Raw genomic sequence first — 138,689 nt, 5'->3', positions numbered from 1 at the left:
CTAGTATGTCGGCTGCGCCCTTCAGCTGCTTCTGACAACTGTTTTAGGACAGAATAAAAAAAAAAATCAAAAATCAAAACAGAGAGGAGCTTTACTGTTAGTGGGGACACGTGAGTGTAGTCTGTTGTCATTTTACCATGGCGACATGGCAGGGAGGAGCCAATTGAGGCGTTTCTTTATAGCAGGCCTGGTCTTTGCAATAGCTGGCATGAAAAGAAAGCCAGTGGGGCTGTGGACGGATGGCAGAACCAAAACTACAAAGACCTCCTCTCTTTCCCCCTAGATGTGCAATATGGCTCTGAAAAGGAACCTGCTAGTTCACTTTAGCACAAAGACATTCACTCACACTGTCTGTTATGCACGCACGCACACGCACACACACACACACACACACCTGGGATTATCAGCACACTCAACAGACGTTTCCTGATTCCTTTTAAAAAGGGAACAACAGGAGTATGGTTTGCTTATGAAAATACACACATATAGACATGTAGTATTACACACACAGACAGGCGTACAGACACAGCGATATTTCACCACATACCAGACAGATATTCGCCACAGGCTTTGACTGCCGTAACATAAACTGCGAGGTAAATCTTCCTCTGTGAGGTGCTAAGGTGGGGGTGTGGCTGATGACAGAGCAAAGTCTTTTATGTCTAATAGTTTTTTCCGTCACAGACTAAATAAAACAGGCCACTATTGTAGTCTTATAAAGAGACTAAACAACCTGGCCAAAGAAGCCTGGGGGCCTGAAATACCTTACGTCACAAGCTGTCTTTCAAGTGCACAGCTGAGGGCTTAGTTGTCTTTTTTCTCTTAGCCACTTACTTTAAGACCCCACCACACACACACACACACACACACACACACACACACACACACAACCTCCCTCGTGCTTCCTGTGAAAAAGTGCTGACCATGTAAAGGAGATAAGAACAACACCCCCCGGGAGAATAGTCACTGCCAGCTTCCCCCATCTTTTGGCTCACTGTGGTTGAGTACCCTCTAGTGGAAATTACAGTGAATGGCACTTTTCCTACTTGATCTTGTACACTTGAACCCTCACTGTGCCTCTTTACCAGCCAACAGCCACAGTTAACCGCAGCTCTCTGCCACAGGGTGTGACTGCAGGACCCAGATGGGGTGAATGGCAAGTAGAGGAAGGGGATGAGGCAGCTTTTTGTGGGTCGCCCAAGGGGGTCCACCACAGTCCCCTATCTCCCCACCACAGTAGCCACCGAGCCCTGGAGAGAGAAAGCCACCCCACCGCATTTAATGAGGGCTAAAATAAACAATGTGAGCACACAAAATCCACCCTGACTGGTTGACTGCGGGCACTGCAGCGGGGCAGATAAACCGGGCTGTTACTCTGTGGTCTGGGAGTTGATGGGGTGGCTGATGCCACAATGAACTCCACTATAAACTCGTCTTGTATGGTAACATTAGACCCTTACAGCACTCAAATAATAAGTGACAGTGTTTGTCGCAGAGGCACTGCACACCCAGAGGAAAACAGCCTCTCAAGAAGGATATGCACAGCCTGTAGCCTTCCCTTTAACTGAGACTGAACCCCTTTGAAACACATTTCCTCACTTACCTGTGATGTTATTCGGCCATGCAGATACTGTCGTTATGATTTTCTTTGTCCGGCTTTTGAGATATCCACTTGAGATTTCTGTTTCGGCTACAATACAAAAAGGAGGAGAGTGGAATTTTAAATAGTTTGCTCAAAGAAAAACCTTCCAGGAACAAGGTGGGAGTATTTCTGGATAATCAATGGAACGTGCTGTCAACACTTTCAAATGAAACTCCTTTTTCTCAAACAAAATAATCGCTAAGATAACAGTAGTGGAATGTAAATACATTTACGCAAGTACTGTATTTAGTCCAATTGAGCAAAATTAGATGAATTTAAACAACCCAACAGCATACAAAACAGTTCAAATTAGTTCTACATAGACCAATAAAATGCTATTTACACAGAATAGCATGAATAATCCAATAATATATAAGCAGAACTAATAGCAGAACTCTCACAGGAGTCTGTTTTCTGCATTTTACTATGCAGGCGACATCTTGCTAACAATAAATGGGAACCTCTGCTGAAGTAACATGACTTTTACTTGTAATAAATTAGTTTCACAGTGTGGTTTTGATACTACATTAGATAAAGACTCCGCTGCTGCTGTTCACAGTTCTGCAGTTAATCCAAAGTAACAAGAGACACTGTTTAAGGAAAGATACGAGAGCTGTTGGGAGTTTATGGGCTACATGTGATTCGTGTGAGCAACACAAAACAAAATTATCGTCACCTGCATTGTGTTTGGGGGGCGACATGAACACACTACAGGAAATATAGTTTGTTGTAATTTGGGTGAAACGAACCTTTAAAAACACACCTCTTCTAAGCATACGAACCATTTATTCTCGTCTTGACACCGGACGAGTTGCCAAACTATTGAGATTCATCACATTTGGAACCCATTTAGACTCACCAAATATTTTAGGAATACTCTCGAGTTTCATGCTTTCCTCCAGTGTGCCACTCTGCATCACTCTTAACATATTGATGTGATGTTTTTTTCCCTTAGCTATCACTCCTACCACACATCTTATATAGGTAGGGTATATATATATCTATTATTGATATATATATTATCTTTATAGTATATATATATATATATATATCTTATATATTATCTATACTTTATTATCTTATATACTATATATATATGGGGCTTATTCATCAGTAACTATATGCCACCAGACAAAAACCCTGCCAAAAAAGACATACAAGATGATGGGTCAATGACAGCTTGTAGCCGACGACTTGAAGAAGTTTGGCAGGAAAAACGCACCTTGCTGGAGGATCAACATACCCTGGGCGCTCTTGCTAACTAGTCGCAGACGAGGAGCCGATGCCAACATATTTTCTGAACAAAAGCCAACGTTGCTGAAGATATAAGCAGCAGATAAAGAGCATGGAAAGCATTATGGAGGCTGTGAGGTCTACAGTGCTGTAGTTAGACAGAAAAAGCCTCAACTTCACCACTATCCAACAATAACAACATCAACAACAACAACAACAACAACACGCCGTGTGGTCTGTGCCAAGCTTGCAGCTGCTATGCTTTGGTTTCTGCTGGCTTCTGATTGGCTCATTAGCTGTGGTTAAATACCCATGATTCACGGCTGTGGCCACATAATAGGTAACACCAAAATGATGAGCTGCTGTTCAATAACAATACGCGACTATGATGGTGTCATATCATTTCTTTGAGTCCTTTAAAGACCTTTCTCACCAGCAAACATTATGAGTGTTGGTTACAGGGGGAACACAGGTGGAACCAATAACATTAATTATGGTTATTCCATTCAGGTGTGCCAATATCCTGCTACTGAGCCAGCATGTACCTCAACTCTTACACTGGCACACCTGAATGGAACGCAGCCATTATTAATGTTATTAGTTCATTTACAAGTCACACCGTGTACTTTTTTCCACTGTGTTTAGACAGCTACAGGGGTTTTTATTTTCGCTTCAAGGAGTGCCATGAAGCCTAAGCTCAGCTTCTGGTGGCTTGACATCAAATATGTTTCCTCATTTTTTAGTTTTAATTGGCTGTAGCTGAAAAATATGAAAGGGATACTTTCCATGGCCACATCATTATCCTTATGGTGATCGCCACATGTGCTTTAGTGTCCTGTAACGTGGAGGCCTGGACCCCACAAGGTGGCACAAACTAAATCTGAATTTTTTTATGTTACACAAAATTATATTTATTTTTGACTTAATCTCTGTGTAGGGGGGGAAAAAGGCTTTTTGTTATTATGATCTGGTCATAATCTGTAAACAATGTGACACGGTCCTCAAGAAGACAATGCTTTGTTTTAGGGAGGTCAGAAAAAAGTCTGGGAGCCAGCCCATTATGCAAATTCTTTTTTGGTCCCAGGTTATTTTCTTGAATTAAAATTTTTTTTTAAAGATTTTTCTATTTGCACAACTGCTTAAAAACATTGTTTGCTGTCACTATAAATCCTGACTTCAAGGCTACTTGTGGTTAATATTTTAAATTGAAAATGGCAGGCCTTGCCTGTTGGCCGCAGTGAACTCTGAAAACTGGCAGGGAGAAAAACATTTATCTTTTTCTATCATTTAAATCTGTCGTAATAGAAGTTAGATAATATGAATGAGTGGAGTATTATATTGAAATTAAAAAGGGAAAGATATTTCACAACATAGAGGGTTCAAATTGAGCATTCTCGCAGCCATACGTTTTCCACATATAGGCCTGCGTGCTGTCAATCAACAGGGTAAACCAAGTACAAAGCAACCTGTGTGTAGCCACATCAAATGTCAGGTGCAAGGAGTCCATATGCAAAGAAGGTTTTTTACACATTGTAGGTCCAAAACCCAGTAGGGATATCACTGTGTACCCTTGAGCAAGCTACTTTACCAGAGTAAATATTTAGCCAGCTGTATAAATGGGTGTTGTGTAAAACCTGCAAACTGAACTGGCAGGGCAGAGAAAGAGTTGATGCCAGACTGAAAAGGCTCGGCTGAGCTATTTAATCCTGAAAAATACACAGTCGATTTACTGCTAATTGTAAAGTAAAAGCACGATGGAAAAAAATGTATACCAAGAGTGAAAACACAGTGCTTCTGCACTTGTCTCATCCTAACAAAGGAAAATCCACACAAACAACAGTGACTGTAACATGTGCGTGTTCATAGTTTAGCTGGCTTGATGGCTCCCTCTTATGGTGTGTAATATAGCCTGCTCTCTCTCTCTCTCTCTCTCTCTCTCTCTCTCCACACACAAACACACACACACGCACACACACACACACAGTCAACATGTTTGAGAAATGATACTCAGCCCCTCCTGGCCTCACCTTCATTACCCAATTACACTAATACACTCACCCTGCTTGTAATGAGTGTGTGGTCTGAATGATGGCCAGCCTTGTTGTGTCTTCTCTTACCTCACACTGACTGACACACACATACACACACACAACGCACACACACACACACACACACACACACATACGTCTGTCTGTCTGTTTGCGTCTGGGTGGATTTCCTCCCTGTGAATTACAAGTGGAGGCCGTGTCTCAGTGTTAGGGAGTAGAGAATGTGTGAGGCTGAAACATGACACTTTAATGATCTGGAGACTATCCAAAAACTGTACGCCCCCACACCTTTTTTTTTTTTCTTTCTTTTTCCCCTTCTCTTGCGAAACTTTGGCTGCAATCGGCACAGCAGAATAGACTTGTTTGTGCTTCAGAACAGTAGGGAATTGGCTGAAAAACATCATCAAGCTGACAGCCAGAGGGTGTCTTCAGGAGGAGGTGGAGTCCTCGATGGGTGGACACCCACATGAGACATTCCTTGGAGACTGAGAGCTGTAAACAAACATGCTTTGGCACAGAGGGTTACCAAACCAAAAGAGGGTAAGGCAAGAAACCCAATATGTGATATAGTACAGGAATTCAATGCTTCACAAAAACATTCCCTGCATTAATTTAACTTTTAAAGACTCAGATCATGGTGAAGGCCCCCCAAGATCCAAGGACTCTTGAGTCTTTACACTGCAGGTAAAAATGTCCCAAATATAGATGTACAATAGAGGCTTTCCCTCTACAACTGACAGGTCTGATTTTAAAGAACAAGTGTGGAGGATTTAGTGGCATCTAGTTGCGGATTGCAGCACTTTAGTTTCACCCTCTCTTTCCTAGCGTGAAGGTGGCTGTGTCCTCTCTAGAGCCAGTGTTAGTCTGTAGAAACATGGTGGACTCTGTGGAAGTGGTGATTCAGGTGATTATACACTAATTAACACATATATTTTATTTCTGCCATATTCTGGAGCCCCCTAAATCTTAATCTCAAATAAACTGACATAGGCAATTTTCACAATTGTATCAATGAATCTTCCGTTCAAATAATTCTTTTTAAATTTGATGGGAGAACTTGCTTTGATTGGTATGTGCCATGACCAGTAATCTAAGCAGTTAAAGGACCAGTGTGTAGTTGCAGATTAAAGCTTGTGCCACTTTCCCTCCTGTTCCAAGTGAGTGTGAGAAACTGTAATTTGTCCATTCTAGGCTACTGAAGAAACATAGCAGTGCTTCCTTCTTCCATATTTAGACTAAATCTTACACACTGGCCCTTCAACAGAATTGAATGCTAAAGGCAACTTAGTGATGTCACCTATAGGTTTCCGAAGCGCCGCTTTAAAGGGGAAAATATGGGGCGGTATCTGCCACCATGTTGAATGTACTGCTTTCTTCTGTCTTCCGGCTTATCTAAATATCGGCAAAAATGTGGATCATCGGCAGACCTGACGCCTGGGTTGGGCATTTTAATATTGGGGCTTATGTAGATTGACTCACTTCTGCAGCCTGTCTCAAGCGGCTGCTTGAGGAATTACAATTTTTAGCACTTTAGTATTGACTTCATTTCCCAGCACCAGACATTGCCGCTTGAAGGCAACCTAATGTCTTATAGTAAAAGATGAGACAGAAGTATCATAACCCTGAATGTTTATGGAAAAACACAAGTCAGAGTGCCAATAAGAAGTTTATTTCAATTCAGTCAATATTGTTAAAAAAAAAAAAAAAAGCTTGGATATTCTCTTTGTACAACGTCACACTCATGTTGTAATGAAATGATCTCAGAAAAAACACCTTCCTGCAAAAGAGAAAACAAATAAGGCAAAGAGGAGATGGTTTATCTAGAATCAGAATCCAAGCAGGCAATAAATGGCCCTTTTTTTCCTCCTCAAAATCCAGATGACATGTATAAAATTTACACATTGAATTCTGAGTAATCAAAACAAATATTTACAATTCCTTTTTTTGTTTTTTATCAAATTTGTTTCATAACAAAATGTCAGAGAAACAATGGCAAACTAAAGCACTTTTGGAGCTACTGTATCATAACATACATTCACTACCTCAGAGATCAATCTACATACTGAAGTAAAATTCGACCAGGTATTCCTTTCATTGCTACTCTCCTCGGTTTGCTGTGTCATAAATATCTTTAGTGTCGCCTTTCCTGGTGCCTGACTGCACATTAGTGTCCTTCATTCCAGTAAGCCATGGAGAAGGAAACAGTGAGAGTGTGTGGTTTCTTTTTTCTTGACTTCACTAGTTTACATAGCCGGAGTCATCCTATCCACAGTGAGACCAGAATAATGTGCCCCTTTTTTTGGTCCGCCACGTGTAATCCAAACTACTGCTACGGTCAGCATGACCAAAAGTGAAGACTTTCCTTCATGCTTCATAGGAGAAGAAAGAGTCTGCTAGCGTTTGAGCGCTGCTCAGTGTCTAAATGAACACTTTCTATGGCAATGTGGTGATTAACAAAAAGGCCAGTCTACACATGTTTGAGTATCTGTAAGCTGCATATAGTTGAATATTTCTTTAGACCTCAGGTGCGATTTTTTCCTGAGTTTCTGCAGCCGGTACAGGAAATTCTCTACAATTCTACTGAGCTGAGCTACAAGACTTTTTTTTTGCCTATTTGAGGCAATGAGGAAATCAGAGCATGGATACCAGGTAGCTTTACCTGCAGTTACAATTATTTTGATTTATTTTAAACAGCTCAACATAAAATAAAGCATCTCTCACTTGATATGTCAACCACTCAGGTTTGGATTAGCTTCAGCTTCTACTTAAACCTGTCAAATACTTGAGCCACTGAAGCTTCAACACTGTTTACAATGCCTCTTAATAAGCCAAAAGACAGGGGAAAGATGCTTCTCAGTGTTCATTTTATAGCGTTCCTAGAAAAAGCTATTTCAATATTAAACAGACAACAGAAAATTAACAAAAGCTTGTGACCTCTCCCATGAACGCAGAGAGAAGGTCGGCTTGAAGGTCACTTATCAGGGAGCGTGTTTGACAAGGCTCCCGGCATTGATAAGCACTGATACACATGTCTGGCTGCTTCTCCAACGCCTCGCCATCACAACATTCATCAGCAAATGAAAAAACAAAACAAAAGCAATTAATGATGAAAGGTGGTACAATGTTGACCTTGGCTGAATGGACTAAAGAGGTCTTCATAAAAGTTGAGGGGTAAACAAAAAAATGATGGAGAAGGGTTCATGCATTGGGGTTCGCTCTAAGATGAGGAGAGAAGGAAAAGAAGTCCAGAGTTTTTTTCTTTCTCGTGAATGAGCACATCAGTCCTGGTGCTAGGAGAGGAGGAGGCGTAAGGGATGTGTAGAGGCGGAGGTTACGGGGTGAGGGAGGGAGGGAGGTAGGTGGTCTGGGCAGAGGAGCTTATTTGACCAGCCTCTTAGCTACATCTCCGTAGGCTATCTCGATCTCCTTGTCACTGGGGCAGGTGTTGGTGAACTCTTCACGCGTGTAGGCGTTGTTCAGGTACTTCCAGATGGCGGTCATTTCTTTGGGGATGTCAAAGCCTCTGTACTTCTTTGCCACCACCTGGAGGAAGGTATCAGAAGTTATAACAACTGAACTATGAGCTCTCTTAGAAAAGTCCGTGCACTAGCAGAATAGATTGTGTATTCGATGTTCATAAGTCTGTGAAGCTTGTGTGAAATTTCTTTGCATTAGGTCAGAACTAATTCAATCCTACAAGAAGCAACCATAATTCAAAGGGAACAGTAATTTGAGTCAATTGTAAGTAAGAGATCATTAATTATTGCAATTAAGACTAAAGAAATAGGCTTGACTAATACGCCAAACCAGCCAACAGTCAATTATGGAAAGACAAGCCTCTTAGGACAAACTGAATATCTTTGGGGATTTTGGACTGTTGCTTAGACAAAACAAGATATTTGACAGCATCAGCTTGTTTTTACTATTTATTTAAACCATATAATTAATCTGTTAACAATTTGTTTTTTTGTTTTTTTTCAAACACTGGCGAGTTTAAAAAGGCTGCAGATTATCCAGGTGTTCTCAGTTATTTTTCCTTATTTCAGCTCCTTCTTGGGAGCAATTGGTGCATGTGAATACTTTATTGATATCTCTCTGACCATCATGTTAGTTTTGTTAGTTATACCTTTATCATTCTTATTGGTTCATGTAGTCGGGTGACCTCATGTAATGCCTTTGAGGGCCCTGCACACCCACTCACTTATTTCACTTGAGTAGCCGACTGCTAAGGTTGAAGTTGCGTGCGGGATAAGTGCGTAAACTCAATGTACGTATAGTTATGAGCAGAAGTCGGATCACATGTCAATGAAGTGAAAACACATGGAGGGGATTTTATGGGTGTGTCACATTTGTGCCAGTTACGGATTCAGTGAGGTTTAAAAATTCATCACCTTTACTATATGCAGCTTGGGCAGCAGGTTACAGTCAGCAAGGGTCATTTCATCACCATCCAAGAAGTTGCGGTTGGACACCTTGACGTCCTCCATGCTGTTGTGGTCGATCTCATCGGGCAGTGGCGAACGAAGATACTCGTCCAGCTTCTGCAGTGTCTTCAGAAGCCCACGCTCCAGAGCTGCAAAATACACCAGCTGTATTATATTAAAATGTTTTATTATGTTTTCAGTAGGAGTCACTCCTTGAACTCGAAATGTCACAGCTTTTTCATGAGGCCCTTTTATCACAGCTGCTACACACCCATATACTGATTAACCACATGGGGGCAGCATTTCATCAAAAGACAAGCTCATGTGTACGTTATAAAATAATGGAATTTGACATACAATGAACTCTAGCACAATCTAACACAATCGGTTACAATGGCAGTGTTATACGGTGGCCTATTGCTGTAACAAACACCATCTTTGAGAAGCTCAACAGATACCATTTGGTTGCACAGGTCTTCTACATTCATTTATAGATTATTTATTAACCATTCTATTGTTTAGAAATATGACACAAATGTCTGATTCAGTAGTTCAACAGTAGACTTGAACAGATACTTTGGTGAGCACTTATCATTGAACCATGAGATTCAGCCTCAAACTCTGTTGACACAGCCTTGGCTTTCACGTCCAGCTCAACATGGTTCAATATTTTCCCAGGGTGGAGAACGGCCAACATAAACATGACAAAACATCTTGGTATTCACCATGAACATCTTTCACCCAGGATGCAACAGATTTATGAGACAAAGGGGCCTACATATTTTTCATATGATGTCAATAATCTTATTGATTAAAGTTTATGACCTTATAGCAGGGGTCAGGGTGAGCAATTCAACAGGGAGGATGAGATTGGGAGTGCTGGTTCATTCTCTCTATATCTGCTCTGTGGTTTTCCAGAGATCTCCACCAGGTGAGACGGGGAGCATGAGGACGGGAGGGCGGTGGCAGAACAAAAGCTCTGTGTTCCAGAGCGAGGCTGTAATCCACCAATCATGGCAGGGCTACCAATGTCACCTAGCAACCGGAGAACTCTCTGTACACAATTGGAAGCTTTCTGGATTTCTGCTCGTGCGTGTGTGCGTGGGTGCGCGTGTGTGTGTGTCAAAGACAGACACGGGTAACCTACCCTCATTTGCATCTGGTTTTGAGTTCTTAATGTATGCTGAAAACTTGGCGAAGATGTCCATACCAGCTGTGTTAGACTCTGGATGTCTAGCACCAAGCTTGATGTACCTGCACACAAGCACACATACAAGTAAACACACATATGTATGTAGTTTTGACGGTATAGGCATTTTTTAATGCAAGTAAACGTGTTTGAATTTAGGATTGACAAGCCACAGATGGGAGTCAGATAGTATTTGGGTTAGAGCAAATGGGTTCGGTCTATTTATGGAATTTGTTGATGACAATATTGTTATCTAAGCAAAACATTTGTCTCATTCAAATTCATATAAATAGGGCCTTACGCTTTATTACATGCTGACAATGCATTTAAAAGCACAGTCATGAAATAGCAGTATGTCAAAGTGTTGCCACAGGGGTGAGAGAGTACTCACTTGGGTGGGCAGAGGACATCCTCGAGGAACTCCTCGATCTTGTTGACGTCAGTTTTGACCTCGCCGTTGAAGGTGATGAAGGGCGGGTGTGTGCCCGGGGCCAGGTTCTGGAGGTCTGCAGGCTTCCTGGAAGAGAAGTAAAGCAACACTAGTGGATTGAAAGCAAACACAACCAAGCCATTTCAACCTATTGAAGCGTTTCTTTATAATGCAGGTTAGTGGATTTAATTATCGGGTTCAAGCAACTGTGGCTCCTTGACAGCGTTGCTGCACTTGAAAACACATTTTTTAGAGACATCCAGCCCTCCTCTTTCTCCAACTATAGCTGCTCAGTGCTCTGTCTTTAACTGTGTGGGTGTGTGTCTGTCTCCACAAGTGTTTGTGTGTCCTCTTCTCTCTGCAGCCTTCAAACAAGCAAATTTTGTACCAGATGTCTCTGGCAGGCAGATGACACTGACACACGTCAACAAAAATAAGCATGTGTCGAATAAGCAATGTGAACACAACAGACTTGTGAAATACGCAGAACCCAGATGCTCAAATCCCATCAGTGTAAAGACAACAAAAACACAGAGCAACGTCTCAACAACTGCTGGAGCCAAATAGAGCTTGAGACCTCTTAGTGGTCCAGGTTTTTGGTGTGACGATGTTCACAGTGGTTGCTTTAGTTCTGGACAAGCCATCTAAGGGCACAAAAAAGGGAAATGACTTCAACTCTTTGGCATGCCCAGGGGAAGTGGCAGCCTCAGCAAATTATATTACTGAGGAGCGTGTAACAAACGACTGAGAATCGCAGGCTTTCATCATAGGAACAAATATTAACAAGACAGCCTTGACCCAAGAGAGGACGGAAACTGTTGATATGCAAGTGCTTCTACAGGCTTAACTACATGTACTGTTCTGCCATTTAAATAGTACAATAAAACAGTCATAAACATGCCAAACACACCTTTCTGTGTAATATATAGTAGTTTTTTATGTTTAGTCAAGATTACTGACGCCATATAGCAAGGACAAAATAAAGCCTGAATAACTTGCTCCTCTCGGAAGAAATAAAAAATATAGCACGAAGTAGTGAGTCCAGCTGAACAAAGGGTTGTTTGAGTGAGAGGTAAACAGACACTGCTAAGTAGACGGACATCCTCCATTACCTTTTACTGGATATCAACAAGCTTTGTTTTATGTTACACGTCCTCTGCCAGGGAAAATTTATGCAAATATACCAAAACCTATGAACTTGCCTTGAATGTGCAGGCATGGATGAAAACCAAATGACTAGTCAAATGGACATTGCTTTCCTCCTTTCGACTGTATATATAAAATAAAATAAAAAGGCACAGTACTTATCAAGTACATCTCTGTTCTGTTTTGTAAGCAAGCAATGGTCTCCATGTCCCAGATGAGGAGACGCCCGTCAGAGATGTAGAACCTCTGAGTCAAACACAACGTGATGAAGAAAGACCATAATAAACCAGACATCCATCTGACTGCGCACTAAAATAACATGGCACTTGCCCGTCCTGCCTTTAGTAAGTGGAAAAACATTTAGGGAGCATTTAGATGAATCATACACACAGAAAACATAGTGGGTTTGGTAAAGAGGTTTCTGGTACTGGAATCCACATGTGAAGGCACAGTTCGCTTGCAGCTGGGAGGGGGGAAAAAAATGGCAGTCAAAATTGCAGGGGATAACTGTTTTCTGATTCCAGTGGTGAAAAATAACATGTTGCCCACCGAAATCTAGGCAGGAAGTAAGTGGAGTGAAGAACCTTAAATAGAGTCTCCAGAGTCGGCATGTTTATTTCTCTCAGATTTTTTCCCGGCCTGAGAAAGGGTCATGGGAAAACCAAATAAGCAGTGGGGAAGCATCGAGCATGTTAGAGGTGGGGCTGGATCAAAGGCGTCACGGAGCCGCTGAGGCCTTTGTGGAATCCAAAAAAAATCTGTAGGAGGTTATCCAAGGAAGCACAGGAGGATTTTTTTATCCTTCTTTAAAACAGCCAATGAGAGGAGGACAAGGAAGATGACAAAAGGATAGGGAATGGGAGTGGGACTCACCTCTTGAGGTCCACCGTGGTGACATTGAAGACGACTCCTTTGAGCCACAGGATCATGAAGAGCCTCTGGGAGAAGGGGCAGTTTCCAATGCTCTCTCCATCACTCCCCGCCTTAAATAAAACAAGACAGATAACGAGTTAGAATAGGAGCAGATTAACTTAACAGCAATATATATTGCAGGCACCATTCCTGAAGACTAAATACACAAATGATGGCACAGGGTGGAGATGTCGCAGATTAAATGGCTCCAGGCATAAAAACAAGATAGCAAAACTTGGCTTATAGTGCAGAACCAAAAGGAGAAAAAAGGTCCCAGCAATCTTGTTGCACAACCTTTATGGCCCGGGGCATTTTACTGCACTCACCCAGAGCGGGACCATTTCAGACAATGACTCTTTCATACACATTACGGGCAGCCCTCGAATAGACTTAAGTAAGAGAAGAGTAGCGAGCCGACCCCCTTGTCTTAAATGCTTCAGCACACTTCCCGTCCATTAATCTGCAGAACTACTGTCCAAGAGTAAGAGGAAACTTCTGGAGTGATTAAGACCCAAGACGGATTCCTGTATCCTCTTTTGCTAGACTGCACAAACACAAGGCTGAGCAGTGACAGCAGGAATGGGATCAATGGACGTGGCACGTGTCCTCCCAAATTACTGAATGCTCATCATTTAGCACCAGCAAGAAAACAGGGCTGAGTGCTCCATAACCCCATGGAGGATGAGAAAAAGCAGCAATAGCAGTGATTTCTGTCTGTGAGTAAACAGAAAGGCAGTGGGAGGGGTGCTGTGAAATGTCAGAGATATCTCCCGTCTCCCCAACAGCCACCCATCCCTTTATCATGGGCTCCTCTTTCGTATCTCTCTCTCTAAATGATCCTTCACTTCAACTCACAGCCACGTACGGAGTGATGAGCATAAATATGGTTTGGATTCCACATCAGAAGGCAGAATGAGCATTTCATTTGATTAACCGAGCTTTGCACAGTATCTTAATGCAATCTGCAAAGCTGGCTGGCGCACACACTAACGTCTGCTCCAAGAAACCCATTTCATTTCTAGTTAAGTCACATAATAGGCAAAACACTGTGCTCGCGTGTTCTCATTTGCTGCTTTTCATCCACAAAACATTGACAAAAAATGTCATTTAACTTCTTAAATACAACACAAATCTCAACCTTTAAATCATAGACTTGGAGCGGTGTAGCTCTGTGGATACCAAGCCTGTTGAGGTATGCCTTTCTTCAGATGAGGCGGAACAAAAAAAAAAAAAATAAATAATGCACCGTATTCTTCTATTCACAAGGACGAGCATGGGGGTTATTCAAGTATCGTCGCTCTGGAATGCACCTCTTCATTCAGCATGTTACTGCAGCAGAGCTGAATATAAAGAGCTGAATATCGTTTTGGTTTTTGTCCGCCTCACTCCTCATTCCCTATTTTGCTACAGCTCTCGCCTCTGCAGGTGGTGATATGCAAAGCGCGGCTATACACGATATACACAAATGAACTGTATTTTCACACAAACACTGTTTGATTTGCAAAGTGTGCTGAATAAAAAAAAAAGAAGAAGATTCAAATCAGTTTTTAAACTCCAAACAACATTTGTTTAGGATCACGGATGAAGGTTCTGCACCGTCTTCAATAGTGGACTTTGTTCTGTCAGCTTCTTGCTGGTGCAAACAGGCTGGCTGCTGTTGTCCTCTGTGTGACGCCGCAGTGGGATGGCTCCATTTGATGTGCCTGCTGGCTCCCATTGTACTGCGGCTGTCCTCTCCCTCTCCCCCCTCTGAATTCAATATCTGAAAAGCTTGGATTAGATCACTGCCTTTGTTCAGCAAATGAAAGTCCCCCTTTTCACCTTACATGATTCAATTCTAAAATAAAAGCTCCAGCCATGAAATGTTGGCGGGTACCATGGTTCATGGCTGTTACTAGACTAGGCTAGCATTAGCTGACTCTTATGGGATGATTACTCCATTTTCCCCACAGCGCTACACCTACAGAGAACCATTCAGTTCTGGATCAAGGGTGGTGATGCAGCACAGCAACCGTTCCCATGGCAATGACCAGATAGGTATAACATAGAAAGCAGAGCACACAGTGTGGAGGGGTCACAGGTAACCCGTGTGAAGTGAGCTCTCCCTTTGTTAGGAGGGAAAATGCAAACCACATGGCGCAATATAATTTATAAAAATCAAGAAGATGTTTATTGTGCTTCAACACAATGAGCTGCTTTTAAGCCGAGCTCATCTTCTAGTTCTGGGTCTCAAGTGGCCAAGAAGAAGGCCACAGCAGCTGAGAAAGACATTTCACACTTTTCTTTCCCGGTCGGTCTTGTTCAAGGAGCCACGGCAGTGCTCCTACCCTCTGGAGTCTGCAGCTCTCTGCTAAAAGACACCGACAGCTGCAGAAAGAGGAAGATAATACAGGAAACAGGGAGGGAATTAGCGATCATAGGTAGTGAGAACGGACATGAAGGAGAACAGGCAGTAATAGATGCTTTAAATGGGAGGGAGGTAAGATAGCAAGCTTCAGCTGCTGTGTGCCGTTTGGCACGTTGCTCGTTTCTTCCTCCTCCTCCTCTCCCTTTATCCCTCGCCCCTTATCCTGGGCCCCTCTGTGGGAGGGGAGTTTGGGGGCATTTCAGGAGGAGGGAGAAACTATTCCAGAAATGTCCTGTTACTCCCGCCGAAGAGGGTGCTTTGTTTAGTTTAAGTGGTGATGCTGGTGGAGCTGCATTTCCGCTGCTTGTGACATGCAAAACTGCTGCCCTACATTTCACTGTACGGACTCAACCGTGGTAGTCTTCAGCAGAAAATGTGCTGAATGACATTTTAAAGTAGCAGCTTAGAAATGAAAGCTTGATTTTTTTGATACAAAAACAAGTTTGAGGAGGTTTAAGACACCCCTCCAAACGTCATCCCCCTCCACCCGCCTAACATTTTCCAGTGCCGCTGTAATAGTGTGACATTCAGAAAAGGGCTTCTGGAGAACCTTCGGCAAAAACACAAAGCGCTTTTTGTTTGTAGAGTTTTCGGCACGTCACAAGTTAGCAAAGGAGTAAAAAACAAAAAGCAAAAACACCCCAATAAAAATTTTTAAAAAAAACACGCAAGAGAGGCAAGAAATGGTTTTGGACAAGTCTTTTTAAAAAGGCAAGGCACTGGGTTCGGTTGAAAGAAGCATTTTCCGAGAACTAAACCAGCAATTTGATCCTGGATGCAAGCAGAGTTCACAGGAACACTTTAGCAATGCCCAGTGTGTGGCCTGCCATTCTGACTCCCGTGTCAAAAAACATGACTCACATCTCGCAGACGGTTACGCCGTCTTTTCGCAGAGATTCGAACAGAGATTTCCCCTGATGCGAAATGGCTGATGTAATCAGCGTCTGGGCGACAGAAGCAGCAACAGCCGACAACTGCCGACAGACTCTCGAGCTTTATTTAGGCTCATTGGATGGTCCGTGTGTCAACAGATGCCTGTTTATTTAATGCCAAACACACACACAGCTGCCCAGCGGAGGGAGTGAGTCACGCTCAAGTCGGATGTTGTCCAGGAGTTACTGTTCAGGACGGCGTGGCCTCTACGGCAGTACAATGACACCTCAGTCAGCAAAGGACGGGGTAGATGGGGTGTCTTTAAGAACATTCTTTCTTCTCAAACAAACACACGGTGAGGTCATACCTCTTTATCACTCCCCCTATGACTCATGTAGTCACTGATGTGATGAGCAACTTAACACATCGTAGCAGCAATGAGATCTTTTCTGAAATCAGCTTGAACATGATAAAGCCACTGACACATTTGAAGGTATGTGCACAGAAAGGTATCCGGTCCTATAACATTTTACAACCAGGCACATAAAACGCAAGAGCCGTTTTACTCAGCCTCTTTAATACTCCTTTACTACTTCAGATACTTCTTGGACTCTGAAGCATATATACTGCAGAGCGCGATCCTCATCGTTTAAGACACAAGTTTCCCCTTTTCTGGACGGGTGATGTAAGATCACAGTCACAGTAGTCAGCATTCAAGGACAATGAATCCTGTTCAGACTGGGCCCCGGTCCTCCCAGTCTCTGCTCACAGCCTAATTTTAGTAACATGGAGGCCCGAGCCTTCCCCTCCCCAACTTCATATTCTAAATTGGGTGGGCTGCTCAGCAAGTTCAAGCCACACTTTGACCGAATAAGGAACTGACGGTGTAACGAGCGCCGCAGCTTTCCTCCTCCTGCTCTGACACACAGCAGGAATGTCCGTTTGAGAGTGGGCAGCCATGGTAACGTCATAGCAACGCCTCTCCCTGTTTGCTGGACAAGTATGCAGGCAGGGCCGAGGTTGGGACTGCGACTAGATTGAGCATCTGGCTGGTTTTAGGCTGAGGGATTACGTTTGGTTCATCTTCATGTGTCCAATAGCAGCCCTACACCTGGAATGAGTTGATGTTGTGCTTAAGGGGATGTCAACACGGCAGTTACTTGCCAAGCCAGAAGAACCCAGGTCATTAGCATGAATTACAGGCTGTCTTAACAAAACAAATAAACTACAGATATTTTTAGATTCAAGCTGTGGATATACAGAATTTCCAGTGTTTACATGTCTGAACAAACAAGACACGTATTCAGAATTTCAGGCTTCAGGGGGAAATCAACCAGGTTAAAGATGTTTTGTCTCAACATAGAGAGTACAGAGCTGAAACAAATTGTTTATTTCATGTACCTAGTTTCTAAATTAAAACTAAGTGAGAACACACACACACACACACACACACACACACACATAGATAATCTGAGTTTAGTCCATGAATCCACCTGGATAATCTCTGCTTTAGAGACCTTTCAGGCTGTCTGTGGAGGTTTGACCGATCTGAGTGTCTGATTGGCGGCTGGGGCGTGACGTGGGGCTCCGGTTTTCCCAAAAATTTAATCTGGCTCAACTTCTCTCCCGGACGCGGGCTGCATTGCGGGCTGCCGACCCCCACTGAAATGAATTGTGAAACACAGCTGGCGTCCGGTTTGACTGTCCCTGTTTGGACGCCCACTTAATCAGAGCAGTTCTTGAGATGTTTACTGGAATAGTAACATAATATTCTTCTCCTAAAATCTGAATTCCTCTCGCCAGTCTGGTTTTTTGTGAAATATCAGATCATTTATCTCTTTAGGCCTCAAAAATAATAAACACAATGTGAGAAACAATTTGATCACATTATCTATCATTGTTAAGTTGAGAAAATAATCAGCAGATATAAATGATGAAGTGGTAATTTATCAGTACTTATGCCAGTTTCAGTACCACAAAACTTTTGTTGATATGTTACTTTGACAAATAAAAACCATCTTTTTCTACAGAAGCCTTATTTTTAGTGGCCAAACATTTCAAGTATTCACCGTCTAAACACAAGAAGCTTTTCAAGAATTGTGAAAATGTCAAATTCAACCAAGCATCTAAAACCACCTTTTGGTACTCAACAGTTTTATACTGCTATGGGAAGATTTCGTCCGTCACCAAAAAGATACTGAGGTTTGGCCCCCGTGTCTGAACAGCGAGGGTTGGTGTTGATGGGTAAAGAAAGTCCCAGAGTCTGACCACGTTCACAGAGATGAGTGTGCAGAGGACTCATATACTGCCGGATCATGGAAATGCCATCACATCCTTGGTGTGTCCCTGACTCAGACTGACAGCACTCAGTGGAAACCTCTAGACTTCCAGTCAGACACAGGCCTACTGTGCTGGAGCACATGAGCGCTGTCTAAGAATCACCAGATTGTGTGGAAAGTTGGAGACTGAAGTCTAAAAAAAAGGGGCTTACTGCATGACCATGCGACGGCAATGACGTAAGCTAAGTCAACACTGCATTTAGCCTCAGTGTGAAAGAGATAAACCAAGGGCAGGAGTGTTTAGTGATGAGTAATACAGATCCAAAACAACAAAAAACAAATAGACAGCCATGTGGGAGATCAGCATAAACCAACAATCACCCTTGCTCTGACTGTTGTTTCAAGTGTCTAACACAAACAGCATGCTGCATACACTTAGACAATCAAAAGGCCCCAGGCTCTTGCATTCACACCCGCACACACACAGAAACACTTTTTCATCCTTCCTGTTAACTTCACATTTGCCTAGGAAATAATATGGAAAACTGGCCTCCACTAGTCCACCCAAAAATATCCAAAACCTCTTCAAAAATCAAGTATCACCCTCCTGAAATCACTCAATTCTCAAGTGAACCCTGTAGCAATTCCTTCAGAACAAATGTCTAGACAGCTGTGATCCACCCTTTGGCACCAACACAAGGACAGCATGCTACTACCGCGCATGCCAGATACGCATGGCAGCTAAACAGCTAAACACTGGCCTCATCGGTAATTCAGAGCAGACAGTGCGTCTCTCTCTGGTCACTCGTGTCCACTCTGACCTGCAATTGAGTTTTCTCCCAGTGACACACTGCGTGGCTTTTCACATCATCTAAAAAAAAAACTACAACATCAAAACATGCAAAAACACAGCTCACACACAAGCCTTTAAGTTTGCATGAGTGTAGACTAAATTTATGCATCATATTACCATATATTATAACATCGAGTGGCATGAAACCAGTCTCGAAATGTGGAATTTCTGCTGCAGTTGAAAGAGTCACGATCTTAATATACAGTCGTCTTTATGATACAGTAATACAACAATACTCAAGATTAATTTCTGCCATAATCACATAATAAATAATCAAATCTAGCCATAACTGAGCAGATATGATTGGGATGTCTTCTTCTGCCAGGGTTTCAAAGACACTTTTAGAGACTTTACTTTAGGTACACTGTGCAACTTTATGGGAATGTTGATGAGTCAAGATGAGTCAAGATGCTCCTGTCATCCTATCCTCCATGTTCAGGTACTACACTTTGGGTTACATACACTTCAGTAGCCTCTGCTATGAGGAACGCAGCACGTGAAACACAAGCAGACTGGATCATGTTGAGACTGATTGAGTTACACGTGTAGCGAGCGGGGCAGATTCTCCTCGTTTAAAGGGTCACACACCTCTTCTGACAGTGAAGACGATGTGACAGGTAGAGTCAGAGGCTCATTTTCCCCTCCGTATCCTGATCTTGAGGGTTATAACTCCTGCAGTGGCCGGTTACAGCCCTATTAGTTAACAAGTAAAGCACACCAATTCATGAACTAACAAGGCTCTCTGCTGGGATAAAATCCCCACAGGCTTTGATCTATGTTATTCTAGGGTGGCCTCACTTCCTGTACTTGAGCTCATAGGAGAAATGCCTCATTAGGCATCGGTTTCCTGGAAAGGCAGCACAAATAAGACAAGCTCTTTCTCCTCCTGAACTTACAGTGTGTTTTTAATTCAGACACAAGTAAGAATGATATTCTTCTGACAAGAACTTGAGGTGGACCTCTGAATATGCTGTGTCATGGGATAAAAATGCAAAGATTGATCGGAAAGCCCCTCTTCAAATTGATGCAATAACATACTGCCAGATGGATTTGGTCAGTGTCCAGAGTCAGTCAACCAGACAGTAACAATGACAGAAACAATGACCAGGCCAGGTGCTGCAAACGCAATTCACAGCACAGAAACAAAAAGCACTCAACAACAGAAACAAGCCATTAATTCTTGCCCTATAACTCGTGATGCTGACTGCAGCATTGCTATAAGCTTGGAAAACATTAACTGCTCCATTGATGTCCTTTAAGAAAAAAAGCAGTACTGAGCTGCCTACACTGGCACCCAAGGGGGAGAGGAATGGTTTATTTTAAACTGAAAAGTAACATGCAAACAATTAGCACATTATGCCTGAAATTCAAGGAGGCAGATGTTATGACCAGCATGTGTGCACTGGTGGTGGAAAAAAAAAAAAAAAGACCCACATTTGACCTTGCATGTAATTCCATGCAACAGACTACAGCACAGTAACTGCTGAAAAAGCTTGTTGTGTTTCCATAAAACGGCACATCACAAGGCACGGATCGGATTGTCACATGTTGCAACTGATAGCAAAATATAACATGAGCAGCTCTTCCCAAGGCCTTTTGAATAAACTCAGCGTTTATGGTCTGACACAACATTTCCTCAGATCCAGGGAGAGAAAGACCTAAAGCGCCATTGTTTAGAAATTGGGGGGTACAATACCACTGTCCTAAATACGGACAGTTGTACATGTGGATTTGTTATGATTACATCGCTTACTTTATCAAAAACAAGTAAGTGGACAACTTTGCTAACAGTCAAATCGCAAACAAGCGCTACAACCAAAGACAACATGAAACCCATGAGCTTTTTGTTTCACAAAGCACTAACCAAGTAAAACAACTAAAAGTCAGTCCCAGATTTACTTCTGTCCAGCGGCTTTGCGCTCAGTCACTCTCTCCTTTTCTTAGCTTCCTCCGTCATCCTCTTCAGTCTCTTCGCCTCTGCCATTATGTCCATAGACATGGTAACATTGCCTGCTTGCCCAGCTCCGGTCTTGGTACAACACCAGCCCTCCTTCCCAGTATTCCAAAACGCCAGTGGTACAAACACTAACACTCCACTGGTGCTCTGGGCTTACAGTCAGGGCAGCCTGGCTAACAAACTGAGCTAACAGTAGCTATAGTTTGCAGCAACTGACTTTACTGGCCATCAAGAAACTCTGTGTATCACAGAGAGTTGAGGCAGAGCAGCCAGAGGACATCAGAGGGAAACCAAAAAACATTTTCTCCATAAATATGATCCAGTTTCATAAAATTGTTTGTGGTGTGTGACTTAGTGCCATAAAATGTTATGTACTTATCATGAGAGCTCATACCTTGGGCACAAAGTTGCATAGGTCAAGAACAGGTGTAGCAAAATAATTCAAAAATTGTTATTTCATGGTAGAAATGTGACACAATGTTGTTTTACATTGTGAGACATGTTGAGGGTCTAGTGGTCCAACAATGCAGATCCTGATCATCAGTACAGAAAGTACTGTTTTATTGGGACTTTGCTCACGTTGCAGTCCATCTCCACGGTTCCCATGGGACTGTGCTGAAGGACATACAAACACAGACAGACTTTTGTGCCATCCAGACTTAGAGAAGCACTTCTCCACCATGTTTACTGGCTCTGCTCACTGCTGGCAAGTGAATGGAAGTCTGGAGGCAGCAGAAGGCTTTTGCAACCAGTAGTGTGACCTTGGCACACTTGCAGCTTGGAGACGCATACACAAGTAGAGATAAAGCCCGTCTGTTTCTCTCGACTCATCTATATTCTGTTCACCCTCTTATACAGTCAGGTCATACGCTGGTGGGGAATGACTCACCAGCATGTTTGAATTCATTCAAAGCTGTGAAAAACTGTATGACTGCATAACCAAACTTGTAATGATTTAATAATGAAAAGTATGCACATTAACAACAGCGAATCAGAGAAGTAACACTATGAAACCACCTAAGTGGTGTCAGAAAGGCTTTCACTCCACCTGATTCAATCAGGTGGTGCTGCAATCAATAGAGAGAGATGGATGAACCTCGGTCGACAATAATTATATGTGGCTGCACTCATCCTTTTTGGCTTCCTGTCAGGGAAATACATTTCCTAACTATCACAGCACAAAATGCGTGTGAGATTAAGGGATTCATATTACCACTTTAAGCCTGTGATCTGTGAAACAGACTTAGGTGAATGCTGGGCAGTCACCCTCCACACAACACAAGCACCATCTCCTCATGTGTGCAAAACAATATCTAATCTCCTGTACTGATAATGAGGTCAAGGGTCGATCCTCCCTCTTACAAAGTCATTACATCAGGCAACTGACAGCAATATAATCTGGCAATGACAAACTTCAAGTCCACAATGTAAAATGTTCCCATGGCAATGTGACTACTGTTGCTATAAACACAGCAGGCAGGAAAGTTGCTAGATCATCAGAGAATCTCTGAACTGGGACAGTGAGCTACCTTTAATGGGTAAACAGTGTTGTCACGGCTCATGATAGAGACACAGTGGAGAATAATTAGTCAGCTTTGATATGATGATAGAGACACAGTGGAGAATAATTAGTCAGCTTTGATATGTAACATTGCCCTAACAGATCTGACACCGCTGTGTGCGGAGAGCACACACACACTATGTTATCAGCTGTTCCCAGAGGCCTCGGCTCGACGCAGTGTGCCTATGGCAACCTGCATGCCTGCCATTGTCTCCCATGACTGTGTTTAACACAGCACAGTAAGAACGACGACATCAATTATAGATGTGGACATGTCAGATGCTGGCACATAACACAGAGCCATGGCGGGGGCGATAGAGACGAAAGGCTATCGCATAAACACACCCAGAGGAGAAAACACACAGGGGAAGACACTTCTTTACACAGTCCGAGGAGGGGAGGGACTGAGAGGGAAGAGTTGGCCACATGTGTAAACCTTCCAGGCCTGGGGATGATGTAACCTCTCCTGTAGTTAAGAGAAACAGTGCTGGCCGGTTCATTTTCCATCCGTGCTGGCGCTACAGTGAGGGGGGGGGGCCTGCTGCTTAGCCTCAGCACAAAATAAAGGCTTCTCTCTAAGGAGGCAACAGGAACAATAGAAATAAGAGGTTTTTTTTGTATTTGAGTGAAAACTAGACTAATTCACGGGAAAAAGATTTCAACTTTTACAGGCCTGAGCATCTGTATCCAGTGGCAGACAGTGGGCAGGTAACACAGGGTTAGTAATGTATGACTTGATTAAATTCAAACAAAGTCGATTCACGTGTAATCCTCTCTGCCAAGTAATTACTTCATTTCAAGGCCATTACCGTTACCTTACCATCACCATTAGTATAAAATGTTTGCACCCCTCTGCACTCTTAATTCCCCAGTCTATTCAGGACCCAAATGACTTCCCCGCCCCAACCACCACCACCACCACCACCACCAATAATCCCCCTGTACAGGCCCACCCCCACACACACACTCACACACACTCCCCCTTTTTCTTTCCTCTGCCATTTTCCCGCCCTGCAAAGCAGCAGGCTGAAGAAAGGAAATCAGACATTCACAACACCCCACCATCAACACCGCGAGGCAAACAGTTTTAGATGATTAAAAAAAACAAAACAGGTTTATCCCTCCTCTGTAACCAAAATATCCAAAATGTGATGAAGTGCGCTTTTCTAGAGAACAGCACTAAGTTAACACATTGAATAGGCACAATAGCCCACAATACTACTGTGATACTCCTGTTGTTGTCCATCAGACTGAGTGATGACAAGGTGACCCACACACACACACACACACACCAAACTTAACAAATAAACAGCTGCTTTTAGTCCACACATGTATGAATGTATACACTTCCAGTATAAGCCACCACTTTGGGACTACAGCAGCAAGTGATCAGATGTTATTGAGCTTTTTTTGTTAAAGCCTTGGCTCCCTGTCCTTCTTTCCCCACAATGATGAGGTGGAGGTGGGGAGGAGCAGGAGGAGGAGGAGGAGGCTGCATCCGCCCTGCTGGTGACACTGCAGGCTCCACATGGCCACAGAGGCACAGAGAGGTTATGGATATAAAAACCTTTAAAAAATGAAACTCAAATGCGACAAGAAATATTCTCACGTTTTTGTAGCAGGGAGTAAAACGCCGACGCTTATAAGTGCTCTTAGTAAAATAAAATAAAAAATGTACAAAGAATAACCCACATTACATTTATCATCAGTTACCCAGCATGTGAAACTTCTCCCGGGCGACGTGCCGCGGTCTTACCTTCACGAACAGCTCGATAACGGGCTCGTTGTCCGCCTTTACTCCGTTCTGCGGCACCGACAGCGACATTACTGCTGCGAAGTTTTTGCTAACAAACAAAAAAAAATTTTTGTTTTTCTTTCTCGTCGTTACCACGCCCGACTTAGCTCGCTCCTCTTCTCCGACACTTTTCCTTTTTTTTCTCCCCCAGTAGACGCCTTTTTTCTCTCTCTCTCTCCCCAAAAGGAGGACGCGGTGCTGGGAGCACAAAAGTCTCTGCAAACCGAACAAGGAGGCAGCGGTGTCTGCTGTAATGAGCAGCTATGCTACTGAAACACCGCTGGACACCGTGAGGCGCTTTATGTTGAGGCTGAGGAGTGATGAGGGGGGAAAAGCAACGGGAATATTTAAAGCCGTGATGTCATCTGAAGAGCAAACATAAAAAAAAAAAAAAATGTGGGAGGGTTTGGGGAGGGGAGTCTTCATGCTGGGAGGAGGAGGAGGAGGAGGAGGAGGAGGACAGAGAGCCACTCAGCGGCTGCAAGCATACAATGCATCAGAGCAGGGCCGTTTCTAGCTGTTTGGGGACTCTGTGCAATATGCTTATCTGGGGGCCCCCTATTGTGTCAAACTCTGAGGGAGAGACTCCTGACTTTTTCAGATCATCTGTAAAGTTGCAGTCTGTTACATTTTAAGGAGGAAAACAGGCTAGAGTACATTAGTTCCTGGAAAATGTTTATTGTAAACTTTGAAAAGTGACAACGTTTATATAGTTTTCTATTTGTATGAGATGCTAACAGGTTCAACTTCCTAACACAGGTTAATCTCTGCAAATGTTTAATTTCTATGTGAATGTTTAATATTTTAGCACAATTTAAAATTCTACGGAAGCCCTAAAGGGTCATACATACATACATTTTATTCCACCCGTTTTCCCGTGATAACGAGATAATTTTCCTCAGTTTTTCCATGATAACGAGATAATTAACTAGAGATCTCGAGAAAACAAAACGATAGTCTAGTGTATTAAATCATTGCAGGAAACATGATCAGCAGGACCAGGAGACACCTTTAGTGTATTTTGTGTTTGTTCTTGTTTTGTCTCAAAATTTAAAACATTTAAACAATTACTGAGTTTGAAATACAGATAGTCAGTTTTGATTTTCAGGGTATTTATGACGACATCAGACCACGCCTCCAATAAAGCTGAAGCCTTGCTAGCCGTCTTCTCAGATGACGCACACTAATGTGTACATTATCTATAGCAAAGCTAATTTAAAGCTATTTCAGCCTGTGTCAGGCCTTGATTGAAGAGATATGTGATGCGGTCATCGATATTCTCCTGCTCCTCTGACATTGTTACACTAAATAATGTTTCCTGCAATGATTTAATACACTAGACTATCGTTTTGTTTTCCCGAGATCTAGAATTAATTATCTCGTTATCACGGGAAAACGGGCTTCCGTAGATCTGTAAAGATGCAGTCTGTTACATTTTAAGGAGGAAAACAGGCTAGAGTACATTAGTTCCTGGAAAATGTTTATTGTAAACTTTACTGTAAAATGGTTATTGTAAAAGTGACATAGATAGGTGACAACATTTATATAGTTTTCTATTTGTATAAGATGCTAACAGGTTCAACTTCTTAACACAGGTTTATCTCTGCAAATGTTTCATTTCTATGTGAATGTTTAATATTTTAGCACAGGTTTTAATTTAAATTCAGATTCATTTTAGGTTAATGTATGTTTGCATGCTGCTACTAGATGCTTGAATTTCCCTCTGGATTAATAAAGTATCTATCTATAACACAGTAAAACAAACAAGAAACACTCTCCCCACCAATCCAAAACAGTAAAAAAAATAAAAAATAACATAACTTACTTAAATGAATAAAAATACAGTGGATCAGCATCCATATTAATGTGCAAACAGTAAAAAACAAAAACTAAGAATAATATTGATGCTTCAGGTAGTAAGAAACATTTATATTTTAGTACCATTTTGAATCTGTTTCTGTTTCGTCACAATCACAGTCGTTTTAGGCCACTGCACAAGATCAACAGAAATCAGCAAAAGCTATTATCTTGAATAAAAATAGACACCAGAATCTATTCTAAAGTGCAAACAATGAGAACAAAGAATAGTTATGTTGTAGTTTAAAAGGAACTATATGTAACTGTACAACATGATCACATTACTTTGTATGTTTCCATTATACTCCTCAAAACTTCAGCAAACTAAACGATACTGTCATCATATGACAGCTGCTTGCCAATCTCATGACTAATGCTGATTATCGCAAGACCAGTGAGGCAATCCTGTCCCAAGGATGCCATTTGATGCTATGATGCAATTGTTAATGGCGCCTACTGTTCTCTATCACAGTTTCCACTGCTACTGTAATCATTTTATTATTCATTGTAATTGTACGGTATGTTTGTGTTGATCTGTTCTGTACACGTGGCATCTTTTGCACGTCTGTCCGTCCTGGGAGAGGGATCCCTCCTCTGTGGCTCTTCCTGATGTTTCTTCCACCTTTTTCCCTGATAAAAGGGTTTTTGTGGGCAAGTTTTTCCTCACTCAAACCGAGGGTCTAAGGACAGAGGGTGTCACTCCCTGTACAGATTGTAAAGCCCTCCGAGGCAAATGTACTTTGTGACTTTGGGCTATACAAATAAAATTTGATTTGATTTGATTCACAAAAAAAATGAGGGGTATTGCCTGGCCACATATAAAGACAGGTACTTTTAAGTCTCACAAAATATATTAAGGCTGAACTTGTGGCTGCAGGGCCCTATGTATCCTCAGATATATTCTGCTTTTTGTCAAGAATTAAAGGTTCACTGCAAAAGATTTGTAAGGCTCTATTTTCAAAATATGGCAAAGATGAAATATAGTCATAACGTGCATAACTATGTTTTATCTACAGTGGGAGCTGGTCTTCCTCCACGAGTCCACCATGTGGAAACACCATGTTTCTACAGTAGCCCAGAGACAGAGAGAAGAAACTAACAAACACGATGGCTACTTTATTAGCAAGCAAGTAAAATCATACATCTACCGCAATGGCGTTTTGAAGCCAAACTTTTGGCTACAGAGGGAGCAGGTCTGCAGTCTGCCATGCTGAGCGATCATGTTTCTACACACCCAGAACAGACAAACCAAACTAAATGGACTCTATATAGGAAATTTTGTTTTTCACAAGTTTTACTGCCACTGTAGTTTGTCCTTCATGCTTGGACTGGGAGAGTGAAACGACCAGTTGGCACAATGGTTGGTTGCAACATGCAACTTCTCCACTAGATGCTACTAAATCCTACATACTGCACCTTTAAATATGCTGCAGCATGTTGTCATGGTAGTTTTGGACTTTGCAGGGGAGTGTTTTAATTAGAAAACATCCATCATACAACCCAACTCCACCAGATGTAGATCTTACACAGTAGTTTATATCCAAGAACTACTGCCATTTTTTCCCCTTTATATCTTTTTTTTTTTCCATTCACCGGAATTAAAGTGTGTTTGTAATTGTGTTAAATTGACGTGTCCCCAATCCCAAATTAAAAAGACAAATCTTGACACATCCTATAAAAAGGTTTTAATTCTGAAAGGATGACAATATGACAAGAGCCAGGGATACTAAATACAAATCATATAGCAGTCCCAGGGAGATTAGCTTGGTGCAAGGGGTGTCAACATAAAATTGCATATTAATCCTTTTGGAAAAAAATTAAAGCAAATTGTATCACATCAGATTATTTGTCTTGAAACAAGACCATTTCAAAGTCAGAAAAAAGCAGGTTAAACAATGCCAAACACCTCTATTCAGTTACAATATGGGACAAGACATTCTGTTACAGCCTCTTAACAGTTCTCACAGCTGTGTGACCGTTTCTACTAATAAAAGGCAAAGTAACAGTATGTTGTTTATTCTCTATACTCCATAAGGTCAGTGGTTCATGCACATTAGAGACAATCACTGCACATGCAATCATTTCTCAAAAGGAATCTACTGTACGTTGTGGAAAATATTTTAAACCTGCCCAACTCAACCCTCTAACTGTTTCCCTGCTCAACATTTAATTAAAATTATGGACAACACAAGCTTCTTTACAGTTTAGATAATACACTAACTGACAAACCAAGCTCTTAATGAAACACACTCTTCAGAATGTAGCAACCCAGTAAAAAGAAAACAAAAGACAAAGATTTAACGATTTGTACATTCTAAAGCTGAACCAGGTTGATGACAAACATCAAGACTGAGTGGAAAATTCAAAAATTAGAAAGGCTCGTGTTTTCAGGACATCTGTGATGGAGACATTTGGGCCTTCCTCATGGAGCGCAGTGCTTTCTCCCTTAGGTGTTTCTCCAAGTCATCCAAGCTGTCCTCTACTTCACTGTCTGATTCCTAAAACAAAAACAGCATGAAATACACATTTTTCATTTTCATTTTTTTGTTGCTGCATGGCAAATGCCTAAATAATATCCAGGCTCCCTGTGGAGCAGAAGGCAGAGGGCCTTGGTTAACTAAAAATCACAGAAACAGGTTTAACCTTTCTTGACTCTCCATCCTCCTCCATGCCCTGGTTTTCTTGTCCATCTGCAGTTGCGTTGCCACCGCTCTTCTCCTTCTTATGCTTCTTGTGCTTCTTGTGTTTCTTCTCTTTCTTGTGTTTCTTTTCCTTCTTCTTCTTCTTTTTCTTTCCGCTGCCGTCAACATCAGAATTCTGCAATAAAACAAAATTTTATTAATAATTAAAAAGGACTTTTTGTGGTTCAGAATGTATTCAAGGACTCATCAAGAAAAATTGTTATATTAGTCAAACATTATACCTTGCTTGGAGACTGACTGCCGGAACCACTGCTGGCCTTTTTGGCTGGTGGAGGAGACCCACTGGCTGAGCGAGATGGTGAGGGAGTGGCAGACGCAGGTGCTGGACGTTTCTGAGCTGCTGGTTGAGGAGAAACCGATCTGGATCTGGAGGATGCTCTCCTTAGTGGCTGGGGACTTGGAGACGGCCTATCAAGAGGAAAAAGGTTTAAAAACAGATAATAGCGTACATAAACACTATTCTGACATGCTAGCTGTCTTAATTACCTCTGGTTGTTGCGTGGCTCTGGGGTGCGTGACACTCTGCGGATGGGTTTGCCACTGTGTGAGGGGGACTGCTGTCTTCGCTGGTTAGATGGAGACGTACCGGAGGTTTCAAAGCGTCCCTGAGGACTGGTGGAACCTCTAACGTTGCGACTGCGGTTTGCGGGGGACGGGGAGAGCCGGCTGGCTGACACACCGGGCGAACGCGTATCCCTGCTTGGCCTGACAGAAGACAACATGGGGCTCCTCCTGTGTCTGGGTGGAGGTGAGGAGCATGGAGGTGTGCGTCTCCTTTGAGGAGGAGGACTTCTGCGCTTGGGAGACCTGGAGGGGCGTCGCTTGGCCACTTGAGAGGAACGTTTTGGGGGAGAGCCGGACATCCTCCTCTTCTGTGGCGGCAAAGGTGAGGGGCTGTAGCGACGCTGGATCGGGGGAGAATATCGTCTGGGGGATGGAGAACGGCGACGAGGAGGTGGAGAAGGAGACCTGGGAAGCACCAAATTCAATTAGAAATCTGAATCGTCAATTATTAATATTCACATGACGGCTCTGAACATGCCTATACCTTCGTCTAGGAGGAGAGGGAGATCTGCGGCGTCGTGGGGGAGATGGGGAGCGGCGTCTGCGTGCAGGAGATGGAGAACGTCTTTTCCTGAACAAGCACAAACACAGGAAATTATGAACATGGTCAAGGTGAATTATAAAAAATGTGCCAGTACCGTGTTAAGTGTCGTACCGTGGAGACATATCCCTGTGTCGCCTCCGTGGGGAGGGGGTTCGGCTACGTCTCCTCCTGACCTCACCATTTCTGGCACCTGGCCCTGCTGTTGGCCTCTTGGGCCCCTCGTCTTCTGAGGAGGAAGACCCTGTATCTGAAACCAAAGCACAGGGGACATCAACAACTGTTTTTAATGTAGCTTTAACTGTATGCGGTGAGGAAAAAACACCAAGGTTGGGGTTAGGGCACAGCCTCAAAAGTCCATGAGACGATGAGTGCAAGATGACATGGACAGAGACTTTGTTAAGGAGAGAGAGGATTTGGGTATGGGAGAGGACAGAACGGGGATAAAAACGCTTATAACCTGAAGACGACTGTCGGTTCTGTCTGCGATACTGACGCCGCTGCTGCACCGAATCTGCTGTTGCCCCTTTCTCATTTTTATCCTCGTCTGAAATGTAGAGCATTGAGTGTCCCATCAGTGTTAGCAGAACCAGTGAAACAGACTACCATGGAAAAGTTGAATACAGAAAAAAAAAGATGTATACCCCTGTGACTTGAGTTTTAGTTTTTAACATGGCATGGTGAAATTTGACAAATTCATACTGCTAGTGTGACTTGTGTTGGTATAAAATGTGTTTCATCATGTTTTTGTTCACTGTTTGTAGTGACACCCCAATTAGGATCAATCACAAACTTAACGCAAATTAACAAACGAGCACTGTAATGAGGTCCTCGGACATAGGTGTACTCTGCCTTCTACTTCAGTCTCAATTTGCAACAGTAATAAATTTGAAATAATTTGAAAAAGCCTGATGATGAGCCAAATGCAGAATGGTAATTTTTGAGTCTCTGGAAATGCCTTTTTAAATTTTCCTGCACATCCTGATCATATTAACATAACTTAGCACTTGTAGCTTTAAGTGCATGTTTACAAATTATGATTTCCATCTCAATGGTTAAAACAGTGCACTTTGAAATGGGACATATTATATGGACCAAGTATGGTAAGTTAACTTTTGACAAAGTTGCGACTGACTCTAAAACAGGTGAATCGGCAGGGCAAACGACCGGGTAGAAAGTTTCTGATAGGCAGAAATGGCTGGGAGTTTCAGGCTGGGAAGTGAAAGGCCATTACAGTTCTTTAAACTGATGTCATTTAATGTTTACCTGAATCAGATCCTTCAGATGGTCTGGGCTTGGCATTATCCGATGGAGAATCACCCCTTCCTCCTGGTTTACGCTTTAAACCTAAAAAATAAAGAAATTATACATGAGATGATCACACTCCTCTTGAAATAATAACTTCCTGAAACAATGCACACTATTGACGATATACGATTTGGTTCCATGCAACCTCATTTACACAGGAATTTAAAGATCACAGGATTTTGTAAATCCAGTCTAACATATATCTAATTGTCATGTCTTAAAGGTACAGTGTGTAATTAAGACACAGAAGCAGTTGAAAGTGTTGTGCGATTGTCCAGAAGGAATATGTGCTAAGAGTAATAAAAGAAATATAAAAATCATACCAGATGATCTGGTTGGTGATGCAGAACCTCTGCCCCTTCTGGCCCGTGGTGATGGCGACCGTCTGTCCTTCCCTGCAGGGCTGATGGCGGTGTCAGGGTGATGGGCCTGTTTTCGGGGTGGTGTGTTCGATATTCTCTTCATTGCTTTTTTTGGTGAACGAGAGCCGGAGGAGCTGCTGCCGGAAGACGAAGCAGAGCGAGAGCGCCTCCTGCTGGACAAAGACACATTGACAACATTAAGAGTTTATTTTCTCAAAGGGAACAGCTTGTTGCACATCTGTACAGCCAGGATCTACTGTACACACCTGTATGGTGACCAATAACACAATTAAACAATAAATACTTTATTATTGAGGAACTAAAGCTGTAAGACTTATTGCGATTGTTCTTCGGTAAGCTGCAGTCACTGACCTGCGGACAGGGGACCGTCTATGTCTGTGTCTGGAGCCAGTGGGGCCACGTCTGGGGGGGCTCCTACGACGAGGAGACATTCTCCTCCTGGGACTCTGTCTTCTACGAGGGGAGTAAGATCTGAAATAGGGCAGAGAGGGAGAGCTTAGAAATTGTAATTTTTCAATGTTTAAGCTATTTGAAGTTTTAGACTTTACACAAGATAGTTTAGACAGATGACTTTTGAAAAGTCAGAAGAAATCACAATGATTTATTACCACAAAATTACCTGGAGCGGGAGCGTCGCCTGCGAGAGCGGGAATGAGAACGAGAGCGGTGGTGAGGCCGTTCCCTCCTGTTGTCCTTCTCCCTTTCCCGAGACCTGGGCCTTTCCTCTTTCTTTTGAATTGCCTCTGGTGAAGGTTCCTTGACTTCAATCACGGAGTCCGCTTTCACCACCTCAACAACTGTGTCACTACAGGCCAGAAAAAGAAATACAAATACAAAAGAATGAAATAAAAACACAGAAATATGACTAAAATCCAAAATAAAACTAACACTACATACAAATGATTAATTTAACGCAAGTGAAGTATTCCACAAACCAGGCAGAAGACATTTCTTGGATGACGGGTTCTGGCAGGGCTCTTCCTGATATCTCTGGCTCTACAAGTTGCTCCAAAGGTTTCGTGGGCAACTGCATCAAAGGAGGTGGGGGTGAACTGCCACCGGCTGGACTTGGTTTGCGTCTTGGTGAGCGTGAGGCACTGCGTTTTCGCTCCCGCTTCACTGGCGACCTTCGCCTTGGTGACGGCGACCTTGTCTTCCGCCTTGACAGAGGACAAGTAGGAAACAAGAAATTAGTTTTCATGTTCTGTGATAAATACACAAATCCAACTTCAAAACTGAAGACATATTTTTCTTACCTCCTTGGGCTCTTCGACTGAGCCCTCTCTCTGATGTCCTTGTCCTTATCCTTCTTATCCTCGTCGACCTTCTTCAAAGAAGCAAGCTTCTCCTGTTCAATCTAGCAGATATGAAACAAACATCACTATCAGCACCTGTTAATCTTCTGTCCTGCAATGTTTGTGTACTGACATCTGGGATGTCAACTACTGTGTTCAATGTTTTACAAGAGTATTTGACAAATTGTATTCACGCTTTTCATCAAGACGCGGTAAGACTTGAAGACTTTGTCTCCCTGGACTATTAGAACTTGTAAGTCAGTCCTAGAATCATTTTGTAGATTATTACGAGGAGAAGCTCACCTGTCTCTGTTTAATTTCCTCTTTCTTCTGTTCCAGAAAAGCAGAGGGGATGCCAGCAATGTTCTCCTGGGCACTCAGCAGCAGGGGCCACAAGTCCTTCATGAACTCCCGGGCATTCTTACCATTCAGGAAGCCTGTCAGGTTAATCTGCATCATCTTGCTATCCGGGTGCTGTAACACACACACGAAGGGGGGAGAAAAAAAGACCATATGGCCATTGAAATAATGGAAGAAAAAATATTAGGGGGAGGTAGGATCCCACAAATGGGACTGCCTACCTACTAGTCCTCACTAAACTATACCTGTAACTATGTAGTTAACCATAATCAAAACATGTAAGATTCTGACTAGTATATTTAACATTCCTTGGGTCCAATACTTGACTCAAAATCAAAGTGTGATTCATTTAAAATCGTACTCACAAACTCATCAAACTGAGAATGCGAGATAGCTGAGGAGAGACAAATATATATATATTGTATATAAAGATATAAAACTGCATGCAATACTGCTGTTATACCCATTTCTGATTGTTATTCCCCAGATATAAAATCTAACACAAAACTCCCTTAACACAAAACTATTTTGTCATTATTTGATTGCCTCAGTTCTATCCCCACTACTTTACATTTCTGTGTTCCTACCCACCCCTTGTTCTTCGGCCTCCCCACAGTCTACACTTCAGGAGTTAAACAAATAGCCACAATACAGAGTGCATTAAAACCCAACACTGCAAGTACAGTTCCGGTGTCTTCAGTGAGTCCCGTGGGATCAGTGGGCACGGAGCTCCCTTGGCTTGCTTCCGCCTCCCTACTGCTTGAGACTCAACCACCTTGAGCTTAATGTTATATCATTTATCTAAATTGCAAGAGACGAACAAGCAATAATGAGTACACAGTTACACAAAAAAGGAGCTTTATTTCAACAACTGATAGAACTATTATGAGATACCGTAATCTCAATTCAATTACCATTTCTTACCAATATGCAACAGTACCCTTTACACTTAGCTTTAACAGCCCACCCATCCCCCAAAAGCTATGGCAAGAAAAAAGATCGAATGAAAAGATAAAAAATAATATCTTTATGTGCAGTGCTGGTGTCACATCATTATTAAATAATAATACATGTGTGGTTTTTAGCATCATAGGAGAATTAAAGTAATTTGTTTTGGATATATATATATATATATATGCGCCAAAACTTGCATTCAAATACACTATAGGATGGGGTCCTATTACTAGTCTAATAAAATTTCCTTGGGTTTTTTCCTATCTCCAAAAGGAAGCCTGTGCAATGGAAATTACCCATTACCCAGACATCCCAAGTGGTTTGACATATCAGTGGGGTACAGAGTAAGATTATAAAGAAAATCTTGGACATAATGAGTCTTTTTAAATAAAGTAGCCAATAGCCTATGGGATGAAGAACATGCACAATTTAGTCTTCAAAAATGAAATGCATAGCAACAGTGGGGTATTACTCTACTAGCTCCACTGGCAAGAGGGATTTTGTTAAGGTCAAAGATCACTACAGATATTTCAATGGTGGAGTAACCTAATACCAAACTGAAAAATGTGTTTCTTATGGTGGAAAATCTCAAGTTTGTTCCACATCTAACCACACCTAACTGAGATGCAGTCAGAGGTTTAACAGACTTAATAGAATAAAATCTAAATGAGCTGAAAATCTTGTTTTCGCTGACCACTGACCGAAGCTCTCGACTTGCTACGATTTTAAAAAGAGATACACCTGCGGTGTATTCATGACAATCTTTACTGTTAGGTGTGGTTACACAAGTGCAACAGGTGTTTTCTGTTGCACTTGTTTTGACCACACCCAACAGAGGTGCAGAACAACTGTCAATCAGTGGTGGTTTGCAAGACAACTTTTCAGCGTGCTGAAATACTCCAAGCTAGGAATGTGAAGGGGGAGATTCCTTACTCATGTAAAATTCTTAAAACTTCTGTTTAATAATTCAGGATTAATGATACACTGAAAATACCTACGGAGAATATGATTATGGCATTGTTCAGGTGTGTCTTTCACTGACATGATATTGGTGATCCCTGCATATAACTCACCTCAAACCACACACTGCATCATGAAGGGAGAGTTGGGCTCAGTGACTTTGGGCTCAGGAGAGAGCTAATTAGGTGTTGGTGCTATACTTCTGATGCAAGGTATAACATCCATATTGGTTCAGGCCTTTTAAATCATAAATCACATCATCATTAGAAGACTGCTGAATAAAGGCACTTTGTCACATAACAGCAAAACATGGTTATGTCATTATAAATCAGTTTTACACCAATTGTTACTTTACCCATTCATTTTCAGTTTGACTAGGATGTGCAATCATTTGCTTATATCCCTTCATGCTAACTAAGCAATGCCCTGACATTTATGACAGTTCTGAAGAAAACAACAAATAAACACAATTAAAGACATTACCTTCTCCTCAAGCTGGTTAAATATGAACTCTATGACGACGTCATCCTCGAACCCCAGAATCTCTGTCACTCGCTGAGTAATCCAAGGTTTGATGACTTCCAGGTTCACTTTGGTCATGTCCACCTAAGGACAAAACAAGCCAGCAACAGCACCCAGTTAGTAAAGTAAAGTGTGTGTGTGTGTGTGTGTGTGTGTTTGTGTGTGCGTGGGGGGGGTCTATTTGCGCTGAACATAACCGCTTTGAAACAAACAGAAAATAACTTTCTCAAACAAAACTCGCTTTCTCCCTTTCTCTCTGTCTGTCTCAAACTGTCTGTCACTATTTTGCAGCATAAACTGCGAGTCAAACTCAGATTCAGAAGAACTCAGAAGCTTGGTATGTGAAATAAAGACAGCCAGAACACAACAGGTAGAGTATCAGATTTTAGTCTACGAATCCATGGAAACATGGATGGACTAAGTTTCAACGACATTTCAGGTTGACGGGTCTTGAAGTCAGGCTGCGTTTTTCCTTAAGTTGGATCCAGCTCAACCTCTCCACTGCATGTTGCTGTGTTTATAAAAAAATAAAAATAAGCACCACATACTCAAATGAATGAAAACACGTACATTTGTGCCGCAGCACCAGATCCTGTCTGAATGTACCCTAAATAACTTGTGGCTATCCTGCATGGAGCTGTGGGTTTTTAGAGTTTCATGCAACCGGGATATTGCAGCACATCACAAATTTAAAGCAAAGTCATTATACATTTTAAATGCAAAAACCTGTTTTGTAATAAACGTTGTGTATGATCTTATACCTTCTTGTCCAGACATTCTGCAAATTTCAGCTGCTTCAGCAGTTTCTTCTGCTTGTTGCTGAAACGGTTGTCTTGCTCCGCACTTGTCCCCTAAAAAAAACAAATACAACAAATCTTAAGTTGGCTTGTTTAATATATATTGACAGTCAGTTAAATGCACAACAACATCCTATGTACCACGGCCGGCGGAAAGTTAACGTTACAGCACTCGAACACACCGGTGTTTTGGTTAAAAAAGCGACCATGTTAACTTTAGCCGAATGTATCTCTGGGTAGGTACGACTGTTGAAACAGGAAGATAATACATAGCTGTCAAACAAGACACCAAAGACAAATTAATTATGTTTTTTTCTGTAAATGTAACATTGATGGAAAAAAAACTAAAAGATGCAGACTAGGGATGTAACGATGTATCGTGACATGATTAAAAATCGGTACAAATGTGTGACGATCCGCACCGGTTGACAGGAAAAAAAGTCACGATTCTTCGCGAATGCGAGAGAAGTAGGATATGTTCCTTTTTTAAAATTAGAAATAGGTTACGTTATCTTAAAAAAAAGACGGTAGAAAATAGCTTTGAAATAGAGGATGCACCGAGCAGTTTTAAATCACCTGTGTGGCGGCATTTTGGATTCCCTATATACACGAATACAACCGTGAGAAATGGACAGACAAAACCAAAACAGCATGTAAATATTGCAAGAGACTGCTGACATATAGCGGCAACACGAGCAACATGCAGGAGCATATCAGTTTACTTACAGTTTATTTGTGAGATTGTTTCTAAGGAAAGCAGATATTTTTCATGTATTTTGTTGTTTAAGATGTAAGTTGCACTTTTTTTTTTATAAGAGAACACAAACTGTTTGAGAGTTTCTGTGAAAAAAGCACCTAAGATTTTTTTTTCCCCTACAAAAAAAAAAAAAAAAAAAAAAAAAGGTAATTTTATTTGGTCTTGATTTGTCTGTAGCTCATTTTGATTAAATAAAAAATAAATAAATCGTGAGAAAATCGCATCGTGAAAAAAAAATCGTATCGTATCGACACTGTTCTCAACACTTGTAACCACGACAACCACAGACGTATTCTCGCTGACGGGCGCAAGTTAACCGGGTCGCTCGTTAAACCGAAACACCGGTAATACCCATGACAGTAATGGGTAAGGCTGACATGAAAACCAGGACACCGAGCTACGGTTAAATGTGCAAATATTGTACTATTTGTGCCAACACGTGACGTTAGGTAAAAGTTTAAATCTTAGCCTGGTGTGTTAGCTCGCAGCACCGTGTTGAATTTATCGACAAACCGAGCTCGGCTAACCGTTAGCCTGCTTAATCCTCCGAGGAGACCTGACGAGCTGAAACCAACACCGGCTCAGAGGTTATCTTTACCGTGGATAGTGTGGACAGGCTATCAAATGACTTTGACTTTGGTGTTGTTATCCAGCAGATATTTAGGTCTACTTATCCCGGCTGGCGTTAGCGTAGCAGCGGTCGTGACTAACGATGCTCCGCCATCTTTAGTCAATGCTAACACATTAGCCCGGTTAGCTGGCGTCTATTTCCTGCATGTGTCCGTGTATCCGCTAACTAGGTGATTGTGGAAAGGCTACAGCGTGTAAGTGACATATAGTTAAAGTCACGCAAGGCTGTAAGGTAACAAAGTATCCGTTTGGTATGAACTCTGTGATTAGCCCTGTTGAAACACGGCTCATGTCGAAATTCAAGATTGTTCGTGATCAGTTGATAGACGGAGCCCTGACCATACGGTTTCCGACTGTACGGCCCGCCACCTCAACACATATCGCACATTAATGCTCTAAACAAAGAATATAGCTCCATGCAGCAGAGCTGTAAGGTATGTAAAAGTTAGAAATGAGTTTGAAGACTTACGCGGAAAAATCCCGCGTCCATTATGGGAGGAAAGATGAATGTTAGCAGGCGCTGTTCAGAGAGACGTGTGTGGCTCCGGTGAAATGTGAAGCGGCTCGCCGGATGAAGGGCGCGCCTCTGCAGGCAACAACAAGTACGTAAAAGTTAGAAATGAGTTTGAAGACTTACGCGGAAGAATCCCGCGTCCATTATGGGAGGAAAGATGGATGTTAGCAGGCGCTGTTCAGAGAGACGTGTGTGGCTCCGGTGAAATGTGAAGCGGCTCGCCGGATGAAGGGCGCGCCTCTGCAGGCAGCAACAAGTACTACACCCGCCGATCTACTGTAATGACTGTAGAGGAGGGGAACTCTAATTCCTGTTTATGAGTAAAGTCTGCCGACTTTACCAAGTGTAAAAGTAAAATCAAAATTATGCAGGATGTCGCCTTTATGATATTTATAGTGTAGTTATATACTATATATATATATATTTTTTTGTCCATTGCTTTTTTTGTTTCTCCATTGCTATTTTTGTTCTTTTGTTTTGTTTTTTGTTTTTTGTTTTTTTGTTTTTTGTTCTTGTTTTTTAAGTTTATGTTCTACCTTAGTCGTGTTTTGTAAATCTGCACATTCTTAAATCTGCACATTCTACTTTAGTACTTTTTGTAAATATGTACACTTGTGTTTTCCCTCCTTGATTCTATTTTTCGCTGCTGTAAACAAGTGAATTTCCCCGTTGTGGGATAAATAAAGTATTATCTAATCTAATATATATATAGTTATGGACACTAATACACAACTTGCACTCTTCTCTGAATAAAAATGCATTTTTTTTTGCACAAAGTTACTGCACAGAGAGTTTATGTGTATATTTTCTTTTGGATATTTTAGATGATATGTTCTTTCTTCCTTAGAGTTTATTCTATTTATACTGCCACTTTAAATTGATCAACCTCTTTCAGCCTTTTGTATATATCGCATGCCTGTTTTGTGTTACTGGTAACTGTCCTATCTATCTATCTATCTATCTATCTATCTATCTATCTATCTATCTATCTATCTATCTATCTATCTATCTATCTATGAGTGTGAATGGTTATTAGGTTCCAGCCCTACCGTGATCCTGATGAGGATAGGTTACATATAATGGATAGAGGACGGAGGTTTGTGTAAGGTAGTTGGTCAAGGTGGGGCCAGTTCTAACTCCTACTTTATAAACTGCTGAATGCATTATATTTTATTGCTTATAATATCTTTTGTATGTAGAATTTGCAAAGTAACTAGTGTTAATAGTGGTGAAAAACAATATCACTCTGAAATGTAGTAGAGTAGAAGTATTAAGCAACTCAAAATGGAAATACGCAAGTACAATTACCTAAAAATTGTACCTAGTTGCCACCATAATCAATACTTCATAATCATAAACATGATCATAAACACAGTCTACATGTAGTACACATGAAGTTCAAGATTTTTTTATTTTTTATTAATCACTGCTGTTTGTTTTTATTATTCAAGGTCTCAGTCAAAGTGCACTGCATTTTTCCATTTTGCCATTCCGTTCCGTTTTTGATAAGGCTTCATTTGTTAATGGTACTCGATCATAAACAAAATCACACAGCCTGCAAAAGAGTTAAATAAAGGCTTCCCATTAGATGCCACAGCAAGGCAAGGGTTGTATTTAGTGTGTAATTTGAAATTTAATAGACTGCAGAATTAATGAACCTGCTATTCCAAATAATCCTGAAGTCAGTGTACAACAGATTTGTTACTTGTACTGGTCCATATTGTATTAGACATTTTCTTAAACATAACAGACAGTTGTGTCCATGGATGTGATGAACATAACATGAAATCTTTAAAGCTCAAGAAATGAGTATCTGTTCTGTGTGATGCTACCATGATAACAATTAAAAACAACAAAGATGAAGAGACAGTAAATGATTCCCTGAAAAAGACTGAAATGTGCGTGTTTGAGTGCATGTGTATGTTGTCTACTGTCCCCTGTATACTGAGAGGTTCTGACTGAACATTCCTACTTAACAAACAGTCCCTCACTCATTGCCCTAATGTTGGAGGATAGTGGGTGACAACTTGTGAAAGTGAAGTCATTGGAGGTGTTTTGTTGGCAAATTCAGAATGAAGAAAAGTCAGGAATAGGGCATTGGTTAGTCTCAGTGAAGCAGGTTTCGCTAGCTGACTGGCAAACCCTGATTTGTTCTCTTGTCTCGAACAGAGCGCAGTATGTCTGACACCAGCTCCTCAAGGCCGAACGCTGGTGCCCAGCCCCAATCTCTCCTGGCATTGGAATCATCAAACCTCACAGGCCAGCTGTCTGCTGCAAAGTGACAAGCAAGATCAACTTCAGTTTTAATAATTGAATGATTAAACATATTGAAAATATGTATCATTCCACACAGTTATTTTATGTGCATGTGTTATGTCGTACCAATGGTCTGGCGAACAGGGTCAGGATTGTAGGAGACCTTAAGTTTAGGGAGATGCTTGCGGATTTCTTGGGCCACCTCTTCTGGAGTAAAGCTCATGGCCGCAATGTTGTAGGTACGCAGGGACATCTGGCTCTCTGGAGTCTGCATGAATTCTACAGTGGCACGGTGGCAGTCAGAGATATGCATCATAGGAAGACGGGTGTCGGGACGCAGGTAACACTCGTGGTGACCTGTGCTGAGAGCATCGTGGAAGATTTGAACCGCATAGTCTGTGAAGACAGAGGTCCGGGGTGCTTAGTCCATAACATCAAGCTCACTGTACTGAATTTATGTGCCATATATGTTATGGAATTTTCTATCCTTAGGTTACTTGTCACGTGTGAGCCTTGTGGTCCTCGGCAGTATTAATTGTTTGTCTTTGACTAGGTGCCACCATATCTCAACACTGTGGTGGCCAGGGTCGAAGAGGCCTGTTGCTGCATTCCTAGACATAATAGCTTGTTGTTGACGTTCCATTAGCATGAACAGACAACAGTGTCTCCAGACTAGAATGTGTTGAAGGTGAACACGAACATGGGTAAATGCATTCCCTTTGACTATTTTGGGCGTAAAGTATTTGTGGCGTCATCTATGAGGGTTTAAAGTGTGACCACCAGCATGAGTTCATCAGAATGCGAAACCGACTCAAGCACTTCAGATGTACTTTGAGAGTGTCTCTAGTTCTCCTTGGCCAAGCTTCAATAAATAATACAGCATAAGACATCAGAGGCTCCTGAACACTTTCTTCCCTCCTGACTTCACCATTGACCTTTGACTTCAGCAATTTCTCCACAACAATATACAGATATAAAGCGATGCAATACCTGTTGTTCCTCCTCCAGGAGGTGTGTTCACTGATATCACACCTGGGTAACGTAGGCTGCGGAAGTCCAGACCATATTTATGATGGAGATACTAAAAAAAATATGCAAAGAATATTGAAATGTCATAAAATCATGCAAATATATGTATTGGAATACTGTGTGCATGTTTATGTGTGTGCATTTTAAGATCAGCCCACCTCTCCCATCAGTTCTCCATGCACTTTGGATACACCATAGATGGTTCGAGGTCTTTGGACACAGAGGTCAGGGGCCGGGTCGCGTGGAGAAGAGGGACCGAATGCTCCAATGGTGCTAGGGACAAAAACGCGCAGGGAGTTCTCCAGAGCCAAATCCAGCACATTATGAAGGCCTAGATGGAAAGCAGAACATCAAAGTGGAGTTTAACCTTCATCCTACCAACATTTTAACACACAAAGAGCTCCAAATGGTGTTAGGCTACTGTAAGAAACAACCATCATAGCAAAATGTTAAATTATCTCTTCTCAAAACAATATTAGTTATGTAACATTAAGTGATACTGTTTGTTATTATTCTGTCCCTCTGCAGCCTCAACAGTGGTTATGTTTGTCCTTTTTCCCACTCTGACCATGTCCTGATCATGCTCTGACTGCTTTTATTGTGAAATTATGTATTGTATTTCTGACTTTGAACATCATCTTACTTAGTTACATAGAACAGTATTTATGGCTGACAGAGCATATGAGGAAATCTCGCTGTGTCCTTCAAAATTATCGGATAGTGTGTGGTACTTATCTATCGGGACCCATGGCAAACATGAACTCAGTAAAGTTCCATCTAGAAAAACTGCTTAGGTGGGAATTGGGTGCTTTGACTGGGGTCTATCAGGACGCCTATACACTAGTGCTTTTAAAACACACAAATTAAAGAAGAAACAACTCCACATTTCAGTAATATAACATCTTTTCACATGTTTTCAAACATATTTAATGTATTTGGAAAGAAATCTCAGAATTGCCTTCACACAGACTTTAATCCCTAAAAAGGAGGTACATGTAAATGGTGTTTGTATTCAGGAGACCTGTGATGTTGATCTTGCGTGCCAAAGCCACGTTAGCCTCGCCCACAGCACTGAGCAGAGCACTGTAGTGGATCAGCCAAGTGATCCGATTGTTTACAATCAGTTCTCTCAGAAGTTTGTAGTCCAACACATCAGCGTAAAGAAATGGACCTAACGGGAAATAAGAAGAAGATGGAGTGATCAATTCAAAGAAGACAGCAGAGAAATAAGCTATGCATTTTTAAAGTATGAATTGAAGAAGAATTAGAATTGTGTGAGTAACAGTAGAGAAAGAAAACAAAGTTGAATTTAGTTTTGCATACCACTGCTGAAAACATGAGGTGGAGGCTTCTTAATGTCTGACAGGATTACATTCTCTGTCCCGAATTGTTTCCTAGACATTAATATAGATGTGGTGACATTAAAATTTCAAACAACATGACTACCTTTCATTTCTCAGACATTTCTACATATCTCACCTCAGCATCTGTGCAAGTCCCACACCTAACTGCCCAAGACCACCTGCATACAGAGACAGAGTTATATATATTATCTATATTGTTTTCGTTTAGAAAACAAAATCAATGTTTTTGCGACACCATGTATCAGCTTTTTGTTTGTCCCAAAGCTTTATCCTGGGACAAAAAGTGACAGCAGGGTATTATTCTCCCTACAGCCAATCATTTCATGTCACCAGCACTGTCTGAACGCAATCTTTTGTGATGGGTCCAAATGGGGTCCTGCTGCTGGTGCACAGTGAAAACAACAAAAAAAGAAAAAAACCCAGACAGCTCACGTGTTTGTAGTATTCCACTCATGCTGTTGCCACAGTGGCATCAACAATCAGTCCATGTCTGTTTTTAAAGCACTACATAAACACCAGGTTACATTTCTGCACTGCTTACCCCCTATTCTACCTCCTGACTCCTCAGGTCTGCACTCCATATCAGACATCCAATTAAAAGCCAAAGGTGATTGAACATTTTAACAGTTTGCCACTAACAATTAGAACTTCCCCTTCTAGTGATATAGAGATACCTTTAAAACCAGTCTAAGGACCCATCTCTTTTCTTTAGCCTACGTCAGCCACAGACATAAATAAGAAGATATCAAGTAAATTAAAGCAAACAAATCATGAGATTAGATTGAGAGGTGTTTCTAATATATAACAATAATAATAATAATCCTGTAATTAATCTGTAAAGCACTTTGGTCAATGTGCTCTGTAAATACATTTAACTTTATTTGATGAAGGACCCTCTCGCTTCATTTCATTTTACTGAATGTAAACAGGATCTCCATCCCATTGTATCCACTCTGTAGCCAGCAGTACAAAACAGTGGCTGCACAGTGAAAGTGGTAGAAAACAATGGCAGCATCACAGGTTCAGTGTGGAAAACTCCATCTTTCCCTGAATGAATACATGTCAGGAGTAAGTAGCCCTTATGAACTCATGACAAAAGAGAATTTAAATTACCTGTGATGAGGATACGGGGGTTTTCCTGAGAAGGTGGGGGTTTGTCTGACTCCCAGCTGTTCCACCTGCTCATCTGCCTGGGCAAACAGCTGAAGCTGTGACCATGCAAACTCTGCGTCTTGCTGAGGCAACCTCGGCAAAACAGGCCCAACACAGTCGCAGTGGGCATCCAGGCTCGCACACCCGGTTGCATGTTCAATAACAGTCCTTCAAAAAGTTAGATTGATTTTAACCAGGTTTCACTGATGACACAGAACTTCAGCATGTTGGTCATGATCACTGGGGCATATACAAATTGAACTTTTTTTTACCTGTTTGCTGATAAAATCAGAAATCCCAGACAGATGATTCTTGGTCTAAAATGAGCAACTATAGCAGCAAAAATGAAAAAAATCCCAAACTAATCCTCTAAACTAAATTATAAAATAAGAGTGGATAAGAAGAATTAAAAGATTACCGTCTGATCGGTCACCATCTCACTTGACCCAGTAACCACAGTACCATAAGCGTGTGTAGAAAGTCATGCTGGGCTATGCGGTTCTTGTCCACTTTGTATAATCACCAGGGCTCTTGATTGAACAGGACTACAGTCTCCAGCTTGCAAAGCTCCGTGTGTGCAAACATGCTGACTTGGATTTGTATTGTGAAGAGTGTTTAGCTGAGCTTAACAGGACTGGGAGGTGTGTGCGTTATATAGCCATGCTTTACTGATAATATTTATGAGTGAAAACATGTCAGAAAATAATTACCAACTTAGATTTTGCCAAACAGGAAGAGAATGTTACAGTTTTTAAAGCACTATACATTGTGTGAAAATATAGGCCAATTACACTCAAATGACATCATTGTATCACCTTATATGCTGATGATGCCATACTTTTTCTGTCTTGTAAATGTGATTTATAAGGTTACAAAATATTCATTTTAAATCTTCCCTGTCATTAATAACTTCCAAACAAAGAGATAATCCAAATTCACAAGACTCCCATCTCACAGCTGCTAATTATTATTATTTTTTTTTTTACATATTTAGGTCTAAACATACTACCCAATGTAAAAGATGTGGTGTTTTAGAATCCAATGATGGAACTAATTACTAGCTCAGTTAATAGATGGACATCTCTACCTGTGTCCTAAATTTGGAGAACTAATATTTTGATAAATATATTCACACAATTACTTTATTTATTCCAAAACATCCTATTGTCACTCCTGGAAATGATCTCTAAATTTTCTGTAGAATAACAATGGCCCCCAATTATGCTTATCTCTTCAGCTCAGTTAAGATCTAATATATCTTAAGATACTCCAGAAATACCAGGGTCAACCACTTTTTATTTCAGTCCAGTTTGGGGAAATTAATAATTTACTCCGAGTAGGGCTGACAATGGGTTTAAGGGGTTGCAGAAAATTCAGGAGTTATACATACTAAATGATGTTGAGCTTATAACTAAACATGACATTCCACAGACATAAATTTTTAATTCTTACAACTCACACACTTTATTGGAGCAAACTATATCTCTCTATAACTGACATTCTCTATGTTGATTGAATGGATGGAGTTTGACATTGGTGAATAGCTGTAGAAAAATATTTTATTTTTTGTTATTTCTACTTTTTATTTATGTTTGTTTCTTTACTTTAATTGTTTTGTTTTATTGTTATATCTATCTTCTATGTGTTTCTATATTAATATGTACAATATTGTTTATGTCTCATTGAAAACTAATAAAGAAGAAGTTTTTTTCTAATACATTTTTATGAAAGAATATAAAATTACTGTACATTAAAACACAGCAGATTGTTCAGACTTCAGTAATAACAATTCCAATGTCAAAAGGCTTCATGTTCAGGCTGATGGCTTCACGTGTTCATTGAAAGGGCATCGCTGAGTGCCAGCTTCCCCCACTCAATGACCATGTTCCTTATTTCCTCCTGAGCCTCTTCAAGCAGACGAGTGTGCTCAGTCCACCTCAGAAAAAATCCTATCAAACACAAGTTTGAGTCAGTGAGTCACCAAGTAATGAGAGAGTAAAGAGTCACTTAAGTAAAGTTAGTAACACTATAAGCTTACAAACTAAATAACAAAAGCACTGTGATACAGGCTGAGGGTCCAGTGCTGAAAGAACAGGTACCAATCAAAACTTACCTCTCCAAAGCTGCAGGGACTGAGGGTGGACTGAGGGCCAGATTGCTAGCTCAGTGGGTTCATACAGGGGGTTAGAGTAGTAATCTCTCTCCATGGGCCTCAACAGAGCCTGAAACAAACAGTGGGTGTTCTCTGTCACTCCAAGAGCACACCTGAAAGAGAACAGTGTGGCGCAAGGTAAGATTAAAAGAATGAAACTGTCGGGTTTTGTGTCAGTCAGTAAATCCCAATGTCTAGTAAGGCTGAGAGACTGACCTCTCCTGATGGCTGTTACACAGGAAGGTGCCGTAGTTGGACACGTAAACCTCATTCGCCAGCCTCAGAAGCAGCGCCTCAGAGAAACCCAGAGCCAACGGGAACTGACGCCACACCTGCCACACGCAGTCCAGCATCAGCAGGAATACTGGGGACTCCTGCTGGAGACGGGCATGGGAGTAGGCCGAGCGGGCACAACGCTGCTGGAATGGGTGTCCTGCCTGGGGAGAAGATCTTTAATATCTCCTCTCATATAAAACATACATAATTATGTATGTCATTTCAAGTCTTATTTACAATCTGGGCCACTGGGTCTATCTATCTATCTATCTATCTATCTATCTATCTATCTATCTATCTAGTTGATGGTTGGTTATTTGATTGGTCAGTAAAACTTAAAATATTATTTCATGTGACATGTCGACAAACAGGAAAATATTTTAAAGCAGTGCCTGAAAAGACATTTGACATAAATTTGACTGTAACTTGTAATGGCATTTTGAGAAATGAAAAAAATAAAAAAAGTAAATATATAACCTGCAGAATTACCTTTCACACACACTCACCTGTACCCACTCCCTCTCCAGCAGAGCCAGGAAGCCCTCAAGTGTGCGACAGCATGGGTCCATGATGAGCTGAGCTAGAGTGCTGATGAGCAAAGTGGAGTCTGTCCCTTCAGAGCCGTGAACCAGAACTGAATGACCGTCCCTGGACAGAACAAATACATATACTACAGTCCTGCTCCTCTTCATATATAAGAAAGGCATACATGCATTTAACCATAAATAACCTACCTTTCCACACATTCTGCCAGCAGGCCAGCCGTTGACAGAGCAGTTTGGACGTGAGACAGCCACTTCGAATTTTCAAGTTTACTGAGCCAGCGGTCCATGTTATGCGACTCGTCACAGCAGGCCTCCACCAGTTTAATTAGACTCTCCTGCAGTGCTTTACCCCTGTACACAGACATATGATGGGGACAGTTAGTTTGATGGGACATATCAGGGTCATACACTGGTGAACTTCAACACTTTGCATACACACCTTTCCATCTGTCTGTGCAGTCTCTTCCAGTGGCTATAAGACGATTTGGACTCAAACCCTCCACCTGTCATCCGGGCCTGCTGTGCCTGCTGACTGGAGCGCGTGTCAATAATGTAACCTTTATCTGAGCCATCGATCATAGCCTGGAGTAGGTGCTCATCTTCTCTACAGCGCTTCCTATTGGCTCCTGTAAGAGGCTGACTGCTGCGCAAGATTACCTGCAGAGGTTTTAGATTGATTAGATTTGTTTGTTGGTATTTATGACTGTAGGGCAGTAAAAGCAGCTCACCATGCCATTCTTCCTGTGGTAGTAGCAGAGGACAGGGAAGCGTCCTCCCTGTCTGAATTTGGCCACCTTCTTTAGCAGATCATCGTCTGTGCTCTTTGGGACGATGACAGCAGGAGGGTAAGAGGGACACAGTGAGTAGTCTGAGTTCACAGTGCTCAGTCTCCACTTATCATGCTGTAAACAGAGGAGAGAGAGGAGGATGAAGGCTATACAAAATCACAGAGTTGTCACTGTATATTTCTATACATCACTAGAAGTTATAAAACTTTTGTCAGTAAACTGTACAAAGTACATTGTACATGTTAAAGGATAAAGCACCTGCTCATAACACTTGCTCACTGCTGAATTATACGCTCTTTAAAACCTAGGGTGCAAATACATTTTGTGTTTTACTTTTGCTTTTCGCTTTGTCGCTTAGGTACAATATTGTTTGTCTCATTGAAAACTAATAAAGAAGAAGTTTTTTTCTAATACATTTTTATGAAAGAATATAAAATTACTGTACATTAAAACACAGCAGATTGTTCAGACTTCAGTAATAACAATTCCAGTGTCAAAAGGCTTCATGTTCAGGCTGATCGCTTCACGTGTTCATTGAAAGGGCATCGCTGGGTTTGAGTGTAGAAGAGGCCAAAACTAACAGCAAACTTGGACGTTTTTACACCCAAATGACAAAAGTATAGCACTGGAAGCTACTTAGATGTTCCTTTAAAAATCTATTTTGAGCTTTAAAGGAATAGTTTGAGATTTTAGGAAATACACCTTGTTGTTTTGCTGTGAGGTAGATGAGAAGGACGAACCCACTTTTGTATCTGTACGGATCGAGATTTAGCTCAGCTTAACATGAATACTAAATGCGAAAGCTAAAGCTCACTTGTAAACATGTTACATTAGGTATAATGTGTAAATTAATCAGCTTTAAAAGTAGGTCTATTTTTTTATCTTGGGAAAGATTGTTTTAAGGAGTCTCCTGGCTTCATACATAACAGACAGACATGAAAGTGGTTTTAGATCTTTTCATTGAACTATTGGAAAGAAAGTGAATATTTACCTATTATAAAAAAATATATATATAAACTCCATGTTGTAAAACCACATTAAGAACAATGAACTGTTATAGTTGACGTGCCTTGACATGCAGGCTCCAGAACATTCTTCTTCTGGGTTATGGACATCAGGCTGGCCTGATGAAAACTACAGATATCCTACATGTTCTGGCAACATTGTTCCTATAAAAGATATGCAACAATGCTGCCAGCCTGGCCCACCCATCACCATAGCAACATACTATTCTCAGAGGAAGGTGTCTGTCTGTTAAGCATGAATTCAAGCTGTGTGCAGCACATTCTGGAGTTAGGAGAAAACTCATGAAAGCTCAGCAACAGGGATATCCTGACTCTTGCCCCCTACATTCACTTTCCATGACGTTTTCCTGTCATGTGGATATTGGATCACTGTTGGTTGTGAGACTGTGTGTTTGTATATATGTTTTGTGCATGTGGGATTATATTCCCGTACAGCAGAAACAAGTTTCATATGTTGCTTACAAGCTCCTTGATTTGACTGTAGTGCTTTTCAGGGGACGAGAGACCCCACTGGTTATGCAGGCTGAGATCAGGAGGTCTGTAAAAGAAAGGATACATCTCCGACACACTGTCCAGACAGGACAGGGTCTAGAGAAAGAGAAAGATTGTTTAAGAATGTGATCAAGTGTAAAGTACATATGAGAGAGATGTTGTATTTGCCACTTATTATACCTCAATAGAGTGTGCAATGTTGAGACACTGCTCCATGCCTGGGATGTCAAGGTGGAGCACACGCAGATCTTTACACTTAATGGTAATCGTCCCTGAAGATCCAGATATCCTACACAAACGCACCACCATGATTCTTACACCGAACAACAGAAACAACACCTCCGTGCCCACTTCCCCCCTCAAACCTGTTTTGACTGCAGCAGTGCAGAAAGTTTGACTTATGGCACAAAAAGGAGGGCGAACACAGCTGGGCTGAGTGTGTGGGTGTCTGTGTGAGGAAAATATCAAGTAGTTTTCAGCAATGCTTAGGCTTTCACAAAGCTAAGACAAAGCTGTTAGTGGCAAGCAAAAGCAGCACACTGAGTGTGTGTGTGTGTTTGTTTGGAGAATTATAAGAAGAGTTGCTGTAATCTTGTTAGCAAATTTCCTATTTCAGCACTGCCCACAGCAGACACATGGCAACACGAATGATGTCCAACCTTTTACTGCGGTCTGCATTAGAGAAGAGGGCCGAATAGGCCAAAAGGTTTTCCACACTGGTTAAAAAGATTTGAGGAATAATGGAATTAGACATTAATTAGACATTAGAGCATTCACTGGTGATCAACACTGTTAGTCATGTTGATTAGTGTGATTTTATTATAATCTTTTTAATAAATAGGTGTTAAATTAATCCATAAACCCTTCATTACATGCTGTAATTAGTATTTTAAGCACAAAAAAAATTTAACTAAAGTGTAAGTTTTGGAAAACATATTTTCACTTCAACACAACTACTTGATGAATATTGTCACAGTGCTCCTCCCTCACCTCTTCTCAATGGCATCGATGTTTCTGAGGAGCAGTAAAACCTGCCGAGAGCTGCCCTCCTCTCTGTCCGAGAAAAGCAGGTGGTGGCCGGTGATACACACGGTGCCTCTGCTCGGAGGGTGCAGCGGCTGCCGGAGGACAACATCATCCACGTTAGCGGTCTTGATGTGATCAGAAAACTCCATCAGCTCCCCTTCACAAAACCCCCTCAAAGAAAAAAAAGAAAGCTGCTTTCTCCTCAACTTCTGCTGACCACTTCAAATCACTTCCTCGACTTTCTCCTTGTGAGAAAATGAAAGCAAATCTGCCTCCTCTTTTCACTAGTCGCTGGGCTGGGTATAGTTGCAGATGTGCACTGTTTGTTTGGCGATAAGGAGTACTATAAATAGATGCATTTTTTTCTGAACATCATCAGCGTCTTGTGCCACACGCACGTGTACGTATACAGGTGGCAGAGCACGAGACTGCTCTGTCAAAAAAAGGAAACGCTTTGCTTGAGGGAACAGAAGGCGGAAGTGCACGTTTCCTGAGAAACAGTAACAGAGACATGTGTCACATTTTACTGCTAAAATGTTTTTTGCATCATAGGGGGCAGAAAAAGGAAGCAGCGGCGATGTGCTTGGTGTTATAATAAATGGCCACTAGATGGCGGCATAGTCAAAGGTAGAGAGCTGGTGGCAATCGCCTGATCACACCTGACAGCATTTCTTTGGACTTGAGTGCAGTTAAAAAAGGAAAGTTTTTCTACTTAAGTAGAGGCAGCAATACTGTACATAAATACTCTACACATTACTGATATACAGAATGCCCCCTTTCCACGTATTATATTAATATTTATAGGCTATTTTATGTTGTTGTATTGGTATTACTGAGTACAAGCAGCATTTTGATGTAGCACGTTGAGGTAGAGCTTTCTAAAACAGTATAAAAGATGTATAAAAAAACACAAAAACAAATATATATATATACATACATAGGCTGTATATTTATGTCATGCATCTAGCAAGCATGACCTACAATAAATCTGTGAAGGTTCTCAGTCGTCCAGGCCATCTTTCTTCAAGAAGGGTTAAATCTGGGCCAAGTGGACTTGGTTAGGGTTCTTGTAATCACACCTGATACTAAAATCTTAAAAATAATTTTACTTTGAAATTCTGAACACACATTTATGACTTTATTTTGAATTTCCAATCATAATGTGAAATCCTTGGGCTTTTGTTGGATATCTGGTTTCCTTACATGAAAAAAAAAAAAAAGTAGCTATGAATGATCCAGCCTCTGTGTCCTCTGCAGGAGGGGCGGTCACTGCTTCTTTTCTCCATATAAAGGAGGTGAGGACCTGTTGCGCTTTAATCCCGAAGCCTCCAAGCCATAGAGCCTATTCCCAAGGACCGCGTTCATCACTGCGCCGATGGATTGTAAAGAGTTTGGAGACGAGTCCTCCGAGGGAGACACGGAGGATCTGGACAACGTGAAAGCTCTTACAGAGAAGTTGAAGTTACAAACCCGCAGACCATCCTATCTGGAGTGGCAGGAGCGGGTACAGAGCCGACCGTGGACGGAAAGTTATTCAGCAAACAGTCCCGACTCTGGAGAACAAGTCGTTTCCATGCCTGCGACTCAGAGAAATGAGAACTCAGAAGTGGTTGTGCGCAACATCTGTGGCTTTGACACTATTGATGATGCTTTGGAGTTTCTGAGAAAAGAGCTGGTGAGTGACTCCTGAACATTTTATTTACATTTATTTAAATCCAGAGATCTATTATACTGAAAAAGAAAGTAATTGTAGTGCTGATAATGTTGACAACTTTTACCATTAAAATCACAAATGATTCCCAAAGTTGTCCATCTAGTCTTATCTTCCTGCTTCACTTCCCACCTCTTAGTGAACTGTTCTCCATGACTTAAATGATAGTTTGGCTGACACATCCCACACAGTCTAAACAAACAGTTGTATATCACATGTGCCAGGGAGTTATACACCTTGATAAGAAGATAAAAACTATCCAAATACAAACTGACACATGTCACTCTGGTGTCTCACTTTCTCCTCAACCTCTCTTAACTCTAACCCCTCACCATCCTTCAGAGGGAGATGCAGGTTCAGGACAACCGCCTGGCCCGTCAGCTGATCCGCCTGCGTGCAGAGATTCACCGGCTCAAAGTGGAGCAGGTGTGTGACCGCCATAAGGAGATGCTGGACGATGCAACGTATGAGCTGGAGGAGTGCGGTGAGGAATCAGACCTGCTGTGTGACATCCCTATGAAAGCTGCCTTCGCTCTGTCCACCCCTCTCAAACACCTGGGCCTCACCAAGATGAACATCAACTCCAGACGTTTCTCACTGTGTTAAAACCTCCACCTTATTCATGTTACTGAGGATGTTGACGTCACCTCCTCTGTGTTTGTGTTGGCGTTAGTTAGTAGGGTTATTTCCTCTTCTGGAGGTGTGAATGAGGAGTCACTGACAGTTATTGGTGCCCTGGGTGGAAAATGAAAATGATTCCTTTGATGTTCACCTTGGCTGGTCATGGAGGAGGAAGCCATCAGCATGGAGACCTGTAGGGCCACATACCCTTCATACCAACACACCTTCCTGGTGGACGGAGCCTGGGCAGCTCTACTGTTGTTCTTTGCAGAGTACAATGCTCATGAGAGTAGATAAATGAAGACTAAGAGCTAGACTGTAAACGCAGGTAAAGTAAAGGTAAAGGTTGATATGGAATGGGCATCATGTTCAATGTCTTACTCCTAATTATTTGGTTTTGTAAAAAACAAAGTTGTGCCAAAGAAGTGCAAACAGTCACAGGAAGAGCAGTGCTGATTTGCTGAGCAATTGTCATAGGAATAATTAGAAGCTTTCATTTCTTAGGGAGCTTTGCAGATAGGTCAGATTACTTTACGCCAAAGGTAAATCTGAGAGGTTGTGAGACATTTAACAGGATAGGAAATAGAAATACAATAACAAAAATATTTTCTTGTAGTTTGGAGTTTCTAGTCTCTTTTTGTGCAAATGATTAAATGACTTACGTGTGTAAGATTTAGGGGGTTCTAATCACCTGAATTGTTTTTGCTACTTTAGATTGAGCCTTTTATATCTACAGACACTGCAGTTCCTCTTGCACAGAGTCCGCTATCTTAAACTGCCATGCCAAGCGGACCAACCAAGTAGACATTACTTCATTTTAAGATGCCATAAACCAAAAACATTGAGAGCTATTTTTATTGTTTGTTTTTGTAAACTTGACTGAAATAAAAAATAAAAATAAAAAAAAACAGGATGAAGGTGGCATGTCTGGTCCATGTCTGAACTTGTCATTTAAAGGAAATGTAAATAAATTCCTTTAAAACAGCAACACATTCCAGCTGCTGAAGCCTTCATTGGGGGGTTTACTGTCCCCTTACTATATCCTCAAAGGAAGTGGGAGGTCACACTACAGCATTTTTGCACCTCTTCTTCACAAACCAAAAATATCTCCATAGCCTCACGGCTGCAGTGACAGGACCCAGGAGGCTACGTCTAATGTGTTTTGTTTTCCATTACCATGTCCAGATGCTGCAGAGCTCAGATTGGACACTATATATGGCTGGACAGTGACCAAGTATATTGCCTGTTGCTCTGTCTGTGGACAAATTAAATGGTTTATTATGTACAGTAGCTTAATATTATTAGTAACGCAAGTAGGAAGGATACAGTATTTTTGTTTAGTGATATTTGACATTGTTTGTAACAGTTCAATTAAAAAATTAACGACTATAATTGTGTTTCTATGCAGATTATTAAATCATGATACTGTAATGTGAATGTATCTGCATGACAAATGAGTATAAATGACTGAAAATGTAAACTGTTGCACATACAACACAAAATTAAAGATACTTTACCATATCTATGTTGCTTGTAAATTATATTTTATTAGCTTTATAAAATTCGTACTTTGGGCTGGTACTTTACATCTGTTTATGCCCCATTTACTTTCAATCTTATCTCAATTGAATGTCATCACATGCTCCATCAAATCCATCCATCCTACACAATAGTCTCTTCTTTCCTTCCGCGAGACAGTCATGACCTGGTGTGATATCCAAACATATGAATAGAGCCCTAGAGGGATGTGCAGAACCACAGATATTGTTGGACATAATTCGTCAAACAAGAAACCGAATATGCCTTGGCAGAGTGCGGCCACTATGTGAAATGAGAGCACAACTAGGACTGCTGAAATGAACATAATGTGGCATACTTCAGGACACAGATGACCTAAATAGTAGAAATGAGGATCATATGGAAAATGCATAGAGGCTGAGGTATCATACCCCAAGGCCTTATTCTTGAGTGAATGCTTTTATAATAAAACACTGTAGACTTGTGTTTCTCATGCCACTCAGCTCTGCCCTGCAGATAGTTTCACTTGACCTTTCCCCCATATCATACCACATGTTATCATATGAGCAGAAGCTGATATGACAGGGTACATAAAGTGCATATTTTGGTTTAAAACTAAACAAACGTTGGAATGTGTGCTATTTCAAATGGCAAGAATCAGGATGACAACAAAAGTGGTGTCATTGCATGAAAGAGGCCAGCACCTGCATCGCGAGGCGTACGGGAGGAGGGTCGGAAAACTTTCTGCATATTGATATCATCTCTGTTCGATTGCGTAACAGAATGTGATTTCCAACCACATTTGGAAGTAGTGACAGCTGTGGTCAAGGGGGAAACTAGGAATACCCTTAAAGGCTCATGTGACCTGCCAAAAAGTGAGCTATTTTGTAGTTGTCTTATTGAAATCAGCTCAGTGAAAGGCTCTGTTAACATACATCGCATCAAAATGTCAAAAAAAAAAGTGAGACTGCTTAACCCACCCTGCACTCTCTCAGTCATGTACTTTAACGGAAAAAGAGTGAGCTCAGGTGGTTTCATTGCAAGTGACACTTAATCTATGCTGTGGCAGTCTTCTAAGCACATATGTCTGTGCACTTCCTGTAATGTTTGGACTGACTTCCTGCCAGTGCACGCTCTGTAGCAGCAGCCGTTCACCACAAGAGAAGTGGTGCGGCCCACAGCATAGATGTCTGAGTGGTAGAAAATACGACAGCACGGGTTTAGTTTGTGTTAGGAATCTGAGAGACTTGTTAATTCATGTCTTCGCTCAGGGCTGAACATGACCATGCCCCCCCCCCAAACTCAACAGGGGGTTTTGGTTAAAATAATGATTTGTAATTGGTTTATTTGTTTGTTTCTGCACCTGGAAGTGAGTGTCTAATGTTGTCTTTTCATGCTTGCTCAAAGTTTATTTTTAAATGTTTCGCTGGCCACGAAATGAACAGACACAAACCACATGTGTGATTCAGACAAATAGCCTTTTTGTCCCAATACTAAATTTGACACCTGAAACCACAGGAAACACTACAGGCTCCAATCGCCAAAACGTTTTCTTGTGTTGTCAGTATAACTGGTGAAATCAATCTAAAGCTAACTGAAATCCTTTACCTTACCAAAGACTCTTTTACAGTGTAGGTTGAATACCTCTGGACCAGCACCTCAACCTTCCACTCACAGTGTGCCTCACCTGAAAGGTCACAGCCTCACAGATGTTATACACAAAAGAAGCACAAAGAATATACAAATATAACTCCGCCACTGTCTTGCAGGCTACCGTACCCTCCTTTTCTAACTGTATTGGAACATTCACGTCTTGGCTTCCACTTTGGGAGAGGTGCTGTCCTGACCCCTTTACCATGGAGTCTATAACGTCTCCCCCCCTTGCTCAAACGCAGCTGCATGGTAAAGCACCTGTTAGAAGCCTGCAGAGCAACCCTCAACCTTTCAACGACAGGAAACTCTCTGGGTTTCTCTCCTCCACTCTAAATTGCGTGTTTGCATTCGTGTGTGTACAGACACACATCAGCACTTATAGCAGTGAGTTAGTTATAACAAGAGAAGCGGATGATGACAACTTCACACCCAGGTTCCTGAAACTCAAACACTGATAAATTACTCTTGGAGAAAAACAGCTATTTAACAAAGAATATCTCTATGGCGGTACTTGAATTCTGATATTATTGGACGCTTGAAGAGACATTTCATAATTCAAGAGGTAAGTTTCAAACTTCTATCAGTGTTACACAGCATGTATAGATAAAGAAAAGACTGTGACTAAGCTGCATACCAATGAATCTGAGGTTGTTGTTTTTTTTTTGAGAGTTTGTAAAGGGTATGTTCTTTTGACTTTTTTATGTCCTACATTGAACTTATAGATAAGACTAATAGTCTCACGACTAAAATTAATAGCCAATTAGCTAAAAATACATATTTTTATAGTTTTAGTGTATGATTTTATAATAACAAGATTATATTCAGATGCTTGTTATATGATCGTAACTGTTAATAAAAAAAATAGGTGTTACAAAGAAGCGGATCACATAAGAACAACAGGATGTTTTCTTATTGTAATAAACCACATACTGCATCTTGTTAGTTTGAAGCTTGTTATTAAAATAAAATTTAAAAAAAAGAAAACATTTTTGTGTTTGTAGATGTCACGCAAAAATATCCATATGTGAGAACTAATGCAGATGATGATGATGACTGCATGTAATGTACAAAATCTGAATGTGAAACATCAAATTATTACTGTGAAATTGGGAAAATAAGAAAATCTTCATAAAAATTGTAAATTGTTAACATTGTGTAACATGTAGATCTCATTTTCTTTTGAAAATATTTAACTAGTCCACAAGCTTCACTCGCATTCAGACAAATTTCTTACAGACCTCACTTACCCTCTCTATACCCGTTATTGCAAACAATAACAACCACTACCATTTGTTTGGAAAGCCCTTCAGCTGCAGATCATAAAAAAAATAAGAGGGTAGCCCCTTAACGGAAAAAGATGACTTTGTTTGTATGACTCCCTGAGTGCTGGCTAGTAGGCGTAGGAGTGTTGATTATTCAAAAAAAAGCTCCTGATGATCCTCCAGTGATTCACTCCTTGGGGTCTCAGTACAGTGGTGTGATGTTACTGCCGGGTCAGGCCTCTTCAGACTTTTCTCACGGTTCTGAGCATTTGGGCTGCTGAGATTAGCCCACTGACCTTGTTCCATGACTGGTCCAATGGGAGCAAAGTGAGCTTGAGAAAGCCAGTTTGTACAGGGCACCAGCACAAAACACAATGCAGACACTGGATTATACAAGATCAGGAGACGTTTGTAGATCATTGTAGAGCCTGCTATTCAAGTTCAAATTAGAATGAGAACACGTAAAGGCCTGTGATTCGCAACACTGACGGTAGTACCAACAATGTGCAATTTTTTTCATCATGGTGCATCATGGTGTCTGAAATGAAAGCGTTTACATGTGTTAGTTTCCAGCTTGATTCATCACAGAGCCTCCATTTTGAGGCGAGGCCCTGAGTCACATCCGATGAAATCAGTTTTCAGAAACGAAAACATTTCGTTGTTCTTTCGTTGTTAATCTTTTCCACCTGCAAATCTGAAACACAACCACAAAAGAAATCTTTGGAAATTTGAATTATATATATATATATTGTTGTTGTTGTTGTTTGTTTGTTTGTAAAGTACTTAATAATTTGAGAAAGTTGTCTAGTCAACTAAGATGTCGGCCAAAAAGAAAACACTCCCATTAGAGAATATTTGCAATTTAAAAAATGACTAATCATATTTCATAAACACACTGATGCCAGTACCTTTTGAAAAAACAACTCTGAATCTCTAAATCGCAGGAAAAAATGGGATGTAACTGCAGTTCGGACTATTCAGACAGTGAATGGATTGAGAATTTGGACGAAATCTGTGAACACTGCAACTGTCCCATCTCTCCCCAGTCATGCAATCCAGTAAGTGTCTATTGACAATTTTGTATGTGCAGGCTTGTATCTGTGTTTATATGTGTCAGTGCATTGTAGTGTATGAATGTGTGTAAGTGAGGTGACATGAATGGGTTTTGGTTATATTGTGTGGTTGAATGTGAATGGCCACTTGGAGGACATAACACATACTGCAGTACAGTACAAGTCAGAAGGTGTTAATATTGCATGGTCTCTCACTCATTCGTGTTGTGTAAATGCACACATTACCCCGAAAATTATATTATATAAGTGCAATGTGTTATTGTATGCTTGAGTCCAGAAAAGTTTTTATAACTTACATAACTGCGAAGGAAGTTGTCTTTTGTGTGTGTGATTAAATAGGAGTGTAATTATTCTCTCGATGTTGTTTGTTTCCTCTCCATGAGTTTGATGAACCATTAGATTAGAAATAAAAGAGAAAAACACCTGGCTGTGCCATAATACACCGAGACATTTTGTCTGGGAGAAAAAACCCAAACTGCTGATGATTTATCGACGAGATTTGCACAAGAAACCAGAAACTTGTTGCTGTGAATGTGACACATGATAGTGCCTTATTTTACAGATTCTATTGTTCTGTGAAAAAATTTAAAAAGAAAGTCTAATCTTGATGTTTCTCTCACTAGTACACAGACCAGCTGATTCCATACCCATCACAGCATTCACCTCCTACATCTCCATTACCAGGTGACAAGATATTTTTCTCTATGTAGTTTGTGTGTCTCTCTTCTATACGTTATATGTAACATCAACACAAATACAACATACAACACCTTTTTAATGAGGTAGAAAAGGGCAACAGAGGATATTCCTCTTCTGGGATTAGACAGACATGCAGCAGATGATGTATATATACATAAGAAGCTGTAGTAAAATTATGTAAAAGGTAGTATTAGTTTAATGTACAAACATGTAACATTAAGGAAGTGTGTGATAAATTTACAAGTTTCAGGAAGAGTGTTAAAGTGTGAATAATACATGTTTTTTTAAAATAATGTTACATTATTTCCAATTAAACTGAAGTTTAGACTTTACATCCACGTCTTTCACCTCCTCACTTTCTAATCACTTGCTCCAGATTGTGCATTTAATATTTTGTCCACACAACTTTTCCCTTGTTTTTCACTCATTTTCTTGGAATATTTCCATCATGCTTAATGTGTCTAAAATGTTTTGGCAATATCCGATACCTCATTGTCTCATGTTCCTCTGGTTGAGCTTTATAAAGTGTCTATTGCAGGGCGTTGGTCAGTCAGTGAATACAGAAAGTAATTAACTATTTTAATATTTAAAATTATTTTTTATATTGAATTGTTTGAATTGAGTTGTATCATTGTATGGATTCAGGCGGGAGGTCAGGAGACTGTAAATGACAAATGTCAACTCCAAAAGCTGGCTTTCCCACGTTTCACTACAAGAAACAAACGTCAGAACTTTAGCCCCTTGTTTTGAATTGCAACTTAAAGATATACGTGGTAGTAACTCGCGTAATGGGTTTGAAGCACAGAAACGGCTCGGTTTGTTGGACTGACCTAAGTTATTGCATCTTATTGCATTTTAAAGTCTCACAGCGTACATTGAAACTCATCAGAAACCCACCTTTTCTGCCACTGGGGCTTCACATATCTCTGTGTGACATATCACCTTTGTGTATTTGCTGTATTATATTTCTGTCTTGAAGTGAAAAAGCCTATCACTGTAAACTGGAATTCTTTGTAAGTCCTTGGGGTTGTATTCTCCTTGGAAACAAATTATGGTTAGACTAGCTAAGATTCTGTACACCTCACCGTCAGTCACGCAATAATGAGCAATCATGAGCAATCATGAATTCACGCTGCTCGGGGGACGCGGCAAGGAAGCCCACTATAAACAAGCGGCACATAACATAAACATTGATTCTATTTCAACACTCACATTTAGTCGTGATTAAAACTATCCCCAATGTATTTAATCAATGTTTTATATAGAACTTACAATATTCCTCTTGCAGACAACCTTGTGGTGGCCATATACAGCTATGAACCGAACCATGATGGTGATTTGGGCTTCGAGAAGGGAGACAAACTCAAGATCATCAACAAGTAAGCTCCGAATACAATCCACTCAACACTTTGTGTGCAGCAAAACCATCTGTGCAACCAGAACCAAAAGTGAAGCATTGGTATTCACGTTTCCCCACCTCACTGGAGACCTGTTGCATTTAAGTCCCCCATACTCTTTTGCAACATGTTTCCTGTCTCTCTCGATCGTCAACTATTCGTCAATAAAGGCACACACAAAAAAAAAAGTCAAAAAGCCACATGATGGGTTTGAAAAGAGGAAACCTACATTTTTCTCATATATAAATACAGGAAATAAACATGCACGTTGCTGACAGACCTTAAGTGCACTTGTTCAGCTATAAAATACTTTAGGATATTAAGAATATTAAGGATATAATGGGCTTTTTATTTTATTTCTTGAGTAAGAAATAAATGGCTATAAATTTAATTTGGTTTTATCTGGTGGTACATTAAATTTACACAATCAGGGCAGTGGTTACCATTCAAAAACATGATCTTGTCCTTGGTAACACAGCTGGAAATTTGGGGGGGTTTACATTCTACATGCACACATATAACATGTTTTGTTTTTGTTAATTTTAATATTTTTTAGACTAAATGTATCTGTTTTTGGGGCAAAAAACTTAATTAAATGCTTTTAAACTACATATTATTTGGTCCTCGGCATGTAGAAGACAACATTTCTTTCATTACAATATATTTAAGTGGTTCAGTGAATAAATAGATCATGATTTAAATACTCGCTAGATTGCTACAGGTGGGGGATTTTCGCAAGATGAATTTGGACTCATGTTTCTAAAATCCTGGCTACGGCCCTGACAGACATAGGTGTGAAAATATTTTTGATTTTAGGGGAACGTATTCCTCTTATTGACTTAGAAAACTTTTAACAAGCAATACACATTGTTGTGAATTTTATATATCGCAGAAAGAGAGCATGTTTCATTTTTCTGAAGTCTCTCCTGTCTCTTCTGCTGATATATAAGACAAGACATTCCCCCACCTTCTGAAGGTGATACAGTTCATTTCATGCTGTGATCATTCACGTTGCAAAGATCCTTTTTGCCGGTGGGGGCTAATTGAAACTGCTTTGTGAAGGTGTACCTATTCATGCCAGAAAGTCTAGACTGCTGTGAGGCATCACATATATGTAAACTCATTGTAGTGTCTTGTCATCCATCCAGGGACGATCCAGAATGGTACTTGGCAGAGTCTCTCACCACAGGCCAGCAGGGCTACATCCCATACAACTTTGTTGCAATGACCACAGTGGAGACTGAACCGTACGTCATACAGGAAACATAAAGATTCTGCTCTCAACACTCACTTAACGCCAGCTTACATAATGTGTGCTGTGTCCCTGAGGGAAAGGAAGTGGTTAGCTCAAAGTTTGAAGCATATTGTGTGTTTGTGCTGCAGGTGGTTCTTTAAGAACATTTCTAGAAATGAAGCCATGAGGCTCCTCCTCGCTCCTGGGAATACGTTGGGTTCCTTCCTGATTCGAGAGAGTGAGACAAACCCAGGTGAAGTGACAATCATCGTATTAACTCATTTAAAGTCTACAGTATACTGTATACTGTTGTATGGCTGGTCTGTTATATTTGCTTTGAAACATCAATATATTCACAGACCAGCTGATTCCATGATTGGTATCTTCTCTCACCCACTCTTGTTGTTACTGGCAGCATTTCTAAAATATGACCCATTTCCCACAAACCCCTTTCCTGTTTCCCAGCTCGCTTCATCTAATTTCAGTTTTGCTTTGCTGCTGAAAATGTTGAGACTTGTACATCCACATTTCCATCATGCCTATTTCTGCACAATGGAATGTTGACCTAATTAAATGTGTGCTATAAATGAATATTTTCTGTGCTGTAAAGCAGCAGAGCAGACCAAAAGCTGGTCAATTGTATAATAAAGTTAGTGTTAAAGCTGATAGAGTTTGCTCCCCTGCTACTAAAATGGATCAAGCATTGATTAATTGATGTTGCAATGCTACACATTTGATTTGATTTGGGATTTTAGGTGAAAGCTGCATCATTTCACACTTAAACACTTATACTTGCTCTTTGTTCTAGGTTCATACTCCTTATCAGTCAGGGATTTGGACCAAAACAGTGGGGAAGGAGTCAAGCACTACAGAATTCGCAACATGGACAATGGCGGCTTTTACATCACAGCCAAGATATCCTTTAACTCGCTGAAGGAGCTTGTCCAACATCACTCACGTACGTACAGCAACTTAAGAGGATTAATCAACATAACTGATAACTGTGGGGTCTTCCTTTTAAAACCTCCTTTATCTCTTTGTCATCCAGGTGATGCAGATGGTTTGTGCACAAAGCTGATGAAGCCATGTCAGTCAAGGGCACCACAGAAGCCCTGGTGGCAGGATGAGTGGGAGATTCCCCGTGAATCCCTGAAGCTGGAGCGCAAGCTTGGAGCAGGACAGTTTGGAGAAGTTTGGATGGGTGAGTACAAAAATAAAAGACAAAAAAGAAGAGGAAGCAATGGTCATGGGGTTAGCAAAAGAATATTTATAGCTTAAATTAGTTGTTCTCAATTTTCTATATATGAGTTTGAACATTTTACAAAGATACATCACAAAGCCCAGTTTCTCAGTCGAGTTTTGGGTTTCACTGTGTGTCTACTAGAAAGACTTTAGCCAGGGTTTTTCTGCAGTGTATGCAGAACAGTTTCCTCAACACAGCCCTAATTGTAGGCTTGTATGAGCTGGTTAACTGGAGAATGACGTGAGGTATTATCTTTGTTATGCAACATCACTCAAACTACATGAATCTACCTTTCAAACGAGCACACAGACTGGAGCCTCTTTATAATACTTGCATGAATGTCTGTTGTCATTGTAGAGTATTAAGTTAAACAAGAAGGCACAATGTTTTGATCACGGGAGTATCAGTTGAAATAATCTGTACCACAACCCCCTTATTATTCTATTGGATGGGTATTTTCCATCCGTGTTTGCCAGCACAACTCAACATCCTAAACAAACCACTGTATTAGAGCTAAACATTGCCAACGCTGGAACGTGTCCTCATTTCACAGCCACTTTTTATTTACGGCATCTTCTTGCATGTAGTCTGAGCACTGTATTTGTTTCCTCCAAACACTGGTTCAAGCACATAGTTGAGTAATGGGAGTGTCTGCTGTGAAATGTTTAATTTGAGAATATGTGATAACCGTCCTTTATGGCGAGAAGATTTCCATTGCAGATAAAAACAATGGCTTTGAATATGTTCCCAGCAAGGTTCGTGCATGGTGTGGGATTTTCAGGGTGTTATATGATTGGAGATAACGCTGGATGACATGATATATGGGAGTGTGAGTGTGCCAGTGTGCTGGAACGGAATCCTGTTTGCATGAGAGTCATGTTGAAATAACTGCTGTTAGTTTAGCACGTATTTGATCACAACCCATGATACAGACAGTGTATTTATTACTGGGATGAAAGCTCTTCTGGTTTACTTTTACATTAGTTATAGTGTAGCAGCCAAATTCATGTATACAAAACATGTTTTAGTCACATTAGCAACATGGCCAGTCCACTACTTTAGTCCAGATTGAAATAACTCAACAATTAGTAGATGGATTGTCTTGAGATTTTAAGCCTAGTGACTAGTACCATCATTGATTTTATGCGAAATGGCTCAACGACTATTGGGTGGATTGCCATTAAAATTTGGACAGATATTCATGGTCCCCAGTGGATGAATCCCATTGACCGTGGGCATCCTCTGTTTTATCATTTAGCACCACCAGAAGGTCATAAGTTTAAATGTCCAGTGAAATATCTCAGTATGTACTTCATAAATTGGCACAAACTGTAGTATATGTATTCATGTTTCAAAGGCAATGAATCCTACTGACTTTGGTGATCCCCCAACTTTTTTTTCTAGCATCGTCATGAAGTTGACATTTGTGGTTTTGAGTGAAATGTCTCAACAACTCCTGACTTATTTCCCCTCCTTCTTTCAATTACCGTTAGGACAGCAGGTCAAAATTCCAGTTAGTCTCATACTTAATCATACTAGGCTGTACTTTTGTGCTTAAGATCAGCATGTTAGCATCCTGAATTTAGCTCAAAGCACCATTATACCTAAGTTGAAGCTAGTAGCGTGGCTTTAGACTTGGTTTTAATCAATGCCTTTCAGAAAATCAGTGATGTCTATGTGTATATTTTCAGGTGTCTACAATAACGACAGGCGAGTGGCAATTAAGAACCTGAAGATGGGCACAATGTCAGTGGAAGCCTTCCTGGCAGAGGCCAACATGATGAAGAACTTGCAGCATCCACGTCTCGTCCGCCTCTTCGCTGTTGTTACACAGGAGCCAATCTATATTGTTACAGAGTACATGGAAAATGGTGGGTAGAAATATATGTCAAAGCCTGGTTCATTTTACTAACAATGCAAATGGGAACATGAAGATGAAATTCCAGATATCACTGAATGCATCAAAAGAAAAAGAACTCTTTGAAAAATACCTTGGACTTTGTCCTATTGTGTTTCCAAGAAATGAATGCTCGTTTAAAGCTAGATATCAATTAGAAAGAAATCCTTCTGTAATCATACCAGCTCTATTCAGTCCAGTTAGTCACTTCAAATATGTTTTAGCTTGTCTGAAACGATCATTTCCTCAATCTCTTGCTCCATTACCCTCAACACCAAAGATGGTGTCGTCAGAGTAAGCTCTGTGCCTGGAGCGAAGACAAAGTGTTTTATACAGTCAGGATCAAACATGTTGATCTGTTATCAGACTCTGGGTGGCAGAACACATGCAGGAACAAAAGACTGGGCTGCACCATGTGTTTCACCCTCTTCATGAGTCATAGTGTTTTCAGACGTGCGCTCCACTCCGGTGACTTTGCTGAATTCGCTTTTTGATCACCTAACCACAGCTGCTTTCCTATTTGTTTGTGTTTGATGAATGATATGATATAAGACGCAGGGCACAATCATTACCCGTGACTGTGAATGAATGTGGCTGTGTGAGCACAACCTAAATAAGGGATCTAAGTCATGAGCTGCGCCCCTCAAAGCATGCCGCTCCGCTGAAGTGGCGCACCTTCAGATAGGCTATTTTCAGCTTCTCCTCATGACCATCCCGTATTCACTGCTCTGTGCTAAAATGTTTCAAAGCAAACTTCGACTTTCATTTTTTCTGGGCCCCTCCAGTCAGGTTACTGGTGTTTACTCACAGAGGGGAAGTCTCTCTTGGACAGTCTAAGACGAGGTGATGTTAAAATAGGAGAGGGTGATTCACCAGGTTATTGTTCAGCCCTGATAAAACCTGGCAACTTTCCAGAGTCTGTGTTAGGCACATGCATCCACAGACACTCACATGCACACACAGAAACAAATAATGGAACACTATGGTTGTGGTAGTAAACTCCAACAATGGCAATTTGTGAGGCATCTTGCCACTGGATCTTCCTCTTTCCCGTCAATACATGTGAAATCACTGTTAATCAAAAACATTATAAAATGGGGTCATGCTAACATAGCCATAATACAAACTCCGTTTCAAGAAATACGTAATTACATGCAGCAGTTATATGGAAATGATCCAGTATCTGCTTCCCTTTAACCTCAAAAGTCTTTGTAATTCTGTTTCACTGGGAGGAACAATAACAAAATGCATAGAGAGATGTTGTCACAAACACAGCAGCTGCCTTACAGCTGAACTGAATGGAGTGCCTTTGTATAGTCTTGTATGTGTGGCCTGTAAACCACCAGCAGTGGCTCTACATGAGGCTGCCTCTTTGTCTGGGATCCATGTGTGGACAGGACACAATTGTTGTCTCTGTTGTCAAGAGAAAGGATGGTTCGGAGTTCCCGTCTTTTCAATTTGTCCTTTTTTTTATTATTGAAGACAACAAAGATGGAAAATAACAGGCGTGTCATCTCAGCTTCCCTTTGTGACCTTGACAAAGAGTGCTCTTTTGGCTTTTAGACTTCAAAAGCTGTCTTCCGGACTTAAGCAGAGGAGCAAAGGCCTTCTTTTTCCTGGCCCAGTCATTCCTCTTAAAGTACTTCCTTTGGTTTGACTTGGTTGGCTGACATGCAGAGGTATTGTTCTGCGCTAATCAAACTCAACACAAAGTCAGCTGTCAGAAATGATGCATCAACTTGACTGATGCTCTGTGTACTTCCTCACAATGTTATGTTCACTGTTTTGAACTGCTATTCTGGTACAACTCTGCCGACTTATGTCTGTGGGGAGTCATGATGTTTTTGTTGCCCAAGGAAAAAGTCATTAGTCTTCTGGACAAACATACATTTAATTGTTGTTTAATCTCCTGTTCATAGTTCATTCAAATATAGTACAAAAACAAGTACTGTGGTGGTGTTACCCTAGTTTATTTTCAAATATAGGTTGTCAGGTTGTTGCGGTTAATGTATTTGTGAAATGCATGCATACAGTTCGCCTCAGTTAGCAGTAGCAAACAAGCCAATAAAAACGTGATTTTCTGAGGAAATATAACTTGAATGTCATTTTTACAGGTAGCCTTGTGGATTACCTAAAAACAACAGAGGGAAGCAGTTTGCCCATGAACACTCTGATAGACATGGCGTCTCAGGTAAGACGTTTCTATCGCTGTTTAAACACTCCATTTAGCAGATGCCCTTTGATTCTTTCACTTCCTATTCTCTCACCGTGATCCTCATAGACAGGAACTGCCCACTGCTGTAATGAGGTTTTCATTCAACACTTATGTCGTAACAGCAACAGTGTGTGTATTCAGGCATGCATGTCTCACTAACCTTTTATCTTACTCACCAAGGTGCACACTCAGCTAGCTATTAAAATCGGTTTCACGGTGACAAAACCTGAAACTGAACACATGATACTGATTTTCCGTTTAATTTCTGTGAATTTGTCTTGCTGTCTTTCATCAACCCACTGCTCTTGTACAGCTCTGCCAACGTGACAACCATTGGAAAGTTGTGAATATGCGATTTAAAACCCGAGGAATGACTAATTTGTTCAGATAAGCTTTGTTTCTTTCTTGTCAAGCGCTAGGTAAGATTGATATGCCTCATGTTTGTTATTAGATATGAAGCCACAGACAGGAAGCAATTAGCATAGCTTAGCACAAAAACTGAAAACGGGGACTCTGTCCAGTAACAAAATCCACCTACCAGGACATCTACAGCTCACTAATCAACATGTTAGATCTGGTTTGTTGAAGCCATACCTGTAAGCGTAAAAACAACAAGACTTCCTGGTTTCTTATCGTTGCTGCGGGGTTGCCAGGCAACCAACTCTGACCCCAGCAATATTAAAACAAACAATAAAAAAAAAATCAGATGCTATATTTTAATTAGTGAGCTTTGGAAGTGCTGGAAGAAACTTACCCTTGGATAGAGCCAGGCTAGCTGTTTCCCCCGGTGTCTAGTCTTCATGCTAAGCTCTCTCTTGGCAACAAAGGGAATAAGAATATATTCCAAAATGTCTAACTCTAATCATGGCCACATCTTCTTCTTGAAACATTACATATCAGTAAAGAAACTTTGACTTACATGCATTGTGGGTGTGGGAATGGAAAACACAACCACAGGAAGACGACGTTTTGAAGTTAAATAAGAGAAAAGATTCCTCATCCGGAGTAGGCAGATTCTCCGACGCCTTACAGCTTGGCGCAGAGAGGTAGCATTTATACAGAGCTTTGTGGTGAACATATTTTACAGAAAGATGCCTTCAAGGCACTCGTCACGCACTGATAGCATTTGCGGTAAAAGCGCTAAGCAAGTAACTCTAACCATCGTGTGATGGACCATAAGTGATTAATGAACTGATGACACTGTCCAGATCTTTATGCCTTTTGCTTGAAATGTATGCAATCAGAAGAGCTTGAGTTTTACTCAGTTCCTTGAATGGGAAGTCATGACAACGGTAGAAGTTTGTAAAATACACAGACACACGTACATCTCACGTTTATGACAAGACCTCAAGGGCAAATGGGACCTATGTGAGAGATTCTTGTCTGAAATGTCAACTCACCCAGTAAAACGTAGAGAGTTACAAATTTGAACACACAAAGATACAGATGTTTGTTAAGGGTGACTTCATTTCCTAATTTAAGACATCTTATCCCAGTTGCTTCACACATTAGATGATTCATAATAGTATTGGATTGAATCATAAACACAGTCACTGGCATAATCAGCCAGTCTGTCAGTAAGGTAAAGGGAGGGCTGCAGCTTTAAGTATCAGGAAGTAGAGCAGGCACAGCTGTGCACCTGGGTGGAGTACAGAGGTAAAAGGGTGCAAGGAACTGACCTGAGGATGTGGTAAACTCCCCGGTTTTGGAATCTTTCTATTGAGCTGTCAACCACACACAAATATTACACAATACATAAAAAAAATACTCATGCGCATCATGCTTGAACGCATAGATAGAAAGTCTTGTCTGATGAAGTGCTGTCCCCTGCAGGTGGCTGATGGCATGGCCTTCATTGAGGAGAAAAATTACATTCATCGAGACCTGAGAGCAGCCAACATTCTGGTGTCTCATGAACTCATCTGTAAGATTGCCGACTTTGGACTGGCCAGACTGATCGAGGACAACGAATACACAGCAAGAGAGGGTAATAAGAGAGAGATCAGATGTTCTTTTGAGTTCATGTAACAAGCCTCGTAGTATATTGTTTGTTTTATTATAAGGTTTTTGTTTGTCAATTGTATTTAGCAAGGAAAAACTTAAAGCATGATGAAAATCTGTGCAGTAGCTCCACCAAGTGTTCATGCTTTTTTTTTTTTTTTGCTCCCTCCTGTGTTCATAGGTGCAAAGTTCCCCATCAAATGGACTGCCCCAGAGGCTATTAACTATGGCACCTTCTCCATAAAATCAGATGTGTGGTCATTTGGGATCCTTCTGACAGAAATAGTGACATATGGACGCATACCATACCCTGGTAAATACTCATTCATCAATTGCAACATAATTTTATAGTAGCACCATATTATAGTTGCCAAAAACTTCTCCTATATTTCACCCATTGTTCAGGTATGTCCAACCCAGAGGTTATCCAGAACCTGGAGCGAAATTACAGAATGCCGAAGCCAGACAACTGTTCAGATGGGCTCTATAACGTCATGTCCCTGTGCTGGAGGGAAAACCCAGAGGACAGGCCCACATTCGAGTACCTGAGGAGTGTTCTGGAGGATTTCTTCACTGCCACAGAGAGGCAGTACCAAGAATAGCCCTGATGGGGCAAAAAGACACACAGACATACAATGAATATACTCAAACTAAAGCCTGTGAAGGTGGATGCTGGATTTTATTTTATTTTTTTGTTTACTGAAGAGTTTATGTTTTATATGGATAGGGTAATAACTGAGATTTCTTTTTTCCCCTGTATCAAACTTATTCTGAAGTGTCCTTTTTAGATATAATACAGTCACACATGGAGGCTGAAACTCTTATAACAGCTGGATTAGTCAACAGCAGAAAGGAGAGTGATCACCATGCTGCTTGAATAAAGCTGGGAACTGTATAATGTAGCTGAATAAGTAGCTGGTGCTCATTATTAATATGTAAATACTGTCTAACTGCTTTAGCTGTGTTTTACCTCTTTAATAAATGTTTGAATTTTTATTTTTTACTTGCAGTAAAAAAAAAAAAAACTTGACATGGATGTTGGATCTTGTTGTTTATAAAACAGAAACCATATCACCTACAATGAACCACCTTTAGCTAGAATATACTGTGTGATATGTTTCATAACATACAAAAAATGCTCAAAATTTGTATTTGTATATTTAAATATTTTTATCAAATTAAATCACGGTACATTGTGGATGCTGTAGTTTTGATCTTGTGTAACATATTTTGCAGATAAACCAAAAGAAATTCACAATACGACAAAATATTTATTTCATTTTACTTTTCCATTCTACCTTACACTAATACTGGACTACATTTTAGATTTTAGCACATATTATACCTTTTACCACGCTATATTTATTTGATAATTACACTAAGGTTTTATATTAGAAACATATTAACTTGTTAAATATGATGCATCACCATAGCAGCATATTAATGGAGGTGGAAATAGCTGCTCTTTGACCTGCATAATTCAAATGCTGCTTAAACTTCAATGCATGACTATAAATCCAAAAATATCATAATATTGTAATACTACAGGAACCATTGGGCTACATAAAGAGAACTTTTACTACCTTAAGTATATTTGAATACTTTTGTACTTATATTTAAGTTACATTTTGAATGCAGGTTCTTACTTAGTGGTACAGCTAAGATAAGATAGACTTTATTGATGTACACTATGGAAATTCACTTGCTACAACAGCTCACAGTACACAAAGTAAGTAAGAAAATACTCATGAATGAGAAAAAAAAATCTAAGATATACTCAAAATTGAAAAATAAAATATTATATAGTATAGTTATATACATTATACACACCTTTCACATGTATGAATATGCATGTTGGATCATATCACAGAAATTATAAAATACAATTATAAATACAATAATAGCACTGTACACACTGTATCTTGCATATAGAATAGATATTGGCGTATTGATTTCTCGAGGAGAAATTCTTTTTTCACTCATGTATTTTACCCAAAATACAACCACACATAGACATGCAAATGTGGAGAGATGCCACACAGTTTAAAATGCATGTAAATAGAATAGAATTTCCCCGTTGAGGGGATTATTAAGTATTTCTTCTTCTTCTTCTTTTAAAAGATGAATAAATATATTGCTTGAACTCCTTGATAAAGGCAACAAAACATGGTTTCCTTTTAGTAAATGTACATGGTCACCATAATAATAACAGAGAGAGTCCTTTTCAGCAATACAATCACACAGATTTTGCCAGAATTTCCTTAAAATAAGTAAATAAAAGGTAGCTGAAGTCAACAGGATTAAAAAATAAGTAAATAAAAGGTAGCTGAAGTCAACAGGATTAACGAATTCATAAGGCCAGTGATGTTGTGGGGATGCAGATGGACTCGCTGACTGTGGCGTTGGAAAGGAGGATGCTGTCTAAGGTGCAGGCTATCTTGGACTATGACTCCCATCCACTCCATGAGATACTGGACAGACTCAGAAGCAGCTTTACCGAGAGACTGCTGGCACCAAGATGCTCCACAGAGAGACACAAGAAGTCTTTCCTTTCTGTGAGCATCAGCCTCTACAACTCCTCCCTCAAAATATCAGACACTCAAAGTCAAGCCCAGTAGCCATCGAACTGGCTTGTGCAATAAATAAGTGCAATTTTCTCATGCATGCATACTGCACTTTATACAATCAGTGTCTATTCTCTCTCTGTACAGTCTCTCAAAGACTATAAGGTTTTAGATTTACATATTGCATAGTTCACTGTTACTTGTTTTTTAATTTTACTGTTACTTATACATGTGTATATAGTGTAAAATTGGATATCGTATAGGTGTGTAGTGTTAAAGTTTTGTTTTCTTGCTATTGTTTTCGTGCTATCACTCATTATCTCACTTACCGTTTGGGAGAACAAAAACTATTTCCCCGCAGGGATTAATAAAGTATTTCTGATTCTGATTACTAAAATGAGCAGCATCCTCTCCACCACACAGTGGACAGACAGCGGAGCAGCTTCTCCCACAGGCTGCTACAGCTCCGCTGTCGAAGGGACAGATACAGGAAATCTTTCCTGCTACATGCATTACACTGTATAACAACAGCTAGGTCATAATCTACAATCTACAGTCACTTCACATTTCTCCCTACTTTGTACATATCAACACTGCCAACTTGCTGTATATACCTCTGTACAATATATCTTATTTTATCGTATTTACTATTGTTTTTTGATATTTTATTATGTATATTTTGCTTTATAGTATATTTTTATTCTTTGTTGTCACTTGTCACTTTGTGTAATGCTGCTGCTGCACTATAATTTCCCAGCTTGGGATAAATAAAGTCTATCTATCTATCTATCTATCTATCTATCTATCTATCTATCACAGTTTTTGGACATCTGTGAAGGAAAACTACATTTCCCATCAGCCTCATAACACATGGACTACACGGTGGGGGGGCGGGGCGCTCTGCCGCCCCCTGTCGGCAGCAGCTGACATGACACGCATTGATCAGACGTGATACAAACTATCCGCCTCTCGACGCTCCTGCCTGCGGTGTGTGCGGTGAAAGCAGCCAAAGAGCACCAAAATGGCGCTTACTTCGCAAGGAACAAAGAAAAAAGTTTGCTACTACTACGACGGTGAGTGCTCGCGTGCTTGTACTTTAGGCAGCGCACGCGGTGATGAATGAAATCCACCTTTTTTTTTCCCGCGTTGGCCGCGCGCGGCTGCAGTTTTATTTCACCTCCTGCTGTAAACCGGGCACGTTAGCTAACCCTGCTAGCTCGAGGAGCAGGCGGCTGTCTTCATCTCTAAACACAGCGCCGCGCGCTCCACGCGTCCTAATATCACCTGTCCGGTGTCTCTAAGACACCTGGCTGCCCTTTTAAAAGCTGTTCGGGTCGTTTATCCGCCCGATGTGAGCACTTCAACCAGATTAGTGAACGTGACTAGCCGGACGGCTAACAAAGGGGATGTGGGTACTTCATTGTCGCCGCAATTAACGTCAACATTAAAATGGCTCGTGCTGCCTTCACATGCCAAACGTTTCGACGTGAATCAATGTTTTGTTCGACGTTAGCAGCAAAGCGCCACCTCGTAGGTGCATGTGGAGAGTTTGTAACTCATAGTTTCATCGAGGCGGTTTGATTTTGAATATTTTTTTTTTTTTTGGAGTGGGAAGTCCGGTTGCGGGATCATAACGCACAGTTTTGCGTGATGGTGTTGTTGCTTTGCTACTTTTTTAAACCTGTTTTGCACTTATGTTTGCATTTGTTCAGCTTGCATGTAAATAAATAAACAAATAATCCAAAGTGTGTTTTTATTTGTTTGCATTTCAGGTGATGTTGGAAATTACTACTATGGTCAGGGTCACCCCATGAAGCCACACCGAATCCGCATGACTCACAACCTGTTACTCAACTATGGCCTCTACAGAAAGATGGAGATATATGTATGTTTAAAAAAAGAAAAGTGCCTTCTTGGTCAACTTACTGGACTGCAACATCAACTTTTCATGTGTGAGTAATCTTGTCTCGTCTCTGTTTCAGCGTCCGCACAAAGCCAGCGGAGAGGAGATGACCAAGTATCACAGCGACGATTACATCAAGTTCCTGCGCTCAATCCGACCGGACAACATGTCAGAGTACAGCAAACAAATGCAGCGATGTAAGTGCGGCTCATTGTATACAAGGTGTATAATAAAACACTAAATGGGGGCACCCTGGTGGCTCAACAGGTAGAGTTGACCAGGTCATCGATGTATCATGAAGACAGACAAGGCGAATCAGTCATCTCCATGGTTTAAGTCTAAGTTTTGCACAAATTGGATGAAAAAAAGACAAAAGTACTAAAAAACTAAACTCCAGGGCGCCATGGAAACAGAGTTAAGAGGCTTATTTGTGTTCATCAAAACTAACTGTGTAGCAGTATCATAATTATTATGTGTGCCCTTACTTTGCAGTTAATGTGGGAGAGGACTGTCCGGTGTTTGATGGTTTATTTGAGTTCTGCCAGCTCTCAGGAGGCGGCTCTGTTGGTAAGTTGTTTCTCTTTTTAAATACTGCTCAGACAGACACGCTGTGTCAGGACAATAATCATGCCGACATCATTGCCTCCAGTAATCTGTTAAGTTCAGTAAAAGCAGGCTGTTAATTCTCGCCTCCTTACTGCGCTCCAGCCGGCGCTGTGAAGTTGAACAAACAGCAGACAGACATCGCCATTAACTGGGCTGGAGGCCTGCACCACGCCAAGAAGTCCGAGGCCTCAGGGTTTTGCTACGTCAACGACATCGTACTGGCTATTCTGGAGTTACTGAAGTGAGTACAAAAGCCCTATTAAAGTCACTCAAGCACATGCTTGTGGATGATACTCTGCATGGTGGATTAAAGGTCTTTTTTTGAGAACTGATGATGAGTTCAGGGTCTAGTTCTCCTAGGTGGGCTGTTTGTTTTCAGAAAGAAATATATATAAATAAATACAATTTTAGAATACTTCTAAAGACAAAAATAGTTTTCTTATCGGCTAAATTAAAAGTGTTAGGACTGAAATATACTTCCCGTTTTTCCAGATACCACCAGAGAGTCCTGTACATCGATATAGACATCCACCATGGGGACGGTGTCGAGGAAGCTTTCTACACCACAGACCGCGTCATGACGGTTTCCTTCCATAAATACGGAGAGTACTTCCCTGGCACAGGCGACCTGAGGGTAAGCCTTGAAACCTCTTGACAGATAAAAGTCATATCATCATAGTGTTACAGTGAGCTGACATTTACTTTGTTCTCCTCAGGACATCGGTGCCGGGAAGGGTAAATACTACGCTGTGAATTACCCGCTGAGGGATGGGATTGACGATGAGTCATATGAAGCCATATTCAAGCCTGTAAGTACATAAAGACTTGTTGACTGTGATACTTTGCTAGTTGAGATGTCCCCCGCTGCACAGAAGCAGGTTTAACATGGATGTTGTCGTTTGTGTAGATCATGGCCAAAGTGATGGAGATGTACCAACCCAGTGCGGTGGTTCTGCAGTGTGGAGCAGATTCTCTGTCAGGAGACAGGCTCGGGTGCTTTAACCTCACCATTAAAGGTTGGTTAACGAAGCAGCACTCTGTTTATGGCACAACTCTGTTAAATAAAGTTAAACAAAAAAAAAATAACATGGTGTGTTTAGGTCACGCCAAGTGTGTGGAGTACATGAAGAGCTTCAACCTGCCGCTGCTCATGCTGGGCGGAGGAGGCTACACCATCCGTAATGTGGCACGCTGCTGGACATATGAGACTGCTGTAGCTCTTGATACCTCCATCCCCAATGGTGAGTCTTTGTGCTGCACTGAATATGATTAGTTCAGATAAATGTATACTGAGTAACTGTGCGCTTTGTGGTAAACCCTCAAATCTTCTTGTAGCAAGCGCAACATTTTGAATCTGTTGTAGAAGCGCTGTACAAACAATATTATGTTTACGTATTGATGAAGTAATGACTCTAAAACTCCACAGAGCTCCCATACAACGACTACTTTGAGTACTTCGGACCAGACTTCAAGCTGCACATCAGCCCCTCCAACATGACCAATCAGAACACCAACGACTACCTGGAGAAGATCAAGTGAGTGCATGAAACTCCCATTTATTTATTTATTCATGAGGATGTGTTCAATGTCTAGCTAACACAGCATCATCTGAGTCCTGATTCAGTAGTCGCAGCAGCTTTCACATTTCTTTTATTGCAATTGGAAAGTTGAGTTAAACCTGCATTCTCTCCTCTAGGCAACGCTTGTTTGAAAACCTGCGTATGCTGCCCCACGCCCCGGGAGTTCAGATGCAGGCCATCCCTGAAGACGCTGTGCAGGAGGACAGTGGAGACGAGGAGGAAGACGACCCCAACAAACGCATCTCCAGTGAGCTACCATTTTATTTCGCACTTCTCTAGAAACTTGCAGAAGAGTGCCGTGTTTTAATCCAACCTCGTCCTGTGTTGACGTTCAGTCCGCGCTCACGACAAGAGGATAGCGTGTGAAGAGGAGTTCTCTGACTCAGAGGATGAAGGCGAAGGAGGCCGCAGAAACGCAGCCAGCTTCAAGAAAGTCAAGAGAGCCAAAACCGAAGGAGAGAAGGAGGGAGAAGAAAAGGAGAAGAAAGGTGAGGAGGAAACAAAAGGTATCTATTCATTTTTTATTTTTAGTTTTTTCCATTTTCACCTCACCCTACTCATGTCATTCATAAAGAGGTCTTATGAGTTAAGACAGGTCATCCTCATAACAGAGGCTGTTATGATGATAGCTATGAATTTGTTTTTTTCTTTTATAGAAGTAAAGGAAGAAGAGAAAGTACCAGAGGAGGAGAAAATGGACACCTCAAAGTGAGAAAGCATTGCACACATTTAATCACCATGTTGTCCGGGAAGTGGCTTGTTCGGAGCGTTAAATTCTTTTCCTTCCTCTGGGTCTTTTAGGCCTAAAGAGGAGTCCAAGACACCTTGAGGTCCTCAGCAGCCAATGATGCCAATACAACTGATCAGGACGGATCTTAATGCAAGATTTTTGTTTTTGTTTTGGATATATCATCTTTCCAGGCTGCTGCTGTGGATCCATGAAGGACTTTACCTTTGTAATGAATCCTCACTCTCTCACAATGGGACGGGGGCGATCTTAAACATGATTTTCTAGCACACCTTTTCAACCTTGCTGTTTATGGACTAAAGTCCATCAGTGTTTTGGAGTATTGTTTTGTATGCTTTCCTTTTTTTTTATCTTAAATCTTTTTACGCTATGACATTTGCTTTTCCCGTGTGAAGCAACTCTGTAAAATGACTTAGTACATGTATGCTTTTATATATCTGATGGATTTAATTTATTTAAATCATAGATATTTTGGCTACTCTGTTTCGTCTTTCAGTCCCATGTCTTTGAATATGTAGTTTGAAGCATGTTTATACAATAGATACTTTTCTGTAATACATTTGTGTCACTGGTCTTGCCTGCTAAGGTCACCAAGAGTGGTTAAGAAGGTTGTGTACATACCTGCATACCTTTTTTTTACATGTCATAGTGTACATTACAGTCTTATATTTTAGAATGTAGTTTCTTATGTGCCCTTTACTGACACATTGACATCGTCTTTGGTAAATTTCCTGGACTCCTGCCTCACAATATCGAAACGTTTGAGTCGGTATGCGTCTTAGATTCCACTGAAATTTTGGACTTTAGTGTCCAGTAGTACTCAGTGTAAAATGGGAAGCAAGACAAATGCCAGAATGAATTTGTTGTGTATATATATTTGTATTCTGAAACATAAGTAAAAGTGTTCCCCAAGAGAGCTTGGAAATGTCATTTAAATCTGACAGACCCCGGTGTGTGTTGACCACATTTTCAACACCAATAAAAACTGCCCTAAAAAAAGTTATGTAGCTATATTCTTTAAGGTTTTTCTAACATAAAATGTTGCATCTGGTCTAATGAAATGATTGACAACATTTAAAAAAAGACATTTAATGTCAAGATACCAATACAAGTACATGACATAACAGCAAAACATGAACATTTCAAACCAACAGTATTTTTAAAAGGAAAAAAAACAACACATTTTGATACAGAAGGAAATTAAATGTTATTGCCTCTGCTGGTTTTAGTCCCATAGATTTCTTTGGACGTTCAAGGCGTAACAGACACACTCAATTCAACAACTTCATGGATGATTTATCCAGTGCAGGCCCAACAGTTTGCAACCTATCTCGTTAGGTTTAGCTGCCTCAGAGCCATTCACCCGTTTCCACTGCCGTGACTCCATCCAGCAGTTCGTCCTGCTCTTCAGGCTCAGGTGTACCATCGGCCTCTGGATCTTGTGCTGGAGGCGATGATGGAATTTCATAAACTTCTCTCTGGATACGCACCTGGAACATTTATATGAATTGAAATTGGACCAGATGGGTCCAATCAGTTAAGCGCATACATGCTGTCTTTCATATATTACACACCTACGATCTCTACAGGAAGCTAAATAAAGAAAACAATTGAATAAAAATGTAAATTTAGCCCCCAGGTACAACTGTTTTCTCTGAGACACTCAGAACTCGTGTGGGAAACCTTTAGACATCTTAATGCGTATGCAGGTAAAGACCCGTCAAAACATTCTTGAGAGCCATATTTCACTGGCTATGACGACTATCACAAGAATGAAAATGACAGTTTTGCACTGGTGCTGAACAGCAATTAAAAAAATTCATGTCATTGTATCAGACAGCAAATCCAAATTTTATACAACATAATTTGAACAGTTAAATGTGACCACAAAGCTGTCAGTCTAGGTAAGACATCGTAATGTGTTTCTCAGATTAAAAACTTGATTTCATATTTTGAAATTTTTTATTGTATTTCAATGTTGCTAACACATTACACTTTATTTCACATTAGATTTTTTTCTAAGGTGTTTATAAAAAAACAATATGTTTTTCACTTTAAAGCTTTGATTTCACTTTCAAGATCGTGCCATGTGATCGCGCACAGACACCACGAGACGAGGGGCACAGTTAACACGCTGCTCTGTTCAGGATTGCCCTGTCAGCAGGTTTACACCACTGGCTTCTATTTGTCTGTATTAAATTCAAAGTCACATTGCTATTTGTAGATATAATAAAGTCAGGTCAGTTTACTGTTAAAACTTTGGCTTGATTTAATGTTGTTTTGTTTGCTTCTTTGCTTCTACTACCAAGTCTAGTCTTAAAATAATACTTTGTATGTCTGATGCAAATGGATGTTAGGTGTTACTTTATAGTTAAATGATTTGTGTGCTGTTCTAAAGACATTATGTAACTTTTGTACAGTACAGTATGTCATTCTGAATAACAACATCAAACAGGAAAGTGCTGATTTCCGTATATACACAAGGTTAAAATTTGTCCCTGTATGGAGTTTTCGGTTCTGCTTTGGGACGTTTTAGAGATTCACTTATTTTTTCCCCCGTTTAGAAAACATCACTGCTCCATTTACATTCAAGCTAAAAACATGTTTACATATTGACTGACATGAAATGAAATTATGACGTGTCAGTCAGATGACATAGCAATCAACACTTGCAAACACTAAACACAAAAACAAATAATGAACATTGTCACACGTCAGTGATCTTACCCTTCTGGCCAGGGTTGGCCTCGTCCTGCACGGACACAGGTAGAGGAATGAAGTACATGCAGCAAAGCAGCGGAAGGCAAACACCATTTCCACTATGGACATCAAGATGAGAGGCACCCACAGAATGATTGTTGTCCCCTGGTCAACAACAAAACAACAGCACATTATTTCTGAACGCATCTTTTACTGCAGCAATTCAAGTCGCCATCCAAACTGCTGATGGATGAATATTTATTTTCAACTTACATAAATCCGGGTGGGGTCAAAGGGGCATTCGTATGTGATGCTGGAAGAGGAGTCAATGATCTTCTCAGAAGACTCGCAGTGCGTTAGCAGGCTCTTTCCTTTGTAAATAATGGCCTTCACCATAGCAACTGATAAGCCTAAGGCTGAGGCAATTGCCAGGAGGCCCGCCACAAAGCCAAAGACCAACAAGACCCACTGCTGCGAGGACAACATGACATGAATGTGTCAAAACCTTTAATCTAGCATGTGACATAAAAGTAGATATAAAAGGGGAAGTATTGTCAGAACAGGGAAATCACAGGTGAGTCTACGTTCAAACGTTTAAATAAATTGTGTGTGCAAGAAGATGATAACTATTTCTACTACATCTTCCGTATCTCCACACACACACACACACACACACACACACACTAAAGAAGACACAAAGGGCAAGTTCTAACAGGAACCAGAAAATGAAAGACATCACGAGCAATGAATGGAGGAGGGAGAAGCAGTGCTAAAGAGAGGGGAGCAGTATTTACCAGGATCCTGTTTTTCTTGTTTTTGGATAGGACAATGGCTGTTATTCCACTACTAATCCCCTAAAAGGCACAACAAGAGAAAAAGATGATGAACAGATGATACTCAAATGATGCTATTTAAGGATTATTATGATCAGATATGGAGTTTTTTTTTTCAGCAAGACCTATTTTAGGATCATACTCTTTTCTTATTGCACACGTCCTATCACTTACAAACAAGCCTGCCACAATGGCGATGACATTAGCGATGGCGTACACCATGGTACGGGCTTGAGCGTGCACGTTGATGTGTCGGAGCACAGCGCCGTGTACCAGCGCACCAAGAAGAAAGTTGACATGGCCCACCAACACCAGCCCCAGCCCCATCTTCATCAGGGCTTTGTTGTCCTTGAGGTTGGCACAGCATACTCCTAGAAGAGGATTTTGATAACTTAACTTAGCTTTAAGCATTCATGACCTCTGCCTACATAAAATAAATACAAGATAATCCATTACATTGTGTGTATGACTGTTGATTTTGTCCGACTCTAATCCCTGGTACGAATATGTAAATACCAGCTGTGTGAGTGAATAATTGACAGGAATCAATCTAGTACACAAGATGAAATTCAAAGTTTATGAAATGTGATCTGAACTATAGAATGAGCTGCAAGTACAGCACACTGGGAACTTGTGTGTGTGAGAACTGACTTCATCGCACACTTGTGGTGTCAGCGAAGCGGGCTGGTGGTTAGCACACCGTGACAACGTTTGAGAATAAGGCTGTTACCACAATTATCTTCGACCCCTGCAAAGATGAGTGAAAACCTCATCCACTGCATGCTGCAAAACTATGTCGACAATCTAGAGAAAGGGTCTGAGGGTGTGTTGAATTAAGTTGCTCATGCTTCTGAGCAAAGGTGAAGCACACACGCACACACAAACACACACACACATCTATAAAGCCCCTCCTAACAGGACTAACCTTTGGGTGGGGTGTTTAAACATTCACCACCACATTTACCTGGCCTGAGGGGTGAGGTAGAAATAGATACCTGTGATCAGCAAGTCTCATTCAATCTGCAGCTGGCTGCTGTGGCAAAACTCACCATGTTTTTAGTCATAATATTGTTAAGAGTATTGTTTGCTACAAAAACAGTATGACATAACAGTATTCACATATTCATGTAGTGAATCTTATCAAATTATAGATTTTATCGGACAGGGGCAACATGTCTCTTTCATTCTGCTTGGTGATGTTAGACTTTTACTTATAATAATGACATGACATACCCTGTGGGGCCCATACTATACTATGAGTAATCATGAATCCTATAGGCGCCTATAGAACAGCACCAAAAAAAAGTTTGACTTGTATTTAGATTAAACAACAAACAAGGTAGTAGAGCACATGTATGTACGGCTTAATTTCATTCATGTAAATTAACACTAAGGCAATTTTACACTGAGCTCCGTCAAAAGAAAACATATAGGCAAAAAATATGTTTGCTACGTCTCTTGCAGACCACGCCTTAAAACTTTAGCACGCAGCACACCTGTATATCGTGTAACTGTTGTAAAAATAAAAAAAAACATGCCTTAATATCAACTTACCTAAATTCACCATGGTGTATTTTAAGTCCCCCTTAGATCATATTAGTGTAAAAGTTGTATTAAAGTCATTTCTGACAGCTTTTCGACACTCCGTTTGCGGTGGGTCGTTGACTTCCGTAACTGCCGCTCACCTGCGGACAAACAGACACCACCTCCCGCCCACCGGTGCGGAGGCTCCGCCCCGACAGACCAAAGACATACACATCTGTTAGAAATAAATGCAACTTTATATCCATCAGCTGGACTGACTATCCATGCTTAAAGTAATGATGTTCCTTTGTTTCCCCTTGCTGAATCACTGTTGATGACTGCTTTACTTTCCAAATGTATAAACCTGTTTATAAGTACTTCTTTTGCTGTCCATAGAGATTCCCATCTTGATTCTTAAGTCTTTTGAATAACTACACTTTATAAGAAGGGTATAAAACATATACTTAAATAATGCATGACTCATGATGGTTAAAAGCTTTAATTAGTGCAGGGTGTGTCATCTTTTCCTGTTGGTCAAGTCACTATTAGATCACCAGTTAAGGAACATTAATAATTCATACATTAAAGCAACACTGTACATTTTGAAAGCAGAAATTACACATCCTCTCTTTTACAGATATAAAGGTAAATTCATACCCATGAAAAGCACAGTTCCTCACATCAACACACTTGCTGGTTTTGCTGCTACATCCTGACTTGGTATGGTATGACCACTAGCTTGTGGTAGATAATATTAGCTTATATTGCAATTCACTAGCTCTATCACTTCTTCTCCACTTTTACTACTGTTACACAACATTTTAGCATTTAAGCATGACGACGTAATGCCTCCTTGTGGCCACACAAGCTGTGGTTCAGAAATTGGTATTTTCACAATTTAGCATCCTGAGTTGCAGACTGCAATACTACTGTAGTAAATATGGAAAGCTGTATGCATGTATTTGTTATGTTTATATTACTTGTGATCAAAAAAGAGCGAGTCAACAACTTTGCTAACAGCCAAACATCAAGCAAGTGTAACAACACAAGACATGGCAGCTAGTTAATATTATTTACTAGTCCAACAGCAAAAAGTCCAGTTTGTTTTCTGTCTTTCAGTCTTTTATTTCACTTGGTCGCTTCCTACTTTTGTCTTCTTAGCATTCTCCATCAACATCCTTGCCGGTCTATTTACCTCTGGATGTTGAGCCCAATTACATTGCCTGCTCACCCGGCTCCACTTCTGGCATGACACCAACTCTGCTAGCCGAAAATGTCTGTGGTACAAAAACACTAACACTCCCCCCAGTGCTGTGAGTTTACAGTCCGGGCAGCTTGGCTAACAAACTGACCTAATATTAACTAACAGCAGCTACAGTTCACAGCAGTTTACTTTACTCTCCACCAGGAAATTCTGTAAATCACAGAGAGCTGATGCAGAGCAGCGTCATAGGGAAAACCAGAAGACATTTTCACCTAAATCAGTGAAATAGTTGGAGGTGTGCGACCTTTATGTCATAAAAGCGTAATGGGAGATCGTAGTGTAGCATCAACAGAAAGGTTACACAATGCTGCTTTAAAATTTATAGTACCATAAGTCACACCAATTGTATGACTTGGGCATTTATAGGCACTGTATAAGTAGAAGATTTTTAAGACTTTTCATCACTGTGACTAAGATAATCTTCAGGTGAATAATGCTGCTATAGTAGATGGGAAAGATTGGGCTGTTTACTTATGATACAATTGAAATCAGCTGTCAGGGTTTAACAAAGACATGAACTTGAACAAGTTCCATATGATTGTTTAATTATAGCTGCTAAATGCCAACTGTCTGTCGATAAAACACACAAAATAGCCTTACTGCCTGCAGAATTGCCTGTCAGCCTCGTTAGCTTGATTGCCAACACCCGGTCCCTCCTGCCACTACACCTTATTAACGATACACCTGGGACAGGAGGGTAATCAGAGTTGTTGGTCCGCTTGGAGGTTTGCCATGGGGACAATAGAGCTATTTCTCTGCCTTTTTCTTGGACATTTTATTGCTGTTGAATCAGTAATAAACGAGCAAGATGCCACATTCCCCAGGGATTTTCCAGGATTTTTTGGAAACATGATGCCTCGACCATTTAAAAGAAATTTTGGTTTTGCTCCATATGACACCATCTTCAGCTCATGGCGAACTCGGAGCCCTGATTTCCACATGCTTGCTGATTTCCCTCCCATCATGAACGTTCCAAGAGTTGAGGTGTTTTGTGATGAAGCTAAGCTAACACTGCTGGTGGATAAGAGATTCGGTGGTGTCGTACTGACTGGAAAAGAGATGCAGTTGGGTGAAGGCTGCTATAGCAACAGCGAGCTACCAAACCAATTTGTCTTCACTTATAGTTTAGATGAGTGTGGAACTGTACGTGTGGTGAGTTGACCAGATTCTTTTAGTTACAGAATTTCCAGCTTTTTAAAAAAAATTTTTTTACTTTGAAACCTGACTTTCTTACAGATGCAGAATGGCTTTGCGACGTTCACCAACTCTCTCCACTTGAATTTCAAAAAAGCTTCACCCACCTGGTGGCAAACTCCTTCCTCAGTGCACATCTCCTGCTTCCCGAAGAGGTGAATCTATTGAGTTACTGAAACACTTGTAAGTGGTCACAAACCTTTCTAAAGAGGACTGCATGTCTTTTCAGGTCATATGCTAATCCAAACTTCGTCCCAACCTTTAACATCAAAGCCATGAATCGTGAGTAATCGCATCAGTCAAATACAGTTTGTCTGTGTTGTTTCACTTGTAGACACACTTATTTTTCATACAGCATCTTGGACCAGAGCTGCAGATTCTAATGTCTATAAAAGAGGGCAGGTTGTGAACCTCCAGGTTTCTGCCAAAACCAGGCCTGAGCAGCAGCTTTTCATTCAGTCCTGTTTTGTCTCTGCATCTCCTGAGCCTCAGACTAAACCCAGACATGCAGTCATTATGAATAAAGGGTAAGCAGCAAGTCAGTAACTGACTGTAATGTTTATCCATGATGTTACAATCTCTCAATGCTCTCTGCAGGTGCACAGTCCCGTTGGGTTCTCCTCATGCCGTCGTAAAATTTGTGGCTTCTGACAGAGCAGATGTGGTTAATTTTGTTCTCAACACATCTTATCTCATTCCTGAGGTGAGGTGTTTTTTTTTTTGTTTTTTTTTTCCTTTAAAACTTTATCCTGCTACTCAGCTGTATGACCCTATGAACTCTTCCTCCCTTGAAGCTGTACATCCAGTGTAATGTCCTCCTCTCGGATCAGGGTGTCACCTCTGGCTCAAAGTCCTGTAACTATGATGTGATCCAGTCAAGGTATTTGTAATACACAACTGTATTTTGTGACCTTTATTACTTGATGATTATTTGGATGTTTGTGTCTTAGATGGGAGGACCTGAGTGCAACACCAGAGGTGTGCAAGTGCTGTAGCTCAAAGTGCAAAGGCCTGTCAATCAAACAACTTCTTGAAGGTCAGTGCTTTTTAGTTTTCTAAATTGCAATAACTGACTGTTCCTTGTCTCTGATTCAACAGTGACTTACTAAACATGTAATTTCAGATGCCAAGGCCATCGTCAGCACTGGCCCCTTCGTTATTGTGGACAAAGATGTAGAGATGAGTCCTGAGCCTTCGGTCTCTGAACCTCAAGAAAACCCCAGCGCTCCTGTTCTGGACTCCATGCAGTCTGATGCATCTAATGGTCCAGTGACGGAGGACGCGATTGCCTCTGGTTCTTCTATATCAAGAAACAAACTTTCATCTTCCCCTAACGGCGTAGTGGTTCTAAGACAGGACCCAGTTGCCAGGCTGACCCTTTGGCTACCTGGACAGGTGCAGGATGCTGAGCAGAACAACAATATTGTTTCTGAGTCTGAAGATGAGTTGACAGTGCAGTTACAGGCAAGCAACACTGTTTCAAAAGACGTTCCTGAGCTGCAACCTTCAACCACAGATCAGGAGTCTCTTCTGAATACACCGACAAACAAGATCGGAGATGAAAATTTGGACTTCCTTACACTGAACTGGATAATTCCACCACAACTGGAAAAGGCAGCTGTTATAGAGGACCCCAAAAGAAAAATGTGGCTAGGAAGACTTGGCTTGTCTGGTACAGAGGCTCCAGAGGAAGATGACATCCCTCTGCCAGATGAGATGACCGTGAGCATCCTAGACCAGAATGATTTTAACAAAGTGAGAGATCAGCTGGTTCAAAGTCAGGCAGATGCAGCTGTGACACCCCAAGAAGGAACAAATGATCGACCAGTAATTCGCTCAAAACTTGAGTTCTCCAAAAGCAGTGATGGGTCACAGACACTGAGTTATGAGGAAGAAGTGGTGAGGCAACAAGATGGAGAAGGCAGGATGAAAAGACTTGGGATGGATGGAACTAAAAGAAAAAGGCTGTGCTCTACTTTCCTTGATTTATTGAGGTAATTTTTTCTTTTCTGTAATGTCGGTATGTTTATGCATGTGAATATGACTAACTGTTTTCTTCTCTCCTTAGGAGGATGGACAAAGCAGAATAATTGCAACTTAAGAATACTGCACTAAATAAACTTATTGAGCAATCTAGGCTTTCTTAAATTCTTCTGACAACCCCTTGGTCTCTGAATGCCTCTGACATCTCTACATGAATGACGGTACACCACCTCCAGCTGAACCTCTCACCGAACTGCTGGTCAGCGAAACCTACTATATACACCATGACAAACAACAAAATTGACTCCCTATGTCTCACGCCCACCAGGGTAGCGAGACGCTTGACTGATGATAAACTAACATTCTAATCATGTTGCCTGGTCATGTCACTTTGCACTTCACAACATAAGAAAATTCAGGCCTTTCTTAACTCAACGTTCTGCCCAACTCATAAGATAAGCTGTGGTCATGTCATGCCCTCTCTACCTCTTTAAAAAAACAAATCAAAAGTCCAGCTATTTAGAGAGAACCCTCTCCTGGCACTACTAACAACTGGAGATGATAAATCTACCCCCTCTACTACTGTAACAGTATTTATTGTTGCACTAACATTTCCTTGTTTCACTGTTACGGAAGCCCTAAAAGGCCATACATACATTTTATTCCACCAGTCTTCCTATGATAACGATGATTGATTCAAGATCTCGAAAACAAAGCGATGTGTATTAGATCAAGTGTGCCCGTATTACAGAATGTATGGCAAGTGCATGTAGTCCATGACACTGAGCGAGCAAACCTATTACACCACTGTAAAAATTCCTTTGATCCATAATTTCTGACAAAGGCTTGTACAACACTTGATTCAATACACTAGACTATCATTTTGTTTTCTTCTCAAATTAATTATCTCAGAGGAAATTATCTCATTAACACGATAACAGGTGGAATAAAATGTATGTTTGGCCTTTTAGGGCTTCTGTACACTGTACCTTTTGGTTGTTTCCCTTTTTTGTAAGTTACTTTGGCTGAAAGCATCAACTTAATGTAAATGAAATACCATACACTTCTGGGTTAAGAGGCAAATCAGTGCTGTCTTTATTTATTCAGTGTTTATTTCTGTAATACATATTCACCAGACAAAAAAAAAAAAAAAAAAACCCTGTCCACAGTCTGTATGTGAAAGCCTTTTGTATTCCCACCCAGATGTCGCTGTGGGGAGCTGGGCTCTGTAGTTGGGGTAGTACAGTGTGCGCTCTCCCTTTTACTCCGCATGCTCAGTGTGTGTGTTTTTTTTTTTCTATCCCAAGTTTGACCCTGGCCACTATTTCCTCCGCACAGCCACTCTGTATAAAGTGCCCATGCTTTTCCTCACGCAGTCTCTTTCCCCGACCACAAAACAACCGTGAGTGTCTAACTCACTGTTCTTGAAAAACTTAAAATAAAAATAATATAAAAAATATAAAATCTATAAAATCTTAAAAAAAACAAAGTACCGTAATACTTAAAGAAATACAAACGTTTAAAAAAAAATAGCAAAATTTTTTTTTATAAATAAAAAATACTATAAACAGGAGGCCTCGGGCTTAACCCGAAGTTGGCAATTATTTTTTTTTCTTTTTAAAGAAGACACTTCAGAAAGATATCGGCTTTTTGTCGTGATTTTTCAGGTTTGACATTTTCAACACGCTGGACCGGAGAGCCAGCTGTCAGTGTCTTTATTAGGCGAGAATCGGACACGGGAAACACTTCACACCGGCTTCTTTTTTCCTGGCGTTTTATTGAGGGAAGCTTTACATTCACTTATTGTGTGAAGTCCGAGATATGAACACAGCGACGGGGAGTTATCCGATGGCTTCTCTTTACGTTGGCGACCTGCACCCCGATATCACGGAGGCTATGCTGTATGAGAAATTCAGCCCAGCCGGACCGGTGCTCTCCATTCGGGTATGCAGAGACATGATCACCCGGCGATCCCTGGGATATGCTTACGTTAACTTCTCGCAGCCTGCTGACGGTAAGGAACGTCAAGTGATCCGCTGTACACTTTGTTACTTGCATGCGGCTTTACGAGGCAGAAAGCATGCATCCTTCAAATACTGACAATGTCATCATATGCTTTCAATGTCAGCCCTGAAACTGGAATCAAATGCAAAACTAGGAACACACCAGCAATGGATTTTTTTTTATTTTTTATTAAAGGGATGACTTTCACTGAATTATGGTGGATGAATTGATATTCCTGCAATCTAATCACAGGACACTTCTTCTTTCAGACTGGTTTGAGCACTCATTTGACCCATATAAGCATGTCCCAGTTCTTGTATGCTCCTGGTAATATGTCACTACCATGATTAAAGCCCTCACACACACGCTGAGTTTGATTTATGCTGAAAAGTTAACAGAAAAGTCATTTTATGCTCATCAGTTATAGCACTGCAATTGGGAATGTTTGCAGATCTCACTCATTCAGCCCAAAAGTGACCCATTTCTGCTCCTATTTAAAGGGCCACTGTGAAACCAATTCCCATTGCCCTCTTCTGTTACGGCATATTCACTGAAAGCATGAAAGTACAGCTGAACAATAACCCCTGCACCGCCTGCTTGTATGTTTATGTATTGTCTGGTACATGCAATACTATCAAATACTTTATCCTGTTTTAATCCCAGTATGAACTGGTTAGATGAATCATAGAGTTATCTGAACTGCTTGTGTTTTCTCTAAGTCTTTTCCATTTGCAGTTAATAATATCAAAGCATTGAGCAATAGTAGCAGGTGTTGTGGTTGTCTTTGGAGGCCCGCTGTTTACAATGTGTGGACTCTTTTTTGCCTCTTGCATCAACGTTAAACACCTGTTGTCACCATTTATCGGAGTTGGTTACCAAACGCTGGAGTAATGATAGGTTACAACTGGATTACTGCCAGGAAGGTAGTATCACTCACTTGAGTAAATGTAACAAGAGCCACAAGTGAGAAGACACCATTTGTTATTAGATGTGTGGACATGGGGGATGGTAGCCGTTGTGTATTTACATGGAGTCCTAACACGTGCCTGTGTGGGGGAACAGCTCACTGCTCGTAAAATGCTATGAAATATCTACCTGAGCACATTTGTAGCCAGTCAGTACATCTGATTTTCATGCGGGGCAGTGCAGTAGTTTAGTATTTTTGTGGTCTCTGTTAGATTGCTTCATGTCACAGCTGTATATGCAAACACTCACTAGATCTGGTGTTGCTCATCTAAGCATTCTTGTTGAATGTGTCTCTTCCCCATCAGTGGTAGAGAATGCTCTACTCATACTCCATGCCAGCACATACCTCTCAGGACCCCTCTCTAAATATAGAAGGTCTTTCTGAGCAGCCCCAAACCTGCCTGCCCAATACTAAATTTAAGTTAACATGTCAGAAATAGTTAAGAATAACAAGTATTCCAACATTTTATTTTTATTCCAAATGACTCAGCTTAATATATAAATAACCATGTTTTACATGGTTTTTTTAAAAAAAAAGGCCATAGAGATCTTCCAGAGGTCCACATATTTGACAGCAATCACACATCTTCTCTGAGCACGTGGGCTGTGAAGTACAATTGCAAGCCAAACTGCTGATGCCAGCAGACGCAAGGCAGCTCCGTTTTGTTTACCAGACACTTTTAGCTGGAAAGCCTGGCCTGTGTGTGTGTGTGTGTGTGTGTGTGTTACTGTGGACTGACTGAACAAAAGGATGTTTGGCATGTGTTCCCACATGAACGTGAGTGCCTATAAAAGTTAAAGCAATGGACAGACATGGATAAATAGTAATTTAACCTTTTTTAATGATCAAACTGGGTTCAAGACATCAATTCAGAAAAATGAAGATTACTACTTTTAATCTTACAATCTTGCAACTGGTCGAGGTGCGATGTGGCCCAGCAGCATGTGGTGAGTCAGAGAAGGGGGCTCCCAGCTTGCCCACTGCAGCTGCCCTCCACACCTGTCCCAGCTGCTCATCAGCCACATGGTTTACTGCAGTACCCTACCCATGTTACTTGTCCCTTGTCAGGCTGGCAACATACCCTGCATGCATACCCTGTCAAACTGTTATAGTTACAGGTGTTGGTGGAGTAGAAACAATAATTCATTGTGTGGAAGTGCTACAGTAGATGTATCGACCATGATAGATGGAAGCATGATGTATAGCACATATTCCCAGACTCATGGCCTCATGTAAACAATCACCCGTGACCTTTCCCTCCTCCTCTCTGCCCCTCCTCACTCCAGCTGAAAGAGCCTTGGACACCATGAACTTTGACGTGGTCAAAGGGAAGCCAATCAGAATCATGTGGTCCCAAAGAGATCCTTCCCTCAGGAAGTCTGGTGTGGGCAACGTGTTCATCAAGAATCTTGACAAGTCCATTGACAACAAAGCTCTATACGACACCTTCTCTGCCTTTGGAAACATCCTCTCCTGCAAGGTACAAATGTCATAAATGTGACTGAGGGCCTTTTTCTTATTATTTTTATACTGTGCATATATTCTTATTTCTCCCAAATCATGCAAGTTATAAGTATATTATAAGTTATAATATTTACAAGTTATAATAGTTATAATATAATATCAATATTCTTATCCACTTAAAACTTTATCATGTAAACCTCCTCCCAATTCCACCAAAAAACTACATGAACTTGGGAACTCTGGGAAACAGCTAACCTGGTTTTGTGCACATAAAAGAAAATATATATAAATATACAAAATATACTTAACAGTGTGTCTAAAGTGAGATAATTAACAACCAAACTGAAAAAAGTGACTGATAAACTGATAAGACTGAGAATTCTTCTAATTTGAGTGGTTGAGCCATAACTACCTGCCTGTAAAGCCACAAAATGTTGCTTTTATATATTTGTGCAAACAAGATTAAGCATGTTAAATTGGACGTAACCAAACTAGTTGTTGTCCTGCTGTTTCTGGTTCTTATGTTCAGTTAGCCTAACTGTCTTGACATTCAGAGGATAAATTTGAAAGCACAAGAGAGCGAATAAGCACCTAAAATCTTGAACTACTGCCCGTTATGCATATTTACCCACACATCTTCCTCTGCTTCAGGTGGTGTGCGATGAAAACGGTTCCAAGGGCTACGCTTTTGTCCACTTCGAGACCCAGGATGCCGCTGATCGTGCGATTGAGAAGATGAACGGCATGCTTTTGAATGACCGCAAGGTGTGAGTGTCTGATCATCTAGGAACTGGGGACAAAGGGGTTTTCATTGTTGATAAGTTTTGACGAACTTAGCTTGAACTTGATTTGAAATGTAGAAGGTGCTTATTGAGTTTATGGTGACAGTTTATGTGATGTATAAACCTGATTTGTCTGTTGTACACTTGTGTTGAGTGAACTGACTTTTCGTGTCTTTTTTCAGTTGGTGAGTTTGTGCGTGAATAATCTGACTAATAAGCTCATCTCTCACTACCGCCAGTATGGAGATAACCTCTAAACTCATAGATAACAAACTAAAAGCTCTTACTTACTCTTATTTTTCCTACCAGATGCATTTTCTGTTGCCTCATTTGTCCACTCGCTGGTCACCCGTCTTGGAGTGTTTGTATGTGTGTGTGTGTGTGTGTATGACCACGCTTGTGTGTTTTAGTGATGGATCGAATGCAGGAATGCAATACTGGATGGCGGAAGGAGAGAGAGGTCGTCATAGCAAGGTATATAAGATCATTTGGTCCTCCTCAGCTTTCCTTTGTACTGTGAGACTTTGTTCCTCCATCCCTCTCCATCCACCTCCTCATCAAGTTTTGGACCAAGAATTACGATGGTTGTCACTGTGTTGTCTAGCATGCCGACATATCTGCCTGCCTCTGGTGATATTAACAGCAGTTGGATGTCTTTTCATTGTTTACCCCAGGAATGATGATCACATGATGAGTTGTAGCTGTGAATTTGTTTTGTGGATGTTGTCCATGTTTTAGTAAAAGAATGTACTCTCTTTTACTTGCCGTGCTTGCGTGGTCAGGTCTTCCTCTGTCATTGCGGAACTTTCTGTACCCGGAAACTTGGATCAAGGGTGTTTTAGATCGGAAAAACAGGTCAAAAGAGCTGGATCCTGGTTTGTTTTCTAATCCCTGTCTGGACTGTTTTAAAAGAGTGTGTATCGCTGCTCTCCCTTTTGTCTTTAGGTTTGTGGGTCGTTTCAAATCTCGCAAGGAGCGGGAGGCTGAGCTTGGTGCCAAAGCCAAAGAGTTTACCAATGTGTACATCAAGAACTTTGGTGATGATATGGATGACGAGCGGCTGAAGGAGCTTTTCGACAAATATGGTAAAATAGGACTAGAGTTGAGGGTAATACTCCAAAATCTAATATGCTCTAGTTCTACTGTCTCACAGCCACTTATCTGACCTTTAACCTCTGCAGGTAAAACACTCAGCGTGAAGGTGATGACAGATCCCACCGGCAAATCCAGAGGCTTTGGATTTGTTAGTTACGAGAAACATGAAGACGCCAATAAGGTACTTTGGCCTCATAGAAATGTATCAAGTGAGTCTTTACTGGTCATTCCCTCTGTTAATAATGATTATGTCCAAAGGCTGTAGAGGACATGAATGGCACTGAACTCAACGGCAAGACTGTGTTTGTGGGCCGGGCTCAGAAGAAGATGGAACGTCAGGCAGAGTTGAAGAGGAAATTTGAGCTGCTGAAACAAGAAAGGATCAGTCGTTATCAGGTCTGTGGGAACTACTAAGTCCCTTAATTAATCAGACAAATCTCATCGATCTTAAATTTCAATTTATTAATGTCATCACTGCTTGTGTTTGGTTTCAGGGTGTTAATCTTTACATTAAGAACCTGGATGACACCATAGACGATGAGAAACTGCGAAAGGAGTTCTCTCCGTTCGGGTCTATTACAAGTGCTAAGGTGAGGAGGATGAAACAGATGTTGCCGCACATTACCACTAGAAGAGATTATGCATCATTGCACCATAAATATAGTAACAGCGTGACAATATTGTATGCCTGAAGTTAACCAGACACAATCTTTCTGTATTTTAGGTGATGCTAGAGGAGGGTCGTTCCAAGGGCTTTGGCTTTGTCTGCTTCTCCTCCCCCGAAGAGGCCACCAAAGCTGTGACTGAGATGAACGGACGTATCGTTGGCTCCAAACCCCTCTATGTGGCTCTTGCTCAGCGCAAAGAGGAGCGCAAAGCCCACCTCACCAATCAGTACATGCAGCGTATTGCTGGCATGAGGGCCATGCCTGCTAACGCCATCATTAATCAGTTCCAGCCCACCAGTGGCTACTTCATGCCAGCTGTGCCACAGGTGTGTGAGAATCAAAGTCTGAGATGATGGTGTGTGTGCTAAAGTGTATATAATATATATTTTTATATTTAAAATGGATTTGAAGGACTATGTTTAATGTAAGCCACCGATAATTATCACTTGAGCCTGCAGTTTAGGCTCTCGACTTAACTGTTTCACTTCAGCCTCACTGAAAAAGCTCGAAAAAGCTGATATACGCTACCAGTCCATGGAGCATTTAGTGGATTAAAAGTCTATTTTCTTCAGGAGTTGGTTGAGACCAAAACACACAAAGCACCAAAGCACAGTGAACATTGGACTTAACATTCCCCAGGCCAAAAATCTTTTGATACAGGTTTAAAAGAAGTTGACACATTATAAATTTAGAATATTGGTTTTTGAACTACATTACCCAGAGGTCGCTGGGCAAACTTTTTTATTATAAATATATTATATAATATTTGAGTGTTGTATTGATGCTTGATTTTAATGCCATAAAATAACACACATCACTTACTTGTACCCACCAGGCCCAGAACAGGACTACATATTATGCACCCAATCAGCTGGCCCAAATGCGACCCAACCCCAGATGGCAGCAACAAGGTGGCAGAGGTCAAGGTGCGGATCTGCCACTACATGATAGCCCATCTGTCTTTGATATAGCTACCTTATACTGTAAACATTTTGTATGTGATAAAGTTTTATATTACATCTCATTGTTTTTGTCTCTGCTTCTGTCACTCTCAGGTGGTTTCCAAGGGATACCCAGTTCACTGCGCCAGCCAGGACCCCGTGCCAACCTGAGACACATGACTCCTAATAGCGGCGCACAAGGTCCACGTGGTATGTTCAGCGTCAACTCATGGTTTTGCATTTTATAAGCAGTAAATAAACAGTAGAGGATGTCAGGACACTGTGTAAATTCTGCTGCATTCTTCCTCCTTCTCTCTGCTAGCTTCTGGCCAGGCCATGGCTCCTCGTCCCTCAATGGGAGTCCCCGGGCCCCGTGCCATGCCTCCTTACAAATATGCCACTGGTGTCCGTAACCCAAACCCCCAGGTGGTCCAACCTATTGCCTTACAGCAGGTATGGGTTAGTCTATTCACATCATGTGTTCCTGTCACACGAGGCCCCAAAACAGATCTATAATTTTCCTTATCTGTCCCTTCCAGGCTCAGCCAGCTGTGCATGTTCAGGGTCAGGAGCCTCTCACAGCCTCCATGCTGGCGGCTGCACCTCCACAGGAGCAGAAACAGATGCTAGGTAAGAATCTCATATTGTTATGACTGAACTGTAATGCTTTCCGGTTTTTATTAGGTTGATTTATTCTCACTTTTTCCAACTAGGTGAGCGTCTTTTCCCACTGATTCAGTCCATGCATGCCAACCTGGCAGGAAAGATCACTGGCATGCTGCTCGAGATCGACAACTCTGAATTGCTACATATGCTGGAGTCTCATGAATCTCTGCGTTCAAAGGTATTCGGCTATCTCTATCTTTGACATACTGTCACACTAACATGTCCGTTATCCATATACCACACTACATATACTACACACTACAATGTTTTTTCATGTTTGTATAGGTGGAAGAAGCTGTCGCAGTGCTACAAGCCCACCAGGCAAAGAAAGATGCCACTCAGAAAGTGGGCAGCATGGCTACAACTGCTGCTGCAGCCACATCCTGAAGACTGTGTGCTGTACTGAATCGGTATGATGATGCACAAACTGTCAAGCTATTCATAATTGTTCCCTTGTTTGGGCATACATGATTGAAGTATTGTGGTGGTAATGAAAAGTCATTGTGTTGTTTCACAGAAAAATGAGCAGAGATGGGGAGCGACTCACTACATTGACTCCAAACACCAGACTCCTCTGAACAATTATGCAAAAAGGAAAAGACAAAAAAAAAAGAAAATGTAATTTTAAAAATATACTTGAACATTTTGAAAAATGTTACAGTTCATAATTTTCTAGTTCTGTAAAACTTTTAAACTGCATACCAAAAGCAATAATGCAAATGCATCTCGAATGGTGGCCCTTCACTTTGTGGCAAAGCAGAGAAACCTTTTTTTCTAAAAGCAAAATGAGCCCTGTTCTTTTTCTTTGCTTGAAAGTTTTATGTTTGATTTGAAATGATGGACTCTTCCATCCTAACATGTTAATCATGGGTGTGTGGTATTCTCAATAAAGGGATGATATATCAAGGTTACTATTCTTGTGTTACTTTGACCTGTTTTATTCAGTTTGAGTCTATCCGACACACACTTACCTAGTCAGTAGTGCAAAGAGAAGGCCAAATTAACAGTAAGAGGCAGGATAGTCAGGACACTGCAATAGTAGCACAAACAATATAAAGTATCATGTCTTGGATTAAATTGGTATCTTTTAGGGTGTTCCCTTGGACAGATGATTGATACAACAATATAAGAAGGGAAAAGTAAAACATTTCATTGCACTGAGGAGAAAGACGATGTTTGTTTGGTCACCTTTACATAGAAACCTCACAGTCAAAAGTGTTTTCATGAAATCACGACAAAGGGAGGGACAGGTTCTGAACAGGAAGTCACAACAACAGAGACATAAAGTCACTTTTGCATGGTTTGATATTGAGCTCTAAAAGTGAATCTTTCAATGCACCCAATTTTGTACATAAGAACAATGTAAGGTTGCAATAAAAAATTATTTTATATGTGTTAACTTCATGTTCAAACTTAATTTTTTACGTTATCCTCTCTTAGTACTTAACACTTTTCTGTCATTCCTTCCTCTTCCCATTCTTCTTTAAGTCTTCATGACCAAAAAAGTGTTTAATTATGAAATCCTGATGATTCTTTGACTTTGATGGAAATATTTTTCACCAAGTGATAGGTGACACTGTGTTGGACAGCCAGATGGATAGACAAGTTTTAAGGAAGGATGAGAAGGAAACAATGCAGCATGAGAAAAAGAGAAGTGCAGATCATTAGAAAACAAGAACATGCAGGAAACAAGTGGAGGTATGAATTTGTCATAGAACTGGGCTTGGAAAGCACATAAAGGGGCAAAAACACAAACAGCAGAAGACCAATGTCAACAAGGAGCAACAAGTGGTTGAAGCCAGTCCACTCAGGACAAGTCACCAGTTCATCACAGGGCTGACACATTGAGACAAACAACCATTGAGACTCATATTCAGACCTATGGGCATTTTAAAGTCACCAATTAACCTGCATGTCTTTGGCCATGGACCTTTGGACTTCAGAAGTCATGTAGAAGGGAGGACATGTAAACAGTATTTACAATATTTGAAAAATAAAGCAAGGTGATTACTTTTTTTTTCTTGATCTCATCCAAGCAAAACGTACCACGTACCACAAGCCTGATTTTTCTTTTATGAAGGATTCCATATTATAAATGGTAACCAAAATATTCTTTGACTGCATATAAAATGTCACTTTTAAAGGTCCAGTGTGTAAAATGTAGTGGCATCTAGCAGGAAAGTTGCAGATTGCAACCAACTGAATAACCCTCACCCTGCCCGCATTCAAGAGAAAATATGGTCGCCCGAAAACCTGCAAGAAAACCACGAAAGTCTGTATCTAGAGCCAGTGATCTGTCTATTTTCTAGAAACCTGGTGGACTTCATAAAAGAGGACCTGCTCCCTTGGTAGATATAAAGAACACAAACAGACTCAAGAAGTCTTTGGTACCTCTGGCCATAAGACTATACAACAGCTCGCAGTCATGGCAGGGAGGAAAATAGACAATAGACAATTTTATTCTCTGTTTGCACTATTTCATAGACATTCATCATCATCATTTTCATTTCTAACTCTATTTGCACTACCTGTGCTGTGACTGTCATTCATTTGTCTACAGTCTAACTTATTTGTACATAGTTTTTGTATTGCTATTTGCAGTTTTATTTCTTATTTCTTTATTTAAAAAACAATTTTTACTACGTACTATCTACCTTACTATCTCTGAAAGGCTGAAGTAAAAAAAGGGTTCAATAAAGTATCTATTCTATTCTTCTTTTCTATTTCTAAGCTTACGAAAAATACAACAATTCTTATTTTCGGGCGATTATACAATTCTGAAAACATACTCATGAATAATATCTTATCTCTGCTAGTAGATACACAATGAACCTTTAAATAGTGAAAAGAAATATCATTTAAAAACATTTTAAATTTATTTCTTAGCATCTAAAGTTCTTTTTCACTGCAGCACGTTTTGATTTGCCAGATTTTTGGAATTATTTGTGGACCATGAAAACTTACCATCACTGCCACAACACGCTGTCGTGGTAGTCTGCTAAACATGTAATCCTTAATATCAATATACAAAAGCGAGTGAGGCCAGTGGCAGAGAGGGGCTCCTCCAGCAGGAGGCGCTAGAGGACACGTGGTCACAGGGAGGCGGGCTTCAGTCTGTCTGCACCAATGAGGAGCCGCACGGGTCAGAGTTGAGGGGTTAAATCTAATATGGCGGCTAATAAACGAGTGCTGTATGTTGGTAAGTGAACACTACTTCATAGAAATACATGAATATTATCCTGTTGCAGTAAATCTGGATAACGTACTAAAAGTATTACGGTAAAAATAATGAACCTAGACATAAGTGATAGTGTATAAAGTGCACATAATGTGAAGAAAACCTCCGATACGTAAAGACATGAGCCGGTAAAACTTTACAACTACGATGGTTTCAAACTCTATACAGTATTTACAACACCACGTGTGAAGCATATTATATTAAGTTACATAATGAACTCTGAATAAACGAAATAAAAAAGTTTTAGCCTCAAGAAACTCTGGTCTCCGTTAGTTCCTCTTGTGTCTTGAACGCAGCACGTAAACTGTGTCCTCTGTATAAACAAACAAACAAACAAACATTTCTTCATTATTACATTTAACTATAAGCTTTAATCGTCGTCTTTGTGTCTGTGTCAGGTGGCCTGGCAGAGGAGGTGGATGAGAAAGTGTTACATGCTGCTTTTATACCGTTTGGAGACATCACAGACATCCAGATCCCTTTAGACTATGAAACAGGTAAGACCAGGAGGTGGACTGCACAGACTCCCTCTATCTATATATATATATATAACATTAAAGTAAGATACATATGAAGCCGTCTTAATGTGCCTCATGTTTTTTTTTCAGAAAAGCACAGAGGGTTTGCTTTCATTGAGTTTGAGCTGGCTGAGGTATGTATTTGTCAAATGTACGCTGCTCTTTATGTATCAACATTGTAAATTTAACACTAACCTGATACCGCACTTATATAACGCCTTTCTAGTCTTCCCACCACTCATAGCACTACATATCTCACTCATCCATTCACACACATTCATACACCGATGGCACTGATTTCGACATGCAAACAGGTATAGCTTTGCTAGATTTTGTACACACCTCACCTGAGCTTGCTGGCGCATGCTTTATCTCTTGAATCTACTTTTACGTGCAGACGGTTTGTGTGTACCATAGTCACAACAAAAAAGAAAGAGACTGCATGTGAGGTTCACGAGGGCCGATGACTGTGTACAGAATGAGAATCACTTTTAGTGACCAGCTATGTGTACACTTAATGTACATACACAGATATAGACATCGATACAGCTATAAACAAGCTTAACAGGTAGACATAAACCTTAAACTGATATGTACAGATAAATATATATAAAACAACAAAAACAAACAGGAATATAAATTGAATAAAGACATCACATCCTCTTTATACTGTTTCATTGGAATACTGTCTTTTAATTGAATGCAAACTGTTTTTGTTTTTTTTTTAGAATAAATAATGATGTGGGGCGGCTTCCTCCCACAGTCAAGTCAAGACACGTACTTAATATTATTTTTCTATGTGCTGACTCTCCAAAGTCAGCTGGGATAGGCTGATGAGGATAAGCGGTTACAGATAATGGATGGATGGATAATAATAACGTACTCATATAATTTGTCTGCTTTATGTCTTCTGTAGGATGCTGCAGCAGCTATTGATAATATGGTAAGTGCACTGCATTAATTTCCTCAGTGAAAGGTCCAAAACAAAAACAAAAAAAAAAACTTCTTGTTTTATTGTTGATGTTTTGTTTTTTTGTTTTTTTCTCTGCTAGAATGAGTCAGAGCTTTTTGGACGAACTGTCCGGGTCAATACCGCCAAGCCCATGAGAATCAAAGAAGGTTCTTCTCGACCAGGTGATTAATAATAACAAAAAAAAAGTGTATAAAAGTTTTTGCCTTGACGGTAATTTAAAGCCTTAGTTCTGATTTTTAACTCTGCTCTTACTTCAGTGTGGTCGGACGATGACTGGCTGAAGAAGTTCTCAGGGAAGACCGTAGAGGAGGCTGAGGCAGAGGCAGCGGGTGGAGAAACAACTAACACTGCAACACAGGAGGTGAGATGGCTTTCTTTTTTCTTTTTTACGTGCTTCTGACTTTTAACGGTTACGATAGTGACAGAAGTATGATTTTTCATTGTTAGGGTGAGCCTCCAGCTAAAAAGGGCAGAGTTAATCCTCAGGTCTACATGGACATCAAGATTGGAAACAAGCCAGCGGGGAGACTACGCTTCCTCCTTCGGGCTGATATCGTTCCCATGACAGCAGGTGTGTATGCTGGGTGCTGTTATTTTATCACATTTTTATTAAGGATAGATATACTGTAGCTTCACCAATGTTAACTTGAACAACAACAGCAACAACAAAAGTGACTTTTTTTTTTTCTTTTAATCTTATACAGAGAATTTCCGCTGCTTGTGCACACACGAGAAGGGCTTTGGCTTTAAGGGAAGCAGCTTTCATCGAATCATCCCTCAGTTTATGTGCCAAGGAGGAGACTTCACCAACCACAATGGCACCGGTGGGAAGTCCATCTATGGCCGGAAGTTTGACGATGAGAACTTTGTCCTCAAACACACCGCTCCAGGTGAGAAGCTTTGTAAGGAGCTCTCAGGTCGTGTGGTCTCTCTGCAAATGAGCTTCACTATCTTTACGGGCACATCATGCGGATAACTGACCAAACATTGTCTCTCGTGCTCACAGGACAGCTCTCCATGGCTAACTCTGGGCCAAACAGTAACGGCTCTCAGTTCTTCATCACCACTGACAAAACAGACTGGCTGGATGGCAAACATGTGGTGTTTGGAGACCTGGTGGAGGGGATGGATGTGCTCCGTGCAATGGAGGTAATGAGACTGCAAAATGATGTTTTTAAAAATGTAATGCAACGTATTCATGCAGGTTTCTATCCCAGGATATAATAAAGGGGTTAAATTAGTGATAATAAGTGTAATACCTCATCAACAGACTTTAGTTATGCCCCAATGTGTTCGTTAACTATATACTCTACATCACTATATCAGATGGTTTACCAAAGAGATTAATGATGTGATTGAAGATTGAAAAAATTAATTGTGTGATCATACTGACAAATGTTACGCAGATTATAATTATAACCATAAAAATACAAACTCAAACATCCGGCTTGGCTTCATGTCCTGTTGATCCTAGTTGGTCATATTATAATAAGACGTTTACAAGTATATAAGCTATATTTTGTAAATCTGTTTTCTTTCTTGCAGGCTCAGGGAATGAAAGATGGCAAGCCGAAGCAGAAAGTTATCATCTCTGACTGTGGAGAATATGTGTAAACAAATAAAGAAGTGTGTGCTGGTTTGTGTTTGTCTATGGAGGCAGCGTATGTCTGAAAGCACAAGTGTGTTCATGGTCTTTTGTACTTTGGACATGCATCATGTGCCATGTAAATATTTCAATAAACACTTTTTTTTTAAAATAAAAAAAAAAACAAAGCTTGATTTCTGTTACTTTGCTTTTCTGCTGATTCTTGGCATACTCATTTTTATTGTTGCATAATTACTTAACTAACACATTTAACTTTATTAATTTCGTTGAACAGTAACATGCCAAGTTACTATTAACAATAATTATAGACATTTAATCTGAGTTTTCAAATTAGCACACTGCATACAAATTATACTTTTTTTTTTTCTTATATGTTATGTGTTCAACTGGTTTGATGCAAATAATGAGATGATCACGTGCAGGGGAAAAAAAACAACCATATTTTTTGGGGGGTAAAAAATGTCGCAATGTTTTCATTTAATTGGACAACAAGTTTTTAGCGCAGTTCAACTACCACACCTGAGAGCAGGTTGGGTGAAGAGAAGAAAGGCAGACGACTCCACCCCCTCCGCTCCCGTCCTGTGTTGAGAAATGTGCTGAGATACTCATCGGTGGGATTCATCCAAATCCAGCCCGTTTCTACCGCTCCGACACTGGACCGCAACAACAGCGTTTAAACTGTAAGTGAACACATTAATATGTATTCTTATAGATCGGATAATAACGCCAAGTTGTTCGGATTTACCAGATTTAATAGTTTTTTTAATGTGGAAAGTTTGGATATGCGCAATTGCGCACGGACGGATTGTACAAACTTGACAGCGTTTAGCGCAGTCGTTGTGGAGTGAGTAAAAGTTGTCCGACTGTGCGACAGTGTAGCGACTAAAAAGTTTCGGCTTCAACGACGAGAAACTTTTGGATATTAAAGGTTTTATGTGTTCTTTTCGCTCCTATGTCTGTTGTGTTTTGCTTTAAGATAACGTCTATTCAAATCATAACGATCCAATCTCAACTCACTGTTCCTTTGTTGTCTTAGCCTCCTTCTATATCTGTGCCATGACTGTTTTTTTTTGTTTTTTTGTTTGTCGTAGGCTGGCAGATACCTGAGTTTTGTCTGTGCCTTTTCAGCTAGAAAGAACTTCCTCTGTCTTCCATCAGCAGGAAGAGAAGACAGGCTGAACAAACCTCGTCATGAACTGGGCATTCCTCCAGGGCCTCCTCAGTGGGGTGAACAAGTACTCCACAGCCTTCGGCCGAGTCTGGCTATCCATCGTTTTCCTCTTCAGGGTCATGGTGTTTGTGGTGGCAGCAGAGAAAGTATGGGGTGACGAACAGAAAGACTTCAAATGCAACACGGCTCAGCCAGGGTGCCACAATGTCTGCTACGACCACTTCTTCCCTGTCTCCCATGTGCGCCTGTGGGCCCTGCAGCTCATCTTCGTCACCTGCCCCTCTCTCCTGGTGGTAATGCATGTAGCCTATAGGGAGGACAGGGAACGGAAAAACCGGCTCAAGTACGGCGAAAACTGTCGCCGTCTGTACCAGAACACCGGCAAGAAACGGGGAGGCCTGTGGTGGACCTATGTCCTTACTTTGGTCTTCAAAATAGGTGTTGACGCCACCTTCGTCTACCTCCTCTACCACATCTACGAGGGCTACGACTTCCCCTCACTCATCAAGTGCGAGCAGAAGCCCTGTCCCAACAAGGTGGACTGCTTCATCGCTCGGCCCACTGAGAAACGAATCTTCACCCTGTTCATGGTGGTCACCAGCCTGGTCTGCATCCTCCTCTCGATTTTCGAAATCGTCTACCTGGTGGGCAAACGATGCCGCGAATGTTTCACAGCAGTCCACCACAATCACCACTCCATGACCAACACAATGTCCAGCGGAAGCAACTTGATGGAGTCAAACACTCTAAAGCTGACAGGCAAAAACACCCCTGAAACACCTGCACCTTCATACAGCGTTGCCATATCTTGAGAACAAAGGCAAAGACTTCATGAAAAGACATGATAAAGGAAATGTGCCTCTCCTCACTGTACAGGCACTTCCTTGAAAGACACATTAGCAGAGATTTGTCTGCTCTGATACTGAGCTACAATTTATGTAGTTCCTTCCTGTTTAAGTGACCACGAGTCATATGTGTCATTGATCTGGAATGTGCTGTTGTTGGTTCGGGACAGAATATTTACAGAGTTTTTATTACAAATGAAGTTCTATGGCCCTTGCACAGAAACAAAATAAATGTGGTACCGTGTGTGATCTGGCCTTGATTCCAATTACAAGAGTCACCATGGTTTGGAGGGGTAGGTTTTTTTTCTTTTTTTTTTTTTTTTTTTTTTTTTTTACAAACATGTGGTTTTCTGTGTAAGATTTTCCCTCTGCTCGGTACCCGACCTCCACATGTTTGGTTCAGACCGTTCAGCGTCTTTTCCCTTCACTCACACACTCATATCTTACCCTGTCAGTACTGTAATTTACATAATTTATCAAAAGGTTTGTGCTGTTGTGCATGTTACTGTTTTAAATGGCTTTTTTCCAGAGGCAGAAGAGAGCAATGACGTTCAAATGCAGTGTTGTAAACACAGCTGTTAATAGCATCAGGATGTGCATATTCCACAGTGTTGAGGGTGCAGTGTGACTGCAATGTTGTTAATATTATTTTTCATTAAAGTTCATTTTCATGTTTTGAACATTTGTTTTGAGGTTTTTTCTTCATCGTTACGCTCATGCAGTTAGCGCTGTACTCTACAGAAGTATTGTAACTGTTCTATGTAAAATAATATGTAAAGGAGTCTAAGGTAAACCAGCCAAAGGATTTGTTTATTCTGTGCGAATTGTGCAGTTTGGCAAAGATCTCAGACCTTCTTCTTAAAATGTTTCCATGTGTTTCATACAGTCCTCCCACTCACTGGTACTGTGTTGCTAGGAGCAGAACCCTCATTGTTTGGGTTGATTGGTACTTTGAGAAGGGCAGAGGTGGAGTCTCCCACTCCTCTGCTCGATTCATCCGTGCTGACGTGCGCGGATCCACCCAGCGTAGGAATTTGGCGGTCCGTGCAGCGTCTGAATGGATGTTTCCAAGTATTTACACTTCAACGTATGATAGAGAAAATATGCAGTGAGAGTACAAGAACATATCTTGTTGAAATAAGCCGTGCAGGCATTTTTTGATGGTTTTGAGATAACTGCCTCTGAAACTTCTCTGAGGGGGTAACTGAGGTGGCAGCATTATGAATGATCTTGAACAAAGTGTCTTACAACAAACAATGAAAGGATAGTCGGAACCATGAATGTCTATTTCGGTAGACAGTTGTTCCAATGAAATCTATTAACAACTGAGGTCTGTGGATTATCACAGCAACCAGGGCACTGTTTCGGGAAAGACAAGTTGCTGCTGGAAAGTCATTTTTCACCTCCGCTGTAATGTCTGAATGGTGGGATATCATGAGGTGGAAATGGAAAAACCTTTTGTGTGTGTGATTTGAGAGTCATCCCATCCATTTGTACACAGTAAGGGTAGACGTTTCCTTTCTCTGGTTGCCAACATTTTTTTTTTATGTGTAACTGGCTCTGAAGAGTATGGATTATGTCCAGTTTTCTTTCTGTTAGTCCAGCCCTGATGGGTGGTTCTTTAAATAGGACAACAATCACTCCCATAAAAGACCCTCCCAGCTCTTTATGGGTAGTATTTCTCTCTATTCTCCGGTACAATTCCTCTCTTTCACAGTACCAGTGGTGAAAAGTGAAGTGTTTTTTCTGTTGTTTTAGTCATGTTAAGGCAGGCAGAGGTTGGGTCACAATGAATTCCTCAGGTGTGTCTCCAGGCAAACTGCCTGGACCAGTTCCTCTAGAGCTAAGAGGCAACTTTTGTCTCCTGAGTACAGATGTCGTTCATATGCTTAAACTTTATCCCGTAGATGAATTTCCTGAAAAGCACAGCTGCACTTGATACTTCTAACAAAATCCTGAGAGTTTTAGCTCATAGCTGCCAGACTTCGAGATGAAGTGTTCCTTTTAGAGAAGCCAGCACTATGGCATCCCTTTGTAGTGTTACTTTTCACTCTTGATATTGAACAAATGTAGCCTTTGATAGCATTACAAGTGTTTAGTATTTGTACAAAGGTTGAAAATATGAAGCTGGTTTCATTATTTGTAGGGTACCCATGATTTAGCCTGGTACCAGACAACTGAATTACTGTCCACATCTGAAGTAAAAACAAAACAACAATTCAGCTCGATTTTTAGCAAGGTTTATAATACATGCATGTCACATCTCAACAGTTCTCATATGGGCTTGGTTGTGACAAACCTATTGAGAAATTGTAGGTGACTGTACTGAGAAATTCTTAGAAACCTGACTTGACTTGACTAGTGATGTCTGAACAAGTCTGATGTTCTTTTATGTAATGTAAACACATGATCCAACAGCTCTACAAGAACTGGCAAGCTCTGGGACTGAGGTTACATTCTGATCACTCTGATATTTTATATTCTTTACAACACCGCTAAGCTGGGCACAACAGAACAGTCACCATAGCTGTGGTTGTGAAGTTATCTGGATGGGAGAGTGGATATAAAAGCCACAGTGAGGACAAGTTTCTAAAAGCTGGAAGTTCATGAAGTGCGACAGCGTAATCTGAGTAGAGCTCAGTTTTTAAAAGAATAAAGGAAACACAATACATCTATTTGGGTGCTACAGAAAGCAACAGAATAAGAAAGAAATGGCACAGGAACAAGGAAATGTATTATTTCTCTGTCTAACAATTTAACTCATGTCATCATGACCTCCTCCCCACTAGTCACGTTAAAGAAAAATGCTGCCCAGCTTAATACTTTGAAACCTGCAACAATAAGTGAGGACCTGCACAACAAAAAAATGCATTCACCTCAGGGTGTGTCTGCCTCATACATATACTGTTTGAACCACCCACACGCACATTAATCCAGGTCCTTCCTGGAAACACTTTTTAATTAGTACCAACAATCCTTGAGAAGTTGTTCTGCCTCATTTAGGAGAATTAATCTGCCGGAGATACTGTAACTTGAGTTCTTTGCCTGTTTGCGTGTAGGGAAATACATCTTTTTAAATCCATAAATCCCACTGTAGAATAACACTAAACTGTCCTGCAGTTTTCTACAAGGACCCCTGGTGGTCCCCATGTTGCCAACCCTAGACATGAACAATGTGTGGGTTTAAAACCCAGGGCTGTTATTGGTTATCTGGTTCCAGACTTCATTGTTCATGTGTTGGTCCATCTCCAAATTCTCTCCTGGTGATAACTGTTATGCTGTTGTGTTTTTTTTTACACCTAACATTGGCATGCAAGTGAGAGAGACACAGAGAGAGAGAGAGAGAGAGAGAGAGGGGGGAACATCTGAGGCAACTCCAGTCTTTCTTCTTTAACCACACCCACAAGAGCGCATTTCTCAACATTGCGCTTCTCTACCTGTCGACGGGAGCTAAATCTGTGCATTACAGGACTAAAACGACATTAAAGCAGCAATAAATCCGCTGGAAATAAACGTGATCGCGTCCCTTTCAAGTAACAATGGACTAACACTTCTTTTGGTAAGTGAAAAACTCACTGTGATGAACTGTTGATGTGTCTGAGATTAGTTAAGCTACGTATATTTCGCGTTTCTGCCAATTGGAGAGCAGTCCTTCCAAAATGTGTTGCTTCGTTGACTTTTATACGGCAGTCTATAACATGATCGTTTATCACTGGTGATTGCAGAAGGGCCATATGTCGCTAAAGAGTCAAACATGTCCAGAAAATATGTCCAAATTACTCATAGAGGCTGTGCGTAAAAGGCTGTTTTTTGTTCCAGACAGTCCCAGACACATTCAGATGACTGAAGTCTGCTTTTCATGTCACAGAGACGCAACAGAAGAATAAATATATTTACTTTCTGCCTCCATAAATATTCGTATCAAAGTTTTGAAGCAGAGATGTTGGTTTTCATATGCATATATACACTCTGGGTGTGTTAGTAACGTCGGTCCGACTTGTTTCTTTCATGAACAGTTTGGCTGGAGGCCCACTCCTATAACTGTGTTATTGTTACCAGTTGGGTTGATAAATGAGACCTGTAGGAGCTGTTCTTATATTATATCATCTTTGGAAGATAAATTATCTGATTTAAAGGTTCTTTGTTATTTAAAGCCACCTGGAGTCAGTGAGACACGACTCAGATGTTAACAGTGAGTGAAAGCAGAGTGTTTGGCAGATAATGAAAACCTGTTCACCTACTCTTCATTCTGCCACATGCAGGTCTGAAGATAAACTCCTAACAGCAAAAGAAGAATATTTGACTGCCAGCCAAGGACATGGACTGGAAGACCTTTCAAGCCCTCCTTAGTGGGGTGAACAAATACTCCACAGCGTTCGGGAGGGTATGGCTGTCTGTGGTGTTTGTGTTCAGAGTGATGGTGTACGTGGTGGCAGCAGAGAGAGTATGGGGCGATGAGCAGAAGGACTTCGATTGCAACACCAAGCAGCCCGGCTGCGCCAACGTGTGCTATGACCACTTCTTTCCCATCTCCCACATCCGCCTGTGGGCCTTGCAGCTCATCTTCGTCACCTGCCCATCCTTCATGGTGGTCATGCACGTGGCGTACCGTGATGACCGCGAGCGCAAGTACAAAGCCAGGCATGGTGACAACAGCAAGCTGTACAACAACACAGGCAAGAAACATGGTGGCTTGTGGTGGACCTATCTCATCAGCCTTTTTGTAAAAACGGGTATCGAGGTAGCCTTCCTCTACATCCTCCACCACGTCTACGACAGCTTCTACCTACCAAGACTAGTTAAGTGTGAGGTGTTGCCTTGCCCCAACCAGGTGGACTGCTACATCGGTCACCCCACAGAGAAGAAGGTCTTCACCTACTTCATGGTTGGAGCTTCGGCCCTCTGCATCGTTCTGAACATCTGCGAGATCATTTATCTAATCTCTAAACGCATTGTTCGATGTGCAAACAAGATAAAAAGGCGCAGTCGCCAAAGGGTTGCACATCAAGACAACTACAACGATGATCCTTTTAACAACTGCAATGTACCGATGCTGAAGCAGGACATTAAGGAAAAGGAAAGGCCCCCATCCTTCAAATCTGCATACAGGCCATCTGGACTCAAACTTGAAGAGAAGATAAGGGCCTCTGCTCCTAATCTGTTAATGGCTTCGTGATTGAAAAAGGAAGCGGAAATCAAGCTGAAGATCAAGATATCAGCTGTGCTTGGGCTAGAACCCAAAACAAACGTCAGAAAAAAAGACTCCAAACTATAAGCCAAACTACAGTATGTGTCAGACCCTGGAAGTTGACTCATCAGTACTGGATTCTTCCTGTGGGCCCCTGTGTCTACATCTAAGACTCTTTCTGAGCGCCTGAACTTTGGTTTCCAAGTCAACATCCACAATATTTACAAGTCAACTTGAGCCAAATTGATTTGCTAATAATATGTGGGTTTCTTTTTTTCAATACAATAAAAGACTGTGTACCTTTTCAAGCCTTCACCACATTGAAACATTCCTGTGAGGTTTCTCAATTTTTTTTATTTTTTTTTGTCACGGGAGAGGAAGGAAATGAAACACAGCACACAAGAAGAGCGGACACACCTGGTAGAGGTATTCACCCTTTCTGTCGGTGTGTACAGTTGTGCCAGGGCATACTGTTGTTGCTGAATGTTAGAGGCACATTTCAGTGATCTGTTTTATTTAAATATCATAGCTCCATCTTCACAATTTGCTGTCCTGATGACCCAAAGTCACTGAAGAACAATTGTGAACGCTCAAAATTTAAGAGTTGTGGCTAAGTAATACTTGAAGGTTTGCAAACTGTCCTAAGGTTGTTGTTTTTTTACTGCATTTATTTTTTCAGATAAAATGTATTACTACGACAACATGCATATATCATTGATATATTTCTTCATCTAAAGCCTTGGTGGGCATATGCTTGGTCTCAGGTTTATCCTGCACAACCACACGTTGTACATAGACATGCCTGTGTTTTGACTTGCTTGTACACCAAGTCGCCTCATCCAAGAACACTGTTGATTTAAATAAGGCGAAAGGAATGCTGCTGTTTAATTCTGTGTTGTTCGAGCTGGAGCATAACGAAGAAGGTGGGAGGAAGGTTAGAGAAAGAGATGGACTTTTTCTGAGTCCCTAATCGTCCACTGTGGACATCAGGTGGAAATGTATCCTCTGCACTTGTTCTTTATATTGTAATTTTGTATGAATTTAAATGTATTAAATTTATTGAATATGTGTTTATGTTTGGTGATTTATCAGTATGGGCCGCGATTGATACTAAGTGGAACAAATGTTGCCATCTGTTTATCATCATATCATCTCGATCATTATCAAGGTGTGGAATATTTCCATTGCTGTTGACTCGTAACTAAGTTTCTTACGTTAACCATTGTCAGTCTTGACAAACAGCATTAATCATTTGAATGTGCTGTGAGTCATCATGACTTGTTTTTTCTGTCTCTGATAAACATGATGTGTGTCTAAGTATCAATGAGGCTGTAAGAATCTCAGTGTGCCTGTCAGACTTGTCAGTCAAGTTTTTTTTACAAGGTGTGGCAAACAAACGTTTATTTAAAAAGATTTCCAGAAGACACCATGGAGATTGTAAAAGATTCGCTCCATGAGTAATGAGGTCCATTTTTTTGCTAAAATGTGTAGAACTGACAGGGATGACACAAACAAAGTTCGATATAACTGATAGAAGAAACAACATTTTTTCTATACAATGTTGTTTACTGTATAAGACTAGGTTTCAGGGCCTTCAGAGATTTATTACATGGCAGTAAATTTTAGTTAGTGACACATTTCATTTAGGAAATAGTTTTTATTTTTAAATCTCACAATCTTGCTGGATATATACATGTTGAATTTTAAGACAAGCATTTAGAAATAAATAAAAACACAAAGTAAAACTAGAAATGCTACATATTAAAATTTAAATTAAAATAATAATAAAATAAAAAAATCAGTGGAATACAGCACATCAACATTTAACCTGTACAATGCCTAAGTTCCTAAAGACTGACTGTTTCCGTAGATGCTCCCTGTGTAGATAATTCATTCATGATAGAAGTCAAAACAACACTTGTGTCTCTGTCTGACATCAACAGTGAGTTTATTCATCCCTAGGACATCTTTACTAGTTAATTTATTATTAGAAAAGTCTGTGATTCACTTAAGCTTACCCACTGACCAAAAAGTAACATAAGCACAATATTAAAGAAACCGATGAAGGCTTTTGATAGGTGGGATCTGTATGATCAGACTGATTTTAAGGCACTGTTCCAGCTATGCTATCATGTAGTGAACATCTAATCAACAGATATTTTATTCTAAAAACAGAAGGAGGGGTCACTACCACTCACATATTAAAATAATAATCTCATAACGGCAGAGGATAAATCAAAATCAAATAACATACAGGAAATCATGGCTCCGGGTTTCGTGATTATGCTGTAGTGTGGTCTGTGAAAGAGCCCTCTGGTGGACTTTACAGTTTGCAGGTTGCCTGAGCCACTTTGGAGCTCGTCTTTCTGTTGAGGGTACGACAAATGAAAGCTCCAGCATCCATCAGCTTCGAGAGGTCCACTCCCTGAGATGAGAAGTTACACTTCAGTGAGATTACATCGTACACAATAATTCAAACGACAAGCTAAATTATCATACATTCATTCATGAAACAGCAGTTTTTCCTCAAGGAAGTTTTTAGAAAAGGTAAATTAATAAATAAAAAGAATGAATACACCAGTTTCTGTTTACTTAAATTACTACTCCAAATGTTGGAATAGTAATTTAAGTAAAGAATAGTGATTAGAAAAGCAGCACACTTTCATTCCTGCATGTTACGGGCATTACTGTACACTGAACCTGTTAAATTTTAGTTCTGCTCAGATTTTGATGCTTAGCTTCTGATTTCTTATATTCTTATTTTACTGTTGCTCAAAGGGGTCTTTGTCTCCCTCTCTTCCCCTTCAATTGTCAGTTTGGATGAACCATCATACAGGGTTTTGTTATCCATGTACAGAACTTCTTTTGCAAACCTTTTTGTAAAGAGGATTCTCTACATCCTAAAAGCATGAAAGACCTTTCAAAAATATAGATATACAATAGTCCTCTAAGCCATCTGACTGTACTGAAAGAAGTTTTCGTGGCAGGCGATTACAAACTTTTGAACAACACTGTGAGTAAACACAAAAGCAAGAGCATCATCTTTAATCTCTACTTTAAAGAAACTAAAGACAGTGAACATAAAGTGTGACTTCTTACTGTTTGAATCCCAAGTCCATGCAGCATATAGACTACATCTTCAGTGGCAACATTCCCAGAAGCTCCCTGGGCATATGGACAGCCGCCCAGTCCTGCTACTGACGAGTCTACCACACTGATTCCCATCTGCAAAACAAAAGGAAATCTTTACTTTGAAACTCAGAGATAACAGTGCATTGACAACAGATAACATACCTGTATCACACATTTGCATTATTCAAAGATGTTTTTAGATAAAATAACCAGAACCAAGTCTTACCTGCAAGGCCACAAGGATGTTAGCCAAGGCCTGGCCGTAGGTATCGTGACAATGCACTGCCAAAGCTTTGACTGGCACCTCTTGGCTCACCGCCTCCAGCATTTCAGTCATGCTGCCTGGTGTCCCCACTCCAATAGTATCACCGAGGGAGATCTCATAGCAGCCCATGGAGTACAGACGCTTAGCTACCTGCAAGATAAGAGACGAAGCTTGAGCTGGTTGCATGAGGCGTGTATTTTTGGAGGATGATAAACAGATACGGCAGCTTGTTTAAACATCCATCAAGCGAGAACTCACGTGTGCGACTTTTTCAGGTGCCACCTTGCCTTCATACGGACATCCGAGGACACATGACACATAACTGTGGTGACAGGAAACAGATGAAAGTCAAAAAATAATCTATAATTACAACGATTTATACATTTGTTGACAGTCAAGAGGAAGCCAGTAACCGTACCCTCTAACTGGAACACCGGCCTCTTTGGCTGCTTTCATAACCTCGTCAAAGCGTTGTAAACTCTCTTCCACTGAGCAGTTTATGTTCTTCTTACTGAACAGCTCAGACGCAGCACCAAATATGGCTACCTCTGAAGCTCCTGCCTTCACCTGTAGTGAGTAAGAGTAAGGAAATAAAGATCAGGAAATGGAGAGACATTTTCAGCAGCCTGTTTAATATATTTGAGAAATGCATGCAAAAGATGTTTCACTAACACAACTGTGCCGGATCAGTTCTGTCTGTGGATTGTGCTATAGACATACATCAGGTTTTTTTTTTTTCCTGTTGTTCTTATTGTGTTTCAAAAACATCTTTAGCTGTTAGACAGAGGTACACCTTTAAGACCAGATGTCACATTTGTTTTAATTTTGTACTCCTTTATTTCAGCCGTGACAGCCACCATGCATTCTGTCACAGTTTCTATGAATGGCCTTCCTTCTTTGCCAAGATTTAGGGATACACAAACACAAGCTGCTGTAGCTCAGCACCAGTGTATATGGCTCCGATTGTAAGATTCAAACTAAGTACTTTAGTGTCCATCAAATTGGGAAAGTTTGTCCGGAAGGTTTATCGATTCTTTAACTATTGCAACAAACTCAAAACTAAACACTTTTTTTTTTTGGAGTTTGGCCTCTGCAGTTAGGTTGAAGTTTAACTAAGCTTTTTCTGATTCTGAATCTGCCAATCCAAGCAGGATGAAAATGACAATTTCCAACGTCAATTTTATGTTTTCAGGCATGCAAACATATTTTCAGTAGTGTACTTTCCTACTTGTCACCATCAAATGTCAGATGTTTTGAAAAAAACTACTAAGCATGATCAGAAAATGAGAACAAGAATAAGAAAATGCTGATTTTGTTCAAATGACTGCGGAAATGGCCTGCAGGCTGCTTCATAAGCTGACTGGACCTTCGGTATAAGAAGCTGTATGTCTATATAGGTTTTGGGAGAGTGTGTTGGATTATGATGCTTGACACTTACAGCAGCTTGGAAACCTTTGAGGTTCGGGGTGAGGACCGGGTAAGACACACCTGGTTTCCTAGAGATCCCCTTCATCACTTCCACCTGGTCAGCCATCTAACAAAACAAAACAATAGTAGAGGGGTGGAGAAAACACATCACACCTGCAGTTTCTGTACTGCTCTCAGTGGGGTGGGTCAACAATTTCCATACGAGCTTTGGCAGGGGCGGAGCAAACTCACCTGTGGAACCCATTTTGGAGATACAAAGCTGGTGGCCTCGATGACAGTCAGCCCTGACTGTGACAACATGTCAATCAGGTGAATCTTTGTCTCGGCTGGGACGATGGTCTGAGGGTGGAAGCAGTAAAAGAAAAACAAGATGAGCATCACTTGAAAAACACACAGACACAATTGCATGACTGAGATTGTTTCACCTGGTTACACAACACATGAGCTATGCACCTGCACTGTCAACACTGATGCACTGAGCAGTGTCAGATTTAGTCATTTCCTGGTTGTAAAACCTTTTTCATCCCTTACCTTTTCATTTTGAAGGCCATCTCTGGGTCCAACCTCCACTATTTTAACCTTTTCTGGAAGAGCTTGACTTGCTCGTACACCAGCCTACACAAACACAAACACAAACACAAACACATGCATATATTAAAAACACCTGGCCTGTTCAGCCTGATAAGGAGCCGACTTCCTTGATGGCAAATAAACGCTCTGTCCATTTGGCGCACAGCTGAACCTGCACAGTGCGACCTGCCGGGAGATTAAGGCGCAATAAAACTCACTGTTTGGACCTTTGGCGCGGAGCTGAACGCCAGGTATTGTTGACCCATGGCTGAGCTTAAAGTGCTTCTGTTGACAAGCCTCATGACAGCCGCCATGTTGGTCCAGCCTCCAGTCTGACGTCACTTCTTCCCCGGCAGGAGGAGACGTCACAGGTTATAAAAGTACCGCAGGGGCGCCACCTGTGGGCTGTGAACTGAAACATCACCCTGAGATCAGTCCACTCTGTGAGATATGGAGGTATTTTCTTTGCAGGAATTTAATATATTCATTAGTGTGTTTTCATTAGTGTGCAATAATAATAATAATAATAATAATGATAATAATAATGATAATAATAATAATAATAATAATAATAATAATAATAATGATAATGATAATGATAATGATAATAATAATAATAATAATAATAATGGTAATAATAATACATTTTATTTCATAGGCGCCTTCCTGTCAACCAAGGACACCTTACAATGAATGAGAGTAGACAGCAAATAACAGAAACAAACAAAAAGAACCATAAAAGTATACCAAATTACAAGAATACAACATTAAAAACTGGTTAAAATAGGACAATGCGGATGGAATAGGTAATTTTAAACAGGTTGGGTTCAAATGCAGACTTAAATTGTTAGAGTGACTTGATGTTCCTTATGTCAGGGGGTAAAGAGTTTCAGAGCTGGGGAGCAGAGTGGCTGAAAGCTGTGCTCCCCATGGTGGTGAGACGGGCGGAGGTGACAGTCAGGTGAATGGAGGAGGAAGATCTGAGGGAGCGAGGGGGGAGCAGCATCATGGAGAAGATGGATATGTGAATCATTGTGTTTTTATTGTCTTAAAATTATCCCTACAGTAGTATTTTTGTAGCTCAGAACAGGCAAACTCTTAACTGATTAAGATATGACCTTTAGGAATTGATATGAATTCAACAGCCAGACAGAGTTTTTCCTACATGTTTGGAAGGAGAGGGTGAGATGTGGGAGAGTATTCATTTGGTAAATCCTACACACTGGACCTTTAAGATATTAAAAGATCTTTTATGCAGTAACCATTTTAGTAGGGTAAACGCAGGTGTTTCCAGAGATACTAACTGAGGTTCATATCTGTTTGACCTGAATGGAACTGAACCTTAATTAATATCATTGGTAACACCAGTGTCTACCTTGTTGTTTAATGTTAAAATGGCTGCTGTGCAAAGGGTGGTGCAATGGTTAGCACTGTCGCCTCAGACAGCAAGAAGGTTCCCAGTTCGAACCTCGGCCTTTAGTTGTTGAGTTTGCATATTCTCTCTAGGTACTCCTTCCTCCCACAGTCCAAAGAGATTCATAAGTTAATTGGTGAGTCTAAATCACCCGTAGGTGTGAATATAAATGTAAATATCCAGGGTGTACCCTGCCTCTCATCACCCAAAGTCAGCTGGGATAGGCTCCAGCCCCACCATGACCCCTAGGATAAGCGGTTACAGATAATGGATGGATGGATAGCTGCTGTGAAAAAGGTCTTATGGAATCTATTACCACATACAGTAACCTCTGTGTACGCAGGAAAGGAAAGAGTTTCTTCCCATAGGCCGTCACTCTGGTGAAACACCAGTCACACAGTGTCAAGAACAATCCCTGTGCATTACCCCTGTGGCTTAATGTTTACCTGTCAAGCTTGTCGTCTTTATTTTTAGATATATTTATATCTGTGTGTGTACATTGAGATCAACATGAAACCAGAGTCACATTTCTTGTATGTGCACAAATATCTGGCCAATAAATGTGATTCTGATTGTGAAACTATCTTAAAATCCTACATAATAATACATAATCGACTAATGTTCTTTAATACTTTGCTAACATTGATCCCACTCCTCTTTACAAATGGTCAACATGACAAAAAGCTGTCTTTTAAAGATGTCATTCTATATTCTGAATGCAAGGATGCCAAAATTAATTTCTTTACAAATGTTTTGATTGGATCTTTTGATATACATCTTGGTATTTGATCAAATGTCTAAAATGATGTAAAAACAACACAATTTAAAAGTTTAAAGTTTTGTATTTTGAAAACACACAATATGCCTTTATTTTATTGCATTTTCAATTCAATGTATTAATGCCCTCAATATAATTTCCTTTTATAAGATATGATTGTACTTTCAGTTTACACTGAAAAAGACACGGGGGGTAAGAGAGACAAACAAAGATGTATAAAAATATCTTTAATGTGTCCAAAAGTTTAAAAAAACAAACAACGAACAAATAAATTATAATTGGCTTCATATCATAGTGCATATCATAATCATAAAAAGCACTGCAATTGTGAGACATTGAAAAAAAAGGTCTGCTCTTGACTTTAGCAGTTATATTATTTCTGTCCTCGTCACTTTGTTTTGAAATGCCAGCAGAGTCCCGAAAAGTAGCAAAGCTGTTCTTCCATGCATATAAAAAAAAACATATCTTTGAAAGAGTTATCATATAACTATAAATGGAGGAAAGCAAACACTGAATATGCATGCTTTGGATACTGCATATCTTTATGAAGCTTAACAAATCATTCCATTTTATCACAAAGTCCACATTCTCATTGAAAGTAAAGATGTAAAGATTAACCAGCTTGATTTGACTAGTAGACAAGTAATATATAATAAATGTGTGTATTTACATCACTGGATCACATATTTTATGCATAAATTCTCTTGCATGGCTTCAACACACACACGCTTTGGTTCTTTTTCACTGCAGCTCCTCGTCACTGTCGTCCACTTGCTGGATAATGAGGTCGGCCCCCGAGTCTTCAGCCAGGTCGTCGTCATCGGTTACCATCCAGCTCCTCTTGGAGTCCCCCTCCTCTTCCCCATCCACCCCCAATAACAGGGCCGGCTCCTCATTGGTCCCCTCTAGACTGTCCATGGGAATGTCGTCGCAACCCACTTCTTGGATGCATGCGGTGCACATGCGGTAGCGTCGTGTGCCCTCACACACCACATGCCCAGTGTCCTCCGTCACCTGACACTTACACTTCCTGCACACCAGCTTCCTTGCTTGGTGGATCTGTGGAGATGTGTATATGCAAAAAATATTAATGTGAATATGTTTGGTTGTGGTTATGTTATTGTTGATGCATCTTTTGTTTTTCAACCCTATGGTCCAGCCTGGAAGCTTTATCACTATTTCTATGTTTCTCAAGCTGTTAAACCAATAACAAATGACAGAACTTGAGTTTGGGTTTCACTTCCTGGTTGTAAATGAACATACCGTCTCAAAATGGCTACGAAGATGCTCCAGGCGAGTGAAGCGTTTATTGCAGGCCTGACAGGGGTACGGCCTCTCCCCGGTGTGACAGCGCAAGTGACGCTTCAGGTCTGCCTTCCTCTTCACCGTGTGTGTACAAAAAGGGCATTTGAAGCGCATTATAGGGTTGGAACCTGCAAAGAGGAAGAGAAACTGTTCAGTGCTTTTCTGTTCCCCGATATCACTATTTCTGGCAACTTTTGATGGCTACATTCATGGTAGGCTGCTTATCATGATGTCATTCCTTTCGTCACTTCCCTAAAGGTAAAAGAACTATAGATTTTTTCACATATAGTCCAACTCACCTTTGTTAAAGTGTCCAATAACACCCACAATAGGTGGCAGAGTAGCATACAGCTCCTCTGCTTTTTCAGCCTTTTGTGTCCTCGCCTCCTGGATGTCCAAGTCTTCATGCTGGTTGGTGCGAGTGCTGTTGGTTGCTCTCCTCTTGCTTCCCCCTCTTACTCGCCGGCGCTCTGACCCTGGCAAGGTGTATAGAGGATCCTGAGGGTCTTGCAGGTCCTCCGTCTCTATTTTGAGCTCAGCGGCAGGACTGCTTGGGTTAGTCTTCATGGCTGAGGCTGATGCTTCCTGGTCTGAGTCCTTCCCAATAAAGCTGGACTGGGATCTGGAGTTATCCCGGGTCCAGAGCGCCGGCGGTGGGCTGACAGAGCCTTGCTGTTGCTGCTCTGAGGTTTCCTCTCCTGCTCCACTGGTGAAACTGCACGTCTCAGACAAGCTGAGGCAGCGATCACTGTCTTCATCCTTGACACTGATGTCCAAGGAGGATTTGATGAAGTTCTTGCAGTAGTTGATGACATTGTTCATCTGCAAGTAGCTGGCTGCGGACATCACCTCAATCACATTGTGACTGGAGAGGTCAAGCTGACCAGAGTAGATGAAATCCAGGATGACTGTGAAGGTCTCGGGACTGAAGACGTCGAAGGTAGCGTTGACAGAGTCGGACAACCCATCAGGCCCCTGCTGGGACAGCAGCATGCGGAAGTAGCCGCTGCTGGCGAACAAGACGTTGCGGTGGGCCCTGAAGAGCTGGCCCTCCACCAGCACGCTGCAGTCACAGAAAAGCTCCTGGCGCCGCTGCTGGTTCAGCTGCTTCAGTAGGTTGCTTTGGTGAGCCACTGTGATGTCAGCAGTGTTGAACCATCTCTGAGGCTGCCTGCAGGAGACAACATGACAAAAGTCACACTGGAATTGACTTATTCTGCAAGAAGACAACAAATCATAAAAGCCTTGCAGACCTTTTAGACATGACCCTGATTAAACTATCTATATGCATGGGCCTCTAGTCATACAATCTGAAGGAAGGAAACATGCTTCACATGATTCACGGGTCAGCTTACCTTAATAAATGGTTATGCAACAGACACCAAATATTAACTGCAGGTCACATAACAAACACAGCAGTGACACCCCATCGATGTAGCAGTCAATTATCCTCCTGCCTTTGTTTCTGCACTGGACCATCTCCAGCTCCGCAGACGACCCACCCACCCGGACTTCAATCTGCACTGTGATTGGCTGGGGCGAGCCTTCCATCAAAAATCATTTTCTAATGGGCTACACCCGACTCCAGTCAGTCAGAGAGCATCGGGTGACAAAACCCTGTAATCATCGCCGAGGGAAGCAAAAGCGCGCATGAAATCTGTGATGATTCAAACCCAGCAGACTGATGGGAAGAGAAAATAAAACACTGTACCCGGGCATGTCATCCAAAGAGAGGGGGGGAAATGCCGCAACCTCATTTGCAGAATACTTCTATAGTAACCTATTTAGCCATCCTCGTGTAGACTCAGAAATGCACGCATTCATTTTTAATTATGTGATGCTTGCTGACAGGCTCCACAGCGCCCGATAACCCACGGCGCAACGCCCGCCCGCAACACTCTATAGTGCGCCTCATGTCACGCGAAACCACGTCTAACATCTTACCCGAGCTATTCCCCGTTAATTCAGACATCAGCCGACCTACAAAACGATATGAGGAGTGCTGCAGTCCTGCGAGAGGAAAGCGGGCAGCGGCGCACCAGAAGCAGCCCAGTCTGTCCTGGAGCGACGCCCACTTCAGGCTCCAGCCAGCACACAATAGAAAAATAGACACAAACCTCCGGCAAACTGAGCGTGCTGCGAGCTGAGAAATAAATCTATACACATAACGTATCACGCCGGGGATAAGACGCGCTAATACGCCCGTTTTCATCCTCAAGACCACCCCCACTTCTCGCCGGAGGTCCGGAGCGCAAGCGAGCAGCGGGGAGGATTTGCCTACTGCCCCAAACCCAGCGACTCTTTCCCAGGCGTGTGGTGTCGGCAGGACCCGCTTACGCCCCACGCCGTGATACCCCTGACAAAATCCATCGATACTCACTGGTGACTTGATTCACCCGGCGCCCGATAGAGTCTACTCGCCCCCAGGTCCGCCACCATATCCATTTTTAATTTATTTAGCCTTTTTTCTTCCCTTTGCTTTTTTTTCTCGTCCAGGGTCCACAGTCAGGCACTTCCTGCTCAGCCCTAAAGACCGAAACCCGGTTAGAGCGACTGGAGCGCTGTGCTGACGTGGGTGTTTATTAACTGGGTGCCCGAGGGTTCAAGGAGCCATTTAAAGCCCTAGTGCCCCGTTTTGTATGAGAATGGATAATGCTGAATGCTGAATACCCCAGCCTTATAAAACTCACAACAGTTACACAATAATTGTGCAGGGATTTGTAACCTGTCTCTGATAGTCAAAGCCTCTACTGAACAGATCATACTGGTAGATTTCTTTATATTTATGAATGTATTTGTAATGTTGTTGCCCGATTATGATTTCATCATATTTACAGGTGAGCTGGAATATTCATATGGGTTTGTCTCACTAGAGCATTTTAATCTCATAATGTAGTCAAACAAGGCAATCTCCCTTCATTACAACTAATTTCACAATCATTTGAAACAGCACACTTTCATAATAGAGTGGAAATGAACGCTTCAGTTTCCTCAGTAAGAAAATCCATTTATTCTTTCATTGTTATGGCTCACAGATCAATACATTAATAAAGGAAATATCCATTGTTAATCTCAAACATCAACACACAGATCCCAGAAAGACATTTTTTTTTTTTACGTTAGAATAAGAATAAGATAATCATTAGTATAGAACAAATAGAAAATTAAAAACGACTAAACGTAAAGCATTCAGCTCCCCTGGAGGTCTCGTCATTTGTTTATGTGATATGCAAAAATGAGGAAGATGATGGTTTCCTTTGGCCTGGTGATTTAGAAGAGGAACACCAAAAAGGCGGGAGCTGCATCAAGAGGCTGTGCCTTTGGAAAATCCGGTGGGGTTCATGGACTGCCAGCGCCACAGATCCTCACCTACACAAGGACAAAAAAATAATAACAGCAGGGATATTATGAGAAAATATTCTGGAGGACATTCAGATGATGATGATAAAATTTTGCGGCGTGGCGCTGGTGCTTACACATTCTTTCCAGGTCAAATTCGGCCTTCCAGGCCAGTTCACTCTCAGCTAGACGAGGGTCAGCGTAGCATGATGCTATGTCACCTCCCCTACGTGGAGCGATTTTGTAAGGGATCTAGGAGAGAACATGTTAAGCAAAAGATGAATCAACTAAAATGAGGGTGGTTTAACCTCAAATGTGGGAACTAACCCTAACCCCATTCATAGTAAATGTCAGCTCATCCATTCTTAAACACACAGGATAACATGATGTGGTGCGGTTACTGCTCCAAGTCACTTCAATTACTATCAGAAGACACAATACAACTGCTAACACTCAAGACAATTTAGTTTGGAGAGAAAGAAAGAGCTACTCTGTCACTCACCTCTTTCCCTGATGCCTTCTCCATGGCTTTCACCATCTGGAACACAGAGTAACCTGTTCCTGTTCCCAGGTTGTAAACCTACAGACACAGCAATGCGACGTGAACACGCAACAAACCAGAAAATGTGTTTTAAAATCCTTTTTGGTTTGTATTCTTTTCTCACATGTACCTTGCACCCGCAGTCGTCCTTCAGCTTCTTCAAAGCTGCTATGTGTCCTTTCGCAAGATCTACAACGTGGATATAATCTCGCACGCCTAGCAAGAGAAAGAAAACTTTGTTTACAAGACTCATTGATAAAGATGTGCAATGACAGTTTAGTCTCCCCTGAAAGAACAAATTCAATCTGTGCACTGCGGTTAAAAGTCTTCTTCTTCATTACCTGTCCCATCAAGTGTGTCATAGTCATTCCCAAAAACATTGAGAAACTTTCTTCTTCCAATGGCAACCTAAGAGGGAGATAAATTGAGCAAAGAAAACAACACATAGTGGAATATTCATTGCATGGTCTGATCTAGCTGTGTATTAGGCTAACAGCTCATGTACCTGGGCGACATATGGCAGAAGGTTGTTGGGGATACCCTGAGGATCCTCTCCTATCACGCCAGAGGAATGAGCTCCAATTGGGTTGAAATAACGCAGCAGCACTGCATTCCACTCCTGCTCACACAGAAGTAATAATTAAAAACACTGTGTGTGTGTGTGTGTGTGTTAATGCCTTTTTACCTCCTCATACCTACCTTCTCAGCTTTACAGTGATCCTTGATCATCTCCTCAATAAAGTACTTGGTCTTGCCATAGGGGTTGGTGCAGCCACCCACGGGGTGCTGCTCGTCAATGGGGAGTTGCTGAGGGTCTCCGTACACCGTGGCTGAGCTGCTGAAGACCAGATTGTGCACCTTGTGAGCCTGCATCACCTGGGACACATGCAAATGCAAACAAACACGGCACACGCGTACGGTCAGCGGCCAGTGAGATAGCGGTCTAAAGCGCGCACACACACATACACACAGGGGTGAGCACAAACGCTGGCAGACGCGGTGAGCTCCACACATTAAATAATACGAGAGGTGCGGTGTTAGAATTAGCCAATCCAGTATCAAACGAATGCACGCGGTCATGCACTTAGCGGACAAAGATGAAGATTAGTGCAAATGATGATCAGTTCAGAGGGATGACTGAAACGAAGAGTGCAGATTTAATGGAGGACAGATGGTGTCAGATCAGATGACAAAAGTCAAAGCTAACCTCAAGCAGGTTCATAGAAGCGGTGAGGTTGACTCTGTAGTAGCGTAACGGCTGCTCCACTGACTCCCCAACAGCCTTCAGACCAGCAAAGTGCACCACTGCACTGAATGAATGCTGCAACACAGATATACCATATGTAGTCATGTGTGATTTCTTCTTTCTATGACTGAGATTGTATGGTGGCCAGCAAGGATATTTTTGGTACAAAAAGAACACAGTCTATAAAAGTGATTGATTATTTAAACCACCAAAATCTACCAGCATTTACCCAACAAGACATTCATTTTCAGTAAATGAACTGTATTAACTTTCTGACCTTTTTGAAGAGTTTTTCCAAGCCAGGTTGGTCCAAAAGATCGAGTTCATGAAACTCAATGCTGGTGTCCAGGAGCTTCTCTATCCTGTGTATGCTCTCTGGCACATCACCTTCTCCTCCACACACAAAGACACACACACCAGCAAATGACAGCACTAAACAAACACTCTAGGAACAGTCAAGTTCACAATGACGTACAGAGTTATTCATCAGTGTGTGTTTTCCCGTAATGAGGGGCTCACCTCTTACAGCGTTACTGAAGTTATCTACTACAACTGGCTGGTAACCTGCCTCGATGAGCTCCACCACACAGTGACTCCCAATGTAGCCCGCTCCGCCTGTGACCAGCACCTTCTCTGCCATTGTCAGACCTGTCGGATAAAACACAAATGATTTCAAATCCTGTTGTGGTTATTCTATCCAACTTATTTTGCTGTGCTTCCTGATCCAGCAGAATGACTTCAAGGCCAAATCTGCTCCTGAGAAACAGGATACATCTATCTATAAAATCTATTTGGCAGCTTGACAGATATGTGACCTGCCCATATTGTCCCACGTCAGCAGGATCAAGCCTTAACCTGTCAGACCACATAAACCCATTATAGTGCCTGCAAGATAAAGTGTCAGTAAATAGTACTTGTCATTGACTCCAAATAAGGTTTTTGAATATTTTATATATAAAAAATATGATTTTAAACTCAGCAGGCTACATCCTTAACACTCTTCTAATATTCCAATGTACACACAACAAAAACAAATGGATTTATTTCCATATTTAATATCCCATTTAAAGTGATTTTTTAAACACCACTCTCCTCCTGTGCCCCACTGCATCTTTGCAACTCTTTCAACTCAAGTCAAAGTGTAACCCGAGGAACAAAAGTACAACTTCTCTGACAGGCTGTCACAGTGAGAGCACATCGTTGAATGACTGAAGGTGTCAGTGAGAGAGAATACACTTACTAAATGTCCCGAGAAAAGTGTGAGTTGTCGTTCACGGCAGAGTCTCTTGGTAAACCTGGCCAGTGTGTGAAGACCTGAAGAAAGGTGTATCTGTCAGAGTGTTTAATGAAGTTTCCCCTCTCCTGTGGACATCTCTTTACTTCCTGTGAAACGTGGAGCTGTGAAGTTCACGAGTGCTGCTGTAGTCCTGTACTGTTGCCTTTCAAAATAAAAGCACAGACATTCCCAAAGTCGCACCACAACCATACACAGACGGAAAATTCACCTTAAACTTCAACTGTGCCGATAACTATGCGATTTATGATGACAATTACACTAGATAAACACGTGTTAATCTCGGCACAATTCAGCCTTAAGCTTTTATTTTGAAGTATAAAACGGATTCACGTACACATTGTCGGCACCTTTACGTTCTCCCGACGTCTCCGCCGTCGTACGTGAGCGCCTCACATGCCATGACGTCAGACAGCACTGTAATAAAGCCACGCCTGTGACCGTGCACACAGGGAGGTGACTGTGCTGAGCATCCACCGCCGTGAGCGATCCTAAACACACAGGATGGAAACTGGAAAGTGCCACGTTACTGAAAAAAGAAAATCCAAACATTGAACTATTCCACTATCCATCTTAGTTCAACTAGGAAAAACAAACAAAAAAACTCAACCATCAGTATCTGACTTACATGTTTTCATACTTGACATAATGACCATTCATTCAGAAAGTTTGCACATGTATAAGCAAATAAACAATAAGTTATAGTTGGATAGGGTCTGTGATCTTTTCTTCCGATGGATGTTTTATTATTGTGTTCATAATAATTTGTGAAAAAACTGTGCCCCCTAAATCAACCTCACTGAGGCTACACAGGACTTTATCGATAGACACACAAAAAACATATTACATATATACCATTTTTTAAATATTTAGTCTTTAAAAAATACAATTATAGCACTATATCATAACATTTAAAAGATTGAGAGAAAGAAAGCCACCAATCAGAGACCATCTTGAAATGGGGTCACACCAGTCATGATGTCACCATGTTGACTTTCTGATCAATGAGTATTCAAAAGTCATCTTGCACAGCACTCTGTCCACAGACAGACAGATATATAAACACCTAACAAAGTCCTTAAAATTGACTATAGTTCTCATACTTTTTATGAGCACAGGTATCATCGGTAAAATGTGTGAGTATCTGCACACTTAAGGAACTTCTGTAAATAGTTCTCTTACTGTGGTGATCACAAACCTTGTTCTGAATCTCAATTCTGAGGCTGTTCTGTCAATAGTTTCTAATACAGAAACTTCTGATCAACCCATATCAATTTCAGGTTTAAATTTTCAACTTCCAGTCAGTCCTGCACATGTCAGTTTTAAGTCCATTAAGTCCTTGTTGACAAGATCTGTCGACTAACAGATAGACATAAGTCCTTGTTGACAAGATCTGTCGACTAACAGATAGACATATAAACATCTGCCAAAGCACTAAGAATCGCCTCAGTGTTAGTTTTATTGCTTCCAGAATACTAGGAAAATTTAGGCATGATAACACAAACACAGACTGACAAGGTGAAAACAATACCAGCTGTTTCTTGTTCTCTTCTTTTTTGTCTTTTTTGAAAAAAACATTTGCTTCCTTTCCCACGCACCATTCTCCATTTATAGATACAAATACTCATGCCTGACTTCCACAATACTAACAGGAATCAGAAAATGTTTCAAAACCCAGGAATTTCACACAACCCCACAAGATAGAGCACTTGTGTGTCTAGTAACTTTGTACGCTAAATTGTGCATATTAAATATATACTGGGATCATTATGTTCACATAGACAGTTGTTGTTTTCCCTTACGTTTCTATGAAGTGCAGATTTAGAAGGATTCTTTTATATCCTGTGCCATTTCTGAAGCCTGTTTGCCAGTTCTGCCCTGCCCAGAGACACTGGCACATGAAGAAAGGCAGCAGAATTGGGAGGAAAGAAAGATGAGACAGAGTCGGATACCTTAGAGATGAAGAGAGATGAGAGAAGTTTGCTCTCTTCATTCAGTGCAAATGCTGTCTCTTTGTTAGAAAGGACTTGGAGCTGATGAAGAAATCTCAAGGGGGGCAACAAAATGGCAGAATAATTCAGCAGGGGTACATGGTAATAATAACAAAAACCAATCCAAGCATTCAGAAGAGGACAGAGGAGAGGAGACAGGAGGAGACATTTAAAACTCAGAGGAGTAACAACATGTGACAGAGAGAGCAGCAGACAACACGGACTACAACCTCTTTTATGAATTTTATTCAGTTTGCAATAATTTTGCAGTTTCACTTTGGGTCTGTGTGCCTTCAAGTTGTGACATCAAGAAGACATTTGTTTCTGACTTTCTGTGCTGGTGCCGGTCAGCAGCATGACTCAGCTTTGCCTGTGTGTCTATATATGCATGAGTTTATGGCTCCACACTTCCCTTGGGTTGCCTCCCCAGCACCGTGGGTGGCTGAGGCTATGGGAGGAGGGCGAGGGCTGCAAGGAGTGCAACCAACACCTCTGCCCCCAAGTCCCAGATGACTGTCCTGCAGGTCTGGTGCAGGACGAGTGTGGATGCTGTGAACAGTGTGCCAATGTGGAGGGGCAACAGTGTGACCCAGATGGGGCTCAGAAGTTCTACGGCCGCTGTGGAGAGGGCCTGGTCTGCCAGAGGAAAATGCCAAAGAGAGGACACAGGGCTGAGCCAGAGCCCACATGTGTGTGTCAGGCAAAGGGCCCTGTGTGCGGCTCGGATGGGTGGACCTACCCAAACATTTGCCAGATGAGAGAGGCTGCCAGTCGTCGTAATACAACTCTCAAACTCAAAGGAAGAGGGCCCTGCAACTCTGGTTACTGCACTTTTTTTCTTCCATATGTTATCAGTCTAGCAAAGTTAATATTTCTAAGATTTAAGAACAACTTTAGGGGTCCTAGGATTGAACCTTGTGGTACTCCTTTTCTTTTGTTGCAGCTCCCCGCGTCATTCAAGGCCCCAAAAACCTGTCCAACTACACCGGGAATGACGTTGTGTTTGGCTGCGAGGTTTCAGCCTACCCACTTCCAGTCCTGAGCTGGAGGAAGGCAGGAAGTGACAGCTTCCTTCCAGGAGATGATGCTCACATCTCTGTCCAGGTAAGAGCTTTAGTTAGTATGCATCACTGAAAGTTTCATTAACAGTGTATGCTTTTATTGCACTGTGTCCTGTTGTGAGCTTACCATTGTGTAAAAAACATGTTTATGTCATACAAGACAATACTAAGCTGCATTATATTGAATGTTGTATACAGTATTTTTGGAACAAATCAATGTCTTGACCCATAGTATAGAATAAAAGTCACACTATCCCCTGGTCCGATTTTAACAATTTTGCCACAAAAATGGCAAAATAAACAAAAATTAAACATATATTTAATCTTTTCCAAACAAACAAGCTTCTGCTTGAACAGAGCTGTATTCACATTGGAGAATAAACTTTCCTTTTTAACACTCACACAGCAATATGTTGCAGCAATTCACTTGTAAACAGTGCATTGTCTATATCCTTAACTGGCAAGAAACAAAGCTGTTCCACAAGTCTATTGACAATGTTCCTGAAGAAAAGGAATCAATAATTGTGCTAGTGTATCAATAATAACCACAATACAGCAATGATATATGTTATAAAACTTCTCAGAGCACCCATACAAATATCTTACCTTTGAATATATTTATACATACACATTGCATGTCTGTGTATAACCTGTTGAGGTTTAATTCTGTGTTTTTTCAGGCTCGAGGTGGGCCTCAGCGATACACAGTCTCTACCTGGCTTCAGATACAGGGCCTCCATGTCTCTGATACAGGGGTGTACGCTTGCATCTCCCACAATTCCTTGGGAGAAACATCTGCATCAGCACAGCTTACAGTGTTGAGACAAGGTGAGTCTCCATATTGTTCACAACAATAAATGTGATTTTTGTGCTGTAGTAGCTGGAAAGGCATTTCTTTCTTTATTTACTTTGAAAGATACTATGTATTTCTACATGCAAAGTTTCTTATCTGCTCTCCAGTGGTGCTGGAAGATCGTGTTGAGGAGAAACAGGAGCACTTTGATCATCTGGAAGAAGAAAGTGATGAACAGCTGGCATCTGGAGATTACCTGGGATTCGTTTAATTCAGTTTATATTGCCAGACAACAAGGAGCCCTGAGGAAAAAATATCTTTAAACTAGCATAATAGATCAGCTAACATACTTTGGGGATGACATTTGTTGTGAGAGAAATGGCTCTTAAACATCACATCTGCTTTTATTCACTGTGTTACTGTACCATTGCACACAATATATCACTTGTTAATTGCTGTGTATGATTATAATAAACTGAATAACAACAACCTCTTGCACATTGGTATGTTCTTCTTAAGGAAGATTTGAATGCTGTTTTAAATTACAGCATGGACACCACATCACAAACTGGGAAGGAAAACTCTTCAAAACATTTAATTTGACACAAATGATACAAAAAACAAAAACACTGCAAATCACTCTTAATGTAAAGCCTTTATCACTTCCTCCTACTTTCACCACTCCACCCAGGAAACATAGACTACAGTACATTCATCCATTGAGCAAAAAAAAAAAAAAAAAAAAAAAAAAAAAAAGAGTAATGGATGGAGCGAGAGAAAGGGTGTGACCATCCACAGGGTCTCCATCTGATCTCTTCATCTCTCTCCACCTGAGTGCCAGTTAATCCTCCCCTCATCCCCCAACTCCCAGCTGGATACACGGGCTCCTTCTGAATGGCAAGCTGCATTAACGGTGAGGAACTTTCCCCCGCTGTCTGTTAGTCAAAGCTGATTGGAGATTACGGGCCTGCGGCGAAAACACAGCCCTCCATCTCATCTCAAATCACTTTCCACCCCTTTATCTCTCCTTCTTCTCTTCATTTCTTTATCTTCTTAATCCCAACTCTCCTCCTTTTCAATGTCATCAACTTTTGCTTGCCACTACATTTTTACCCCTATTCTGTGTTCTTTTTTTTGACATCTGAATGACAAGAAAGAAGAGGAGGAAGGAGGAGGGGGATAGCTTCCCCTCCTGAGTGGAGCCAGAATGATGTCATGGGGGCATTTGTCCTCCTGGTGTGGAGGCTTCCCTTCCCCTGCTAATTACCTTGTACAAACTCGAATCTGATATGGCGGATATGAGGCCCAAATACAATTATTGTGGGCTAACAAAGAGATATTGAGATTCAGGGAATGAGGGAGAGACCGCAAGTGTGATAGAAGGAAAAGGCACATGCACAGACATGCACACACACACACACACACACACACCACACATAACAACAACAACGACATGCACGCACACACGCTTGCATACCCACCCCACAAACACACACACACACACAACCACTTGTCCTTCCCCTCCATTCCCTCAGATAGGCTAATGTTATTACTGGGGTAATTATCCTCATTAGTGCCAGCAGCTGTAGAGAGCCCATTGCTTTCTGTTCAAACTCCATCCCAAACCTTTCTATCTTCACATCCCTCTTTGTATCCCCTAGATTTCATTTAGAGACTTTGATTCCATCCTCTGCATGCTAGGGTGGAGGCTGTTGTAAAAATAGAGCCCCATCTAATATCTAAACCTGAGTTACAGCTGATTTTTTTTTAACCCGTTACAGTCCATTTTGTGGATGCTGTGCTGCAGCTATGTCAGAGCAATGAAATTAAGTAAAAGTACAAAATGTATGAAACAGTTCATAATGTATCATAAAACAAAGGTAGATTAACAAAAGGTAAGGTGTTATTTCGATTAACATTACAATCATATTTTTTCCTCATGTCATGCACCTTTGGGCTTTTCTGAATTGATCACAAGATGGCACTGTTTAGTCAAATAACCCCTGTGGCCATGCTTTTACTTTGACAGATAGATCTTTGAACACTGCCCTCTCTTCTCATCTGTCTCATGTTTCTTATTTACGCCCCTCAAAAGAAAGCTATTTCTCACAAAAGAAAATTAGCTGTCACTGTGCTCCCTCCTTGGATGCAATGACTCTTTCTCTTTGCCATTGTGTTGGCTATGACGAGTTGAGAATACTAGTGTTTGCATAACTAAATGTATTACCTGTTTATTTGTTTGATGTTTATATGAAAACACCCTGAAGATGATGCCCTTCATGCTTTTTTAACTTTACACTCTGCCTGACTCTGTCTGCATCTTTACACACAAATTATGAGATCAAGAAGTGAAACAGGCGGCTTTACACACAGCATCCCCACAGCTCTTTGAGACTGCCTTTTGTTTTATTGCCAGGGGCTGGTGCGGACAGTAGGTAACCTGTATACTGCTAAGCCCCGCATCAGGCGCTAAATGTCATGCATAGCCTGTTTTTATTGGCTGATATAGCCTGTTGTGCCCTTCTCCTTTTCCTGGAAGCCATTGTTAAAGAGCTGGTTGTTAATGCTGCTGACCAGATGGGCTCCTTCTCCCCGCAGCTCTGACCGAGGGTGTTTACCATGCACTGGGCTGTGGATAACAGGTGAGGCTGCTGCTGGCTTGTCAACCAATCAGAGAGCAGCAGATGTCTGGCCTCTGCCTGTAAACCTTTATTTGGCATTTGGGGCCTTATGGGAGTGGGTTTGATAATAACACTAAATCAAAGAGATTTCTGGTTTATATGTTTGCCTTTTTACACTACGCAATTATGTGAAATGGCCATGCACTCCATAGCCAAAGCTAACAAATCTCCCTGAGCTTCATATACTGAATATTCTTTTGCAGGTAAGAAACTTGAATTAAAGGCTGTGTAAAGGCAATTCTGAGATTTCTTTCACATTAAATATGTTGGAAAATAGTTGCTGAAAACATGTGAAAAGACTTTGAACAATATATTACTGGAATGTGGAGTTAGAGGTTAAAACAATTTGTCACCAGTTTTCAGTCCAGGATTTTGTGGGTGGTCCTAGAGGGTGGCTCGATGACACACTGAGGCCACCCTGAGCATACCCCTGCACCCCTAGCAGAGAGATACAGATTAATTTATCTTTCTAAGAGTGTTTTAAAGTTAGTCATGTCATTTTATGAACTCATCTGACACGTTTCAGTCACTTCAAAAAGGCTGCTTGACTGCTACTGAGTGGGCGTGGCTTCAGCAAATTCAGCGGACATGTCTCCACAGTCCTGGAGCTGAGAGTACTGCTTATTTCTAGCTGATTTTGACACCTAATTTCATAAACTTGTCAATATACTCAGAACACATATTTATTCTTACTTCACCTGGAATTTATTTAAAGTATCTTTTTGTGTGTCCAATGCCACAGATGACACATCACAAGCTCATTTGCAGAGATGTTCCCTTGCCCCTCGTGTGACAAAATGTTTCCAGCATTAGCTGAACAAACACTGAACATTCCTTTCCCTTTTCCAATGCAGGCCAACTTGCATTACTGCAATTATCATGGCAACAGCAGAGGCAAGGCCAGGCCAGGGATTGTTGAGTAGCAGTCTTTTAAAGCCTTGAATCAATCTGCCTTAATGGATGACCTAGACTCTAGCATGCATGTATGGATTAGTTTAACTGGAGCACCTGTCCCTGCTCTGTCAACAGCAGATCAGGTTACTGGCTACATATTCACCTGGCTGACACAACTTCCTGTGATTGACAATATGCTGGTCTTTGTTTAGTTCTTCCCTCACAATACTGATGTTGCATGTAGAATTATTGACAGGTCATTTTAAGATACTGTACATTATTTATGAACAGATTTTTTTTTTTATCATTACATTTTAAAATCACCAGATGAAGCTCTCGTTATGTCAAAAAAAAAAAGATGTCTGTCTTCTAATTTCAAGATCTGGCCTCTAATTAGGCCTCTCAGGTTAATTATAGAGTTAAGCTGCCAGAGCAGCCCACTGAAGCGAGGCTGGGCTTAACGTCCTTCCATACAGTTTCCAAAGCCAGACCTGAACTGGGAGACCAAACCCAGTCGAGAATGGTAAGAATACTCTCTGTGAACTTTGCTCCTGAGTATTAGGATTTAAAGATTATATTATTTTATGAATGTAAGCCATTTCCATCTAATTTCCAGTCAGATATTGTTTATTATGTATATCTGAAGGAGAGCTGGGAAATCAGAGCATCTGACAGGACATCAAGCATGTCTTCTTCACAGTAGACAAGTTTTATTGTCCTAATCAGGGTGGATGGATCTGAGTTCCTGAAGGGAAATCCCCTTAGATTCATGTTAATTTAATTTTGAATAAAATCGAAGGAAGCTGATCATTTCAAAGCATCCAACCAGCTCCACTGTACACTCATGTGTAACCATTAACTGATGTTCAAACATACGTCACTTAGCCTGTACCTCCTGGAGGTAAACCTCTAAGCCAAGGCTCCATTTGAGATATTAACATTATTCATATTTCAATCTCTGTGTCTCATCCAGCTGGCATTAAGCCCTCTCTGTACGGTCTTATACTCCTGCTGCAGCCTTGCTGCTACTCTCTATTCACTGTCATCTCCATTATCCCTGGTGATGAAACAATTAGCTAGCAACCGTTATGCTAACCACAAAGCTGGATGGGTGATGGATGGGCTAAATGATAGACTCAGGCGGTTGGTTTGGGTGCTTTGTCCTGGATCTCTGTCACCTTCTAGCTTGTGATCCATGCAATCCCCCCTTTCCATTGCCGCCATCCAACTCCACAGATACACCCCAGTTACCCCCACCAGTAGCCTCTGACCCCTCATCATAGCCCTGCCTCTGCTTGCCATGTGCTGGGAGTCAAAGGGTTCCCACCTATCGCTCATCAGAATGGAACCCCACCATCTCCTGCCCCATGTACTAAATCACAATCAATCGCTTGGCAGACAGAGATGGATTGGGGACATCCACGACCCTGTACCTTTCAGGGGAGGCCTCCACCCATCCAAAGGGCTGCTGTCACTGACAAATAATAGATGTGATTCTAGGAGGAGTGAGCAGGTCAAGTCTGCCGCCCCTGGAAGGAAGTTATCACAAAGCAATGGAGGGAAATTCTTTTCTTTTTAGGAACAACAGTCACAATGTCTAACAGCATGTCTGACAGAAGGACTTGTGGTCGAGAAAGATTAGCTTTGAAAAAAAAAAATATATATATAATAAAATTTTAATTTATCTATTGAGATGTACTTAACATTTTTAATATATTCTTATATGGTGTATATCAGTTGGTTGTGTTGTTTTCTGCTACTCATCAGAAGTTCGTATGGGTTTAATCCCTTAAATTGAATCTCTTGCCACAAAAATGTTCAATAGTACCTTTTATGTTTATGGGATACTGGAAAAGGAGAGCTACAGAGCTGTGCCTAGGCAGTGTGTGATAATCCAATTTTGGCTAACCCAAGATGATAGCACTCTTTTTTTTTTTATCTAGACATCTCTTGCACTTCAGCTGTCCGTGTTTCTTTAGCATGATCGTGGTAATCTAAGATACACGCATGAATCAAATTGTGCCCAACGTGTCAGATAGATGTCAATTAAATGTCAATCTGTCTAGCAAGCTAGCCAATTATGTGACCTTATAACGTTAACCGTCAACTGAAAAGCTCCTTTTAACGTAGAAAATACTTTTCTAGCAAGTTCCCTGTTCAGCAAGCTAGCCAATTATGTACATAACAGTGAACTTAAATAAACTTATCGTGCCATCAAGCAACGTAATATAAAATGTGCAGTCATGTAGAAACTATTCCAAAATGTCTTCGCTAAGTAGCATAGCTTATTTTATACTATATATTAATACTTTTCTAGAAAGGTGTCTGTCAAGCTAACCGTTAGCTAGCCTATTATGTAAACGAATAACGTTAACCGTCAACTATAAAGCTCCTTTGAATGTTAACGTAAATAAACTCATTGGGCCTTCAGAAGTGTTAATGTGTAGTCAATTAGAAACTATGGTTAGCTAATACTTTTCTATCAAGCTGCCTGTTCAACTGAAAAGCCTTTTAATGTCAACTTATAAAATACTTGTTAGGACTTAATATAAAAACACAGTCATGTGGAAACAGCTCCACAAAAATACCTTCTCCCAGTTTTCATGAATAGAAAGTAGTTAATGTTATTACTAGCTAACATTGGTCAAAGCAAACAAAGCTGGACGGTATGTGGCCCTGTTACGTGTATTATGTTAGTTAAAGTTACTAAGATAAGGTCTATTTGGCAAATTATGCTTAAAAACATACAAATAATGAAATTATAATTAACATACTGAACCCTCGTGAACTAATTAAATGGTGCCATATATTATGTACCAAACCCTAAAAATGACACACAGTGAAAAACTATATTTGTGTATATGAACTGAGTATCTGCACATTTGATTGTATTTATTTTTTGTACTATCAATAAGCTGCCTTAACTTCCGTTGCCTGTCCTCTTTCCCCCTTTTCTCCTCTCTCAAAATGACACAATCTTGACATTCTGCCTCACATCATCATGTGTATTTGAAGAGTTGCGGTCTAGTGCTTCCTGATTTACTTCACCGCAGACTGAGTGATTGCATCATTCACATGAGCATTGACAACAAATATCATTCAGACATGTAAAAGTCTCCACGATGTCATAACACGATGATTGGGAGTGAAAGATCTTATTCTGTATTCACTGCTAAGGGCTCAAGGAGGATCATTCACATGTAGATGTGTCCTTCTGGAAGTGCCTCAGCTATACAATTTCCATTTAGATAAGGTGTATACACAAATAAAGAAAGGACACTGGGTTCTTCATTTGATTAACTAATCATAGTCTTTGTAATTCCACTCGGAGACCTTGAAGGGCAGTGCTGGGCTGTGCACCCTGATTAGACTATGCATGATTGCTGCCGCTGTGGCACAAATCAGTTCAAGTAACTCAACTCCATACACTACACAGTGGCTGTGATTAAACAGGCGATTAAGATATAGAGAGTTTCTGTCCGTTTAATCCCTTTTCCCATTGTCTAAATAGATAGCCACAGTATAGTCCCTGATCAACAATAACTGAACACCACAAGAATTGGACTGAGAGGTGATTAGGATCTTTAAAGCTCCCTCGAGTGTGGATGCAGGTTGTTTGTGATTAGCTCAGATTTAAAGGGACATTCTGTTCTTATTACCTCTTGCTGGAACAGGGAATTCATTATCTGATGCTTATGACAAACACTGCCCCAAGACACACATACACTGTAAAAAACAGTACTGTAACAATTTTTCACAGTAAGAAATTGGCAGCAGTGGTTGCCAGAATTTAATATACAGCTTTTTCTAATATTAGGGTTAAAGGATAGTAGTATTGTTGATTTTACGTTCAAAAAAGGTTGCCGTTTTATTGTATATTTTTTTCATCAAAATAAATACTGTTTTTCCATATCAATGACATGAAAATACCATATGAATGCTATATAAAATAAAGGTTTTGCCATTAAATACTACAGTGTTTTACTGTACGATCACAGTCTGTAATTTTGTATAAATTCCCTTAAGATGCCTTATAAATAAAGTTTTCAGTGAAATATGACTGTATTTTACTGTATACAGGGAAATCTTTTAAAATAAAGGTTTTAACAGTCTGTCATTTAAAACTACTACTACTACTACTTTATTTTGTTATAAAATCCTTAAAATGTTGTATAAGTAAAGTTTTGCCATGAAACCTGACTGCGCTTTACTGTATACAGTTTTTAATGGTAAACACTGGCAGCTGGTGGTTTCCAGAATTTTACTGTAATAAATACGGTATAACTTTTTCTAAAATTGCAGTAAAAGGATAGTAGCACTGTTGATTTTATGTTTAAGGTAGGTGTTTTGTTCTATATTTTACCATATAAATACAAGATTCATCAAAAGAAGTGCTGTTTTGTCATATATTGACATGAAAGTACCATATGAATGCTGTTTAAAATAAAGGTTTCGCCATTAAATATGACAGTGTTTTGTCATATAAAATACTACTTTATTCTGTAAGAATTTCCTTAAAGCCATATAAGTAAAGGTTTTACACAATCTAAAAACACCTAAACTAAAACTGGCTGCTGTGGTTGCCAGGTTTTTACTGTAATAAATATGGATTAACTTTTTCTGCTCGTAACGAAATTACTATATTAGTACTGTTGATTTTACGGTTAAGGTTGGTGGGGTTTTTTTTCAGATTTTACCCTTATAAATACAAGTTTTTTCCCCATTAAAGAAACACTGCTTTGCCATTACATAGCATGATGCTATACAAGATAAAGGTTTTGCCATGAAATATTACAGTATTTTACTGTATAATCAGTCATTTTAAATACTACCTTATTTTGTATAAATTCCCTTAAAATGCCGTATAAATAAAGCATGCTAAGTGAGGAAGCTTCCAGTTCACAGCATGTTGACAAACCAAACAAAACACTCAACCTCACGACTCAAGTCTCGATGTGCTTTAACCCTCTTCCCACTTCTCTGGTAGACCTCTTCATGCTGTGCAGTGGTGCCTGTGTATCATCTGAAGGCTGTATAGAAACTCTACAGTTCCTCTCCATGACTGATCTCTTTTGATAAAGCTCATTATGCAAACTGCTCCCAACTCCCACCGCATAATTAGTGCTTAATTAATTTGAGTGAAATCTTTCATCTGTCTGTGTCCGGCCAGCTCCTTCCTTCCATTTACAACATATTAATTTCAGAGGGGGGAATGGTAGCCCAGCTGATGAAAAGGCTGATATAATTAATCAAGTACTGTATCTTTTTCCTCCATTTTTTGCAGGAATAATAATAAGTGTGATGAGCAGAGTCTGATTAACCCTATTATGCTCCCTAATTAGGGTGATCATTTAATAATCAAGGAAGCAGCACAATTACAAGAGAATGCAAATTATGCCATCTAATAAAGAGTGTGTAAATTCTGGGAATTCTTAGTTTGGAAATGGCAGCATTCCAAAGTCAAAGGTCAACAAAAGGTTTTACTCTTAATGTTCATATGTTAAGGATGTGCATACATACTTGAGCCCCAAATGTTTCATGTTTTTCAGGGACTCTTGTAGCAGGTAGTCACAAGATAAGATGACTCTCCTAACATTTAACCAATGTTTTTTAGAAATACACTTTTTTTGCCTTGTTGCCAAGAGTTAGATACGAAAAATGATACCACTCTCATGCTTGTATGGCAAACATGTAGCTCGTGTCACCACTAATACTAAAACTCACCAGTACAGCTTTGTCACAGCAGCCATTTTTACATGAAATAGTGGGGTAATATATTGTTTCTAATTATACTAATTAAGGTTCAGTTCCATTTAGTACAGCAGAGACTTTCCAGTGAACCGGCATGCACCACAGCAGCACCCTGACTCTGTTTGACCTGAATGGAATGGGATGTTAATTAGTATCATTGGTAACACCAATACCCTGATATCTCATGTCAAAATGCCTGCTGTGAAAAAAGGTCTAATAAGCCATTCAGTTTATGTTTTGTAGAAACAGGACAGTGTAAAAACAACAAGTTGTGGTTTCACACGAGGTTATGTGTCAGTCTTCTAGCAATGACAGTATAAAGAATGGACAGCATATGTGTGACATCACCCACAGGTTTCCGAAGAGCTGTTTTGAACCTCCAAAATCCGTGCTTCTTTGCCTCTTCTACCTCATGGCTAATCTAAATATCGGCAAAGACTTAGATCATTGGTGGAGCTGAGGTGGGCCTAATGAAGTCTAGCTGCTTGAATAAGCAAACTGTAATGACACCCACCAATCAAAGTGGCCACACTGTTAATTAGGCATAACTTTAAGTCTTAATATAATCTGAACAGGTGAATTAAAACAAAATTTAGACTCAGTACAGTTGTCATGAACAAGGAAACAAGCTATTGAGATGGAAACTGTTTTTCATACCAGGCTGAAAACATGTTTATTTCTGCTGTGAAGGGGGCTTATGGAGTCTGACATGTTCGGTAGCCAGCTTCAAGTGGCCATTTGAGCAACTGCAGATTTTTGTACTTTGGCATTAATTTCACTTCACAGCCACAGAGGTTACCACTTGACAACTTCCTGGAGTTTGTCCCCATAAAACCACAACATGTTGTTTTTCCACCAAGTTTTTTGAAAAGGATTAAACACATAAAATATGAAGATGTTAATGAACATAAAACATGGTGGTAGGGGAATAGTTTTACCTTTGGATATAGCCGGGCACTGTTTCTAGTCTTTTAATGTTCAAAATAAAACAAAGCATCATTAACATTATCAACATTGTATGAAACTTCGCCTCTCATCTGAGAGTAAGAATGTCAGGCAAAACTATGATTGTTCATTATATTGCTTCTCATCACTCAGCCGCTTAGAGCCACAGAGAGGGCACCAACTTTTATTTCCTACTGGCCCTGTGTGTTTTATAGAGCCTGAGGCAGCTGCCACTGTAAACTGAAGGGCAGAAGTTCAGTACCATGGACAACAACCAGTCCTCTCTGGAGAGACGGACCTTTCACATTTATAACTAATGTTAAAAATGGTGAGTATTAATTCAAAAAATAGGGCAGTTATGTATTTAACAGAGATTTCTCCATGAGTCTAATGTATGAATAAGTGAGATATGCTAACTAATAGTTTAAGGCTATGAGAAAGACCAATGTGTAGCTCCATATGTCAATAGATAAAGGATATGGCCCATTAGGTCTGCCAGAGTCCATTGTTCATGCTCCTGGATGATGCAGCTGCTGTCTACACTTTCATCAAGATAATGGTGACCTCATATATAGAGTCCATGAGCAATGGCCTTGATTTCATTTTTCTTACATGGAGTCATTATCAATATCGTTACAATCTTCAGTCAGCCAGTGAGCAACAGAGGGTGGGACCTTTTTTTTTTTTGTTGTTGTCTACTTGCATGAGAAATGT

At 40.9% G+C, this 138,689-nt stretch overlaps 17 protein-coding genes across 31 annotated transcripts; 9 read left to right on the top strand and 8 right to left on the bottom strand.

Annotated features, from left to right (window-relative positions):
* Positions 1–6,576: 6,576 nt before the first annotated feature.
* Positions 6,577–25,120, bottom strand: clic4 (chloride intracellular channel 4). The gene is made up of 6 exons (XM_010731304.3): positions 24,711–25,120; positions 12,986–13,095; positions 10,928–11,053; positions 10,495–10,601; positions 9,315–9,496; positions 6,577–8,466 (listed from the first exon to the last, which is right to left on the bottom strand). The coding sequence occupies exons 1-6, from the start codon at positions 24,777–24,779 to the stop codon at positions 8,302–8,304; spliced, it is 759 nt and encodes a 252-aa protein (XP_010729606.1). The 5' UTR covers positions 24,780–25,120; the 3' UTR covers positions 6,577–8,301.
* A 3,154-nt stretch (positions 25,121–28,274) lies between these two features.
* srrm1 (serine/arginine repetitive matrix 1) lies at positions 28,275–39,123 on the bottom strand. 7 transcript variants are annotated; one of them, XM_027275202.1, is made up of 17 exons: positions 39,017–39,123; positions 36,957–37,046; positions 36,157–36,279; positions 33,703–33,873; positions 33,361–33,461; positions 33,040–33,264; positions 32,724–32,909; positions 32,456–32,575; positions 32,045–32,256; positions 31,680–31,760; positions 30,874–30,960; positions 30,528–30,663; positions 30,357–30,443; positions 29,795–30,277; positions 29,530–29,716; positions 29,250–29,423; positions 28,275–29,104 (listed from the first exon to the last, which is right to left on the bottom strand). In XM_027275202.1, exons 1-17 carry the CDS (start codon positions 39,035–39,037, stop codon positions 28,994–28,996), a joined length of 2,595 nt encoding a protein of 864 aa, XP_027131003.1. In that variant the 5' UTR covers positions 39,038–39,123; the 3' UTR covers positions 28,275–28,993. The 7 variants fall into 7 exon arrangements, with proteins under 7 accessions (XP_027131003.1, XP_019121923.1, XP_019121926.1 ...); XM_019266378.2 differs by lacking the exon at positions 39,017–39,123 and adding an exon at positions 38,849–38,976; XM_019266381.2 differs by lacking the exon at positions 39,017–39,123 and adding an exon at positions 38,849–38,976 and having other exon boundaries at positions 28,275–29,097.
* Positions 39,124–40,295: 1,172 nt separating this feature from the next.
* tdh2 (L-threonine dehydrogenase 2) lies at positions 40,296–46,001 on the bottom strand. Its single transcript, XM_019261314.2, has 8 exons — positions 44,656–46,001; positions 43,658–43,700; positions 43,502–43,572; positions 43,200–43,349; positions 42,337–42,509; positions 42,140–42,230; positions 41,276–41,545; positions 40,296–41,164 (listed from the first exon to the last, which is right to left on the bottom strand). Exons 1-8 carry the CDS (start codon positions 44,846–44,848, stop codon positions 41,019–41,021), a joined length of 1,137 nt encoding a protein of 378 aa, XP_019116859.2. The 5' UTR covers positions 44,849–46,001; the 3' UTR covers positions 40,296–41,018.
* Positions 46,002–46,136: 135 nt separating this feature from the next.
* LOC104919314 (myotubularin-related protein 9) lies at positions 46,137–51,500 on the bottom strand. Of its 2 annotated transcripts, XM_019266369.2 has the most exons (11): positions 50,963–51,500; positions 50,632–50,688; positions 50,153–50,261; positions 49,943–50,068; positions 48,396–48,569; positions 48,107–48,324; positions 47,857–48,018; positions 47,629–47,770; positions 47,063–47,283; positions 46,808–46,959; positions 46,137–46,643 (listed from the first exon to the last, which is right to left on the bottom strand). In XM_019266369.2, exons 1-11 carry the CDS (start codon positions 51,145–51,147, stop codon positions 46,522–46,524), a joined length of 1,668 nt encoding a protein of 555 aa, XP_019121914.1. In that variant the 5' UTR covers positions 51,148–51,500; the 3' UTR covers positions 46,137–46,521. The 2 variants fall into 2 exon arrangements, with proteins under 2 accessions (XP_019121914.1, XP_019121915.1); XM_019266370.2 differs by lacking the exon at positions 50,632–50,688.
* A 713-nt stretch (positions 51,501–52,213) lies between these two features.
* fam167b (family with sequence similarity 167 member B) lies at positions 52,214–54,243 on the top strand. Its single transcript, XM_019266365.2, has 2 exons — positions 52,214–52,673; positions 53,052–54,243. Exons 1-2 carry the CDS (start codon positions 52,374–52,376, stop codon positions 53,313–53,315), a joined length of 564 nt encoding a protein of 187 aa, XP_019121910.1. The 5' UTR covers positions 52,214–52,373; the 3' UTR covers positions 53,316–54,243.
* A 2,618-nt stretch (positions 54,244–56,861) lies between these two features.
* Positions 56,862–70,720, top strand: lck (LCK proto-oncogene, Src family tyrosine kinase). The gene is given in 13 exon segments (NM_001303314.1): positions 56,862–57,063; positions 58,708–58,821; positions 59,460–59,520; positions 60,824–60,914; positions 62,081–62,179; positions 62,316–62,419; positions 62,975–63,124; positions 63,215–63,367; positions 65,101–65,280; positions 67,421–67,497; positions 69,355–69,508; positions 69,704–69,835; positions 69,928–70,720. Coding segments are annotated over 12 exon segments (1,506 nt in total). The 5' UTR covers positions 56,862–57,063; positions 58,708–58,713; the 3' UTR covers positions 70,125–70,720.
* Positions 70,721–73,006: 2,286 nt separating this feature from the next.
* On the top strand, positions 73,007–77,637 carry LOC104919311 (probable histone deacetylase 1-B). 4 transcript variants are annotated; one of them, XM_010731298.3, is made up of 14 exons: positions 73,007–73,159; positions 73,859–73,971; positions 74,069–74,186; positions 74,482–74,556; positions 74,698–74,836; positions 75,088–75,229; positions 75,312–75,404; positions 75,503–75,611; positions 75,696–75,836; positions 76,022–76,130; positions 76,292–76,422; positions 76,511–76,663; positions 76,832–76,883; positions 76,977–77,637. In XM_010731298.3, the coding sequence occupies exons 1-14, from the start codon at positions 73,108–73,110 to the stop codon at positions 77,002–77,004; spliced, it is 1,455 nt and encodes a 484-aa protein (XP_010729600.1). In that variant the 5' UTR covers positions 73,007–73,107; the 3' UTR covers positions 77,005–77,637. The 4 variants fall into 4 exon arrangements, with proteins under 4 accessions (XP_010729600.1, XP_027130926.1, XP_027130928.1 ...); XM_027275125.1 differs by having other exon boundaries at positions 76,511–76,681; XM_027275127.1 differs by lacking the exon at positions 73,007–73,159 and adding an exon at positions 73,286–73,437 and having other exon boundaries at positions 76,511–76,681.
* On the bottom strand, positions 77,276–82,204 carry tmem54a (transmembrane protein 54a). The gene is made up of 6 exons (XM_010731297.3): positions 82,011–82,204; positions 80,631–80,827; positions 80,418–80,477; positions 79,897–80,094; positions 79,651–79,788; positions 77,276–78,413 (listed from the first exon to the last, which is right to left on the bottom strand). Exons 1-6 carry the CDS (start codon positions 82,021–82,023, stop codon positions 78,273–78,275), a joined length of 747 nt encoding a protein of 248 aa, XP_010729599.3. The 5' UTR covers positions 82,024–82,204; the 3' UTR covers positions 77,276–78,272.
* Positions 82,205–83,929: 1,725 nt separating this feature from the next.
* zpcx (zona pellucida protein C) lies at positions 83,930–86,574 on the top strand. Its single transcript, XM_010731295.3, has 9 exons — positions 83,930–84,396; positions 84,481–84,593; positions 84,668–84,720; positions 84,794–84,965; positions 85,036–85,141; positions 85,233–85,318; positions 85,389–85,474; positions 85,562–86,432; positions 86,507–86,574. The coding sequence occupies exons 1-9, from the start codon at positions 83,977–83,979 to the stop codon at positions 86,526–86,528; spliced, it is 1,929 nt and encodes a 642-aa protein (XP_010729597.3). The 5' UTR covers positions 83,930–83,976; the 3' UTR covers positions 86,529–86,574.
* Positions 86,575–87,794: 1,220 nt separating this feature from the next.
* On the top strand, positions 87,795–96,148 carry pabpc4 (poly(A) binding protein, cytoplasmic 4 (inducible form)). The gene is made up of 15 exons (XM_027275232.1): positions 87,795–88,435; positions 90,679–90,872; positions 91,508–91,623; positions 92,584–92,723; positions 92,820–92,914; positions 92,992–93,129; positions 93,228–93,323; positions 93,458–93,727; positions 94,237–94,327; positions 94,457–94,552; positions 94,665–94,795; positions 94,882–94,972; positions 95,056–95,186; positions 95,294–95,418; positions 95,526–96,148. The coding sequence occupies exons 1-14, from the start codon at positions 88,243–88,245 to the stop codon at positions 95,393–95,395; spliced, it is 1,884 nt and encodes a 627-aa protein (XP_027131033.1). The 5' UTR covers positions 87,795–88,242; the 3' UTR covers positions 95,396–95,418; positions 95,526–96,148.
* Positions 96,149–98,087: 1,939 nt separating this feature from the next.
* Positions 98,088–101,352, top strand: ppie (peptidylprolyl isomerase E (cyclophilin E)). The gene is made up of 10 exons (XM_019261306.2): positions 98,088–98,207; positions 98,645–98,743; positions 98,855–98,898; positions 99,681–99,707; positions 99,817–99,898; positions 99,995–100,098; positions 100,185–100,308; positions 100,442–100,627; positions 100,744–100,886; positions 101,283–101,352. Exons 1-10 carry the CDS (start codon positions 98,177–98,179, stop codon positions 101,349–101,351), a joined length of 909 nt encoding a protein of 302 aa, XP_019116851.1. The 5' UTR covers positions 98,088–98,176; the 3' UTR covers position 101,352.
* Positions 101,353–101,878: 526 nt separating this feature from the next.
* On the top strand, positions 101,879–103,334 carry gjb10 (gap junction protein beta 10). 3 transcript variants are annotated; one of them, XM_019261313.2, is made up of 2 exons: positions 101,879–102,023; positions 102,502–103,334. In XM_019261313.2, the coding sequence occupies exon 2, from the start codon at positions 102,535–102,537 to the stop codon at positions 103,324–103,326; it is 792 nt and encodes a 263-aa protein (XP_019116858.1). In that variant the 5' UTR covers positions 101,879–102,023; positions 102,502–102,534; the 3' UTR covers positions 103,327–103,334. The 3 variants fall into 3 exon arrangements, with proteins under 3 accessions (XP_019116858.1, XP_010729595.1, XP_010729594.1); XM_010731293.3 differs by having other exon boundaries at positions 101,881–102,023; positions 102,472–103,334; XM_010731292.3 differs by having other exon boundaries at positions 101,882–102,023; positions 102,435–103,334.
* Positions 103,335–106,703: 3,369 nt separating this feature from the next.
* Positions 106,704–109,615, top strand: gjb3 (gap junction protein beta 3). Its single transcript, XM_010731291.3, has 2 exons — positions 106,704–106,918; positions 107,622–109,615. The coding sequence occupies exon 2, from the start codon at positions 107,678–107,680 to the stop codon at positions 108,533–108,535; it is 858 nt and encodes a 285-aa protein (XP_010729593.2). The 5' UTR covers positions 106,704–106,918; positions 107,622–107,677; the 3' UTR covers positions 108,536–109,615.
* Positions 109,616–110,334: 719 nt separating this feature from the next.
* On the bottom strand, positions 110,335–114,309 carry hmgcl (3-hydroxy-3-methylglutaryl-CoA lyase). The gene is made up of 9 exons (XM_010731290.3): positions 114,161–114,309; positions 113,904–113,987; positions 113,604–113,711; positions 113,383–113,478; positions 112,363–112,511; positions 112,203–112,266; positions 111,906–112,094; positions 111,647–111,772; positions 110,335–110,972 (listed from the first exon to the last, which is right to left on the bottom strand). Exons 1-9 carry the CDS (start codon positions 114,254–114,256, stop codon positions 110,871–110,873), a joined length of 1,014 nt encoding a protein of 337 aa, XP_010729592.3. The 5' UTR covers positions 114,257–114,309; the 3' UTR covers positions 110,335–110,870.
* Positions 114,310–116,238: 1,929 nt separating this feature from the next.
* On the bottom strand, positions 116,239–120,008 carry zbtb8a (zinc finger and BTB domain containing 8A). Its single transcript, XM_010731320.3, has 4 exons — positions 119,820–120,008; positions 117,739–118,610; positions 117,398–117,567; positions 116,239–117,193 (listed from the first exon to the last, which is right to left on the bottom strand). Exons 1-4 carry the CDS (start codon positions 119,882–119,884, stop codon positions 116,876–116,878), a joined length of 1,425 nt encoding a protein of 474 aa, XP_010729622.1. The 5' UTR covers positions 119,885–120,008; the 3' UTR covers positions 116,239–116,875.
* A 417-nt stretch (positions 120,009–120,425) lies between these two features.
* gale (UDP-galactose-4-epimerase) lies at positions 120,426–123,966 on the bottom strand. 3 transcript variants are annotated; one of them, XM_010731289.3, is made up of 11 exons: positions 123,806–123,966; positions 123,085–123,213; positions 122,843–122,952; positions 122,527–122,640; positions 122,019–122,195; positions 121,825–121,938; positions 121,661–121,727; positions 121,450–121,535; positions 121,281–121,358; positions 120,916–121,030; positions 120,426–120,808 (listed from the first exon to the last, which is right to left on the bottom strand). In XM_010731289.3, the coding sequence occupies exons 2-11, from the start codon at positions 123,203–123,205 to the stop codon at positions 120,744–120,746; spliced, it is 1,047 nt and encodes a 348-aa protein (XP_010729591.2). In that variant the 5' UTR covers positions 123,206–123,213; positions 123,806–123,966; the 3' UTR covers positions 120,426–120,743. The 3 variants fall into 3 exon arrangements, with proteins under 3 accessions (XP_010729591.2, XP_010729589.2, XP_019116852.1); XM_010731287.3 differs by having other exon boundaries at positions 122,843–122,958; positions 123,806–123,965; XM_019261307.2 differs by having other exon boundaries at positions 122,843–122,955; positions 123,806–123,965.
* A 1,469-nt stretch (positions 123,967–125,435) lies between these two features.
* LOC104919328 (kazal-type serine protease inhibitor domain-containing protein 1) lies at positions 125,436–128,455 on the top strand. The gene is made up of 4 exons (XM_019261308.2): positions 125,436–126,671; positions 126,794–126,954; positions 127,592–127,739; positions 127,872–128,455. The coding sequence occupies exons 1-4, from the start codon at positions 126,206–126,208 to the stop codon at positions 127,973–127,975; spliced, it is 879 nt and encodes a 292-aa protein (XP_019116853.1). The 5' UTR covers positions 125,436–126,205; the 3' UTR covers positions 127,976–128,455.
* Positions 128,456–138,689: the final 10,234 nt, after the last annotated feature.

Source organism: Larimichthys crocea, chromosome XXIV (assembly GCF_000972845.2).
Source record: "Larimichthys crocea isolate SSNF chromosome XXIV, L_crocea_2.0, whole genome shotgun sequence".
Taxonomy (NCBI): Eukaryota; Metazoa; Chordata; class Actinopteri; family Sciaenidae; genus Larimichthys; species Larimichthys crocea.
The sequence above is the reverse complement of the archived record's forward strand: the minus strand, read 5'-3'. Positions and strand labels throughout refer to the sequence as shown.

Bases quoted from the DNA above. Each gene is read 5' to 3' on its own strand.
- clic4 (XM_010731304.3), bottom strand. From the start codon at position 24,779: ATGTCGCTGTCGGTGCCGCAGAACGGAGTAAAGGCGGACAACGAGCCC. The intron at 13,096-24,710 runs GTAAGACCGCGG...GTTTTATTTAAG, and splicing joins TTATCGAGCTGTTCGTGAAG to GCGGGGAGTGATGGAGAGAG. The intron at 8,467-9,314 runs GTGATGAATTTT...ACCTTCCTCCAG, and splicing joins CCAAGCTGCATATAGTAAAG to GTGGTGGCAAAGAAGTACAG.
- srrm1 (XM_027275202.1), bottom strand. From the start codon at position 39,037: ATGGACGCGGGATTCTTCCGC. The intron at 37,047-39,016 runs GTAAGTCTTCAA...TGTTTTTTTTAG, and splicing joins TGGACGCGGGATTCTTCCGC to GGGACAAGTGCGGAGCAAGA. The intron at 32,576-32,723 runs GTAATTTTGTGG...GCCCTATTTCAG, and splicing joins AGGCGACGCTCCCGCTCCAG to ATCTTACTCCCCTCGTAGAA.
- tdh2 (XM_019261314.2), bottom strand. From the start codon at position 44,848: ATGCAACCGGGTGTGCGAGCCTGGATGCCCACTGCGACTGTGTTGGGC. The intron at 43,573-43,657 runs GTGAGATATGTA...ATTAATGTCTAG, and splicing joins GGACTTGCACAGATGCTGAG to GAAACAATTCGGGACAGAGA. The intron at 41,546-42,139 runs GTATTGCATCGC...CTGTCTTCACAG, and splicing joins TCCTGGAGGAGGAACAACAG to ACTATGCGGTTCAAATCTTC.
- LOC104919314 (XM_019266369.2), bottom strand. From the start codon at position 51,147: ATGGAGTTTTCTGATCACATCAAGACCGCTAACGTGGATGATGTTGTC. The intron at 48,325-48,395 runs GTGAGCTGCTTT...AAACCTCTGCAG, and splicing joins ACCACAGGAAGAATGGCATG to GTAATCTTGCGCAGCAGTCA. The intron at 46,960-47,062 runs GTCAGTCTCTCA...GTTCTCTTTCAG, and splicing joins TGTAACAGCCATCAGGAGAG to GTGTGCTCTTGGAGTGACAG.
- fam167b (XM_019266365.2), top strand. From the start codon at position 52,374: ATGGATTGTAAAGAGTTTGGAGACGAGTCCTCCGAGGGAGACACGGAG. The intron at 52,674-53,051 runs GTGAGTGACTCC...ACCATCCTTCAG, and splicing joins AGTTTCTGAGAAAAGAGCTG to AGGGAGATGCAGGTTCAGGA.
- LOC104919311 (XM_027275125.1), top strand. From the start codon at position 73,108: ATGGCGCTTACTTCGCAAGGAACAAAGAAAAAAGTTTGCTACTACTAC. The intron at 75,405-75,502 runs GTAAGTACATAA...TCGTTTGTGTAG, and splicing joins ATGAAGCCATATTCAAGCCT to ATCATGGCCAAAGTGATGGA. The intron at 75,612-75,695 runs GTTGGTTAACGA...TGGTGTGTTTAG, and splicing joins CTTTAACCTCACCATTAAAG to GTCACGCCAAGTGTGTGGAG.
- tmem54a (XM_010731297.3), bottom strand. The intron at 80,095-80,417 runs GTAAATACTGCT...TTGTCCTCGCAG, and splicing joins ACAAGAAAAACAGGATCCTG to CAGTGGGTCTTGTTGGTCTT. The intron at 79,789-79,896 runs GTAAGTTGAAAA...GTTGTTGACCAG, and splicing joins TTGACCCCACCCGGATTTAT to GGGACAACAATCATTCTGTG.
- zpcx (XM_010731295.3), top strand. From the start codon at position 83,977: ATGGGGACAATAGAGCTATTTCTCTGCCTTTTTCTTGGACATTTTATT. The intron at 84,397-84,480 runs GTGAGTTGACCA...ACTTTCTTACAG, and splicing joins AGTGTGGAACTGTACGTGTG to ATGCAGAATGGCTTTGCGAC. The intron at 85,319-85,388 runs GTATTTGTAATA...TTTGTGTCTTAG, and splicing joins TATGATGTGATCCAGTCAAG to ATGGGAGGACCTGAGTGCAA.
- pabpc4 (XM_027275232.1), top strand. From the start codon at position 88,243: ATGAACACAGCGACGGGGAGTTATCCGATGGCTTCTCTTTACGTTGGC. The intron at 93,324-93,457 runs GTGAGGAGGATG...TCTGTATTTTAG, and splicing joins GGTCTATTACAAGTGCTAAG to GTGATGCTAGAGGAGGGTCG. The intron at 95,187-95,293 runs GTATTCGGCTAT...ATGTTTGTATAG, and splicing joins ATGAATCTCTGCGTTCAAAG to GTGGAAGAAGCTGTCGCAGT.
- ppie (XM_019261306.2), top strand. From the start codon at position 98,177: ATGGCGGCTAATAAACGAGTGCTGTATGTTG. The intron at 99,899-99,994 runs GTGATTAATAAT...CTCTTACTTCAG, and splicing joins AGAAGGTTCTTCTCGACCAG to TGTGGTCGGACGATGACTGG. The intron at 100,099-100,184 runs GTGAGATGGCTT...TTTCATTGTTAG, and splicing joins CTAACACTGCAACACAGGAG to GGTGAGCCTCCAGCTAAAAA.
- gjb10 (XM_019261313.2), top strand. From the start codon at position 102,535: ATGAACTGGGCATTCCTCCAGGGCCTCCTCAGTGGGGTGAACAAGTAC.
- gjb3 (XM_010731291.3), top strand. From the start codon at position 107,678: ATGGACTGGAAGACCTTTCAAGCCCTCCTTAGTGGGGTGAACAAATAC.
- hmgcl (XM_010731290.3), bottom strand. From the start codon at position 114,256: ATGGCGGCTGTCATGAGGCTTGTCAACAGAAGCACTTTAAGCTCAGCC. The intron at 112,095-112,202 runs GTGAGTTCTCGC...CTTATCTTGCAG, and splicing joins CACCTGAAAAAGTCGCACAC to GTAGCTAAGCGTCTGTACTC. The intron at 110,973-111,646 runs GTAAGAAGTCAC...TTCTCATCTCAG, and splicing joins ATGGACTTGGGATTCAAACA to GGAGTGGACCTCTCGAAGCT.
- zbtb8a (XM_010731320.3), bottom strand. From the start codon at position 119,884: ATGGATATGGTGGCGGACCTGGGGGCGAGTAGACTCTATCGGGCGCCG. The intron at 118,611-119,819 runs GTGAGTATCGAT...TGTCTCCTGCAG, and splicing joins CCGGGTGAATCAAGTCACCA to GCAGCCTCAGAGATGGTTCA. The intron at 117,568-117,738 runs GTGAGTTGGACT...TCCTCTTTGCAG, and splicing joins TATTGGACACTTTAACAAAG to GTTCCAACCCTATAATGCGC.
- gale (XM_010731287.3), bottom strand. From the start codon at position 123,205: ATGGCAGAGAAGGTGCTGGTCACAGGCGGAGCGGGCTACATTGGGAGT. The intron at 122,959-123,084 runs GTGAGCCCCTCA...TTGTGTGTGGAG, and splicing joins CTTCAGTAACGCTGTAAGAG to GAGAAGGTGATGTGCCAGAG. The intron at 120,809-120,915 runs GTAAGCACCAGC...GTCCTTGTGTAG, and splicing joins ATTTGACCTGGAAAGAATGT to GTGAGGATCTGTGGCGCTGG.
- LOC104919328 (XM_019261308.2), top strand. From the start codon at position 126,206: ATGACTCAGCTTTGCCTGTGTGTCTATATATGCATGAGTTTATGGCTC. The intron at 126,672-126,793 runs GTTACTGCACTT...CTTTTGTTGCAG, and splicing joins AAGAGGGCCCTGCAACTCTG to CTCCCCGCGTCATTCAAGGC. The intron at 126,955-127,591 runs GTAAGAGCTTTA...GTGTTTTTTCAG, and splicing joins ATGCTCACATCTCTGTCCAG to GCTCGAGGTGGGCCTCAGCG.